The 101,817-nt window shown below is 51.5% G+C and overlaps 2 protein-coding genes across 2 annotated transcripts; one reads left to right on the forward strand and one right to left on the reverse strand.

The window, feature by feature from the left end:
• Nucleotides 1-33,031: 33,031 nt before the first annotated feature.
• trim3 (tripartite motif containing 3) lies at nucleotides 33,032-45,570 on the forward strand. The gene is made up of 12 exons (XM_031897453.1): nucleotides 33,032-33,183; nucleotides 36,568-36,703; nucleotides 37,571-37,805; nucleotides 37,931-38,082; nucleotides 39,180-39,360; nucleotides 39,492-40,215; nucleotides 41,297-41,400; nucleotides 41,480-41,647; nucleotides 41,860-42,040; nucleotides 42,566-42,636; nucleotides 42,939-43,079; nucleotides 45,288-45,570. Exons 1-12 carry the CDS (start codon nucleotides 33,057-33,059, stop codon nucleotides 45,438-45,440), a joined length of 2,373 nt encoding a protein of 790 aa, XP_031753313.1. The 5' UTR covers nucleotides 33,032-33,056; the 3' UTR covers nucleotides 45,441-45,570.
• A 13,010-nt stretch (nucleotides 45,571-58,580) lies between these two features.
• LOC100489883 (FH2 domain-containing protein 1) lies at nucleotides 58,581-93,869 on the reverse strand. Its single transcript, XM_031897454.1, has 12 exons — nucleotides 93,422-93,869; nucleotides 66,254-66,814; nucleotides 65,013-65,074; nucleotides 64,619-64,721; nucleotides 64,435-64,520; nucleotides 64,113-64,213; nucleotides 63,768-63,838; nucleotides 62,955-63,062; nucleotides 62,335-62,405; nucleotides 61,542-61,659; nucleotides 60,789-60,953; nucleotides 58,581-60,415 (listed from the first exon to the last, which is right to left on the reverse strand). Exons 2-12 carry the CDS (start codon nucleotides 66,710-66,712, stop codon nucleotides 59,693-59,695), a joined length of 2,067 nt encoding a protein of 688 aa, XP_031753314.1. The 5' UTR covers nucleotides 66,713-66,814; nucleotides 93,422-93,869; the 3' UTR covers nucleotides 58,581-59,692.
• Nucleotides 93,870-101,817: the final 7,948 nt, after the last annotated feature.

Consider the following 101,817-nt stretch of genomic DNA (forward strand, 5'->3'; position numbering starts at 1 on the left):
GACACATTCTATTCTTCTGGGCCAGTGACACATTGTATCCTTCTAGGCCAGTGACACATTCTATCCTTCTGGGCAAGTGACACATTCTATCCTTTTGGGCGGGTGATACATTCTATCCTTTTAGGTCACTGACACATTCTATCCTTTTAGGTCACTGACACATTCTATCCTTCTGGACCAGTGACACATTCTATCCTTCTAGTTGGGTGATACATTCTATAATTTTAGGTCAGTGACACATTCTATCCTTCTGGGTGGGTGATACATTCTATGCTTCTGGCCAGTGACACATTCTATCCTTCTAGGCCAGTGACACATTCTATCCTTCTGGCCAGTGACACATTCTATCCTTCTGAGACACTGACACATTCTATCCTTCTGAGACAGTGACACGTTCTATCCTTCTGAGACAGTGACACATTCTATTCTTCTGGGCCAGTGACACATTCTATCCTTCTGGGTCAGTGACACATTCTATCCTTCTGGGTGAGTGATACATTCTATCCTTCTGGGTCAGTGACACATTCTATCCTTCTGGGCCAGTGACACATTCTATCCTTCTAGGCCAGTGACACATTCTATCCTTCTGGGCCAGTGACACATTCTATCCTTCTGGGCCAGTGACACATTCTATCCTTCTGAGACAGTGACACATTCTATCCTTCTGGGCCAGTGACACATACTATCCTTCTGGGCCAGTGACACATTCTATCCTTCTGGGTCAGTGACACATTCTATCCTTCTGAGCCAGTGACACATTCTATCCTTCTGGGTCAGTGACACATTCTATTCTTCTGGGCCAGTGACACATTCTATCCTTCTAGGCCAGTGACACATTCTATCCTTCTGGGCAAGTGACACATTCTATCCTTTTGGGCGGGTGATACATTCTATCCTTTTAGGTCACTGACACATTCTATCCTTCTGGACCAGTGACACATTTTATCCTTCTATGTCAGTGACACATTCTATCCTTCTGGTTGGGTGATACATTCTATCATTTTAGGTCTGTGACACATTCTATCTTTCTGGGTGGGTGATACATTCTATGCTTCTGGGCCAGTGACAGATTCTATCCTTCTAGGCCAGTGACACATTCTATCCTTCTGGGCCAGTGACACATTCTATCCTTCTGAGACAGTGACACATTCTATCCTTCTGGGCCAGTGACACATTCTATCCTTCTGGTCAGTGACATATTCTATCCTTCTGGCGAGTGACACATTCTATCCTTCTGGGCCAGCGACACATTCTATCCTTCTGAGACAGTGACACATTCTATCCTTCTGAGACAGTGACACATTCTATCCTTCTGGGCCAGTGACACATTCTATCCTTCTGGGCCAGTGACACATTCTATACTTCTGGGCCAGTGACACATTCTATACATCTGGGCCAGTGGACCACATTCTATTCTTCTAGGCCAGTGACCACATTCTATCCTTCTGGGCCAGTGACACATTATATCCTTCTGGGTCAGTGACACATTCTATACTTCTGGGCGAGTGGACACTTCTATTCTTCTAGGCCAGTGACACATTCTATCCTTCTGGGCAAGTGACACCATTCTATCCTTCTGAGCCAGTGACACATTCTATCTTCTGGGCCAAGTGACACATTCTATCCTTCTGGGCCAGTGAACATTCTATCCTTCTGGCCAGTGACACATTCTATCCTTCTGGGTCAGTGACACATTCTATCCTCTGGGTGAGTGATACATTCTATCCTTCTGGGTCAGTGACACATTCTATCCTTCTGGGCCAGTGACACATTCTATCTTCTAGGCCAGTGACAATTCTATCCTTCTGGGCCAGTGACACATTCTATCCTTCTGGGCCAGTGACACATTCTATCCTTCTGAGACAGTGACACATTCTATCCTTCTGGGCCAGTGACACTACTATCCTTCTGGCCAGTGACACATTCTATCCTTCTGGTCAGTGACACATTCTATCCTTTCTGAGCCAGTGACACATTCTATCCTTCTGGGTCAGTGACCACATTCTATTCTTCTGGGCCAGTGACACATTCTATCCTTCTAGGCCAGTGACACATTCTATCCTTCTGGGCAAGTGACACATTCTATCCTTTTGGGCGGGTGATACATTCTATCCTTTTAGGTCACTGACACATTCTATCCTTCTGGACCAGTGACACATTTTATCCTTCTATGTCAGTGACACATTCTATCCTTCTGGTTGGGTGATACATTCTATCATTTTAGGTCTGTGACACATTCTATCTTTCTGGTGGGTGATACATTCTATGCTTCTGGGCAGTGACAGATTCTATCCTTCTAGGCCAGTGACACATTCTATCCTTCTGGGCCAGTGACACATTCTATCCTTCTGAGACAGTGACACATTCTATCCTTTCTGGGCCAGTGACACATTCTATCCTTCTGGGTCAGTGACATATTCTATCCTTCTGGGCGAGTGACACATTCGTATCCTTCTGGGCAGCGACACATTCTATCCTTCTGAGACAGTGACACATTCTATCCTTCTGAGACAGTGACACATTCTATCCTTCTGGGCCAGTGACACATTCTATCCTTCTGGGCCAGTGACACATTCTATTACTTGTCTGGGCCAGTGACACTTCTATAATTCTGGGCCCAGTTGACACATTCTATTCTTTCTAGGCCAGGTGATCACATTCTATCCTTCTGGGCCAGTGACACATTATATCCTTCTGGGTCAGTGACACATTCTATAACTTCTGGGCGAGTGACACATTCTATTCTTCTAGGCCAGTGACACATTCTATCCTTCTGGCAAGTGACACATTCCTATCCTTCTGAGCCAGTGACACATTCTATCCTTCTGGGCCAGTGACACATTCTATCCTTCTGTGCCAGTGACATTCATCCTACTGGGCCAGTGACACATTTATCCTTCTGGGACAGTGACACATTCTATCCTTCTGGGCCAGTGACACATTCTATCCTTTCTGGGTCAGTGACACATTCTATCCTTCTGAAGCCAGTGACACATTCTATCCTACGGGCCAGTGACACATTCTATCCTTCTGGGTCAGTGACACATTCTATTCTTCTGGGCCAGTGACACATTCTATCCTTCTGGGCCAGTACACATTCTATCCTTCTGGGCGGGTGATACATTCTATCCTTTTAAGTCACTGACACATTCTATCCCTGCTGGACCAGTGATACATTCTATCCTTCTGGGTCAGTGACACATTCTATCCTTCTGGGTGAGTGATACATTCTATCCTTCTGGGTCAGTGACACATTCTATCCTTCTAGGCCAGTGACACATTCTATCCTTCTGGGCCAGTGACACATTCTATCCTTCTGAGACAGTGACACGTTCTATCCTTCTGGGCCAGTGACACATTCTATCCTTTCTGGGCCAGTGACACATTCTATCTTCTGAGACAGTGACACGTTCTATCCTTCTGAGACAGTGACACATTCAATCCTTCTGGGCCAGTGACCACATTCTATCCTTCTGGGCAGTGACACATTCTATCCTCCTGGGTCAGTGACACATTCTATCCTTCTGAGCCAGTGACACATTCTATCCTTCTGGGCCAGTGACACATTCTATCTTTCTGGGCGGGTCATACATTCTATCTTTTTAGGTCACTGACACATTCTATCCTTCTGGACCAGTGACACATTCTATCCTTCTGGTCTGTGACACATTCTATCCTTCTGGGTGAGTGATACATTCTATCCTTCTGGGTCAGTGACACATTCTATCCTTCTGGGTCAGGGACACATTCTATCCTTATGAGCCAGTGAAACATTCTATCCTTCTGGGTCAGTGACACATTCTATTCTTCTGGGCCAGTGACACATTGTATCCTTCTAGGCCAGTGACACATTCTATCCTTCTGGGCAAGTGACACATTCTATCCCTTTTGGGCGGGTGATACATTCTATCCTTTTAGGTCACTGACACATTCTATCCTTCCTGGACCAGTGACACATTCTATCCTTCTGGTTGGGTGATACATTCTATCATTTTAGGTCAGTGACACATTCAATCCTTCTGGGTGGGTGATACATTCTATGCTTCTGGGGCCAGTGACACATTCTATCCTTCTAGGCCAGTGACACATTCTATCCTTCTGGGCCAGTGACACATTCTATCCTTCTGGGCCAGTGACACATTCTATCCTTCTGAGACACTGACACATTCTATCCTTCTGGTTTGGTGATACATTCTATCATTTTAGGTCAGTGACACATTCTATCCTTCTGGGCCAGTGACACATTCTATCCTTCTGGGTCAGTGACACATTCTATCCTTCTGAGCCAGTGACACATTCTATCCTTCTGGGTCAGTGACACATTCTATTCTTCTGGGCCAGTGACACATTGTATCCTTCTAGGCCAGTGACACATTCTATCCTTCTGGGCAAGTGACACATTCTATCCTTTTGGGCGGGTGATACATTATATCCTTTTAGGTCACTGACACATTCTATCCTTTTAGGTCACTGACACATTCTATCCTTCTGGACCAGTGACACATTCTATCCTTCTGGGCGGGTGATACATTCTATCATTTAGGTCAGTGACACATTCTATCCTTCTGGGTGGGTGATACATTCTATGGCTTCTGGGCCAGTGACACATTCTATCCTTCTAGGCCAGTGACACATTCTATCCTTCTGGGCCAGTGACACATTCTATCCTTCTGGGCCAGTGACACATTCTATCCTTCTGAGACAGTGACACATTCTACCCTTCTGGGTCAGTGACACATTCTATTCTTCTGGGCCAGTGACACATTGTATCCTTCTAGGCCAGTGACACATTCTATCCTTCTGGGCAAGTGACACATTCTATCCTTTTGGGCGGGTGATACATTCTATCCTTTTAGGTCACTGACACATTCTATCCTTCTAGTTGGGTGATACATTCTATCATTTTAGGTCAGTGACACATTCTATCCTTCTGGGTGGGTGATACATTCTATGCTTCTGGGCCAGTGACACATTCTATCCTTCTAGGCCAGTGACACATTCTATCCTTCTGGGCCAGTGACACATTCTATCCTTCTGGGCCAGTGACACATTCTATCCTTCTGAGACACTGACACATTCTATCCTTCTGGTTGGGTGATACATTCTATCATTTTAGGTCAGTGACACATTCTATACTTCTGGGTGGGGTGATACATTCTATGCTTCTGGGCCAGTGACACATTCTATCCTTCTCAGACACTGACACATTCTATCCTTCTGGTTGGGTGATACATTCTATCATTTTAGGTCAGTGACACATTCTATCCTTCTGGGTGGGTGATACATTCTATGCTTCTGGGCCAGTGACACATTCTATCCTACTAGGCCAGTGACACATTCCATCCTTCTGGGCCAGTGACACATTCTATCCTTCTGGGCCAGTGACACATTCTATCCTTCTGAGACACTGATACATTCTATCCTTCTGGGCCAGTGACACATTCTATCCTTCTGGGTGAGTGACACATTCTATCCTTCTGGGCCAGTGACACATTCTATCCTTCTGGGTCAGTGACACATTCTATCCTTCTGAGCCAGTGACACATTCTATCCTCCTGGCGTCAGTGACACATTCTATTCTTCTGGGCCAGTGACACATTGTATCCTTCTAGGCCAGTGACACATTCTATCCTTCTGGGCAAGTGACACATTCTATCCTTTTTGGGCGGGTGATACATTTTATCCTTTTAGGTCACTGACACCATTCTATCCTTCTGACCAGTGACACATTCTATCCTTCTGGGTCAGTGATACATTCTATCCTTCTGGGTGAGTGATACATTCTATCCTTCTGGGTCAGTGACACATTCTATCCTTCTGGGCCAGTGACACAGTCTATCCTTCTGGGTCAGTGACACATTCTATCCTTCTGGGTCAGTGACACATTCTGTCCTTCTGGGCCAGTGACACAGTCTATCCTCTGGGTGGGTGATACATTTTATTCTTCTGGGCTAGTGACACATTCTATCCTTCTGGGTCAGTGACACATTCTGTCCTTCTGGGCTAGTGACACATTCTATCCTTTTGGGTGAGTGATACATTTTATTCTTCTGGGCCAGTGACACATTCTATCCTTCTGGGCCAGTGACACATTCTATCCTTCTTGGCCAGTGACACATTCTATCCTTCTGGGCCAGTGACACATTCTATCCTTCTGGGCCAGTGACACATTCTATCCATCTGGGCCAGTGACACATTCTATCCTTCTGGGCCAGTGACACATTCTATCATTCTGGGTCAGTGACACATTCTGTCCTTCTGGGTGGGTGATACATTCTATGCTTCTGGGCCAGTGACACATTCTGTCCTTCTGGGCTAGTGACACATTCTATCCTTTTGGGTGAGTGATACATTTTATTCTTCTGGGCCAGTGACACATTCTATCCTTCTGGGCCAGTGACACATTCTATCCTTCTGGGCCAGTGACACATTCTATCCTTCTGGGCCAGTGACACATTCTATCCTTCTGGGCCAGTGACACATTCTATCCTTCTGGGCCAGTGACACATTCTATCCTTCTGGGCCAGTGACACATTCTGTCCTTCTGAGACAGTGACACGTTCTATCCTTCTGAGAAAGTGACACGTTCAATCCTTCTGGGCCAGTGACACATTCTATCCTTCTGGGCCAGTGACACATTCTATCCTCCTGGGTCAGTGACACATTCTATCCTTCTGAGCCAGTGACACATTCTATCCTTCTGGGCCAGTGACACATTCTATCTTTCTGGGCGGGGTGATACATTCTATCTTTTTAGGTCACTGACACATTCTATCCTTCTGGACCAGTGACACATTCTATCCTTCTGGGTCAGTGACACATTCTATTCTTCTGGGTGAGTGATACATTCTATCCTTCTGGGCCAGTGACACATTCTATCCTTCTAGGCCAGTGACACATTCTATCCTTCTAGGCCAGTGACACATTCTATCCTTCTGGGCCAGTGACACATTCTATCCTTCTGGGCCAGTGACACATTCTATCCTTCTGAGACAGTGACACATTCTATCCTTCTGGGCCAGTGACACATTCTAACCTTCTGGGCCAGTGACACATTCTATCCTTCTGGGTCAGTGATACATTCTATCCTTCTGGGCCAGTGACACATTCTATCCTTCTGGGCCAGTGACACATTCTATCCTTCTGGGCCAGTGACACATTCTATCCTTCTGGGCCAGTGACACATTCTATCCTTCTGGGCCAGTGACACATTCTATCCTTCTGGGCCAGTGACACATTCTATCCTTCTGGGCGTGTGACACATTCTATCCTTCTGGGCCAGTGACACATTCTATCCTTCTGGGCCAGTGACACATTCTATCCTTCTGGGCCAGTGACACATTCTATCCTTCTGGGCCAGTGACACATTCTATCCTTCTGGGCCAGTGACACATTCTATCCTTCTGGGCCAGTAACACATTCTATCCTTCTGGACCAGTGACACATTCTATCCTTCTGGGCCAGTGATACATTCTATTCTGGGTCAGTGATACATTCTATCCTTCTGGTTCAGTGACACATTCTATCCTTGTAGGTTATTGACACATTCTATCCTTCTAGGTTATTGACACATTCTATCCTTCTGGGCGGGTGATACATTCTATCTTTCTGGGTCAGTGACACATTCTGTCCTTCTGGATGGGTGATACATTTTATCCTTCTGGGTGGGTGATACATTCTACAATACAGTTTATCCTTTTAGGTCAGTGACACATTCTATCCTTTTGGGAGGGTGATACATTCTATCTTTCTGGGTTAGTGATGCATTCTATCCTTCTGGGTGGGTGATATATTCTATCCTTCTGAACCAGTGACACATTCTATCCTTCTGGGCCGGTGATACATTCTATCCTTTTAGGTCACTGACACATTATATCCTTCTGAGTGGGTGATACATTCTATCCTTTAAGGTCAGTGACACATTCTATCCTTCTGGGTGGGTGATACATTCTATCATTTTAGGTCAGTAACACATTCTATCCTTCTGGGTCGGTGATACATTCTATCCTTCTGGGCCAGTGACACATTCTATACTTCGGGGCGGGTGATACATTCTATCATTTTAGGTCACTGACACATTCTATCCTTCTGAGTGGGTGATACATTCTATCCTTTAAGTTCAGTGACACATTCTATCCTTCTGGGTGGGTGATACATTCTATCCTTCTGGCCCAGTGACACATTCTATCCTTTTGGGCGTGTGATACATTCTATCCTTCTGGGTCAGTGACACATTCTATCCTTCTGGGCGTGTCATACATTCTATCCTTCTGGCCCAGTGACACATTCTATCCTTCTGGGCAGGTGATACATTCTATCATTTTAGGTCAGTGACACATTCTATCCTTCTGGGTGAGTGACACATTCTATCCTTCTGGGCCAATGACACATTATATTCCTTCTGAGTGGGTGATACATTCTATTCTTGGTCATTGACACATTCTATCCTTCTGGTTGGGTGATACATTCTATCCTTTAAGTTCAGTGACACATTCTATCCTTCTGGCTGGGTGATACATTCTATCATTTTAGGTCAGTGACACATTCTATCCTTCTGGGTGGGTGATACATTCTATCCTTCTGAATGGGTGATACATTCTATTCTGGGTCAGTGACACATTCTATCCTTCTGGTTGGGTGATACATTCTATCCTTTTAGGTCACTGACACATTATATCCTTCTGGTTGGGTGATACATTCTATGATTTTAGGTCAGTGACACATTCTATCCTTCTGGGTGGGTGATACATTCTATGCTTCTGGGCCAGTGACACATTCTATCCTTCTGGGTGGGTGATACATTCTATCCTTCTGAATGGGTGATACATTCTATTCTGGGTCAGTGACACATTCTATCCTTCTGGTTGGGTGATACATTCTATCCTTTTAGGTCACTGACATATTATATCCTTCTGGTTGGGTGATACATTCTATCATTTTAGGTCAGTGACACATTCTATCCTTCTGGGTGGGTGATACATTCTATGCTTCTGGGCCAGTGACACATTCTATCCTTCTGGGTGGGTGATACATTCTATCCTTCTGAATGGGTGATACATTCTATTCTGGGTCAGTGACACATTCTATCCTTCTGGTTGGGTGATACATTCTATCCTTTAAGTTCAGTGACACATTCTATCCTTCTGGTTGGGTGATACATTCTATCATTTTAGGTCACTGACACATTCTATCCTTCTGGGTGGGTGATACATTCTATGCTTCTGGGTCAGTGACACATTCTATCCTTCTGGGTGGGTGATACATTCTATCCTTTTAGGTCAGTGACACATTCTTTCCTTCTGGGTGGGTGATACATTCTATGCTTCTGGGCCAGTGACACATTCTATCCTTCTGGGCGGGTGATACATTCTATCCTTTTAGGTCACTGACACATTCTATCCTTTTTAGTGGGTGATACATTCTATCCTTCTGAGTCAGTGACACATTCTATCCTTCTGGGTGGGTGATACATTCTATCATTCTGGGTGGGTGATACATTCTCTCCTTCTGGGTGGGTGTTACATTCTATCATTTTAGGTCTCTGACACATTCTATCCTTCTGGGTGGGTGATACATTCTATGCTTCTGGGTCAGTGACACATTCTATCCTTCTGGGCGGGTGATACATTCTATCCTTTTAGGTCACTGACACATTCTATCCTTCTTCGTGGGTGATACATTCTATCCTTTTAGGTCAGTGAAATATTCTTTCCTTCTGGGTGGGTGATACATTCTATGCTTCTGGGCCAGTGACACATTCTATCCTTCTGGGCGGGTGATACATTCTATCCTTTTAGGTCACTGACACATTCTATCCTTTTTAGTGGGTGATACATTCTATCCTTCTGAGTCAGTGACACATTCTATCCTTCTGGGTGGGTGATACATTCTATCCTTCTGGGTGGGTGATACATTCTATCATTCTGGGTGGGTGATACATTCTACAGTACAGTTTATCCTTTTAGGTTAGTGACACAGTCTATCCTTTTGGGAGGGTGATACATTCTATCCTGGGTGGGTGATACATTTTATGATTTTGGGTAAGTGACACATTCTATCCTTCTGGGTGGGTGTTACATTCTATCCTTCTGGGTGGGTGATACATTATATCCTTCTGGGTCAGTGACACATTCTATCCTTCTGGCCCAGTGACACATTCTATCCTTCTGGGTGGGTGTTACATTCTATCCTTCTGGGTGGGTGTTACATTCTATCCTTCTGGGTGGGTGATACATTCTATCCTTCTTGGTCAGTGACACATTCTATCCTTCTGGTTGGGTGATACATTCTATCATTTTAGGTCACTGACACATTCTTTCCTTCTGGGTGGGTGTTACATTCTATCCTTCTGGGTGGGTGATACATTATATCCTTCTGGTCAGTGACACATTCTATCCTTCTGGCCCAGTGACACATTCTATCCTTCTGGGTGGGTGTTACATTCTATCCTTCTGGGTGGATGAAACATTCTATTCTGGGTCAGTGGCACATTCTATCCTTCTGGGTGTGTGTTACATTCTATCCTTTGGGTGGGTGATACATTCTATCCTTTTGGGTGGGTGATACATTCTATCCTTCTGGGTGGGTGATACATTCTATTCTGGGTCAGTGACACATTCTATCCTTCTGGGTGGGTGACACATTCTATCCTTTTGGGAGGGTGATACATTCTATCCTGGGTGAGTGATACATTCTATTTTGGGTCAGTGACACATTCTATCCTTCTGGTTGGGTGATAAATTCTATCCTTCTGGGTGGGTGATACATTCTATCCTTCTGGGTGAGTGATACATTCTATCCTTCTGGGTGGGTGATACATTCTATTCTGGGTCAGTGACACATTCTATCCTTCTGGATGGGTGATACATTCTATCCTTCTGGGTGGGTGATACATTCTATCCTTCTGGGTGGGTGATACATTCTATCCTTCTGGTTGGGTGATACATTCTATCCTTCTGGGTGGGTGATACATTCTATCCTTCTGGGTGGGTGATACATTCTATCCTTCTGGGTGGGTGATACATTCTATTCTGGGTCAGTGACACATTTTATCCTTCTGGGTGGGTGTTACATTCTATCCTTTTGGGTGGGTGATATATTCTATCCTTCTGGTTGGGTGATACATTCTATCCTTCTGGGTGGGTGATACATTCTATCCTTTTGGGTGGGTGATACATTCTATCCTTCTGGTTGGGTGATACATTCTATCCTTCTGGGTGGGTGATACATTCTATCCTTCTGGGTGGGTGATACATTCTATCCTTCTGGGTGGGTGATACATTCTATTCTGGGTCAGTGACACATTCTATCCTTCTGAGACAGTGACACGTTCTATCCTTCTGGGCCAGTGACACATTCTATCCTTCTGGGCCAGTGACACATTCTATCCTTCTGAGACAGTGACACGTTCTATCCTTCTGAGACAGTGACACATTCAATCCTTCTGGGCCAGTGACACATTCTATCCTTCTGGGCCAGTGACACATTCTATCCTCCTGGGTCAGTGACACATTCTATCCTTCTGAGCCAGTGACACATTCTATCCTTCTGGGCCAGTGACACATTCTATCTTTCTGGGCGGGTCATACATTCTATCTTTTTAGGTCACTGACACATTCTATCCTTCTGGACCAGTGACACATTCTATCCTTCTGGGTCAGTGACACATTCTATCCTTCTGGGTGAGTGATACATTCTATCCTTCTGGGTCAGTGACACATTCTATCCTTCTGGGTCAGGGACACATTCTATCCTTATGAGCCAGTGACACATTCTATCCTTCTGGGTCAGTGACACATTCTATTCTTCTGGGCCAGTGACACATTGTATCCTTCTAGGCCAGTGACACATTCTATCCTTCTGGGCAAGTGACACATTCTATCCTTTTGGGCGGGTGATACATTCTATCCTTTTAGGTCACTGACACATTCTATCCTTCTGGACCAGTGACACATTCTATCCTTCTGGTTGGGTGATACATTCTATCATTTTAGGTCAGTGACACATTCAATCCTTCTGGGTGGGTGATACATTCTATGCTTCTGGGCCAGTGACACATTCTATCCTTCTAGGCCAGTGACACATTCTATCCTTCTGGGCCAGTGACACATTCTATCCTTCTGGGCCAGTGACACATTCTATCCTTCTGAGACACTGACACATTCTATCCTTCTGGTTTGGTGATACATTCTATCATTTTAGGTCAGTGACACATTCTATCCTTCTGGGCCAGTGACACATTCTATCCTTCTGGGTCAGTGACACATTCTATCCTTCTGAGCCAGTGACACATTCTATCCTTCTGGGTCAGTGACACATTCTATTCTTCTGGGCCAGTGACACATTGTATCCTTCTAGGCCAGTGACACATTCTATCCTTCTGGGCAAGTGACACATTCTATCCTTTTGGGCGGGTGATACATTATATCCTTTTAGGTCACTGACACATTCTATCCTTTTAGGTCACTGACACATTCTATCCTTCTGGACCAGTGACACATTCTATCCTTCTAGTTGGGTGATACATTCTATCATTTTAGGTCAGTGACACATTCTATCCTTCTGGGTGGGTGATACATTCTATGCTTCTGGGCCAGTGACACATTCTATCCTTCTAGGCCAGTGACACATTCTATCCTTCTGGGCCAGTGACACATTCTATCCTTCTGGGCCAGTGACACATTCTATCCTTCTGAGACAGTGACACATTCTATCCTTCTGGGTCAGTGACACATTCTATTCTTCTGGGCCAGTGACACATTGTATCCTTCTAGGCCAGTGACACATTCTATCCTTCTGGGCAAGTGACACATTCTATCCTTTTGGGCGGGTGATACATTCTATCCTTTTAGGTCACTGACACATTCTATCCTTCTAGTTGGGTGATACATTCTATCATTTTAGGTCAGTGACACATTCTATCCTTCTGGGTGGGTGATACATTCTATGCTTCTGGGCCAGTGACACATTCTATCCTTCTAGGCCAGTGACACATTCTATCCTTCTGGGCCAGTGACACATTCTATCCTTCTGGGCCAGTGACACATTCTATCCTTCTGAGACACTGACACATTCTATCCTTCTGGTTGGGTGATACATTCTATCATTTTAGGTCAGTGACACATTCTATACTTCTGGGTGGGTGATACATTCTATGCTTCTGGGCCAGTGACACATTCTATCCTTCTCAGACACTGACACATTCTATCCTTCTGGTTGGGTGATACATTCTATCCTTCTGGGCCAGTGACACATTCTATCCTTCTGAGACACTGATACATTCTATCCTTATGGGCCAGTGACACATTCTATCCTTCTAGGTGAGTGACACATTCTATCCTTCTGGGCCAGTGACACATTCTATCCTTCTGGGTCAGTGACACATTCTATCCTTCTGAGACAGTGACACGTTCTATCCTTCTGAGACAGTGACACATTCAATCCTTCTGGGCCAGTGACACATTCTATCCTTCTGAGCCAGTGACACATTCTATCCTACTGGGCCAGTGACACATTCTATCCTTCTGGGTCAGTGACACATTCTATTCTTCTGGGCCAGTGACACATTCTATTCTTCTAGGCCAGTGACACATTCTATCCTTCTGGGCCAGTGACACATTCTATCCTTCTGGGTCAGTGACACATTCTATACTTCTGGCCAGTGACACATTCTATTCTTCTAGGCCAGTGACACATTCTATCCTTCTGGGCCAGTGACACATTCTATCCTTCTGAGCCAGTGACACATTCTATCCTTCTGGGCCAGTGACACATTCTATCCTTCTGTGCCAGTGACACATTCTATCCTTCTGGGCCAGTGACACATTCTATCCTTCTGGGACAGTGACACATTCTATCCTTCTGGGCCAGTGACACATTCTATCCTTCTGGGTCAGTGACACATTCTATCCTTCTGAGCCAGTGACACATTCTATCCTACTGGGCCAGTGACACATTCTATCCTTCTGGGTCAGTGACACATTCTATTCTTCTGGGCCAGTGACACATTCTATCCTTCTGGGCCAGTGACACATTCTATCCTTCTGGGCGGGTGATACATTCTATCCTTTTAAGTCACTGACACATTCTATCCCTCTGGACCAGTGATACATTCTATCCTTCTGGGTCAGTGACACATTCTATCCTTCTGGGTGAGTGATACATTCTATCCTTCTGGGTCAGTGACACATTCTATCCTTCTAGGCCAGTGACACATTCTATCCTTCTGGGCCAGTGACACATTCTATCCTTCTGAGACAGTGACACGTTCTATCCTTCTGGGCCAGTGACACATTCTATCCTTCTGGGCCAGTGACACATTCTATCCTTCTGAGACAGTGACACGTTCTATCCTTCTGAGACAGTGACACATTCAATCCTTCTGGGCCAGTGACACATTCTATCCTTCTGGGCCAGTGACACATTCTATCCTCCTGGGTCAGTGACACATTCTATCCTTCTGAGCCAGTGACACATTCTATCCTTCTGGGCCAGTGACACATTCTATCTTTCTGGGCGGGTCATACATTCTATCTTTTTAGGTCACTGACACATTCTATCCTTCTGGACCAGTGACACATTCTATCCTTCTGGGTCAGTGACACATTCTATCCTTCTGGGTGAGTGATACATTCTATCCTTCTGGGTCAGTGACACATTCTATCCTTCTGGGTCAGGGACACATTCTATCCTTCTGGGTCAGTGACACATTCTATCCTTCTGGGTGAGTGATACATTCTATCCTTCTGGGTCAGTGACACATTCTATCCTTCTGGGTCAGTGACACATTCTATTCTTCTGGGCCAGTGACACATTGTATCCTTCTAGGCCAGTGACACATTCTATCCTTCTGGGCAAGTGACACATTCTATCCTTTTGGGCGGGTGATACATTCTATCCTTTTAGGTCACTGACACATTCTATCCTTCTGGACCAGTGACACATTCTATCCTTCTGGTTGGGTGATACATTCTATCATTTTAGGTCAGTGACACATTCTATCCTTCTGGGTGGGTGATACATTCTATGCTTCTGGGCCAGTGACACATTCTATCCTTCTAGGCCAGTGACACATTCTATCCTTCTGGGCCAGTGACACATTCTATCCTTCTGGGCCAGTGACACATTCTATCCTTCTGAGACACTGACACATTCTATCCTTCTGGTTTGGTGATACATTCTATCATTTTAGGTCAGTGACACATTCTATCCTTCTGGGCCAGTGACACATTCTATCCTTCTGGGTCAGTGACACATTCTATCCTTCTGAGCCAGTGACACATTCTATCCTTCTGGGTCAGTGACACATTCTATTCTTCTGGGCCAGTGACACATTGTATCCTTCTAGGCCAGTGACACATTCTATCGTTCTGGGCAAGTGACACATTCTATCCTTTTGGGCGGGTGATACATTCTATCCTTTTAGGTCACTGACACATTCTATCCTTCTGGACCAGTGACACATTCTATCCTTCTAGTTGGGTGATACATTCTATCATTTTAGGTCAGTGACACATTCTATCCTTCTGGGTGGGTGATACATTCTATGCTTCTGGGCCAGTGACACATTCTATCCTTCTAGGCCAGTGACACATTCTATCCTTCTGGGCCAGTGACACATTCTATCCTTCTGGGCCAGTGACACATTCTATCCTTCTGAGACACTGACACATTCTATCCTTCTGGTTGGGTGATACATTCTATCATTTTAGGTCAGTGACACATTCTATACTTCTGGGTGGGTGATACATTCTATGCTTCTGGGCCAGTGACACATTCTATCCTTCTCAGACACTGACACATTCTATCCTTCTGGTTGGGTGATACATTCTATCATTTTAGGTCAGTGACACATTCTATCCTTCTGGGTGGGTGATACATTCTATGCTTCTGGGCCAGTGACACATTCTATCCTACTAGGCCAGTGACACATTCCATCCTTCTGGGCCAGTGACACATTCTATCCTTCTGGGCCAGTGACACATTCTATCCTTCTGAGACACTGATACATTCTATCCTTCTGGGCCAGTGACACATTCTATCCTTCTGGGTGAGTGACACATTCTATCCTTCTGGGCCAGTGACACATTCTATCCTTCTGGGTCAGTGACACATTCTATCCTTCTGAGACAGTGACACGTTCTATCCTTCTGAGACAGTGACACATTCAATCCTTCTGGGCCAGTGACACATTCTATCCTTCTGAGCCAGTGACACATTCTATCCTACTGGGCCAGTGACACATTCTATCCTTCTGGGTCAGTGACACATTCTATTCTTCTGGGCCAGTGACACATTCTATTCTTCTAGGCCAGTGACACATTCTATCCTTCTGGGCCAGTGACACATTCTATCCTTCTGGGTCAGTGACACATTCTATACTTCTGGGCCAGTGACACATTCTATTCTTCTAGGCCAGTGACACATTCTATCCTTCTGGGCCAGTGACACATTCTATCCTTCTGAGCCAGTGACACATTCTATCCTTCTGGGCCAGTGACACATTCTATCCTTCTGTGCCAGTGACACATTCTATCCTTCTGGGCCAGTGACACATTCTATCCTTCTGGGCCAGTGACACATTCTATCCTTCTGGGCCAGTGACACATTCTATCCTTCTGGGTCAGTGACACATTCTATCCTTCTGAGCCAGTGACACATTCTATCCTTCTGGGCCAGTGACACATTCTATCCTTCTGGGTCAGTGACACATTCTATTCTTCTGGGCCAGTGACACATTCTATCCTTCTGGGCCAGTGACACATTCTATCCTTCTGGGCGGGTGATACATTCTATCCTTTTAAGTCACTGACACATTCTATCCCTCTGGACCAGTGATACATTCTATCCTTCTGGGTCAGTGACACATTCTATCCTTCTGGGTGAGTGATACATTCTATCCTTCTGGGTCAGTGACACATTCTATCCTTCTAGGCCAGTGACACATTCTATCCTTCTGGGCCAGTGACACATTCTATCCTTCTGAGACAGTGACACGTTCTATCCTTCTGGGCCAGTGACACATTCTATCCTTCTGGGCCAGTGACACATTCTATCCTTCTGAGACAGTGACACGTTCTATCCTTCTGAGACAGTGACACATTCAATCCTTCTGGGCCAGTGACACATTCTATCCTTCTGGGCCAGTGACACATTCTATCCTCCTGGGTCAGTGACACATTCTATCCTTCTGAGCCAGTGACACATTCTATCCTTCTGGGCCAGTGACACATTCTATCTTTCTGGGCGGGTCATACATTCTATCTTTTTAGGTCACTGACACATTCTATCCTTCTGGACCAGTGACACATTCTATCCTTCTGGGTCAGTGACACATTCTATCCTTCTGGGTGAGTGATACATTCTATCCTTCTGGGTCAGTGACACATTCTATCCTTCAGGGTCAGGGACACATTCTATCCTTCTGAGCCAGTGACACATTCTATCCTTCTGGGTCAGTGACACATTCTATTCTTCTGGGCCAGTGACACATTGTATCCTTCTAGGCCAGTGACACATTCTATCCTTCTGGGCAAGTGACACATTCTATCCTTTTGGGCGGGTGATACATTCTATCCTTTTAGGTCACTGACACATTCTATTCTTCTGGACCAGTGACACATTCTATCCTTCTGGTTGGGTGATACATTCTATCATTTTAGGTCAGTGACACATTCTATCCTTCTGGGTGGGTGATACATTCTATGCTTCTGGGCCAGTGACACATTCTATCCTACTAGGCCAGTGACACATTCTATCCTTCTGGGCCAGTGACACATTCTATCCTTCTGGGCCAGTGACACATTCTATCCTTCTGAGACACTGACACATTCTATCCTTCTGGTTTGGTGATACATTCTATCATTTTAGGTCAGTGACACATTCTATCCTTCTGGGCCAGTGACACATTCTATCCTTCTGGGTCAGTGACACATTCTATCCTTCTGAGCCAGTGACACATTCTATCCTTCTGGGTCAGTGACACATTCTATTCTTCTGGGCCAGTGACACATTGAATCCTTCTAGGCCAGTGACACATTCTATCCTTCTGGGCAAGTGACACATTCTATCCTTTTGGGCGGGTGATACATTCTATCCTTTTAGGTCACTGACACATTCTATCCTTCTGGACCAGTGACACATTCTATCCTTCTAGTTGGGTGATACATTCTATCATTTTAGGTCAGTGACACATTCTATCCTTCTGGGTGGGTGATACATTCTATGCTTCTGGGCCAGTGACACATTCTATCCTTCTAGGCCAGTGACACATTCTATCCTTCTGGGCCAGTGACACATTCTATCCTTCTGGGCCAGTGACACATTCTATCCTTCTGAGACACTGACACATTCTATCCTTCTGGTTGGGTGATACATTCTATCATTTTAGGTCAGTGACACATTCTATACTTCTGGGTGGGTGATACATTCTATGCTTCTGGGCCAGTGACACATTCTATCCTACTAGGCCAGTGACACATTCCATCCTTCTGGGCCAGTGATACATTCTATGCTTCTGGGCCAGTGACACATTCTATCCTTCTCAGACACTGACACATTCTATCCTTCTGGTTGGGTGATACATTCTATCATTTTAGGTCAGTGACACATTCTATCCTTCTGGGTGGGTGATACATTCTATGCTTCTGGGCCAGTGACACATTCTATCCTACTAGGCCAGTGACACATTCCATCCTTCTGGGCCAGTGACACATTCTATCCTTCTGGGCCAGTGACACATTCTATCCTTCTGAGACACTGACACATTCTATCCTTCTGGTTTGGTGATACATTCTATCATTTTTGGTCAGTGACACATTCTATCCTTCTGGGCCAGTGACACATTCTATCCTTCTGGGTCAGTGACACATTCTATCCTTCTGAGCCAGTGACACATTCTATCCTTCTGGGTCAGTGACACATTCTATTCTTCTGGGCCAGTGACACATTGTATCCTTCTAGGCCAGTGACACATTCTATCCTTCTGGGCAAGTGACACATTCTATCCTTTTGGGCGGGTGATACATTCTATCCTTTTAGGTCACTGACACATTCTATCCTTCTGGACCAGTGACACATTCTATCCTTCTAGTTGGGTGATACATTCTATCATTTTAGGTCAGTGACACATTCTATCCTTCTGGGTGGGTGATACATTCTATGCTTCTGGGCCAGTGACACATTCTATCCTTCTAGGCCAGTGACACATTCTATCCTTCTGGGCCAGTGACACATTCTATCCTTCTGGGCCAGTGACACATTCTATCCTTCTGAGACACTGACACATTCTATCCTTCTGGTTGGGTGATACATTCTATCATTTTAGGTCAGTGACACATTCTATACTTCTGGGTGGGTGATACATTCTATGCTTCTGGGCCAGTGACACATTCTATCCTTCTCAGACACTGACACATTCTATCCTTCTGGTTGGGTGATACATTCTATCATTTTAGGTCAGTGACACATTCTATCCTTCTGGGTGGGTGATACATTCTATGCTTCTGGGCCAGTGACACATTCTATCCTACTAGGCCAGTGACACATTCCATCCTTCTGGGCCAGTGACACATTCTATCCTTCTGGGCCAGTGACACATTCTATCCTTCTGAGACACTGATACATTCTATCCTTCTGGGCCAGTGACACATTCTATCCTTCTGGGTGAGTGACACATTCTATCCTTCTGGGCCAGTGACACATTCTATCCTTCTGGGTCAGTGACACATTCTATCCTTCTGAGCCAGTGACACATTCTATCCTCCTGGGTCAGTGACACATTCTATTCTTCTGGGCCAGTGACACATTGTATCCTTCTAGGCCAGTGACACATTCTATCCTTCTGGGCAAGTGACACATTCTATCCTTTTGGGCGGGTGATACATTTTATCCTTTTAGGTCACTAACACATTCTATCCTTCTGGACCAGTGACACATTCTATCCTTCTGGGTCAGTGACACATTCTATCCTTCTGGGTGAGTGATACATTCTATCCTTCTGGGTCAGTGACACATTCTATCCTTCTGGGCCAGTGACACAGTCTATCCTTCTGGGTCAGTGACACATTCTATCCTTCTGGGTCAGTGACACATTCTGTCCTTCTGGGCCAGTGACACAGTCTATCCTTCTGGGTGGGTGATACATTTTATTCTTCTGGGCTAGTGACACATTCTATCCTTCTGGGTCAGTGACACATTCTGTCCTTCTGGGCTAGTGACACATTCTATCCTTTTGGGTGAGTGATACATTTTATTCTTCTGGGCCAGTGACACATTCTATCCTTCTGGGCCAGTGACACATTCTATCCTTCTTGGCCAGTGACACATTCTATCCTTCTGGGCCAGTGACACATTCTATCCTTCTGGGCCAGTGACACATTCTATCCTTCTGGGCCAGTGACACATTCTATCCTTCTGGGCCAGTGACACATTCTATCATTCTGGGTCAGTGACACATTCTGTCCTTCTGGGTGGGTGATACATTCTATGCTTCTGGGCCAGTGACACATTCTGTCCTTCTGGGCTAGTGACACATTCTATCCTTTTGGGTGAGTGATACATTTTATTCTTCTGGGCCAGTGACACATTCTATCCTTCTGGGCCAGTGACACATTCTATCCTTCTGGGCCAGTGACACATTCGATCCTTCTGGGCCAGTGACACATTCGATCCTTCTGGGCCAGTGACACATTCTATCCTTCTAGGCCAGTGACACATTCTATCCTTCTGGGCCAGTGACACATTCTATCCTTCTGAGACAGTGACACGTTCTATCCTTCTGAGACAGTGACACGTTCAATCCTTCTGGGCCAGTGACACATTCTATCCTTCTGGGCCAGTGACACATTCTATCCTCCTGTGTCAGTGACACATTCTATCCTTCTGAGCCAGTGACACATTCTATCCTTCTGGGCCAGTGACACATTCTATCTTTCTGGGCGGGTGATACATTCTATCTTTTTAGGTCACTGACACATTCTATCCTTCTGGACCAGTGACACATTCTATCCTTCTGGGTCAGTGACACATTCTATTCTTCTGGGTGAGTGATACATTCTATCCTTCTGGGCCAGTGACACATTCTATCCTTCTAGGCCAGTGACACATTCTATCCTTCTAGGCCAGTGACACATTCTATCCTTCTGGGCCAGTGACACATTCTATCCTTCTGGGCCAGTGACACATTCTATCCTTCTGAGACAGTGACACATTCTATCCTTCTGGGCCAGTGACACATTCTAACCTTGTGGGCCAGTGACACATTCTATCCTTCTGGGTCAGTGATACATTCTATCCTTCTGGGCCAGTGACACATTCTATCCTTCTGGGCCAGTGACACATTCTATCCTTCTGGGCCAGTGACACATTCTATCCTTCTGGGCCAGTGACACATTCTATCCTTCTGGGCCAGTGACACATTCTATCCTTCTGGGCCAGTGACACATTCTATCCTTCTGGGCGTGTGACACATTCTATCCTTCTGGGCCAGTGACACATTCTATCCTTCTGGGCCAGTGACACATTCTATCCTTCTGGGCCAGTGACACATTCTATCCTTCTGGGCCAGTGACACATTCTATCCTTCTGGGCCAGTGACACATTCTATCCTTCTGGGCCAGTGACACATTCTATCCTTCTGGACCAGTGACACATTCTATCCTTCTGGGCCAGTGATACATTCTATTCTGGGTCAGTGATACATTCTATCCTTCTGGTTCAGTGACACATTCTATCCTTGTAGGTTATTGACACATTCTATCCTTCTAGGTTATTGACACATTCTATCCTTCTGGATGGGTGATACATTCTATCCTTCTGGGCGGGTGATACATTCTATCTTTCTGGGTCAGTGACACATTCTGTCCTTCTGGATGGGTGATACATTCTATCCTTCTGGGTGGGTGATACATTCTACAATACAGTTTATCCTTTTAGGTCAGTGACACATTCTATCCTTTTGGGAGGGTGATACATTCTATCTTTCTGGGTTAGTGATGCATTCTATCCTTCTGGGTGGGTGATATATTCTATCCTTCTGAACCAGTGACACATTCTATCCTTCTGGGCCGGTGATACATTCTATCCTTTTAGGTCACTGACACATTATATCCTTCTGAGTGGGTGATACATTCTATCCTTTAAGGTCAGTGACACATTCTATCCTTCTGGGTGGGTGATACATTCTATCATTTTAGGTCAGTAACACATTCTATCCTTCTGGGTCGGTGATACATTCTATCCTTCTGGGCCAGTGACACATTCTATACTTCGGGGCGGGTGATACATTCTATCATTTTAGGTCACTGACACATTCTATCCTTCTGAGTGGGTGATACATTCTATCCTTTAAGTTCAGTGACACATTCTATCCTTCTGGGTGGGTGATACATTCTATCCTTCTGGCCCAGTGACACATTCTATCCTTTTGGGCGTGTGATACATTCTATCCTTCTGGTTCAGTGACACATTCTATCCTTCTGGGCGTGTGATACATTCTATCCTTCTGGCCCAGTGACACATTCTATCCTTCTGGGCAGGTGATACATTCTATCATTTTAGGTCAGTGACACATTCTATCCTTCTGGGTGAGTGACACATTCTATCCTTCTGGGCCAATGACACATTATATCCTTCTGAGTGGGTGATACATTCTATTCTTGGTCATTGACACATTCTATCCTTCTGGTTGGGTGATACATTCTATCCTTTAAGTTCAGTGACACATTCTATCCTTCTGGCTGGGTGATACATTCTATCATTTTAGGTCAGTGACACATTCTATCCTTCTGGGTGGGTGATACATTCTATCCTTCTGAATGGGTGATACATTCTATTCTGGGTCAGTGACACATTCTATCCTTCTGGTTGGGTGATACATTCTATCCTTTTAGGTCACTGACACATTATATCCTTCTGGTTGGGTGATACATTCTATGATTTTAGGTCAGTGACACATTCTATCCTTCTGGGTGGGTGATACATTCTATGCTTCTGGGCCAGTGACACATTCTATCCTTCTGGGTGGGTGATACATTCTATCCTTCTGAATGGGTGATACATTCTATTCTGGGTCAGTGACACATTCTATCCTTCTGGTTGGGTGATACATTCTATCCTTTTAGGTCACTGACATATTATATCCTTCTGGTTGGGTGATACATTCTATCATTTTAGGTCAGTGACACATTCTATCCTTCTGGGTGGGTGATACATTCTATGCTTCTGGGCCAGTGACACATTCTATCCTTCTGGGTGGGTGATACATTCTATCCTTCTGAATGGGTGATACATTCTATTCTGGGTCAGTGACACATTCTATCCTTCTGGTTGGGTGATACATTCTATCCTTTAAGTTCAGTGACACATTCTATCCTTCTGGTTGGGTGATACATTCTATCATTTTAGGTCACTGACACATTCTATCCTTCTGGGTGGGTGATACATTCTATGCTTCTGGGTCAGTGACACATTCTATCCTTCTGGGTGGGTGATACATTCTATCCTTTTAGGTCAGTGACACATTCTTTCCTTCTGGGTGGGTGATACATTCTATGCTTCTGGGCCAGTGACACATTCTATCCTTCTGGGCGGGTGATACATTCTATCCTTTTAGGTCACTGACACATTCTATCCTTTTTAGTGGGTGATACATTCTATCCTTCTGAGTCAGTGACACATTCTATCCTTCTGGGTGGGTGATACATTCTATCCTTCTGAGTCAGTGACACATTCTATCCTTCTGGGCGTGTGATACATTCTATGCTTCTGGGTCAGTGACACATTCTATCCTTCTGGGCGGGTGATACATTCTATCCTTTTAGGTCACTGACACATTCTATCCTTCTTCGTGGGTGATACATTCTATCCTTTCAGGTCAGTGAAATATTCTTTCCTTCTGGGTGGGTGATACATTCTATGCTTCTGGGCCAGTGACACATTCTATCCTTCTGGGCGGGTGATACATTCTATCCTTTTAGGTCACTGACACATTCTATCCTTTTTAGTGGGTGATACATTCTATCCTTCTGAGTCAGTGACACATTCTATCCTTCTGGGTGGGTGATACATTCTATCCTTCTGGGTGGGTGATACATTCTATCATTCTGGGTGGGTGATACATTCTACAGTACAGTTTATCCTTTTAGGTTAGTGACACAGTCTATCCTTTTGGGAGGGTGATACATTCTATCCTGGGTGGGTGATACATTTTATGATTTTGGGTAAGTGACACATTCTATCCTTCTGGGTGGGTGTTACATTCTATCCTTCTGGGTGGGTGATACATTATATCCTTCTGGGTCAGTGACACATTCTATCCTTCTGGCCCAGTGACACATTCTATCCTTCTGGGTGGGTGTTACATTCTATCCTTCTGGGTGGGTGTTACATTCTATCCTTCTGGGTGGGTGATACATTCTATCCTTCTTGGTCAGTGACACATTCTATCCTTCTGGTTGGGTGATACATTCTATCATTTTAGGTCACTGACACATTCTTTCCTTCTGGGTGGGTGTTACATTCTATCCTTCTGGGTGGGTGATACATTATATCCTTCTGGTCAGTGACACATTCTATCCTTCTGGCCCAGTGACACATTCTATCCTTCTGGGTGGGTGTTACATTCTATCCTTCTGGGTGGATGAAACATTCTATTCTGGGTCAGTGGCACATTCTATCCTTCTGGGTGTGTGTTACATTCTATCCTTTTGGGTGGGTGATACATTCTATCCTTTTGGGTGGGTGATACATTCTATCCTTCTGGGTGGGTGATACATTCTATTCTGGGTCAGTGACACATTCTATCCTTCTGGGTGGGTGACACATTCTATCCTTTTGGGAGGGTGATACATTCTATCCTGGGTGAGTGATACATTCTATTTTGGGTCAGTGACACATTCTATCCTTCTGGTTGAGTGATAAATTCTATCCTTCTGGGTGGGTGATACATTCTATCCTTCTGGGTGAGTGATACATTCTATCCTTCTGGGTGGGTGATACATTCTATTCTGGGTCAGTGACACATTCTATCCTTCTGGTTGGGTGATACATTCTATCCTTCTGGGTGGGTGATACATTCTATCCTTCTGGGTGGGTGATACATTCTATCCTTCTGGTTGGGTGATACATTCTATCCTTCTGGGTGGGTGATACATTCTATCCTTCTGGGTGGGTGATACATTCTATCCTTCTGGGTGGGTGATACATTCTATTCTGGGTCAGTGACACATTTTATCCTTCTGGGTGGGTGTTACATTCTATCCTTTTGGGTGGGTGATATATTCTATCCTTCTGGTTGGGTGATACATTCTATCCTTCTGGGTGGGTGATACATTCTATCCTTTTGGGTGGGTGATACATTCTATCCTTCTGGTTGGGTGATACATTCTATCCTTCTGGGTGGGTGATACATTCTATCCTTCTGGGTGGGTGATACATTCTATCCTTCTGGGTGGGTGATACATTCTATTCTGGGTCAGTGACACATTTTATCCTTCTGGGTGGGTGTTACATTCTATCCTTTTGGGTGGGTGATACATTCTATCCTTCTGGTTGGGTGATACATTCTATCCTTCTGGGTCAGTGACACATTTTATCCTTCTGGGTGGGTGATACATTCTATCCTTTTGGGAGGGTGATACAGTCTATCCTGGGTGGGTGATACATTCTATTCTGGGTCAGTGACACATTCTAACCCTCTGGGTGGGTGATACATTCTATCCTTCTGGGTGGGTGATACATTCTATCCTTCTGGTTGGGTGATACATTCTATCCTTCTGGGTGGGTGATACATTCTATCCTGGGTGGGTGACACATTGTATTCTGGGTCAGTGACACATTCTATCCTTCTGGTTGGGTGATACATTCTATCCTTCTGGGTGGGTGATACATTCTATCCTTTTCGGTGGGTGATACATTCTATTCTGGGTGAATGATACATTTTATCCTTCTGGGTGGGTGTTACATTCTATCCTTTTGGGAGGGTGATACATTCTATCCTTCTGGGTGGGTGATACATTCTATCCTTCTGGGTGGGTGATACATTCTATTCTGGGTCAGTGATACATTTTATCCTTCTGGGTGGGTGTTACATTCTATCCTTTTGGGAGGGTGATACATTTTATCCTTCTGGGTGGGTGTTACATTCTATCCTTTTGGGAGGGTGATACATTCTATCCTTCTGGGTGGGTGATACATTCTATCCTTTTGGGAGGGTGATACATTTTATCCTTCTGGGTGGGTGTTACATTCTATCCTTTTGGGAGGGTGATACATTCTATCCTTCTGGGTGGGTGTTACATTCTATCCTTTTGGGAGGGTGATACATTTTATCCTTCTGGGTGGGTGTTACATTCTATCCTTTTGGGAGGGTGATACATTTTATCCTTCTGGGTGGGTGTTACATTCTATCCTTTTGGGAGGGTGATACATTCTATCCTGAGTGGGTGACTGTCACAGTCGGCACCCAATACCAGAACAAGTGCCAAGCACCCTGGTGTCGGCTCGTGCTTCACCAGTAGTGTGACCGCCTTTGGCTTTGGGAGGAGCCCTCAGCTACTCGGATGCCACCTGGACTTATACGAGAGGTGCAGAGCAGGAGTTCTGGCTAGCAATGGGGCACGACTGTAGAAAGTCTTAAGGCCAATGGTCACGGTACAGATAGGAGTAGGCAAATACGTGGTCAGACAGGCTGGGTCGAGGCGGGCAGATAACTAGGATCGTCAGGCAGGCAATGGGTCAAACCGGATAATCAATCAGAAGGATGAGGCAAAAACGGTAGTCAAGGACAGGCACGGATCAGGATATGGATAATCAGAATCGTCAAAGCCAGGCAGGGTCAAAAACAGGAACGCAATGAGTAACAAATGAAAGGCCCTTTAAATATTTCAAATTTGGCGCCATTGCGCGCTGACGTCATGCGCCATGCGTCAGCGCGCCTGCGCCTTTAAATATACTGAAGACGCGCGGCGTGCACACTAGTAGGAAGCCGGTGCGGCGGGCGTCCCCGCCGATGGCAGCACGGCAGGCGTCCCCGCCGCACCGGTAACTACAATTACATTACCCCCCTCTCTAGGGGGGGCCACAGGACCCCCAGGTTTCTCAGGAAACTTGGCATGAAATTGCCTCCGAAGGCGGTCGGCCTTGATGTCATCTACTGAGACCCAAGAATTCTCTTCAGAGCCATAACCCTTCCACCTGACCAGATACTGGAGCCGACCACGCACCATACGAGAGTCCAGAAGCTCCTGGACCTCAAACTCAGACTGCCCGTCAACCAATACTGGGGGAGGAACAGTTAATACACGGACCTGAGGAGCTGGCTTTAAAAGAGAAACATGGAAAGAATCAGAAATCTTAAAGGTTTGCGGAAGTTTAAGACGAACAGAAGAGGGGTTTATAACCTCAGTAATAGCATAAGGACCAATGAATCTAGGCCCCAACTTAAGAGAAGGGATTCTCAACTTAATATTCTTTGTGGATAGCCAGACAGAATCACCAACTTGATAGTGGGGAGCCTCCCTGCGAGATCTGTCAGCAGATTTCTTTTGGATCGCAGTGGCTTTAGAAAGAGAATCATGAACATCAGACCAAATCTTAGCAAACAAACTAATCGAGGAATTAACAGAGGGCACAGACGACAATGAACCGGAAAACGAAAATGCTTTTGGGTGAAGACCATTAACAATGAAAAAAGGAGACTGACCAGTAGAGGAGTGAGTGGCGTTATTATACGCAAATTCTGCCCAGGGTAATAGTTCCGCCCAAGAGGACTGGTTGTTAGCCACATAACACTTCAGGAATTGTTCAAGTGACTGGTTAACTCTTTCAGTTTGGCCATTAGTCTGAGGGTGAAATGCGGTGGAAAAAGATAATTCAATCCCAACCAGAGAACAGAATGCTCGCCAAAACTTAGAAACAAATTGCACTCCTCTATCAGAGACAATGTTAATCGGAAATCCATGTAACTTAAAGATATTAGACACAAATAAATCAGCCAAGGATTTAGTAGAAGGGAGGTGTGGGAGGGGAATGAAGTGGCTCATCTTACTAAACCTATCCACTACCACCCAAATTACAGTCTTCCCTTGGGACGGAGGAAGATCTACAATAAAATCCATCGAAAGATGGGACCAGGGTCTGTCAGGGATTGGCAGCGACCTTAACAATCCCTGTGAAAGGTTTCTGGAAGACTTAGATCTATGACAGACAGAACATGAATTAACAAAAGCTTTGACATCTCGAGTGAGAGAGGGCCACCAAACACTACGAGACAGGAGAGACACGGTCTTGGCAATGCCAGGGTGCTCCGCCATTTTGGAATCGTGAGCTTCTTTTAACACCTGTTCTCTGAGATTCTCAGGAACAAATAGCCTCCCGGAGGGAGTCCCAACTGGGGCAGAAGACTGAACTGTGGATAAAAGGTTGGTGAGATCAACCCCCAGAGCTGCCACAATCAACTCACCCGGGATAATGGGTATGCACTCCCTAGGGTCAGGAGGATTAGCTTCAAAACTCCTAGAGAGTGCATCAGCTTTAGTGTTTTTGGAGCCAGGCCTATAAGTAATAGAAAAATTAAACCTGGAGAAGAATAGAGCCCACCTAGCCTGTCTAGGGTTCAACCGTTTGGCCGATTCAATATATAATAAATTTTTATGATCCGTAAACACAGAAACAGCATGTTTAGCCCCCTCTAGTAAGTGCCGCCATTCTTCAAAGGCCCACTTAATTGCTAACAGTTCTCTATTACCAATATCGTAGTTGGCTTCAGAAGGGGAAAATTTTTTAGAGAAGAATGCACAAGGATGCAGTTTGTTAGTCAGAGGGTGCCTTTGAGAGAGAACCACCCCTGCCCCAACCTCAGAGGCATCAACCTCAACAATGAAGGGGAGGGCAGTATCTGGATGACGGAGAATGGGGGCAGACACAAATTCTTTCTTAAGAAAATTAAATGCTTGCACAGCTTCAAAGGACCACAAGCTAGGATCTGCTCCCTTCTTAGTAAGGTCAGTGATAGGGGCCACAATCAGGGAGAAATTTTTAATGAACTGATGATAATAGTTGGCGAAACCTAAAAACCGTTGGGTAGCACATAGGGAAAGAGGTTGCATCCAGTCAAGAACAGCTCTTACTTTCTCTGGATCCATTTCTAGACCCTTACTGGAAATATGGAACCCCAAAAATTGAACCGAATTAACCTCAAAGGTGCATTTTTCAAGTTTCGCGTACAAATTATTCTCCCTTAATCTTTGTAACACCACTTTAACATGACTACGATGGTCACTCAGGTTAGAGGAGAATATCAGAATGTCGTCCAGATAGACCACTACGAACACCCCCAGCAGGTCCCGGAAAATATCATTGACAAATTCCTGGAACACTGCAGGAGCGTTGCAAAGACCAAAAGGCATAACTAAATATTCGTAGTGGCCATCCCTTGTGTTAAAAGCGGTTTTCCACTCATCCCCTTCCCTGATACGAATGAGATTGTAAGCACCTCTAAGATCAAGTTTAGTATAGATGTTAGCACCCTTAACGCGATCAAAGAGCTCAGAGATTAGTGGAAGGGGATAGCGATTCTTAATAGTAATCTTGTTAAGCCCCCTATAGTCAATACAAGGGCGAAGACCTCCGTCCTTCTTGCCCACAAAAAAGAATCCAGCACCGGCAGGGGAACTTGAGGGCCTAATGAACCCTCTTTCTAGATTCTCAGAAATATACTCTCTCATTGCCTGGGCCTCGGGCAATGAAAGGGGATAAGTTCTCCCTCTGGGGGGAGTAGAGCCAGGAATGAGGTCAATTGGGCAGTCATAATCTGAGGTCTATGAGGTGGTAGTGTCTCGGCAGCTTTCTTTGAGAATACATCAATATAGTCATTATAAGCTGCAGGTAACCCCTCCAAGGACGTGACTGCCATTATAGGGGAAATACACGAACCCCTACAGTTAGGTCCCCACTGAATAATTTTCCCAGATGCCCAGTCAATAGTGGGGTTATGGGCCTGGAGCCACGGCAATCCTAAAATGAGCGGAGAGGTGGCACCCTTTATGATGAATAGTGCTAGCTTTTCACAATGAGAATTTATACTCAGAGAAAGAGACATAGTTTTCTCAGAAACCAATCCTGATCCTAAAGGTCTTTGATCTACTGCCATGATTTTCATGGGGGCACTTAAAGGAAGTAAAGGTACACCAAATTTGGCTGCAAATGCAGCATCCAAAAAATTCCCCTCTGCCCCCGAGTCCACAAAAGCAGTTACCTTGACCGAGCCCGTGGGCCATGTTAGTTTGACCGGAATCAAAATCCTAGAGGCGGATAAGGGAGAGGAAACACCTGCACCCAAATGGAGCTCCCCTTCTCCATTTAGGCTTGGGAGTTTCCCGGCCTCTTATGACATTGATTTAGGAAATGACCCTTTTCCCCACAGTATATACACAACCCTTGGGAATGCCTGCGAGCCTTTTCCTCAGGAGATAAGTGAGAAATGCCCAATTGCATGGGTTCTTCCTGAGGTAAAGGTACGGAGGGACCAGCACATTCAAAATTAGACACAGCTTTGGAAGAGCTGAAAAAATTAGAACAAAGAGAGATATTCCTCTCACCCCTTCTTTCCCTCTGTCTCCTATCTACCTGGATGGCTAAAGACATGAGGTCGTCCAGGTTAGAAGATAGGGGGTAGTTGACTAGACTATCCTTGATAGACTCAGACAGGCCTATACGAAACTGGCTGCGCAAGGCCATGTCATTCCAGCCAGTTTCTACTGCCCACCGACGGAATTCAGTACAATACACCTCTACATCCCGTTTCCCCTGACGAAGCCTACGAATCGCGGCATCGGCAGTGGATGCACGATCCGGGTCATCGTAGAGAATCGCCATGGAGTCAAAGAAACTATCTAAGGAAGAACGGGCTGGGTCAGAGGTGGACAATCTGAGGGCCCAAATCTGAGGGTCACCTTGAAGGAGGGTCATTACAAATCTTACTCTCTCCTCATCAGTAGGGAATGAATGAGGAAAGAAACTGAGATATAGTTTACAAGCCTCTTTGAATGTGAAAAATTTGGATCGATCCCCACAGAATTTTTCAGGGAAAGCAATCTTAGGTTCTTGGGGCCTAATGGTGTTACCCCACAAGTTAGCAGAACCTACCAGATGAGAAGATGCAGGACTGGACCGCTGCTGTGGGGTTTCCAGTTTACGGGTCAGATTATGGAAACCCTGCAGGAGATAGTTTTGTTTCTGCTCCTGTTCCTCTAGGCGTTGAAGCAAGGTGGTCAGCAACGCTTCAGTGGTGGAGGAGGCAGATGGAGCAGCAGCGGCTTCGTGACCATAGTCTTCCATGGCCCGTGATAATGTCACGGTCGGCACCCAATACCAGAACAAGTGCCAAGCACCCTGGTGTCGGCTCGTGCTTCACCAGTAGTGTGACCGCCTTTGGCTTTGGGAGGAGCCCTCAGCTACTCGGATGCCACCTGGACTTATACGAGAGGTGCAGAGCAGGAGTTCTGGCTAGCAATGGGGCACGACTGTAGAAAGTCTTAAGGCCAATGGTCACGGTACAGATAGGAGTAGGCAAATACGTGGTCAGACAGGCTGGGTCGAGGCGGGCAGATAACTAGGATCGTCAGGCAGGCAATGGGTCAAACCAGATAATCAATCAGAAGGATGAGGCAAAAACGGTAGTCAAGGACAGGCACGGATCAGGATATGGATAATCAGAATCGTCAAAGCCAGGCAGGGTCAAAAACAGGAGCAAACAAAAGCTTTCAGCACGAATTCAGGCACCAGGAATAAACCTATCACGGGCAATGAGTAGCAAACGAAAGGCCCTTCAAATATTTCAAATTTGGCGCCATTGCGTGCTGACGTCATGCGTCAGCGCGCCTGCGCCTTTAAATAGACTGAAGACGCGCGGCGCGCACACTAGTAGGAAGCCAGCGCGGCGGGCGTCCCCGCCGCACCGGTAACTTTATTACAGTGACACATTGTATTCTGGGTCAGTGACACATTCTATCCTTCTGGTTGGGTGATACATTCTATCGCTCTGGGTGGGTGATACATTCTATCCTTCTGGGTGGGTGTTACATTCTATCCTTCTGGGTGGGTGTTACATTCTATCCTTCTGGGTGGGTGTTACATTCTATCGCTCTGGGTGGGCAGGGGACAGACGGTACCATTATGGACAGGGGGTACCATTAGGGGGCAGGGGGTACCATTAGGGGGCAGGGGGTACCATTAGGGGCAGGGTACCATTATGGACAGGGGTACCATTAGGCGACAGGGGAGTACCATTAGGGGCAGGGGGTACCATTAGGGGCAGGGGGTACCATTTAGGGGGCAGGGGGTACCATTAGGGGGCAGGGGGTACCATTAGGGCAGGGGGTACCATTAGGGGCAGGGGGTACCATTAGGGGACAGGGGTACCATTAGGGGACAGGGGTACCATTAGGGGCAGGGGTACCATTAGGGACAGGGGTACCATTAGGGCAGGGGGTACCATTAGGGGCAGGGGGTACCATTAGGGACAGGGGGTACCATTAGGGACAGGGGGTACCATTAGGGGACAGGGGGTACCATTAGGGCAGGGGTACCATTAGGGGACAGGGGGTACCATTAGGGGACAGGGGGTACCATTAGGGACAGGGGGTACCATTAGGGGCAGGGGGTACCATTAGGGGACAGGGGGTACCATTAGGGACAGGGGGTACCATAAGGGGGCAGGAGAGGCACCAACTCACTATAAATGGCAGAATAGCTGTCTCTGCCCATAGGAGGGGCTGCCTCACATGCTAATGAATGGGTGTGTCTGCCTCCTGCCAATCAGTTGCGTCGCTTCAGTGTCAGTCAGACCCTACATGCCCCCCCCCTCCCGGGCAGAAGATGGGAGCGCCGCTGGGCGTGTCTCTCTCATGTGAGGCCAGTCCGTCTGTCAATCAAGAAAGGGGCTGTCCCTGAGAGCGACGGTTCCAATTGCCACTAAGGGGGCTGTCCCTGGGAGGGGGCGGCCCTATGATGTCAGTGAGGGGGCGGCCCTATGATGTCAGTGAGGGGCGGGCTCTCTGATGTCACTCTCCCAGCTGTTCCCCGCACAATGGCAGCCGGAGGGGCCGAGGCCTGTGGGGGAGAGACGGCCCGTCAGTAGAAGGGAGTGCCGGAGAGACAGGGAGAGACAGGGAGAGACTTCCCATGGTGAGTGAGCGGCCGGAGGGGAGAGGGCTGGGCCCCGGGGTATTAGGGCTTCTGTAGCAAACTCACTCTTATTGGTTAATCCCGGGGCTCTGAGGCTGCTGGGAAATGTGTACTCGGCTGTGATTGGGCAGATGTGGTGCCCGGGGGCAATAGAGATATAGTCAGGGGCACAACCTGGCCTGTCTAGCCCCCCCTCCCCATAGTAAGGATTCGGCTCAGTCTGCGCTACATGGGGCAGAATGGGTTTGGGTACTGGCACTCACTGGGCCCAGATGGGTCTGCTGGTATCTAGGTGCCCCCTGGGTAACTCACTGTGCCAGAGTGTGCCCTCCCCAGAGTGTGCCCTCCCCATGCCAGAGTGTGCCCTCCCCAGAGTGTGCCCTCCCCAGAGCGTGCCCTCCCCAGAGCGTGCCCTCCCCAGAGCGTGCCCTCCCCAGAGCGTGCCCTCCCCAGAGTGTGCCCTCCCCATGCCAGAGTGTGCCCTCCCCAGAGTGTGCCCTCCCCAGAGCGTGCCCTCCCCAGAGCGTGCCCTCCCCAGAGCGTGCCCTCCCCAGAGCGTGCCCTCCCCAGAGCGTGCCCTCCCCAGAGTGTGCCCTCCCCATGCCAGAGCGTGCCCTCCCCAGAGCGTGGCCTCCCCAGAGTGTGCCCTCCCCATGCCAGAGCGTGCCCTCTCCAGAGTGTGCCCTCCCCAGAGTGTGCCCTCCCCATGCCAGAGCGTGCCCTCCCCAGAGCGTGCCCTCCCCAGAGTGTGCCCTCCCCATGCCAGAGCGTGGCCTCCCCAGAGTGTGCCCTCCCCATGCCAGAGCGTGGCCTCCCCAGAGTGTGCCCTCCCCATGCCAGAGCGTGCCCTCCCTGCCCCCAGGAAGGGAAGGAAGGGAATGATGGGTTCAGGGGAGGTGGCACAGGAACAAGTTGCTACTGAAATAAAAGGCATTGTTTGCCCCGGGGCAGCTGGGCGGGTATTAGTAGGAATGAGCCCCAAATCTGCGCCACTGACAGATAAACAGAAGGGAAATGAAGTTGGCAGGTTATTTCCCCTTTACATTGGCCGGACACTGGCGGGTTACCTTGGCACTACTGAGGCACCGCTGGGGCAGTTCCCGTCCAGCCATAAAGCAGCCCAGACCCACAGAGTGGGTGAAAGTGTCCCCCCTGCAGCCCCCTTTGTCCCCCCTGCAGCCCCCTTTGTCCCCCCTGCAGCCCCCTTTGTCCCCCCTGCAGCCCCCCATGTCCCCCCTGCTGCCCCCCATGTCCCCCCTGCTGCCCCCCATGTCCCCCCTGCTGCCCCCATGCCCACCCTGCTGCCCCCCATGTCCCCCCTGCTGCCCCCCATGCCCCCCTCGTCAGTACACGGGCAGTAGGGGGCTCAGTTACAAATCCCACAGAAGTGCTGGATCCGTAAGAGGGCAAGTTGCACCCCGTGGGGTTACCTGCCCCCCTGCAGTCGCCAGTAGAGGTTCTGCCCCTGAGTATTTATTCCCCCCCTCCCCTTGAGCTTTATCCCCCCCCATGGGGTTACCTGCCCCCCTGCAGTCGCCAGTAGAGGTTCTGCCCCTGAGTATTTATTCCCCCCCCTTCCCCTTGAGCTTTATCCCCCCCCCCACCTGTGGGGTTACCTGCCCCCCTGCAGTCGCCAGTAGAGGTTCTGCCCCTGAGTATTTATTCCCCCCCTCCCCTTGAGCTTTATCCCCCCCCATGGGGTTACCTGCCCCCCTGCAGTCGCCAGTAGAGGTTCTGCCCCTGAGTATTTATTCCCCCCCCGTGGGGTTACCTGCCCCCCTGCAGTCGCCAGTAGAGGTTCTGCCCCTGAGTATTTATTCCCCCCCCCGTGGGGTTACCTGCCCCCCTGCAGCCGCCAGTAGAGGTTCTGCCCCTGAGTATTTATTCCCCCCCCGTGGGGTTACCTGCCCCCCTGCAGTCGCCAGTAGAGGTTCTGCCCCTGAGTATTTATTCCCCCCCCGTGGGGTTACCTGCCCCCCTGCAGTCGCCAGTAGAGGTTCTGCCCCTGAGTATTTATTCCCCCCCCGTGGGGTTACCTGCCCCCCTGCAGCCGCCAGTAGAGGTTCTGCCCCTGAGTATTTATTCCCCCCCTCCCCTTGAGCTTTATCCCCCCCCATGGGGTTACCTGCCCCCCTGCAGTCGCCAGTAGAGGTTCTGCCCCTGAGTATTTATTCCCCCCCCCGTGGGGTTACCTGCCCCCCTGCAGTCGCCAGTAGAGGTTCTGCCCCTGAGTATTTATTCCCCCCCCGTGGGGTTACCTGCCCCCCTGCAGTCGCCAGTAGAGGTTCTGCCCCTGAGTATTTATTCCCCCCCCGTGGGGTTACCTGCCCCCCTGCAGTCGCCAGTAGAGGTTCTGCCCCTGAGTATTTATTCCCCCCCCCGTGGGGTTACCTGCCCCCCTGCAGCCGCCAGTAGAGGTTCTGCCCCTGAGTATTTATTCCCCCCCCGTGGGGTTACCTGCCCCCCTGCAGTCGCCAGTAGAGGTTCTGCCCCTGAGTATTTATTCCCCCCCCGTGGGGTTACCTGCCCCCCTGCAGTCGCCAGTAGAGGTTCTGCCCCTGAGTATTTATTCCCCCCCGTGGGGTTACCTGCCCCCCTGCAGCCGCCAGTAGAGGTTCTGCCCCTGAGTATTTATTCCCCCCCCGTGGGGTTACCTGCCCCCCTGCAGTCGCCAGTAGAGGTTCTGCCCCTGAGTATTTATTCCCCCCCCGTGGGGTTACCTGCCCCCCTGCAGTCGCCAGTAGAGGTTCTGCCCCTGAGTATTTATTCCCCCCCCGTGGGGTTACCTGCCCCCCTGCAGTCGCCAGTAGAGGTTCTGCCCCTGAGTATTTATTCCCCCCCCGTGGGGTTACCTGCCCCCCTGCAGCCGCCAGTAGAGGTTCTGCCCCTGAGTATTTATTCCCCCCCCGTGGGGTTACCTGCCCCCCTGCAGTCGCCAGTAGAGGTTCTGCCCCTGAGTATTTATTCCCCCCCCATGGGGTTACCTGCCCCCCTGCAGTCGCCAGTAGAGGTTCTGCCCCTGAGTATTTATTCCCCCCCCGTGGGGTTACCTGCCCCCCTGCAGTCGCCAGTAGAGGTTCTGCCCCTGAGTATTTATTCCCCCCCCGTGGGGTTACCTGCCCCCCTGCAGCCGCCAGTAGAGGTTCTGCCCCTGAGTATTTATTCCCCCCCGTGGGGTTACCTGCCCCCCTGCAGTCGCCAGTAGAGGTTCTGCCCCTGAGTATTTATTCCCCCCCCCCCCCGTGGGGTTACCTGCCCCCCTGCAGTCGCCAGTAGAGGTTCTGCCCCTGAGTATTTATTCCCCCCCCCCCGTGGGGTTACCTGCCCCCCTGCAGTCGCCAGTAGAGGTTCTGCCCCTGAGTATTTATTCCCCCCGTTTCCCAGTGAGGCTGCGGGAGGGAGACAAGATGGCGAGCCCTGTGGTGCGACAGATCGACAAGCAATTCCTCATCTGCAGCATCTGCCTCGAGCGCTACCACATCCCCAAGGTGCTGCCCTGTCTGCACACCTTCTGTGAGAGGTAAGTGCCCCCCTGTGTGGTACCTGCGCCCCCCTGTGTGGTACCTGCGCCCCCCTGTGTGGTACCTGCGCCCCCCTGTGTGGTACCTGCGCCCCCCTGTGTGGTACCTGCGCCCCCCTGTGTGGTACCTGCGCCCCCCTGTGTGGTACCTGCGCCCCCCTGTGTGGTACCTGCGCCCCCCTGTGTGGTACCTGCGCCCCCCTGTGTGGTACCTGCGCCCCCCTGTGTGGTACCTGCGCCCCCCTGTGTGGTACCTGCGCCCCCCTGTGTGGTACCTGCGCCCCCCTTGTGTGGTACCTGCGCCCCCCTTGTGTGGTACCTGCGCCCCCTGGGTGTGGTACCTGCGCCCCCCTGGGTGTGGTACCTGCGCCCCCCTGTGTGGTACCTGCGCCCCCTTGTGTGGTACCTGCGCCCCCTTGTGTGGTACATGCGCCCCCTTGTGTGGTACATGCGCCCCCTTGTGTGGCACATGTTCTCTGGGGAGTACCCCCAATGCCACAGCTGCCCACATAAGGGCCATGGCCGGCCACATAAGGGCCACGGCCTCCCGCATTAGGGCCACGGCCTCCCGCATTAGGGCCACGGCCTCCCGCATTAGGGCCACGGCCTCCCGCATTAGGGCCACGGCCGCCCGCATTAGGGCCACGGCATTAGGGCCACGGACTCCCGCATTAGGGCCACGGACTCCCGCATTAGGGCCACGGCCTCCCGCATTAGGGCCACGGCCGCCCACATTAGGGCCACGGCCGCCCACATTAGGGCCACGGCGCCGCAGTGGGTGCCAAGCAAGTGCGCCAGGGGAGAATGCCCGGGTGCTGCTCTCTCTCGGGAGCTGTCTCGTTCTTGCTGACGCCCCTCTCGTTTCAGATGCCTGCAGAGCTATATCCCGCCGCAGAGCCTGACCCTCTCCTGCCCCGTGTGCCGCCAAACCTCCATCTTGCCCGAGAAGGGAGTCTCCGCCCTGCAGAACAACTTCTTCATTACGAACCTGATGGAGGTTCTGCAGCGCAGCCCGGAGAGTGGGCGCCAGGAGCAGAGCGTCCTGCCCAGCGAGGGCCAAGAAGCCGGCACCCCGTTATCCTGCCCAAACCACCAGGGCAAGGTAGGGACTATCTGCCCCATGGGGCACTCGCTATTTACCCCCCATTGGGCCTCCGTCTGGGCTCTAGCAGAGACTCCCCCCCCCCCCATGCCCCACTCATTCCCCATATTCTCTTGTATTGGCAGACAATGGAGTATTACTGTGGCCCCTGCGAGACAGCCATGTGTGTAGAGTGCACCGAGGGGGAGCACCGAGAGCACTGCACCGTCCCGCTGAGAGATGTGGTGGAACAACACAAGGCGTCACTGCGCAACCAGCTGGAGAGTATTAGGAGCAGGTACCGCCCTCGGCCCCCCACCCTGCGCCCCCATTCTCCCCCATATCTCTTTAGGCGACAGGTCCCTTCAGTAATTTGTAAAGTCCTGTAAATTGGTCATTTGGAAATTTTGGTTATTAGAAGAAAAAATGCACATGATATATATCCCTGTACCGGCTGTGAACTTCTTTATGAAGATTTGGAAATGGCGGCTCTAATGTCTGCAGTGATCTTTCTGGCATGTCTGGGGTTGGAGTGCTCATTAGCCATTTCTACTGAGATGTTACTGGCATGTCTGGGGTTGGAGTGCTCATTAGCCATTTCTACTGAGATGTTACTGGCATGTCTGGGGTTGGAGTGCTCATTAGCCATTTCTACTGAGATGTTACTGGCATGTCTGGGGTTGGAGTGCTCGTTAGCCATTTCTACTGAGATGTTACTGGCATGTCTGGGGTCGGAGTGCTCATTAACCATTTCTACTGAGATGTTACTGGCATGTCTGGGGTTGGAGTGCTCATTAGCCATTTCTACTGAGATGTTACTGGCATGTCTGGGGTTGGAGTGCTCATTAGCCATTTCTACTGAGATGTTACTGGCATGTCTGGGGTCGGAGTGCTCATTAGCCATTTCTACTGAGATGTTACTGGCATGTCTGGGGTTGGAGTGCTCATTAGCCATTTCTACTGAGATGTTACTGCCATGTCTGGGGTTGGAGTGCTCGTTAGCCATTTCTACTGAGATGTTACTGGCATGTCTGGGGTCGGAGTGCTCATTAGCCATTTCTATGGAGATGTTACTGGCATGTCTGGGGTCGGAGTGCTCATTAGCCATTTCTATGGAGATCTTACTGGCATGTCTGGGGTTGGAGTGCTTGTTAGCCATTTCTACTGAGATCTTACTGGCATGTCTGGGGTTGGAGTGCTTGTTAACCATTTCTACTGAGATGTTACTGGCATGCCTGGGGTTAATATGCTGATTATTTATTTTCTGTAGTAATTATACTGGCAGAGCTGGGGTTAGTATGCTGATCATCCAGTGGGTGTGGCCACATAGTGGGTGTAGCCCAAAGATTAGCTGCAGGTCCTAATTTATACTGAGCCCTGACTGGTTGCCTTTAGGATCCCCCAGTTGACGTCGGCCATTGACCTCGTGAGTGATATCAGCCGGCAGCTGAGCGAGAGGAAGAACTCGGCGGTGAATGAGATTTGCTCCGCCTTCGAGGAGCTGGAGAAGGCTCTGCAGCAGAGGAAGAGCGCTCTGCTGCAGGACCTGGAGGCAATATGCGTGGGCAAGCAGAAGGTAGGTCCAAGTCCTGGTGGTGCCATCACTGAGCCAAGAACTTCCACGCTACTGCCCTCCCACCCTGAGCTTTACCCCCTAATGATTTAGGGACAAATTTCCACTTGTAAGTTTGGTTGTTCCTTCCCCAGGTCCTACAGTCCCAACTCTCCTCCCTACGGCAGGGCTTGGACAATATGGAGAGCAGCGTGCGTTTCACAGAGCAAGCCCTAGGGCACGGCTCGGAGACAGAAGTCCTCTTAGTAAGGAAACAGATGAGCGAGCGTCTCAATGAGCTGGCCGCCCGGGATTTCCCACTCCATCCCCAGCAGAACCCCCAACTTGAGTTTCGAGTAGAGACCGAGGGGCTCAGACGCTCCCTGCAGAACCTGGGGGCCCTGCTCACCACAAATGCTGTTGCGTATGCGTCGGTGGCCACAGGAGAGGGCTTACGCCAAGCTCTGGTTGGACAACAGACATCAGTTACAGTTACCACCAAGGACATGGACGGGGAGCTGGTGCGCAGTGGCAATGCCACCCTAAAGGCCCAAATCACAGGTCCAGATGGGGGAGCACAAGAGGGAGAGGTGACTGACAATAAGAACGGAACGTATGAGGTTTTGTACACCTTGCGCGTAGAAGGAGAGCACCTCTTGTCTCTGAGGCTTTATGGACAACCTCTGCGTGGTAGCCCTTACCGAGTGCGGGCAATAAAGCCTGGGGATGTGCCACCTTCACCCGAGGATGTCAAGCGCAGGGTGAAATCTCCAAGTGGGGGGCACATTCGCCAGAAGGCTGTGAGGAGACCCTCTAGCATGTACAGTACTAACAAGAAGAAGGAGAATCCCATAGAAGATGAAATGATACTGAGAGTGGGTGAGAGGCGGAGGGTATGGGGTGGGGGATAATGGAGATTGCGATTAATAATGTCTTGTATGGGTTGGGTCCCACAGGAAGGGCCTTCAGGATGAAATTGAAGGGAACTGATTCTATTAATACAAGATAGGGCCATGATTAGGATCTGCTCAGGGGCACCATGGGTGGGATTCTGTAGCTTTGGGATCTGCTCAGGGGCACCATGGGTGGGATTCTGTAGCTTTGGGATCTGCTCAGGGTCACCATGGGTGGGATTCTGTAGCTTTGGGATCTGCTCAGGGTCACCATGGGTGGGATTCTGTAGCTTTGGGATCTGCTCAGGGTCACCATGGATGGGATTCTATAGCTTTGGGATCTGCTCAGGGGCACCATGGGTGGGATTCTGTAGCTTTGGGATCTGCTCAGGGGCACCATGGGTGGGATTCTGTAGCTTTGGGATCTGCTCAGGGTCACCATGGATGGGATTCTGTAGCCTTGGGATCTGCTCAGGGGCACCATGGGTGGGATTCTGTAGCTTTGGGATCTGCTCAGGGTCACCATGGATGGGATTCTGTAGCTTTGGGATCTGCTCAGGGGCACCATGGATGGGATTCTGTAGCTTTGGGATCTGCTCAGGGGCACCATGGGTGGGATTCTGTAGCTTTGGGATCTTCTCAGGGGCACCATGGGTGGGATTCTGTAGCTTTGGGATCTTCTCAGGGGCACCATGGGTGGGATTCTGTAGCTTTGGGATCTGCTCAGGGTCACCATGGATGGGATTCTGTAGCTTTGGGATCTGCTCGGGCACCATGGGTTGGATTCTGTAGCTTTGGGATCTGCTCAGGGTCAATATGGATGGGATTCTGTAGCTTTGGGATCTGCTCGAGGTCACCATGAGTGGGATTCTGTAGCTTTGGGATCTGCTCAGGGGCACCATGGGTGGGATTCTGTAGCTTTGGGATCTGCTCGGGGCACCATGGGTGGGATTCTGTAGCTTTGGGATCTGCTCGGGGCACCATGGGTGGGATTCTGAGAGAGAGAGGTAAGGATCACTGGGAATGTTCTGGGCCCTCACCTAATGTAGTGTCTTGCGCTTTGCCAGGCTCCCGAGGGAGAGACAAAGGGGAATTCTCCAATTTACAGGGAATCTCCGCCTCCTGCAATAATCGCATTGTTGTGGCCGACAGCAATAACCAGTGTATCCAGGTAAGGGGAAGCAAATCTCATACCTTAGGCTCCTCCCATTCCCCACATCCCTAACCTCTCTCCTTCCCATGCTTCTCAGGTCTTCACCAACGATGGGCAGTTCAAGCTTAGGTTTGGAGTTCGAGGTAGGTCCCCGGGGCAGTTGCAGCGCCCAACAGGAGTGGCAGTGGACATGAATGGAGATATTATCGTAGCAGACTATGACAATCGCTGGGTCAGCATCTTTTCCCCTGAGGGCAAGTTCAAGGTATTAGATTTGTGGTGGAATCTGGTGCTTTAGGAGAAAAATGAATCTTCTGATCAAATCCTTTCCCCCCCAGTTCCTGTCTTTCTCTGGTATCCCCCATATTTCCACGTAATTCCTTGTTCCCCTTCCATCACCTATTTCCATTGACTTCTTCTCATTGACACACCTAGACCTTTCTCTTCCTCACCCCCCATGTGACTTTCTCTGGGCAGAACAAGATTGGCGTAGGGCGTCTCATGGGGCCCAAAGGAGTGGCTGTTGACCGTAACGGACACCTAATTGTAGTAGACAACAAATCCTGCTGCATTTTCATCTTCCAGTCCAATGGGAAGCTTGTGGGAAGATTTGGGGCACGTGGACCTGGGGACAAGCAACAACCCGGGGCTTTAGATGGTAATAACCGAAGGATGATTAGGAGGCATATTAGGGATGGTAGACTTGTGTTTATTGGTGCTCAGACGGAGACAGGACTCCATGATACCGTAGCACTAGGGAGCTTGTCGGGTTCTATTAGATTCTCTGGGTTCATTTGGAGCAGGAACCTGAGTAATGGCCCTAGAACCCTGCTAGGAAGACCTGAGTTTGCCATTGGGGAACATATATCATTACATTATAAAGAAGAATTGTTTTGGGGGTGAAAAGGCCTTTGGGGGAGCAGGAAAAAACACCGCTGGGAAGAGAAAAACCATTGGGGTAAAATATGGGGTAGAAGCTTCTACCCCATTGGGCCATTGGGAACAATTACAATTGGGAACAGTGACTTGAAGAAGAATAAAAAAAGCTTCTTTAGGGGTTGGAATAATTTGTATTTTCAGTGAAGGGGTAAAGGGGAAATTTGGGGTGTTCAGGAAGGAAGTAGGACATGAGAGGGGGGGTAGGATTTGTGCCGGAATGTAACTGGATTCTGTTTTGGCCCAGGCCCCCATTTCGTGGCAGTGAATAACAAGAATGAGATTGTGGTTACAGATTTTCACAACCACTCAGTCAAGGTAAGTTGTGGCCCCCAAGGGTGTGTCTGGGTGTCGCCAAAACTGAACGACCCCCAATAGGAAATTCAGAAATGATTGCATAGGAACCATGAGTGGGTATTGGGCGCTGAGAGTAATAAACCCAACTGGCATAAGGAGTCAAGGAAAAGCTGGGGGGTGGGGCTTAGAGGGTGGAGAAGAAGCAAAAGGGCGTTGGGTTTGGGGCCAAAGTAGAAGAAGGGAAAGGAATCTGCACATTTCTACCCCAATGTGGGGTATTTAGCTGAGTGGTGCCAACTGTTCCCTGTCCTTCTTCCCCCCAGGTCTACAGCGCAGATGGGGAGTTCCTCTACAAGTTTGGTTCCCACGGGGAGGGGAACGGCCAGTTTAATGCCCCCACTGGGGTTGCTGTGGATTCCAATGGAAATATAATTGTGGCTGACTGGGGCAACAGCAGAATACAGGTAAAAACAAGGGTAGGGCATTAGTCTCTGCTAGTGGGGCAACAGTATATAGGGGGGTCGGGGATAGAGACATAAGGAGAATCACTGGGTACCAGTATATAGAGATGGGGGGTCGGGGATAGAGACATAAGGAGAATCACTGGGTACCAGTATATAGAGATGGGGGGTCAGGGATAGAGACATAAGGAGAATCACTGGGTACCAGTATATAGAGATGGGGGGGTCAGGGATAGAGACATAAGGAGAATCACTGGGTACCAGTATATAGAGATGGGGGGTCGGGGATAGAGACATAAGGAGAATCACTGGGTACCAGTATATAGAGATGGGGGGTCAGGGATAGAGACATAAGGAGAATCACTGGGTACCAGTATATAGAGATGGGGGGTCAGGGATAGAGACATAAGGAGAATCACTGGGTACCAGTATATAGAGATGGGGGGGTCAGGGATAGAGACATAAGGAGAATCACTGGGTACCAGTATATAGAGATGGGGGGTCAGGATAGAGACATAAGGAGAATCACTGGGTACCAGTATATAGAGATGGGGGGTCAGGGATAGAGACATAAGGAGAATCACTGGGTACCAGTATATAGAGATGGGGGGGTCAGGGATAGAGACATAAGGAGAATCACTGGGTACCAGTATATAGAGATGGGGGGGTCAGGGATAGAGACATAAGGAGAATCACTGGGTACCAGTATATAGAGATGGGGGGTCGGGGATAGAGACATAAGAAGAATCACTGGGTACCAGTATATAGAGATGGGGGTCGGGGATAGAGACATAAGGAGAATCACTGGGTACCAGTATATAGAGATGGGGGGTCGGGGATAGAGACATAAGGAGAATCACTGGGTACCAGTATATAGAGATGGGGGGGTCAGGGATAGAGACATAAGGAGAATCACTGGGTACCAGTATATAGAGATGGGGGGGTCGGGGATAGAGACATAAGGAGAATCACTGGGTACCAGTATATAGAGATGGGGGGGTCGGGGATAGAGACATAAGGGAATCACTGGGTACCAGTATATAGAGATGGGGGTCGGGGATAGAGACATAAGGAGAATCACTGGGTACCAGTATATAGAGATGGGGGGTCGGGGATAGAGACATAAGGAGAATCACTGGGTACCAGTATATAGAGATGGGGGGGTCAGGGATAGAGACATAAGGAGAATTCACTGGGTACCAGTATATAGAGATGGGGGGTCAGGGGATAGAGACATAAGGAGAATCACTGGGTACCAGTATATAGAGATGGGGGGTCAGGGGATAGAGACATAAGGGAGAATCACTGGGTACCAGTATATAGAGAGGGGGGGTCAGGGATAGAGACATAAGGAGAATCACTGGGTACCAGTATATAGAGATGGGGGGGTCAGGGATAGAGACATAAGGAGAATCACTGGGTACCAGTATATAGAGATGGGGAGGGTCAGGGATAGAGACATAAGGAGAATCACTGGTACCAGTATATAGAGATGGGGGGGTCAGGGATAGAGACATAAGGAGAATCACTGGGTACCAGTATATAGAGATGGGGGGTCGGGGATAGAGACATAAGGAGAATCACTGGGTACCAGTATATAGAGATGGGGGGTCGGGGATAGAGACATAAGGAGAATCACTGGGTACCAGTATATAGAGATGGAGGGTCGGGGGATAGAGACATAAGGAGAATCACTGGGTACCAGTATATAGAGATGGGGGGGTCAGGGATAGAGACATAAAGGAGAATCACTGGGTACCAGTATATAGAGATGGGGGGGTCGGGGATAGAGACATAAGGAGAATCACTGGGTACCAGTATATAGAGATGGGGGGGTCGGGGATAGAGACATAAGGAGAATCACTGGGTACCAGTATATAGAGATGGGGGGTCGGGGATAGAGACATAAGGAGAATCACTGGGTACCAGTATATAGAGATGGGGGGGTCGGGGATAGAGAAGGAGAATCACTGGGTATCGGTGTATAGAGAGGGGTAAAGAAATGGGGGGGCTTCGGGACTTTCAGGCAGCCCCTCACCTTTGTGTAACTTCTCTGGCTGAGGGAAGCCATGAATGCCTTTTGGTGATGGAGTAGGGTTGGATATTACCCAGAATTCCTTGACTATCAAAGAAGCAATGTGCAGTGGGATAGACAATTACCCAGAATCCATTGGAATCATACAAAGTTGCTTCTTTCTTTTCCTGATTCAGGTGTTTGACAGCTCAGGTTCATTCCTGTCCTACATAAACACCATGGGGGACCCCCTGTACGGCCCCCAAGGTCTGGCTCTGACCTCAGAGGGACACGTGGTGGTGGCAGACTCTGGGAACCACTGCTTCAAGGTGTATCGGTATCTGCAATGATGGACCCCAGCTTCAGCCGCCTCGCCCAGCTGTACGTCAGGCCTGAAGTGGTGTCTCCTTCTTCTTCTTCTTCTTGTTCTTCTTCTCCTCCTTCCTTCTTTCTCCTTTCTCCTCCTCCTTCTTTCTCCTCCTCCTTCTTTCTCCTCCTCCTTCTTTCTCCTCCTCCTTCTTTCTCCTCCTCCTTCTTTCTCCTCCTCCTTCTTTCTCCTCCTCCTTCTTTCTCCTCCTCCTTCTTTCTCCTCCTCCTTCTTTCTCCTCCTCCTTCTTTCTCCTCCTCCTTCTTTCTCCTCCTCCTTCTTTCTCCTCCTCCTTCTTTCTCCTCCTCCTTCTTTCTCCTCCTCCTTCTTTCTCCTCATGTACTCAGTGTGTCCTGCAGCCAAGCTCTGCTCATCCCGTGCCAGATACTGCCCATGTTCCTGCAGCACCAGATGCACCGTGCCTGGCCCCTACAGACTGGTATCTACCCAGGCTTCTACCCATTCCTGCCCAGCTTGGCATTGCTATGTTTGTGTGTCTGCTCCTTCATGGAATGACTGCCCGGGGGGCCTCGGGACAGTAGGGTGCCTGCCTGGCAGCGGAATGTTTACCCGGGACAGGAGGTATCGGTGGCCGCAGTTGGTTTCCTGGGCCCCTGGCCAGTTTCCAGTGGAATGTTTACAGACTGGAGTATCATGTGGCGGTGCCAGGGCTCACGTGGCGGTGCCAGGGCTCTCAGTGGCACACTGATCCCAGATGGGCTTGGACTAAACCACTGGCTCTCTGGCCTCTGCCAATTGCTTGCACTAGAAGGGTTGAGGTTCAGAGAAGTCCTGATTTCAGGGGCGTTCCCCCCTGTGGCCCCTCGGGATCCCCACTAAGGAACGCACTGGATTTCCGGCTCCAGAAGGGAATTCGTCTGTTTGTGTTTTTATTTGTATTTTTTTTGCTTTTCAGCCACGGGGGGTATCTATAAATCAGCCCCACACACATGCTTCTGCCTAGGGGCCCCACCCCCAACATGGTGTTTACTGAGTAGGTCAAAGCTCATGTATCCCTCAGCCAACTGCCCCTTGTGTGTCGACCCCCGGCAATTCCAGGGGCCCCAGTTAAAGGGGTTTCCAAGGCCCTTCCTTCCTCTCTATAATTGGTCTAATGTAATATAGGTCTCTGGGGGCAACTGTGGAGGAACTGCCCTCCCTCCATCTTTGTTTTGGATCTGATGGTGCAGAGATGTTCTGGTACAGTCTGGCAGAATAGCCCCCTCAAAAAACAGGGTAATGGCCCCCCGGGGGGGGGGGGGGGTAGATGATGGGGAAGTTACTGATCATTCCAAGTCCCAGCACAGAGCTGGGGGGCATCCAGCCTTAGAGGGGTATGTACAGTATGAAAAAGGAGGGGTATATAAGATGGAGGTAAGAGCTCAGGGTGGCACCCTAAATGCACAGAGTTGGGCACCTACAATCAGGGGGTACCTGGGAATGAGTTGTGGGATGGGGCTAGAGAGTATTGGACATGGGGTATATGGGGGGTATATAAGAACCAATATAGGCTAATGGGGGGGGGGGGGGGGCAGGGAGGGCTGTGCCCACCATTAGGTCCTGCCATGGATGCGGAGCTCAGGTTGGCATTGCCACAGTAATGAGGGGTATTTCAGGTAAGGGGGGCAGTTTGCACAAGTATGAGGGGGCATTTACTGAAGTCACAGGGTCTCCCCTATCCCGGGGACTGCACTTTACTGTCATTTCTCATTCATGTGCCCCCCCCCCTTGCTGCCCCCTGTGCCCCTCATTTGCCCTCGGGGTGCCACACGTGCGGGGGGCTTTATGGGAAAGCACTGAATGTATATGGGTTCATTCCCAGTATTGGGGGGGGAAGCACAACTCTATTGACTCTCTAACAGCAGGATTGATGTAGAGTAGGGAGTCAAAGCCGCCCCCCCCAACCAAATCCATACATACTCTCTCTGGGGGGGCACTGTGGCCCCCATGCCAGGTGAGGGACACAGAAGGGTTTCCTAGCAACATGATAGAACTGCCTATCACGCCGGGGGCGGTTCCATTCTAATCAGGTGATGTGCCAATTGCTGCCCCATTGGCTGAGTGAGTATGCGTGCCCCCCAGCTGTTGTTGCAAGGATCTGGCGCCTAGAACTCTGGGGGTTCCTGGCTTTGGGTCTGTTACTCTCTATGGAGCATTTGCTGTTACTCTGTACTTGCACTGAATGTAACGCCCCCTGCTGCCCCAACGGGGGTCGTATTGGAAAGGTCCAGCCCTCTTTGCCCCTTGGTATCTCACGCACATGCCAATCAGCAGAGATCCTTGTTAGACACAAACAGGGGGTGCACAGGGAAGGAATGTTCTCAGCCCCCCCATGTATAGATATATACACACACACATATATATATATATATATATCTCTAAAGGAATGTTCTGGGCGCACAAGATGTACCCTTGCCCAACACTTGCCATTGGCAGCTCCCGCCCCCAGGAGAAATGGCCGGAGGGGCAGGACTATGGGGTATAAAGGAGTGAGCAGGGTAACTTGTTTGGCCAAAAGCTTCAATATATTTGCCACAGTCTTGTTGTTCCACCTGATGTTTTGTAAAGAAGAATAAATAAACTGCTCACAGCAAGTAACGCTCCGTGTCTGACCCGTGCAGTAGCTTTACGCTCCTCTAGTCTGACCCCTGCAGTAGCTTTACACGCCTCTAGTCTGACCCGTGCAGTAGTTTTACACTCCTCTAGTCTGACCCCTGCAGTAGCTTTACACGCCTCTAGTCTGACCCGTACAGTAGCTTTACACTCCTCTAGTCTGACCCCTGCAGTAGCTTTACACTCCTCTAGTCTGACCCCTGCAGTAGCTTTACACTCCTCTAGTCTGACCCCTGCAGTAGCTTTACACGCCTCTAGTCTGACCCGTGCAGTAGCTTTACATTCCTCTAGTCTGACCCGTGCAGTAGCTTTACACTCCTCTAGTCTGACCCGTACAGTAGCTTTACACTCCTCTAGTCTGACCCATGCAGTAGCTTTACACGCCTCTAGTCTGACCCATGCAGTAGCTTTACACGCCTCTAGTCTGACCCGTGCAGTAGCTTTACACTCCTCTAGTCTGACCCGTGCAGTAGCTTTACATGCCGCTAGTCTGACCCCTGCAGTAGCTTTACACTCCTCTAGTCTGACCCGTGCAGTAGCTTTACACGCCGCTAGTCTGACCCGTACAGTAGCTTTACACTCCTCTAGTCTGACCCCTGCAGTAGCTTTACACTCCTCTAGTCTGACCCATCCAGTAGCTTTACACGCCGCTAGTCTGACCCGTGCAGTAGCTTTACACGCCGCTAGTCTGACCCGTGCAGAAGCTTTACACGCCTCTAGTCTGACCCGTACAGTAGCTTTACACTCCTCTAGTCTGACCCGTACAGTAGCTTTACACTCCTCTAGTCTGACCCGTGCAGTAGCTTTACACTCCTCTAGTCTGACCCGTGCAGTAGCTTTACACTCCTCTAGTCTGACCCCTGCAGTAGCTTTACACTCCTCTAGTCTGACCCGTACAGTAGCTTTACACTCCTCTAGTCTGACCCATGCAGTAGCTTTACACTCCTCTAGTCTGACCCGTGCAGTAGCTTTACACTCCTCTAGTCTGACCCGTGCAGTAGCTTTACACTCCTCTAGTCTGACCCATGCAGTAGCTTTACACTCCTCTAGTCTGACCCGTGCAGTAGCTTACACTCCTCTAGTCTGACCCGTGCAGTAGCTTTACACTCCTCTAGTCTGACCCGTGCAGTAGCTTTACACTCCTCTAGTCTGACCCGTGCAGTAGCTTTACACTCCTCTAGTCTGACCCGTGCAGTAGCTTTACACTCCTCTAGTCTGACCCGTGCAGTAGCTTTACACTCCTCTAGTCTGACCCGTGCAGTAGCTTTACACTCCTCTAGTCTGACCCGTGCAGTAGCTTTACATGCCGCTAGTCTGACCCCTGCAGTAGCTTTACACTCCTCTAGTCTGACCCGTGCAGTAGCTTTACACGCCGCTAGTCTGACCCGTACAGTAGCTTTACACTCCTCTAGTCTGACCCCTGCAGTAGCTTTACACTCCTCTAGTCTGACCCATCCAGTAGCTTTACACGCCGCTAGTCTGACCCGTGCAGTAGCATTACACGCCTCTAGTCTGACCCGTGCAGTAGCTTTACACGCCGCTAGTCTGACCCGTGCAGTAGCTTTACACACCTCTAGTCTGACCCGTACAGTAGCTTTACACTCCTCTAGTCTGACCCGTGCAGTAGCTTTACACTCCTCTAGTCTGACCCCTGCAGTAGCTTAACGCGCCGCTAGTCTGACCCCTGCAGTAGCTTTACATGCCGCTAATCTGACCCCTGCAGTAGCTTTACACGCCGCTAGTCTGACCCGTGCAGAAGCTTTACACGCCTCTAGTCTGACCCGTACAGTAGCTTTACACTCCTCTAGTCTGACCCGTACAGTAGCTTTACACTCCTCTAGTCTGACCCGTGCAGTAGCTTTACACTCCTCTAGTCTGACCCGTGCAGTAGCTTTACACTCCTCTAGTCTGACCCCTGCAGTAGCTTTACACTCCTCTAGTCTGACCCGTACAGTAGCTTTACACTCCTCTAGTCTGACCCATGCAGTAGCTTTACACTCCTCTAGTCTGACCCGTGCAGTAGCTTTACACTCCTCTAGTCTGACCCGTGCAGTAGCTTTACACTCCTCTAGTCTGACCCGTGCAGTAGCTTTACACTCCTCTAGTCTGACCCATGCAGTAGCTTTACACTCCTCTAGTCTGACCCGTGCAGTAGCTTTACACTCCTCTAGTCTGACCCGTGCAGTAGCTTTACACTCCTCTAGTCTGACCCGTGCAGTAGCTTTACACTCCTCTAGTCTGACCCGTGCAGTAGCTTTACACTCCTCTAGTCTGACCCGTGCAGTAGCTTTACACTCCTCTAGTCTGACCCGTGCAGTAGCTTTACACTCCTCTAGTCTGACCCGTGCAGTAGCTTTACACTCCTCTAGTCTGACCCGTGCAGTAGCTTTACATGCCGCTAGTCTGACCCCTGCAGTAGCTTTACACTCCTCTAGTCTGACCCGTGCAGTAGCTTTACACGCCGCTAGTCTGACCCGTACAGTAGCTTTACACTCCTCTAGTCTGACCCCTGCAGTAGCTTTACACTCCTCTAGTCTGACCCATCCAGTAGCTTTACACGCCGCTAGTCTGACCCGTGCAGTAGCATTACACGCCTCTAGTCTGACCCGTGCAGTAGCTTTACACGCCGCTAGTCTGACCCGTGCAGTAGCTTTACACACCTCTAGTCTGACCCGTACAGTAGCTTTACACTCCTCTAGTCTGACCCGTGCAGTAGCTTTACACTCCTCTAGTCTGACCCCTGCAGTAGCTTAACGCGCCGCTAGTCTGACCCCTGCAGTAGCTTTACATGCCGCTAATCTGACCCCTGCAGTAGCTTTACATGCCGCTAGTCTGACCCGTGCAGTAGCTTTACACGCCTCTAGTCTGACCCAAGCAGTAGCTTCACATGCCCCTAGTCTGACCCGTGCAGTAGCATTACACGCCTCTAGTCTGACCCATGCAGTAGCTTTACACGCCGCTAGTCTGACCCGTGCAGTAGCTTTACACGCCTCTAGTCTGACCCAAGCAGTAGCTTCACATGCCGCTAGTCTGACCCGTGCAGTAGCTTTACACTCCTCTAGTCTGACCCCTGCAGTAGCTTTACACTCCTCTAGTCTGACCCGTGCAGTAGCTTTACACGCCTCTAGTCTGACCCGTACAGTAGCTTTACACGCCTCTAGTCTGACCCGTGCAGTAGCTTTACACGCCTCTAGTCTGACCCGTGCAGTAGCTTTACACGCCTCTAGTCTGACCCGTGCAGTAGCTTTACACGCCTCTAGTCTGACCCGTGCAGTAGCTTTACACGCCTCTAGTCTGACCCGTGCAGTAGCTTTACACGCCTCTAGTCTGACCCGTGCAGTAGCTTTACACTCCTCTAGTCTGACCCCTGCAGTAGCTTTACACTCCTCTAGTCTGACCCGTGCAGTAGCTTTACACGCCTCTAGTCTGACCCATGCAGTAGCTTTACACGCCTCTAGTCTGACCCGTGCAGTAGCTTTACACTCCTCTAGTCTGACCCCTGCAGTAGCTTTACACTCCTCTAGTCTGACCCGTGCAGTAGCTTTACACTCCTCTAGTCTGACCCCTGCAGTAGCTTTACACTCCTCTAGTCTGACCCGTGCAGTAGCTTTACACTCCTCTAGTCTGACCCCTGCAGTAGCTTTACACTCCTCTAGTCTGACCCGTGCAGTAGCTTTACACGCCGCTAGCCTGACCCCTGCAGTAGCTTTACGCCCCGCTAGTCTGACCCCTGCAGTAGGTTTACGCGCCACTAGTCTGACCCCTGCAGTAGCTTTACACGCCTCTAGTCTGACTCGTGCAGTAGCTTTACGTGCCTCTAGTCTGACCCGTGCAGTAGCTTTACACGCCTCTAGTCTGACTCGTGCAGTAGCTTTACACTCCTCTAGTCTGACCCATGCAGTAGCTTTACACTCCTGTAGTCTGACCCCGTGCAGTAGTTTTACACTCCTCTAGTCTGACCCGTGCAGTTGCTTTACACGCCTCTAGTCTGACCCATGCAGTAGCTTCAAATGCCTCTAGTCTGACCCGTACAGTAGCTTTACACGCCTCTAGTCTGACCCATGCAGTAGCTTTACACGCCTCTAGTCTGACCCATGCAGTAGCTTCAAATGCCTCTAGTCTGACCCATGCAGTAGCTTTACGCCCCGCTAGCCTGACCCCTGCAGTAGCTTTACGCCCCGCTAGTCTGACCCGTGCAGTAGCTTCACGAGCCTCTAGCCTCACCCCTTCAGTAGCTTTATGCCCCGCTAGCCTGACCCCTGCAGTAGCTTTACGCCCCGCTAGTCTGACCCCTGCAGTAGGTTTACGCGCCACTAGTCTGACCCCTGCAGTAGCTTTACGTGCCTCTAGTCTGACCCGTGCAGTAGCTTTACACGCCTCTAGTCTGACCCGTGCAGTAGCTTTACACGCCGCTAGTCTGACCCGTGCAGTAGCTTTACACGCCTCTAGTCTGACCTGTGCAGTAGCTTTACACGCCTCTAGTCTGACCCGTACAGTAGCTTTACACGCCTCTAGCCTGACCCCTGCAGTAGCTTTATGCCCCGCTAGCCTGACCCCTGCAGTAGCTTTATGCCCCGCTAGTCTGACCCCTGCAGTAGGTTTACGCGCCACTAGTCTGACCCATGCAGTAGCTTTACACGCCTCTAGTCTGACCCATGCAGTAGCTTTACGCGCCTCTAGTCTGACCCATGCAGTAACTTCACATGCCTCTAGTCTGACCCGTGCAGTAGCTTTACATGCCACTAGTCTGACCCATGCAGTAGCTTTACGCGCCTCTAGTCTGACCCATGCAGTAACTTCACATGCCTCTAGTCTGACCCGTGCAGTAGCTTTACATGCCACTAGTCTGACCCATGCAGTAGCTTTACGCCCCGCTAGCCTGACCCCTGCAGTAGCTTTACGCCCCGCTAGTCTGACCCGTGCAGTAGCTTCACGGGCCTCTAGCCTGACCCCTGCAGTAGCTTTATGCCCCGCTAGCCTGACCCCTGCAGTAGCTTTATGCCCCGCTAGTCTGACCCCTGCAGTAGGTTTACGCGCCACTACTCTGACCCCTGCAGTAGCTTTACGCCCCGCTAGTCTGACCCGTGCAGTAGCTTTACACTCCTCTAGTCTGACCCATGCAGTAGCTTTACACGCCTCTAGTCTGACCCATGCAGTAGCTTTACACTCCTCTAGTCTGACCCGTGCAGTAGCTTTACACTCCTCTAGTCTGACCCGTGCAGTAGCTTTACATGCCGCTAGTTTGACCCGTGCAGTAGCTTTACACTCCTCTAGTCTGACCCGTGCAGTAGCTTTACACTCCTCTAGTCTGACCCATGCAGTAGCTTTACTCACCCCTAGTCTGACCCGTGCAGTAGCTTTACATGCCGCTAGTCTGACCCGTGCAGTAGCTTTACACTCCTCTAGTCTGACCCGTGCAGTAGCTTTACACTCCTCTAGTCTGACCCGTGCAGTAGCTTTACACTCCTCTAGTCTGACCCGTGCAGTAGCTTTACACGCCTCTAGTCTGACCCGTGCAGTAGCTTTACACTCCTCTAGTCTGACCCGTACAGTAGCTTTACACTCCTCTAGTCTGACCCGTACAGTAGCTTTACATGCCTCTAGTCTGACCCGTACAGTAGCTTTACACGCCTCTAGTCTGACCCATGCAGTAGCTTTACGCCCCGCTAGCCTGACCCCTGCAGTAGCTTTACGCCCCGCTAGTCTGACCCGTGCAGTAGCTTCACGGGCCTCTAGCCTGACCCCTGCAGTAGCTTTATGCCCCGCTAGCCTGACCCCTGCAGTAGCTTTATGCCCCGCTAGTCTGACCCCTGCAGTAGGTTTACGCGCCACTACTCTGACCCGTGCAGTAGCTTTACGTGCCTCTAGTCTGACCCATGCAGTAGCTTTACACTCCTCTAGTCTGACCCATGCAGTAGCTTTACGCGCCTCTAGTCTGACCCGTGCAGTAGCTTTACGTGCCTCTAGTCTGACCCATGCAGTAGCTTTACACTCCTCTAGTCTGACCCATGCAGTAGCTTTACGCGCCTCTAGTCTGACCCGTGCAGTAGCTTTACACTCCTCTAGTCTGACCCATGCAGTAGCTTTACGCGCCTCTAGTCTGACCCATGCAGTAGCTTTACACTCCTCTAGTCTGACCCATGCAGTAGTTTTACATGCCTCTAGTCTGACCCATGCAGTAGCTTTACGCGCCTCTAGTCTGACCCGTGCAGTAGCTTTACACTCCTCTAGTCTGACCCCTGCAGTAGCTTTACATGCCGCTAGTTTGACCCGTGCAGTAGCTTTACCCTCCTCTAGTCTGACCCATGCAGTAGCTTTACTCACCCCTAGTCTGACCCGTGCAGTAGCTTTACACTCCTCTAGTCTGACCCATGCAGTAGTTTTACATGCCTCTAGTCTGACCCATGCAGTAGCTTTACGCGCCTCTAGTCTGACCCGTGCAGTAGCTTTACACTCCTCTAGTCTGACCCATGCAGTAGTTTTACATGCCTCTAGTCTGACCCATGCAGTAGCTTTACGCGCCTCTAGTCTGACCCGTGCAGTAGCTTTACACTCCTCTAGTCTGACCCCTGCAGTAGCTTTACATGCCGCTAGTTTGACCCGTGCAGTAGCTTTACCCTCCTCTAGTCTGACCCATGCAGTAGCTTTACTCACCCCTAGTCTGACCCGTGCAGTAGCTTTACACTCCTCTAGTCTGACCCATGCAGTAGTTTTACATGCCTCTAGTCTGACCCATGCAGTAGCTTTACGCGCCTCTAGTCTGACCCGTGCAGTAGCTTTACACTCCTCTAGTCTGACCCGTGCAGTAGCTTTACATGCCGCTAGTTTGACCCGTGCAGTAGCTTTACCCTCCTCTAGTCTGACCCATGCAGTAGCTTTACTCACCCCTAGTCTGACCCGTGCAGTAGCTTTACATGCCGCTAGTCTGACCCGTGCAGTAGCTTTACATGCCTCTAGTCTGACCCGTGCAGTAGCTTTACACGCCTCTAGTCTGACCCGTGCAGTAGCTTTACACTCCTCTAGTCTGACCCGTGCAGTAGCTTTACTCACCCCTAGTCTGACCCGTGCAGTAGCTTTACATGCCGCTAGTCTGACCCGTGCAGTAGCTTTACATGCCTCTAGTCTGACCCGTGCAGTAGCTTTACACTCCTCTAGTCTGACCCGTGCAGTAGCTTTACACTCCTCTAGTCTGACCCGTGCAGTAGCTTTACACTCCTCTAGTCTGACCCGTGCAGTAGCTTTACACTCCTCTAGTCTGACCCGTACAGTAGTTTTACATGCCACTAGTCTGACCCGTGCAGTAGCTTTACACTCCTCTAGTCTGACCCATGCAGTAGCTTTACACTCCTCTAGTCTGACCCGTACAGTAGTTTTACATGCCACTAGTCTGACCCGTGCAGTAGCTTTACATGCCGCTAGTCTGGCCCGTGCAGTAGCTAAAAAGAGCTGACACTCATTCTGTATTATTGAACACTGACTGGATTCCTGAAGGTCTGAGGAATCCCTGGAGGATTATGGGTACGTCTGGCAGCTGAGCCATCAAGCGCCACTGCTTTGACTCCTTTATGCCAAGGGGATTTTTAGGGTGGAGAAATTGCAGAGAAAATTTGACATAGAGAGCGTAGGATGAGGGGGCAGTAGCGCAGGGGGCAGTAGTGTCCTGGCGTAAATCAGTTGGATCCACTCCCAATACTGCAGTAAATAAATCAACTCTCCCCAGCGGGTAATAATGGGGGGTATAGGGTGCACTTCCCCCCAGCAGCCACAAGAGGGAGTTACACACTGGGATATAGTCCAGCAAATATAACACTTCATCCTCCTTTGGTGACTGTCACTCAACGGGATTGGCCAGTAAACAAGAGCTGACAGTTCCTGACAGGCAGCGATACAGTGGGGCTTGGCTTTAGGCAGACTCCCCAGGTACATGTGGGTATATGTGGGTACATGTGGGTATATGTGGGTACTTGGGTACATGTGGGTATATGTGGGTACTTGGGTACATGTGGGTACTTGGGTACATGTGGGTACTTGGGTACATGTGGGTATATGTGGGTACTTGGGTACATGTGGCTATATGTGGGTACTTGGGTACATGTGGCTATATGTGGGTACTTGGGTACATGTGGCTATATGTGGGTACTTGGGTACATGTGGCTATATGTGGGTACTTGGGTACATGTGGCTATATGTGGGTACTTGGGTACATGTGGGTATATGTGGGTACTTGGGTACATGTGGGTATATGTGGGTACTTGGGTACATGTGGGTATATGTGGGTACATGTGGGTACATGTGGGTACTTGGGTACATGTGGGTACATGTGGGTACTTGGGTACATGTGGGTACATGTGGGTACTTGGGTACATGTGGGTACATGTGGGTACATGTGGGTACTTGGGTACATGTGGGTACTTGGGTACATGTGGGTACTTGGGTACATGTGGGTATATGTGGGTACTTGGGTACATGTGGCTATATGTGGGTACTTGGGTACATGTGGCTATATGTGGGTACTTGGGTACATGTGGCTATATGTGGGTACTTGGGTACATGTGGCTATATGTGGGTACTTGGGTACATGTGGCTATATGTGGGTACTTGGGTACATGTGGGTATATGTGGGTACTTGGGTACATGTGGCTATATGTGGGTACTTGGGTACATGTGGGTATATGTGGGTACTTGGGTACATGTGGGTATATGTGGGTACTTGGGTACATGTGGGTATATGTGGGTACTTGGGTACATGTGGGTATATGTGGGTACTTGGGTACATGTGGCTATATGTGGGTACTTGGGTACATGTGGGTATATGTGGGTACTTGGGTACATGTGGGTATATGTGGGTACTTGGGTACATGTGGGTATATGTGGGTACTTGGGTACATGTGGCTATATGTGGGTACTTGGGTACATGTGGGTATATGTGGGTACTTGGGTACATGTGGGTATATGTGGGTACTTGGGTACATGTGGCTATATGTGGGTACTTGGGTACATGTGGCTATATGTGGGTACTTGGGTACATGTGGCTATATGTGGGTACTTGGGTACATGTGGGTATATGTGGGTACTTGGGTACATGTGGGTATATGTGGGTACTTGGGTACATGTGGCTATATGTGGGTACTTGGGTACATGTGGCTATATGTGGGTACTTGGGTACATGTGGCTATATGTGGGTACTTGGGTACATGTGGCTATATGTGGGTACTTGGGTACATGTGGCTATATGTGGGTACTTGGGTACATGTGGCTATATGTGGGTACTTGGGTACATGTGGGTATATGTGGGTACTTGGGTACATGTGGGTATATGTGGGTACTTGGGTACATGTGGGTATATGTGGGTACTTGGGTACATGTGGGTATATGTGGGTACTTGGGTACATGTGGCTATATGTGGGTACTTGGGTACATGTGGGTATATGTGGGTACTTGGGTACATGTGGGTATATGTGGGTACTTGGGTACATGTGGGTATATATGGGTACCTATTTATTGGGGTGTAATTATACAGTGTGCCTATAGGTGGCGCCTATAGGTGGTCTATGGGGCTGTATAAGAGTTCAGTGATTATCCGGAACTTGGTTGCTTGAGAAATGGGCTGATACACCCCCCCCCCCCCGATACCCCAACTCTAACAGCCTTACCTGCACCCCAGTTTCACCCCCAACATTCGGGAACCTACTGAATGTCATTTCCAGTGAATACTGTATTGGCAGTGCTGTAACTATGGGAAACAGACCCCGTGACTATGGGGGGGCCCCAGGGGATGGGGGGGCCCAGACTAGTGATGAGTGAATCTGTCCCGTTTCCCTTCATGAAAAATGACGCACGTTACAATTCTTTTTCCGCTGAAAATTTTTGTGGCCATTTTACAAAAAAATCAGCCAATAGCGAAAGCTGGGTTAAAGTGCAGGCCACGTCCCTCTGAAGATTATTTTGCTGGGGGGCTCAGTGTAGTTTCGCCATTGCCTATTGGGGCTCATTTATAAAGACTGGGCGAATTTGCACCTGGGCAGTAACCCATGGCAACCAATCAGATGTTTGATTTTATTGTTCTACCTGCAGCCGGCTCAGAAATGCAAATCACTGATTGGTTGCTAAGGGTTACTGCCCTGTGTTTATAAATGAGCCCCGTTGTGTTTTTCGGGGGGCCCCCCCATCCATATTAAAGGGGAGCCAAGAGGGCAATAAGGGGGCACTCACTATGATGGGTAAGTTCTGCATAACACCCCCCAGGTTCTTATTATCGGGGGGGGGGTACTAAGGTAGGTGAGGGGGGGAAACTGAGCTGAACCCCCATATGCTGTAAGGGGGGGGATCCCCATAACAAGGTTCTGGTCGGTAGAATTAGAGCGGCACCATTTGTAGGTCCAACAGAACCCAAGGAAGTCAGTGAGAGACCCGGCACTCAATGTGGCAGTAGCACAGCGCTATGATTGGCTGAGATAGACTCCTCCCACCCCTCTCTGGGAATCTTCCCACTATAAAAAAAATACAGTCGTCACCACAAAAATCCCCTTTATTATAATTTCCATTAACCAATCATTTTCTGTCTTAAAAATAAGCAAAGCCGCCACCCTGCACTCGCACTCGCACTCGCACTCACACTCACAGCGGCCAAACACCCAGAGTATCTATAAAAGCCCCACCCTATATACAGTTACCCCTATAAATAAAAGTTCTGCCCCCCACAGAGCTGCAGGGAAAGTGCAGGGGGGGCATTAGACTCCATATTGGTCAGACTTGCCCTCCTGTGGGGGGGCATTAGGCTCCATATTGGTCAGACTTGCCCTCCTGTGGGGGGGGGGGCATTAGGCTCCATATTGGTCAGACTTGTCCTCCTGTGGGGGGGGGGGCATTAGGCTCCATATTGGTCAGACTTGCCCTCCTGTGGGGGGGGGCATTAGGCTCCATATTGGTCAGACTTGTCCTCCTGTGGGGGGGCATTAGGCTCCATATTGGTCAGACTTGCCCTCCTGTGGGGGGGGGGGCATTAGGCTCCATATTGGTCAGACTTGCCCTCCTGTGGGGGGGGGCATTAGGCTCCATATTGGTCAGACTTGCCCTCCTGTGGGGGGGGGGGGGCATTAGGCTCCATATTGGTCAGACTTGTCCTCCTGTGGGGGGGGGGGCATTAGGCTCCATATTGGTCAGACTTGTCCTCCTGTGGGGGGGGGGGCATTAGGCTCCATATTGGTCAGACTTGTCCTCCTGTGGGGGGGGGCATTAGGCTCCATATTGGTCAGACTTGTCCTCCTGTGGGGGGGGGGGGGCATTAGGCTCCATATTGGTCAGACATGACATTGGGGTTCCCCCATGGACTTACAGTATGGGGATGATATTAAGTGCTGGGGGGGGTCACACTATGTGCCCCTCTGTGATCCTCCGATACTGGGCGACTAATGCCCCAGGGGCACATTGTGTTGGGCAACTCTCTGCCCCAGAGACATATAAAGGGTCAGTATTATACCCGAGAGCTGCAGAAGGAACCCCCCCGTCTCTATAAGGAACATGGGTTGCCCCCCCCGTCTCTATAAGGAACATGGGTTGCCCCCCCCTGCCCCCCCCTGCCCCCCCCAACTCTGTATAAGGAAAATAACCCCCAGTGGGCCCTTATTTGGGGGAGCGCCGCACGTTGTCGAATCGCCGGAAGAAAGTCGTTAGCGCAGAGGCCTCGCCGCCCCCCTTCTGCGGATCCTCCCCCAGGGAATGGGGCTCCGGGCTCTGTGGGGTCCCCTTCTTTTGGAACAAGCCCCCCCGGAGGAGGGAGTTGGGGGACTGTGACCTTGGGGAGGACTGGTCTTTCTGGGAAGACTTTGGGGTATTTTGGAGGGGGTTATTTTTGGGGGTGTGTGGAGAGGGGAATGGAGCCACTTTCGACGCCCCATCTGGGGGAGAAGTATCGGGGTCCCCACTTGGGGTGCCGTCGCCACCCCTGTAGGGGATAGAGGAGAGGGTGTGGCGTCGGTTGACCTTGCCCGGGGTTTCCTGCCCCCCATCGCCCCCCGAGCCCACGTCCCGGAGCCGCCGGAGCCCCTGTTTGGTGTCGGCCGAGGGCGCTTCCTCCTCAGCAATGGTCTCTGAAGAGAGGACTTTGGCTTTGTAGTCGAAAGGTTCTTCCACGATGGGCGGAGACAGGTGGAGCGTATCTATGGAGTGGGTGCGTGGGAGGGGGCGGGGCTTCCGCACTGAGCGCACCCTGCGGGGGAGTCTGAGCAGCAGGAACTCCAGTTCCACATCCTGAAGGTCCTTGTCGAGGGTGGAGCAACTGGCGATGGACCTGCGCTTCTCCAGCCGCTCCTTGCGCTGCTCCGCCTTCTCCCGCTCCTGGTTCTCCTGCGATTGGGCGACAATCAGAAATACTGCTAGCCCAATGACTAATACTGGTAGCCCAATGGCTCGCTAACACTGGTAGCCCAATGGCTCGCTAATACTGGTAGCCCAATGGCTCGCTAATACTGGTAGCCCAATGGCTCGCTAATACTGGCAGCCCAACGGCTCGCTAATACTGGTAGCCCAATGGCTAATACTGGTAGCCCAATGGCTCGCTAATACTGGTAGCCCAATGGCTCGCTAATACTGGCAGCCCAACGGCTCGCTAATACTGGCAGCCCAATGGCTCGCTAACACTGGCAGCCCAATGGCTCGCTAATACTGGTAGCCCAATGGCTCGCTAACACTGGTAGCCCAATGGCCCAACAGAACCAACCTGCACAGCGGAAAGGAACCGGGCACAGAAGGTGCTGAACACCAGGCACATCTCCTCCATCCGGAACGCAGACTCGTCCTCACAGTAGAACTCCATGAGCTCTCGCCGCGTGTCTCGCAGTCTCTGCAACGAGTTCAGAACCTCACGTAGCTCCGCCTCCGCCAGCTGGAAACACACGGGGGGGGCATAATCCAGAGTTAGGGGGTCACAACTCACAGGAAGGGGGTCACAATCCAGAGTTAGGGGGTCACAACCCACAGGGAATTTTCCTTCTAACCAGAAGGTCCACCCAACGTTCCCACTCACAGACTCCATCCGTGGCCCCATAAGACTTTACCCCGGTAGAACAAACTGGGCCCCTTTGTACCCCGCCCCCCACTCACCTGCAGGAAGGGCCCCATAAGACTTTACCCCAGTAGAACAAACTGGGCCCCTTTGTACCCCGCCCCCCACTCACCTGCAGGAAGGGCCCCATAAGACTTTACCCCGGTAGAACAAACTGGGCCCCTTTGTTCCCCGCCCCCCACTCACCTGCAGGAAGGGCCCCATAAGACTTTACCCCGGTAGAACAAACTGGGCCCCTTTGTACCCCGCCCCCCACTCACCTGCAGGAAGGGCCCCATAAGACTTTACCCCGGTAGAACAAACTGGGCCCCTTTGTACCCCGCCCCCCACTCACCTGCAGGAAGGGCCCCATAAGACTTTACCCCGGTAGAACAAACTGGGCCCCTTTGTACCCCGCCCCCCACTCACCTGCAGGAAGGGCCCCATGGAATGTTTGAGGTCGGACTGGTCCCTCAGGGCCTCCCTCGTGCTGCTCAGTTTCTTGTTCAGATTCTCCAGGTCACTTTCTATCTCCTGGGAATTAATACTTGGGGGCAAAGACACCATCATTAGAAAGGAAAGGAAAGATATAGGGGGGCTGGGAATGTGGGGGGCTATGTTAGTGGGAATGAGAGGCCTACAGGGGGGGCTGGTGGGAATGGAAATTCTAGGTAACTGTACCAGTATAGGGGCATCTCTGCAATGTATAAACTGGGAAAGGTAAGGTTAAATCACTGGGTGGGGGCACCAAATGTAAAGCACCAGATGGGGGTTCATCCCGGGGTACTAAACGGGCTCTTCCCTTAATTTCCCAGGAATCATTGGGGTTTGCATGGTGCCGAGAGACTGGCGAATTTAAAAAGGGATCCCGTTCTCAGCCTGGAAACTATAGGCCTGTTAGTCTGACAATTACAGAGCTGTATTTATACTGAAGGGGGGGGGGGCTATATATTAATAAATATGCCCTCCATGGATTTCCATAGGTCGCTCTGGGAAAGTGACATCATACGTGTGACGTGGGGGAGGGGCATATCCGGCGCCGAGGGGGCCGCCCAACCCCATTACAGCCCCGGTACAAGGTACTGATTTGTTATTACAGAGAAAAGGAAAATCATTTCTAAAAATCTGAAGGAACACGGGGGGGGGGGCTGCGTGGGTTAAAACAGAACAGCATTGTGGGTAAGCGAGGAAGAAGGTGTTGGCGCCCCCTGTGCCCCCTTACCGGGACGCCTGGCTGATATGCGCCAACTTGTCCGGGAACGTCAGGAGGGAGCGGCTGTTCCTCTCGGCTTCCTGCCCAACAGAACACAACGGGGCATCAGGCGGGGCAGATAAACACAAGCAGCGGCTTGGGAGGGCTATTAAATGGGACAGTGGCTGGGGGGCAATGGGGCACTAAATAGACCGGTGGGGGTCAGGCGTCGCCCAGACACAGTCCGACTTGGGCACCACCGGCTCGTTTATTAACTGCCCGTTTCCTACAGCCTGGGGCACTTATTTCAAGCCAAACAGGAAACTGACCAATGGCAGGAGGCGCTGATGGGCGTCACTTTACTGCGCTGTTGCCACGCCCCACACATTTATGATAATAAAACACTTGAATGGGCGGAGACATGCAAATGACACCTTTAAAGGGAAACCTCCCCTGAATAGAATCTGCCCCTGCCCCGGCCGAGAAGGGTGCAACTGCCCCAAGCAAATACCATTCAGCCAACTGGATACAAAAGGACTTCCTGGGAACAAAACATTCTTGCCCCTGCACCCCCCATTATTTCTACCCTATATACCCCCATCCTCCCCACCTCCACTCTAATTGCCCCCCTCCTTTCCAGCATTTCTTACCTTTGCCACAAAGTGCATGAGGGTGACTCCCGGTTTGTTGGCTTTGGTGTCGGCCAATTTCAGCAGAGACCCCATGCGAAAGCCCAGAGCGCTCCCAGCGTAGCCCCCCTGTGGGGCATCAAGCGATTGGTCAGTAAGTGGCTCTGAGTGACGGGATCAGCACCCGTTGGGTGGGTGGGGGCTGCCAATAGGGACTGGCGGGGGGACTGGCAGGGGGGTGGGTTGCCCATAGGGACTGGCACGGGGGGGCTGCCCATAGGGACTGGCAGGGGGGTGGGTTGCCCATAGGGACTGGCACGGGGGGGCTGCCCATAGGGACTGGCAGGGGGGTGGGTTGCCCATAGGGACTGGCAAGGGGGGGCTGCCCATAGGGACTGGCACGGGGGGGCTGCCCATAGGGACTGGCACGGGGGGGCTGCCCATAGGGACTGGCACGGGGGGGGCTGCCCATAGGGACTGGCACGGGGGGGCTGCCCATAGGGACTGGCACGGGGGGGCTGCCCATAGGGACTGGCACGGGGGGGGGCTGCCCATAGGGACTGGCACGGGGGGGCTGCCCATAGGGACTGGCACGGGGGGGCTGCCCATAGGGACTGGCACGGGGGGCTGCCCATAGGGACTGGCACGGGGGGGCTGCCCATAGGGACTGGCACGGGGGGCTGCCCATAGGGACTGGCACGGGGGGCTGCCCATAGGGACTGGCACGGGGGGGGCTGCCCATAGGGACTGGCACGGGGGGCTGCCCATAGGGACTATGAGGTGTAGGCAAGGAGACACCTCTGTAGTGGGGGGGGGGGTAAAATGCCAACTCACCGCATTCATGTAATTGCCAGCTTTCAGCACCAGGTGAATGACTGTGTGTAACTCCTCACACTCGACCAGCTCTGAAACAGAACCCAAAATGGGTCTCAGTGAAACCAATGGACCCCCCTTGCTCAACAGCCGTCTCTACTCGCTCCTTCCCAAACCCCCCCATATCCGCTCACTCTTAACCCCTTAAATGCCGGGTGTATCGTCCTGCCAACTCCTCAGCCCCCACCCCCTTCTGCCAGCTTCTTATTACACCCCTCTATGTGCCCACCATTGCCCCCAGCCCTCCCTACCACCCCAGCCAAGTGCTTCTGGGCATCTGGGCACCTGGGCTGAGCCCATTCTTACCCTTGGCGGCCGTTGTCTGGATTCCCACCGCCTGTTTCATGGAGTTCAGTTGAGGGAAAAACTCCTCCTTTAGGATCATCACTTGCAGCCTCTGGGAACAGCTAAAGGCAAAGAATAAAATGAGGACAAGAGAGATTTCCCAAATGTTTCCCTGGGGCCCCGAGCGGGTCCATTGGATTCCATGGGTGGAGAGCAAAGCAGTAGCTTTAGGCCATGAACCCACAGATCATTTGGAACTGACAGTCAGCGTCTCCCCCACATTATTCCCACAATGCCCTTCTATAAAAACCAGTAGGTGGGACATCTGCCTGGGGCTTCTGACCTGGGCACCTCCACTAGGAGGATCATGAAGAGTTCTGGTTCAGACAAGTTGCCTCGATCCCCTTTGAAAGCTCTTAGTCTCTTCACCTTGTAGAGAGCAATGGACAAGACAGAGTTAATATGGATTTAAACCCCAATGCCCCAAAGGAACCATCTCTGTGCGCCCCCCTTTCTCTCCCACTCACCTCATCCTTCTCTGGAAGCAGTTTCTGAAGTTCCCTCAACTTCTCAGCTCCAAAGTTGGACCCCACTCCTCTCTTTATATCCTCGATCATCACGTGCACCGGCCTGAGAGTAAGGGGGGGCACAAATAGGTTCAGATGATGGGAGAAAAACTGATTTTAAAGAAGGGGGGGGGGGCTGGGCAAGAGGAGGGGGCAATTAATTGATCATACAAGGAAACAAAGTCTTTATCATTAGAAGAAATAGGAGTCCATAGAAGTCTACTGACAGGCTAAACATGCACCCCCATATCATGGAAGGCTACTGACAGGCTAAACATGCACCCCCTTATCATTAAAGTGGCAGAATAAGGACAGTGGTTTTGGGGTGCCATGGCCCCCCCTTTGTTGCACTCACCTCTTGAATTGTTTCAGGAATATTCCCAGGTTCATGATCTTCTTAGAATCCAGAAGGGACACCTAGATATGAGGGGTACAAAGGGCAGAGGTTGGCATGCACCCCCAGAAATGGCACCTTTAAACCTTCTCACTCTCACAGTCCATAATAATAAAGGGGGGGGGGGGCGTCGACACCAAAATGGACTGAGAGAACAGAAAGGGAAATATAAAGGATCAGGGTCCCCCCTTTTTATGGTTAGTAAGTGCCTCTAGCACATTAATGACCCCCCAACACTGCGATTTTATTATTTATCGTTATAGTGAATTATTTGTTTTTAGAGAACAAAATTCTCAAGTCTGAACTGAAGTCACCAAGCCGGGTTTCCTCTAGTTACATTGGGTCAGAACAACTGGATCGTCATTACATGTTATCCCCAAAGGAATGAGCTTGGCCTGCTCCAACCTCCCAGCACCAAAGAACTCCCGCCTGGGCTAAAACCACTGGTTCTGTTGGATTCCACAGTTGGGATCTGAATGTCCCACTAACTAGAAAGGGGAGCAGGACCTGTTATGGGCCAGAACCATCCCGAGACTACGTGTTTGTAGGCTGAGCTCCATGTCTGGGCCCCATTCCATGTACAGGAATCACTAGAAACTCCACCACCCAACTCAGTAGGACACAAAGCACGGAAATAGGAACCATAATGGGTCGAATGTTATGATTCGGATCTGACTGTGCTTAATGGCTCCCTGGGGAGTGTTTGGGAAATACAATAAAAGGAATGCCTGCAACACCAAGGCATCATGGGTAAATGAGACGGTGACCAGCCCAACACAGTATTAGAAAGGAACAGAATTGTTTTGGGTTGACCCTCCCCACCATGAGGACCTGGGGCACCCTGACTTCCATACAGATTAGATAGACCAGGGCCGGCCAACTGGAGACCCACGGGCCAGATGTGGCCCTCCAGAGGCTTTTTATGGCCCCTAGTCTGGTCAGAGGCTCCAGAGACTTCTCTATATGACACTTATTGAATCCGTCCCTCTAACATGCTGTGTGACATATAATTGGCCAACTACATGTAATAAGTTGGACACCACTGAGCTAGACGTTAGGGGGGAACCATTCTATACAATCATGTTGGGCCATGTAACTACCCACCAACATGATCTGAGCTTAAGGGGTTCCAAAACAGATTGCTGGGCTTTCTATTGGGTTCGACCTAAGGTTCTGATGCCAAAAGAACTGGATTTTCTCACCCCGGGTTCATGGTCGGCCTGTTGGTGCCGTGGCCTGAACCTTGCACTCAGTCTGGCTTTCCGTGGCTCCTCCCTCTGGGCAAAGAGCTCGTCCATGTGTGTGACATCGATCTGAAGACTTGGCTGCTGGGACCCACAAGTCCAAAGGTTCCGTCCCTTCAGTACACGCTCGGCGGGTATCGCGTCCCAGTTAAAGCTGCGCAGTTTGGATCTACGCTGATCTCCGAGCCGCTCAGGAGCTGATGGAGGACGTGGCAGAGTGGTACCCCCAGAGAACTTGAGGGGCAATGATAACTCCCCTGATGGTGGAGGAGGAGGAGGAGGACAGGGGAATTTAGCTGGTGGAGGTGGAGGAGGTGGGAAAGAGAACCCTGCAGGAGGAGGTGGTGGGCATGGTGGAGGACAGGGTGGAGGAGAGTTCTTACTAGTCACCATGGCAACAGAACTGGTCTCATCCATCTACCCTAGGGCAAAACGGAGAGGATCCTGCAGCTCTGCCCTTGTACTAACAGCCAGGATGGGGGCAAATGAGGTAAATTCCAAGGAAGAGGTTCTCCCAACCTAGAGAACAAGAAGGGAGGACAGTCAGTACACAAAGCAGTTCCTGGCAGAAATAGCCCTGCTGTCTAGGCCCAGAGGCAGAACTAGAGACCTTTGGGGTCCCATTAGGAAGGAAGATGTGGGAGATTGGGGGTGGCCTGTAAAGTTGATCAGATGAGACAATAAAGACAAAGCCCAAAGTCATGGGAAATGGCAGCAACGAGTTCCCTATCACATGATTATGGCCCCAACACATTCATTTGCCCTTATTGCCCCAAACACAATACTAAGCCCTCACAGACCCCCAACACAGGACACATTCCCGACTGACCCACATTAAGACCCTCACCGTACCCCAACAAGCCGCTCATACTGATCCCATATAATCCAATGGCAAAACATAAATAACGATTCCTCTTTAGAAACCCAACCCAAAAAGTTCTTTAAGTTCTGTAAAACCGAAGGAGGTCGTGGGGCCCTGTCCCTGGCTTTCCCAGTAACCCCCAGATACACATCTCCTACAGCTTTGAGTGGTGCCCCAGTTCCTTGGATACCCGGCATGGCATCCCCCCAACCACCTGGGTGGCATCACCCCATAACCACCTGGGTACAACTGGTGCCACGAGTGAGCGAGAATGGGACTCTATTGCCAACAATAATCTGTGGCCCAATCGATGGCCAAGTGGCTACATATAAACGAGAGCCCCATCCCTACTGAGATTCTCAGTAACCCCCAAAACTACTCAACTGATTCCTCCTTGGCCACATTTCCCACCATGACCCCCCATGTGTCTTCCCTCCAGCAGAGAAATGGCTGAAACTGCGGTTCCACCTCCCATGGGTCCAAGAGCCCCTGCACCGACAGAGACAGTTGCTATAAATGTCTATAGGAGGTGGCACAAGGGCTTTTAGGTGTTCCTCTGCTGGCAGGAATACCCACCCCGGGGTGGCAATCATCCAATGCTTACACAGAGATAGCACAGTAAGAGGGGCTGACATCTCTTTCCAACCAACTCCATGCCCACCATAGGAGGGAGGCCCAATAGGAGACATGCTGGGTAGGTCGGGACCAAGACACCAGTACTTTATTCTGTGAATCATAAACTAATCCAAGCTGCTCCGAGGCACAGGGAACCCAACACGTGAATTTAAGTAGGAAACCCACTGGCCCCTCCCGCCAAGGAACTTGGAAACCACAAATTCCATCCATTCCACCGAGACCATCAAGGTTGGCAAACAAAACGCATGGAGAAAGAGTTGGCAGAACCCCATTGGGCTGAAACCCACTCAGCTGCCTCCGTGCCGTGTTGTGCCAACTTGTTCACGTGCAACTTGCCCCACCAAAAACCCACAATGATATTATTACAAGTAAACTAAAGCCACACATGGCTGCCTGCCACTTATACTAAACACCGGGTCTAATATTATTATCATAAGGGAATGTCAGCTCACGTGGCTCCCTGACACATCCAAGCCGTGAAGCCAAGGTTTGTATCAGACCTTCTGGCTCCAAAAGTTCCCCCATAAACACCAGCCCATAATCTGCAGCACAAGTCCCCCTACCCAACACCCCCCGGCAGGGCATTCCCCAACCCCCTCACTGCCCTCACCGTGAGGAACCCCCTACCCAACACCCCCCGGCAGGGCATTCCCCAACCCCCTCACTGCCCTCACCGTGAGGAACCCCCTACCCAACACCCCCCGGCAGGGCATTCCCCAACCCCCTCACTGCCCTCACCGTGAGGAACCCCCTACCCAACACCCCCCGGCAGGGCATTCCCCAACCCCCTCACTGCCCTCACCGTGAGGAACCTCCTACCCAACATCCCCCGGCAGGGCATTCCCCAACCCCCTCACTGCCCTCACCGTGAGGAACCCCCTACCCAACATCCCCCGGCAGGGCATTCCCCAACCCCCTCACTGCCCTCACCGTGAGGAACCCCCTACCCAACATCCCCCGGCAGGGCATTCCCCAACCCCCTCACTGCCCTCACCGTGAGGAACCCCCTACCCAACACCCCCCGGCAGGGCATTCCCCAACCCCCTCACTGCCCTCACCGTGAGGAACCCCCTACCCAACATCCCCCGGCAGGGCATTCCCACACCTCCTCACTGCCCTCACCGTGAGGAACCCCCTACCCAACATCCCCCGGCAGGGCATTCCCCAACCCCCTCACTGCCCTCACCGTGAGGAACCCCCTACCCAACACCCCCGGCAGGGCATTCCCCAACCCCCTCACTGCCCTCACTGCCCTCACCGTGAGGAACCCCCTACCCAACATCCCCCGGCAGGGCATTCCCCAACCCCCTCACTGCCCTCACCGTGAGGAACCCCCTACCCAACATCCCCCGGCAGGGCATTCCCCAACCCCCTCACTGCCCTTACCGTGAGGAACCCCCTACCCAACATCCCCCGGCAGGGCATTCCCCAACCCCCTCACTGCCCTCACCGTGAGGAACCCCCTACCCAACATCCCCCGGCAGGGCATTCCCCAACCCCCTCACTGCCCTCACCGTGAGGAACCCCCTACCCAACATCCCCCGGCAGGGCATTCCCCAACCCCCTCACTGCCCTCACCGTGAGGAACCCCCTACCCAACACCCCCCGGCAGGGCATTCCCCAACCCCCTCACTGCCCTCACCGTGAGGAACCCCCTACCCAACATCCCCCGGCAGGGCATTCCCCAAACCCCTCACTGCCCTCACCGTGAGGAACCCCCTACCCAACATCCCCCAGTAGTTTAACCCTTCCATCCCCTTTACCAGTTTAGTTGCAGTCTCTGCACTCTCTCCAGCTCATTAATATCCTTCTTAAGGACTGGAGCCCAAAACTGCCCCCCATACTCACTGTCACTGCCCCCCCATACTCACTGTTACTGCCCCCCCATACTCACTGTTACTGCCCCCCATACTCACAGTCACTGCCCCCCATACTCACTGTTACTGCCCCCATACTCAGGGTGAGGCCTTACCAGGGACCTATAAAGGGGCAAAATTATGTTCTCATCCCTTGAGTCAATGCCCTGTTTATACAAGACAGCACTTTATTTGCTTTAGTAGCCACAGAATGACACTGCCTGGAATTAGACAACTTGTTATCAACAAAAACCCCCAGATCCTTCTCCATTAAGGATCCCCCCAACTCACTCCCATTCAGTGTATATTATATTATTATGCTATTACAAATGGAGAAGGCTTCACAAAGTGGGTGACATTGTTATTATGGGGGGGCTATAATCACCCTATAAGTTCCATGCAGGATGTGCCGCTTTGCTGGGAGATTTGACTGGGAAACTGGGCAGCAAACTGGGAAATGGGGTTCAATGTTGATAAGTGCAAAGTTCTGCCCTTTGGTAGGAATAATATAAATGTCAGTTACACACTAAGTGGCAGTGAGTAGGGGGGGTCGTTAAATGACAGTTCCAGGCGGCTCTGGAGATGCCAAACAACACCCTCCTTCCTACTGTACAACAGGTACACTTACCTGGGCCTAGAAATCAGCCAATCAAGAAGCCTAAAACCAGCAGTAGCTCTAAAGGACCTTCTCTGCCATCAGGAGACACCTGTACCCCCTTCAACAGTGTCATCCCCCCAATTCTTCTCTACAGCAGTGAAGTGTGGGGTCCAATCCCCTACCCAGACCCACCCAAATGGGACTCTAACAGGAATATTCCATCTGGAATTCTGCAAGCACCTCCTCCAGGTCCCCCCGAGCCCCCCAAACAGTGCCTGTCGGGCTGAGCTGGGCACATTCCCCTACTGTTTGCCATACAGCAGGGGGCGCTCTCATACTGGGCACCTACACACCCCCCCAAGCCCCCCAAACAGTGCCTGTCGGGCTGAGCTGGGCACATTCCCCTACTGTTTGCCATACAGCAGGGGGCGCTCTCATACTGGGCACCTACACACCCCCCCAAGCCCCCCAAACAGTGCCTGTCGGGCTGAGCTGGGCACATTCCCCTACTGTTTGCCATACAGCAGGGGGCACTCTCATACTGGGCACCTACACACCCCCCGGAGCCCCCCAAACAGTGCCTGTCGGGCTGAGCTGGGCACATTCCCCCTACTGTTTGCCATACAGCAGGGGGCGCTCTCATACTGGGCACACCTACACACCCCCCGGAGCCCCCCAAACAGTGCCTGTCGGGCTGAGCTGGGCAGATTCCCCTACTGTTTGCCATACAGAAGAGGGCGCTCTCATACTGGGCACACCTACACAACAGCAACCCCAGGACCTACCCCCATAAAGCCTTGTTGCACAATGAGACCCAGGGAAAGCCTTGTGCCCTGAAACAACTCATCAGTACCCTGCCCACCCAAGCCCCCCACCCACTGACTAAAGGCCAAGTAAAACAATCAATAAACCAGTCAAAAGAGCAATATACAGTGGCTTGCAAAAGTATTCAGCCCCCGTGAACTTTCCCACATTTTGTCACATTACAGCCACAAACATGAATCCATTTTATTGGAATTCCACGTGAAAGCCCAATACAAAGTGGGGTACACGGGAAAGCCCAATACAAAGTGGGGTACACGGGAAAGACCAATACAAAGTGGGGTACACGGGAAAGACCAATACAAAGTGGGGTACACGGGAAAGCCCAATACAAAGTGGGGTACACGGGAAAGACCAATACAAAGTGGGGTACACGGGAGAGACCAATACAAAGTGGGGTACACGGGAAAGCCCAATACAAAGTGGGGTACACGGGAAAGCCCAATACAAAGTGGGGTACACGGGAAAGCCCAATACAAAGTGGGGTACACGGGAAAGCCCAATACAAAGTGGGGTACACGGGAAAGCCCAATACAAAGTGGGGTACACGGGAAAGCCCAATACAAAGTGGGGTACACGGGAAAGCCCAATACAAAGTGGGGTACACGGGAAAGCCCAATACAAAGTGGGGTACACGGGAAAGCCCAATACAAAGTGGGGTACACGGGAAAGCCCAATACAAAGTGGGGTACACGTGAGAAGTGGAAGGAAAATCATACATGATTCCAAACATTTTTTACAAATAAATAAGTGCAAAGTGGGGTGTGCGTAATTATTCAGCCCCCCAATACTCTGTAGAACCCCCTTTTGCTGCAATTCCAGCTGCCAGGCTTTAGGGTATGTCTCTACCCGCTTTGCCCATCTACAGACTGAAACCCTTGCCCATTCTTCTTTGCAAAACAGCTCCAGCTCAGTCAGATTAGATGGTCAGCCTTTGGGAACAGCAGTTTTCAGATCTTGCCACAGATTCCCCATTGGATGTAGATCTGGGCTGTGATTGGGCCAGTCTAACACATGGATATGTTTAACCCATTGTTGCCCTGGCTTTATGTTTAGGGTCGTTGCCCTGCTGGAAGGGGAACCTCCGCCCCAGTCTCAAGTCTTTTGCAGACTCCAAGAGGTTTTCTTCCAAGATTGCCCTGTATTTGGCTCCATCCATCTTCCCACCAACTCTGAGCAGCTTCCCTGTCCCTGCTGAAGCCCCCCCAGAGCATGATGCTGCCCCCCCATATGTGACAGTGGGGATGGTGAGTTCAGAGTGATGTGCAGGGTTAGTTTTCCGCCACACATAGCGTTTTGCATTTTGGCCAAAAAGTTCCATTTTGGTCTCATCTGACCAGAGCCCCTTCTCCCACATGTTTGCCCCCCCCCCCCCCCCCCCCACGGCTTGTGGCAAACTGCAAACGGGACTTCTTATGGTTTTCTGGTAACAATGGCTTTCTTCTTGCCCCTCTCCCATAAAGGCCAACTTTGTGCAGTGCACGACTAATAGTTGTCGGACAGATTCCCCCCCCTGAGCTGTAGATCCCTGCAGCCCCCCCAGAGTCACCATGGGCCCCTTGGCTGCATTTCTGATCAGCGCTTGTTGGGCCTGTGAGTTTAGGGGGGGGCCGTGCCTGGGTAGGGTTACAGTTGTGCCATACTCCTGCCATTTCTGAATGATCGGTGGAACAGGGCTCCGTGGGAGGTTCAAGGCTTTGGGAATCTGTTTGTAGCCTAAGCCTGCTTTATATTTCTCAATAACTTTATCCCTGACCTGTCTGGTGTGTTCTTTGGGCTTCATGGTGTTGTTGCTCCCAATATTCCCTTAGCAACCTCTGAGGCCGTCACAGAGCAGCTGTATTTGTACTGACATTAGATTACACACAGGGGCACTCTATTTAGTCATTAGCACTCATCAGGCAATGTCTATGGGCAACTGACTGCACTCAGACCAAAGGGGGCTGAATAATTACGCACACCCCACTTTGCACTTATTTATTTGTAAAAAATGTTTGGAATCATGTCTGATTTTCCTTCCACTTCTCACGTGTACCCCACTTTGTATTGGGCTTTCCCGTGTACCCCACTTTGTATTGGGCTTTCCCGTGTACCCCACTTTGTATTGGGCTTTCCCGTGTACCCCACTTTGTATTGGTCTCTCCCGTGTACCCCACTTTGTATTGGGCTTTCCCGTGTACCCCACTTTGTATTGGGCTTTCCCGTGTACCCCACTTTGTATTGGTCTCTCCCGTGTACCCCACTTTGTATTGGGCTTTCCCGTGTACCCCACTTTGTATTGGTCTCTCCCGTGTACCCCACTTTGTATTGGTCTCTCCCGTGTACCCCACTTTGTATTGGTCTCTCCCGTGTACCCCACTTTGTATTTTTGTGGCTGTAATGTGACAAAATGTGGAAAAGTTCAAGGGGGCTGAATACTTTTGCAAGCCACTGTATCTGTGATTGGAGGGAAGAAATAGCAAACTCCCAGAAGCTTACGATCTACCAATCACTAGGGAGGGAATACAGACGGGCCCCATACCTGGAAAGGCTACAGAAGCCCAAAGACAGACAGATCCTGAGCCAGTACAGACTGAGTGCCCACAGCCTGGAGATTGAACTGGGTCGGCACCGACAGACCTACAGGCCCAGGGAGAGCCGGCTGTGCCAGCGATGTGACCAGGGGGCAGTAGGGGATGAGCCCCACTTCCTGCTACACTGCCCCAAATACTGAGAGACACCTACTGCCAGAGACCCAAATACTCAGCACTGAGAGACACCCACTGCCAGAGACCCAAATACTCAGCACTGAGAGACACCTACTGAGAGATAGAGTGAAACCATAGGGAGACCCTCCCAGTGCTGAGAGAGAGGAACCATAGAGGAACGAGAGAGAGAGAGAGAGAGAGAGAGAGAGAGATTAAAAACCATAGGTAGACCCTCCCAGTGCTGAGAGAGAGAGAGAGAGAGAGAGAGAGAGAGAGAGAGAGAGATTGAAACCATATGGAGACCCTCCCAGTGCTGAGAGAGAGGAACCAGAGAGAGAGAGAGAGAGAGAGAGATTGAAACCATATGGAGACCCTCCCAGTGCTGAGAGAGAGGAACCAGAGAGAGAGAGAGAGAGAGAGAGAGATTGAAACCATATGGAGACCCTCCCAGTGCTGAGAGAGAGGAACCAGAGAGAGAGAGAGAGAGAGAGAGATTGAAACCATATGGAGACCCTCCCAGTGCTGAGAGAGAGGAAGCACAGAGACAATATCCAAGGGATGGGCAGCATCAACATGGAAACCCATAGCAACCCACAGACCTGAGACTGTAATGCAAGAGAGGATACATTTGTCTGAGGCAGAGAATGTGCTTAAACACTTCATAAGAGAGAGACAGCCTAGAGAGAGTGCAAAAACACAATATACACTTATACACAAATACATATGACTTCATGACAGAGAGACAGTCAGTGCCATAACACAATACAGAGACAGTCACATTACGGAGGCAATTTGTGTCCTTGTTTGATTCAGACTCTTTATGTTCAAAGAAAACACTCGGCACATGCACGGAAACAGCAACTGCCCCAACTCTATTGAAATATTTTCTTTGCTCCATCTAAAAATACTCATGTGGCAGCAGCAGGGCGTGCCCCCAAAATAAACACCAACACGCAAACATTCCTCCCAGCGCTCACCTGGGCCGGCAACCAAAGGAGCAAGTCACCCGAGACTTCATGTGACCAACACTGATGGGGCAATAATTGCCCATTCTACTAGGTTATTATACAAGGGTTATATAGCGCTTCTATCTAGGACTCCCACAATGCACCATCCTGTCCTAGCCAATCACTGAAAGAAAAAGGACAGAGTATATGGTAGGGTCAAAAGGAAGAGGTTGGGGGGGAAAGGGAGGAAGCAAAGGTCACGGGAAAGGGAGGAAAAAGTTGGAAAAAAGGGAAAAAGAAGAGATCGGGGGAAGGGAAGAAGAACCTGGAAAAAAGGGAAGAAGAGAAGAAGAACAAGAAGAAGAAGAACAAGAAGAAGAAGAGGTCAGGGGGAAAGGGAAGAAGAAGGGAAGAAGAAGAGGTTGGGGGAAAAGGGAAGAAGAAGAGGTCGGGGGAAAAGGGAAGAAGAAGAGGTCGGGGGAAAAGGGAAAAAGAAGTTGGAAAAAAGGGAAGAAGAAGTTAGAAAAAAGGAAAAAGAAGAGATCGGGGGGAAAGGGAAGAAGAAGCTGGAAAAAAGGGAAGAAGAAGAAGAAGAGGTCGGGGAAAGGGAAAAAGAAGTAGGAAAAAAAGGGAAGAAGAAGAGTTCGGGAGGAAAAGCAAGAAGAAGAAAAGGTTGGGGGAAAGGGAAGAAGAAGTTGGAAAAAGGGAAAAAGAAGTTAGAAAAAAGGAAGAAGAAGAGATCAGGGGGAAAGGGAAGAAGAAGCTGGAAAGAAGGGAAGAAGAGAAGAAGAAGAGGTCGGGGAAAGGGAAAAAGAAGTAGGAAAAAAAGGGAAGAAGAAGAGTTCGGGAGGAAAAGCAAGAAGAAGAAAAGGTCGGGGGAAAGGGAAGAAGAAGAGGTTGGGGGAAAAGGGAAAAAAATTGGAAAAAAGGGAAGAAGAAGAAGAGGTCAGGGGGAAAGAGAAGAAGAAGGGAAGAAGAAGAAGTTGGGGAAAAGGGAAAAACAGAAGTAGAAGAAGAAGAGGATGGGGGAAAGGGAATAAGAAATTGGAAAAAGGGAAGAAGAAGAAGAAGAGGTCAGTGAAAGGGAAGAAGAAGTTGGAAAAAAGGGAAGAAGAGAAGGAGAGGTCAGGGGGAAAGGGAAGAAGAAAAGGTTGGGGGAAATGGGAATAAAGAGTTGGAAAAAAGGGAAAAAAGAGGTTGGGGGAGGGAAGAAGAAAAGGTCAGGGGGAAAAGGAAGAAGAAGTTGGAAAAAAAAGGGAAGAAGGGAAGAACAATTTGGGGGAAAGGGAAGAAGAGGAGTTCAGGAGGAAAGGGAAGAAGAAGTTGGAAAAAAGGGAAGAAGGAAAAGTTGGGGTGGGAAGGAAGAATTTTGGAAAAAAGGGAAGAAAGAGGTTGGGGGGAAGGGAAGAAGAAGTTGGAAAAATAAGGAAGAAGAAGTTGGAAAAGAGGGAAGAAGGGAAGAAGAGGTTGGGGGAAAGGGAAGAAGGAGAGGTTGGGGGAAGGGAAGAAGAAAAGGTCGGAGGGAAAGGGAAGAAGAAGAGGTTGGTGGAAAAGTGAAGTAGAGGTTGGGGGAAAGGGAAGATAAGGTCCAGTTAGGTTTTGCAGGTTAGGGTTGGGTACAGGTTAGACTCGGATGCAGGTTGAGGTTCTGTGGGTATGGGTTAGAGTTGGGTGCGGGTTAAGGTTTAGCAGGTTGGGTTGAGGTTCTGTGGGTATGGGGTTGGGAACAGATTGAGGTTCTGTGGGTATGGGGTTGGGTACAGGTTGAGGTTCTGTGGGTATGGGGTTGGGTACAGGTTGAGGTTCTGTGGGTATGGGTTGGGTACAGGTTGAGGTTCTGTGGGTATGGGGTTGGGTACAGGTTGAGGTTCTGTGGGTATGGGTTGGGTACAGGTTGAGGTTCTGTGGGTATGGGGTTGGGTACAGGTTGAGGTTCTGTGGGTATGGGGTTGGGTACAGGTTGAGGTTCTGTGGGTATGGGGTTGGGTACAGGTTGAGGTTCTATGGGTATGGGGTTGGGTACAGCTTGAGGTTCTGTGGGTATGGGGTTGGGTACAGGTTGAGGTTCTGTGGGTATGGGGTTGGGTACAGGTTGAGGTTCTATGGGTATGGGGTTGGGTACAGGTTAAGGTTCTGTGGGTATGGGGTTGGGTAACGGTTGAGGTTCTATGGGTATGGGGTTGGGTACAGGTTGAGGTTCTATGGGTATGGGGTTGGGTACAGGTTGAGGTTCTGTGGGTATGTGGTTGGGTACAGGTTGAGGTTCTATGGGTATGGGGTTGGGTACAGGTTGAGGTTCTGTGGGTATGGGTTGGGTACAGGTTGAGGTTCTGTGGGTATGGGGTTGGGTACAGGTTGAGGTTCTGTGGGTATGGGGTTGGGTACAGGTTGAGGTTCTGTGGGTATGGGGTTGGGTACAAGTTGAGGTTCTGTGGGTATGGGGTTGGGTACAGGTTGAGGTTCTGTGGGTATGGGGTTGGGTACAGGTTGAGGTTCTGTGGGTATGGGGTTGGGTACAGGTTGAGGTTCTGTGGGTATGGGTTGGGTACAAGTTGAGGTTCTGTGGGTATGGGGTTGGGTACAGGTTGAGGTTCTGTGGGTATGGGGTTGGGTACAGGTTGAGGTTCTGTGGGTATGGGTTGGGTACAAGTTGAGGTTCTGTGGGTATGGGGTTGGGTACAAGTTGAGGTTCTGTGGGTATGGGGTTGGGTACAGGTTGAGGTTCTGTGGGTATGGGGTTGGGTACAGTTGAGGTTCTGTGGGTATGGGGTTGGGTACAAGTTGAGGTTCTGTGGGTATGGGGTTGGGTACAGGTTGAGGTTCTGTGGGTATGGGGTTGGGTACAAGTTGAGGTTCTGTGGGTATGGGGTTGGGTACAGGTTGAGGTTCTGTGGGTATGGGGTTGGGTACAGGTTGAGGTTCTGTGGGTATGGGGTTGGGTACAGGTTGAGGTTCTGTGGGTATGGGTTGGGTACAAGTTGAGGTTCTGTGGGTATGGGGTTGGGTACAGGTTGAGGTTCTGTGGGTATGGGGTTGGGTACAGGTTGAGGTTCTGTGGGTATGGGTTGGGTACAAGTTGAGGTTCTGTGGGTATGGGGTTGGGTACAAGTTGAGGTTCTGTGGGTATGGGGTTGGGTACAGGTTGAGGTTCTGTGGGTATGGGGTTGGGTACAAGTTGAGGTTCTGTGGGTATGGGGTTGGGTACAAGTTGAGGTTCTGTGGGTATGGGGTTGGGTACAGGTTGAGGTTCTGTGGGTATGGGGTTGGGTACAAGTTGAGGTTCTGTGGGTATGGGGTTGGGTACAAGTTGAAGTTCTGTGGGTATGGGGTTGGGTACAGGTTGAGGTTCTGTGGGTATGGGGTTGGGTACAGGTTGAGGTTCTGTGGGTATGGGGTTGGGTACAGGTTGAGGTTTCCCCACCCGCACATCATTGGAGCACAAACAGCTAAAACAAGATGAGAGAGAAAGTTTGGGGAGAGAACCCCCAAGTACTAAATGGGTAGAACAGGATTCGAGGCAGTGGGGGCAGTGGGGGCAGTGGGGGCAGCAGCTTTACACATAAGGAAGATTAGTGCATTTAAGCCACAATGGTAGAAAGTGAAATAGGAAGAGATGCAGGAGACAGCTGGGGGCAAAAAGAACATGAATGCCCCCCCCCCCCAGTTATTTGCTAAATGAACAGAACCCGTCTGGCAGCAAATGTCAGGGGCAGAAATAGTCGGCGGGTCATGGTCTCCTGGAAGGGATTGTGGCAAAGAGACGGAACCTGACTCCGTAACAAAGGGACAAAGGAAACAAATATTCCCATTTACAAAACATGAAGCCCCGCCTTCTTTCTCTGCCCCGCCCCCCCCAGCACCTGCAAGTTCTGCCCTGCCCCAAGTCTTCCAGGCGTCTCCCCCAACAAGTCCTTCTGCCCCATCAGTTCCACCTTCAGAAAAACCACCACTTCCTTTAAGGGCCAGAGAGCCAACACCCAGCCTACTCTATTACTGCCCCCAGCCTACTCTATTACTGCCCCCAGCCTACTCTATTACTGCCCCCAGCCTACTCTATTACTGCCCCCAGCCTACTCTATTACTGCCCCCAGCCTACTCTATTACTGCCCCCAGACCCAACACCCAGCCTACTCTATTACTGCCCCCAGCCTACTCTATTACTGCCCCCAGACCCAACACCCAGCCTACTCTATTACTGCCCCCAGACCCAACACCCAGCCTACTCTATTACTGCCCCCAGCCTACTCTATTACTGCCCCCAGACCCAACACCCAGCCTACTCTATTACTGCCCCCAGCCTACTCTATTACTGCCCCCAGCCTACTCTATTACTGCCCCCAGACCCAACACCCAGCCTACTCTATTACTGCCCCCAGCCTACACTATTACTGCCCCCAGCCTACACTATTACTGCCCCCAGCCTACTCTATTACTGCCCCCAGCCTACTCTATTACTGCCCCCAGCCTATTCTATTACTGCCCCCCCAGACCCAACACCCAGCCTACTCTATTACTACCCCCAGCCTACTCTATTACTGCCTCCAGCCTACTCTATTACTGCCCCCAGCCTACTCTATTACTGCCCCCAGCCTACTCTATTACTGCCCCCAGCCTACTCTATTACTGCCCCCAGACCCAACACCCAGCCTACTATGTTACTCCCTGCATGAGCGCCATACTGCCATTCCATCCCCCCAGTCTCCTACTGCCCCATGTACCAACTCCCCCTGGCAGTGCCCAACGCCTGTCCCTATAGCGCCCCCCTCAAAGTGCCCCTGTGTGTGTATGGGCAGAACCACAGTGACCCGGTGGTATCTTTTAGGAAGTTCTGCAGAAAGTACCAAGTGCCCAGTCCTACTGTTCTGTTCAACTGAGCTCACACTCACAAGGGGAAAATGGTGCCCACTAGTGATGTTGTGCCCTGGGTACCCCTGGAACTATAGCGGGGTGACTGTTACCCCAATGTTTCTATATATCTGTAACCTTGTTATGGGCTAAGGGGGCCCAGCCTGAAGGCCAGTTAGGGGGGGATTTGGGGTGAGTGCTTATTTGTGCCCTGGGTACCCCTGGAACTATAGCGGGGTGACTGTTACCCCAATGTTTCTATATATCTGTAACCTTGTTATGGGCTAAGGGGGCCCAGCCTGAAGGCCAGTTAGGGGGGATTTGGGGTGAGTGCTTATTTGTGCCCTGGGTACCCCTGGAACTATAGCGGGGTGACTGTTACCCCAATGTTTCTATATATCTGTAACCTTGTTATGGGCTAAGGGGGCCCAGCCTGAAGGCCAGTTAGGGGGGGATTTGGGGTGAGTGCTTATTTGTGCCCTGGGTACCCCTGGAACTATAGCGGGGTGACTGTTACCCCAATGTTTCTATATATCTGTAACCTTGTTATGGGCTAAGGGGGCCCAGCCTGAAGGCCAGTTAGGGGGGATTTGGGGTGCTTATTTGTGCCCTGGGTACCCCTGGAACTATAGCGGGGTGACTGTTACCCCAATGTTTCTATATATCTGTAACCTTGTTATGGGCTAAGGGGGCCCAGCCTGAAGGCCAGTTAGGGGGAGATTTGGGGTGAGTGCTTATTTGTGCCCTGGGTACCCCTGGAACTATAGCGGGGTGACTGTTACCCCAATGTTTCTATATATCTGTAACCTTGTTATGGGCTAAGGGGGCCCAGCCTGAAGGCCAGTTAGGGGGGGATTTGGGGTGCTTATTTGTGCCCTGAGTACCCCTGGAACTATAGCGGGGTGACTGTTACCCCAATGTTTCTATATATCTGTAACCTTGTTATGGGCTAAGGGGGCCCAGCCTGAAGGCCAGTTAGGGGGGGATTTGGGGTGAGTGCTTATTTGTGCCCTGGGTACCCCTGGAACTATAGCGGGGTGACTGTTACCCCAATGTTTCTATATATCTGTAACCTTGTTATGGGCTAAGGGGGCCCAGCCTGAAGGCCAGTTAGGGGGGGATTTGGGGTGAGTGCTTATTTGTGCCCTGGGTACCCCTGGAACTATAGTGGGGTGACTGTTACCCCAATGTTTCTATATATCTGTAACCTTGTTATGGGCTAAGGGGGCCCAGCCTGAAGGCCAGTTAGGGGGGGATTTGGGGTGAGTGCTTATTTGTGCCCTGGGTACCCCTGGAACTATAGCAGGGTGACTGTTACCCCAATGTTTCTATATATCTGTAACCTTGTTATGGGCTAAGGGGGCCCAGTCTGAAGGCCAGTTAGGGGGGATTTGGGGTGAGTGCTTATTTGTGCCCTGGGTACCCCTGGAACTATAGCGGGGTGACTGTTACCCCAATGTTTCTATATATCTGTAACCTTGTTATGGGCTAAGGGGGCCCAGCCTGAAGGCCAGTTAGGGGGGGATTTGGGGTGAGTGCTTATTTGTGCCCTGGGTACCCCTGGAACTATAGCGGGGTGACTGTTACCCCAATGTTTCTATATATCTGTAACCTTGTTATGGGCTAAGGGGGCCCAGCCTGAAGGCCAGTTAGGGGGGGATTTGGGGTGCTTATTTGTGCCCTGGGTACCCCTGGAACTATAGTGGGGTGACTGTTACCCCAATGTTTCTATATATCTGTAACCTTGTTATGGGCTAAGGGGGCCCAGCCTGAAGGCCAGTTAGGGGGGGATTTGGGGTGAGTGCTTATTTGTGCCCTGGGTACCCCTGGAACTATAGCGGGGTGACTGTTACCCCAATGTTTCTATATATCTGTAACCTTGTTATGGGCTAAGGGGGCCCAGCCTGAAGGCCAGTTAGGGGGGGATTTGGGGTGAGTGCTTATTTGTGCCCTGGGTACCCCTGGAACTATAGCGGGGTGACTGTTACCCCAATGTTTCTATATATCTGTAACCTTGTTATGGGCTAAGGGGGCCCAGTCTGAAGGCCAGTTAGGGGGGGATTTGGGGTGAGTGCTTATTTGTGCCCTGGGTACCCCTGGAACTATAGTGGGGTGACTGTTACCCCAATGTTTCTATATATCTGTAACCTTGTTATGGGCTAAGGGGGCCCAGCCTGAAGGCCAGTTAGGGGGGGATTTGGGGTGCTTATTTGTGCCCTGGGTACCCCTGGAACTATAGCAGGGTGACTGTTACCCCAATGTTTCTATATATCTGTAACCTTGTTATGGGCTAAGGGGACCCAGCCTGAAGGCCAGTTAGGGGGGGATTTGGGGTGCTTATTTGTGCCCTGGGTACCCCTGGAACTATAGTGGGGTGACTGTTACCCCAATGTTTCTATATATCTGTAACCTTGTTATGGGCTAAGGGGGCCCAGCCTGAAGGCCAGTTAGGGGGAGATTTGGGGTGAGTGCTTATTTGTGCCCTGGGTACCCCTGGAACTATAGCGGGGTGACTGTTACCCCAATGTTTCTATATATCTGTAACCTTGTTATGGGCTAAGGGGGCCCAGCCTGAAGGCCAGTTAGGGGGGGATTTGGGGTGAGTGCTTATTTGTGCCCTGGGTACCCCTGGAACTATAGCGGGGTGACTGTTACCCCAATGTTTCTATATATCTGTAACCTTGTTATGGGCTAAGGGGGCCCAGCCTGAAGGCCAGTTAGGGAGGGATTTGGGGTGAGTGCTTATTTGTGCCCTGGGTACCCCTGGAACTATAGCGGGGTGACTGTTACCCCAATGTTTCTATATATCTGTAACTTCTCTCTTTTGGACCCCCCACTAGTTAACCCTTCAAGGATCAAGCCACAGATGCAGCCACATTAAGTGGGAGCCACATCACTTCCTGGGGGCCCATCACGTGACTGGGGCAGTTCTGGTCCGGGCCCCACAGGGAGAGAATTATTAAATGTGATTTCTGGCCGAGGAACTGATGATCTTGGTAAATGTCCCCCCAAAATATAAAGGTACCGATGGATCCAGATCTGCTGGCCGGAACCAGGACCCTAATGGCTCATTGCACAATCCCTGAGTCACCCTCCCCTAACGACACTAACGAGCAAAGTATTTCTAGGAGTTTCCTGAATTATCATCATCATATTCTGTCCCAATGCTCCCCAATATGCTCATCCCAACAACTAGGGGACACGGGGCCCCCAGGAGCCCATCATCACTCAGTTGGGTTTGGGTTGGTCAGCAAAGCAAGTGTAGGATGTGGGTCCCAGAAACCCAACCAAGGGACACGGGGCCCCCAGGAGCCCATCATCACTCAGTTGGGTTTGGGTTGTCAGCAAAGCAAGTGTAGGATGTGGGTCCCAGAAACCCAACCAAGGGACACGGGGCCCCCCATAGCAACCCCAGAGCTCACTCCAACCAAGAAATACAACGGGGGGCAGAAATTTCCTGTAGGGTCCGAGTGGCTCCCAACGGGCCCCTGTCTGAGAAATTTCCCATTAGCAAAGCATGTTGCAGTCCCATCACAAGTGGGCCCCGGATACCAGGTTCCCTGGGAGGCCCAGTCCGACCCATCTCAGTTGTGGATCATGGGACAGAAACAAGTGCACCAATCAGGACCCCCCTGTGCTACATGGTATTAACCCTCTCAGTGAGGGTAAAGGGACAGAGGGTGAGCGCATCACACAGCCATAAGCACTTGCCCCAGTACCAGCACCAGCATAACCAGCAGTACCAGTACCAGCACAGGCAGCAGTACCAGCACCAGCACAGGCAGCAGTACCAGCACCAGCATAACCAGCAGTACCAGTACCAGCATAACCAGCAGTACCAGCACCAGCACAGGCAGCAGTACCAGTACCAGCACAGGCAGCAGTACCAGCACCAGCATAACCAGCAGTACCAGTACCAGCACAGGCAGCAGTACCAGCACCAGCACAGGCAGCAGTACCAGCACCAGCATAACCAGCAGTACCAGTACCAGCACAGGCAGCAGTACCAGCACCAGCATAACCAGCAGTACCAGTACCAGCACAGGCAGCAGTACCAGCACCAGCATAACCAGCAGTACCAGTACCAGCACAGGCAGCAATACCAGTACCAGCACAGGCAGCAATACCAGTACCAGCATAACCAGCAGTACCAGTACCAGCACAGGCAGCAGTACCAGCACCAGCATAACCAGCAGTACCAGCACCAGCACAGGCAGCAGTACCAGCACCAGCATAACCAGCAGTACCAGTACCAGCACAGGCAGCAGTACCAGCACCAGCATAACCAGCAGTACCAGCACCAGCATAACCAGCAGTACCAGTACCAGCACAGGCAGCAGTACCAGCACCAGCACAGGCAGCAGTACCAGCACCAGCATAACCAGCAGTACCAGTACCAGCACAGGCAGCAGTACCAGCACCAGCATAACCAGCAGTACCAGCACCAGCACAGGCAGCAGTACCAGCACCAGCATAACCAGCAGTACCAGTACCAGCACAGGCAGCAGTACCAGCACCAGCATAACCAGCAGTACCAGCACCAGCATAACCAGCAGTACCAGTACCAGCACAGGCAGCAGTACCAGCACCAGCATAACCAGCAGTACCAGTACCAGCACAGGCAGCAATACCAGTACCAGCACAGGCAGCAATACCAGTACCAGCACAGGCAGCAATACCAGTACCAGCACAGGCAGCAGTACCAGCACCAGCACAGGCAGCAGTACCAGCACAGGCAGCAGTACCAGTACCAGTACCAGCACAGGCAGCAGTACCAGTACCAGTACCAGCACAGGCAGCAGTACCAGTACCAGCACAGGCAGCAGTACCAGTACCAGCACAGGCAGCAGTACCAGTACCAGTACCAGTACCAGCACAGGCAGCAGTACCAGTACCAGCACAGGCAGCAGTACCAGTACCAGTACCAGCACAGGCAGCAGTACCAGTACCAGCACAGGCAGCAGTACCAGTACCAGCACAGGCAGCAGTACCAGCACCATCACAGGCAGCAGTACCAGCACCATCACAGGCAGCAGTACCAGCACAGGCAGCAGTACCAGTACCAGCACAGGCAGCAGTACCAGCACCATCACAGGCAGCAGTACCAGCACAGGCAGCAGTACCAGTACCAGCACAACCAGCAGTACCAGTACCAGCACAGGCAGCAATACCAGTACCAGCACAGGCAGCAGTACCAGTACCAGCACAGGCAGCAGTACCAGTACCAGCACAGGCAGCAATACCAGTACCAGCACAGGCAGCAGTACCAGTACCAGTACCAGTACCAGCACAGGCAGCAGTACCAGTACCAGCACAGGCAGCAATACCAGTACCAGCACAGGCAGCAGTACCAGTACCAGTACCAGTACCAGCACAGGCAGCAGTACCAGCACAGGCAGCAGTACCAGTACCAGCACAACCAGCAGTACCAGTACCAGCACAGGCAGCAATACCAGTACCAGCACAGGCAGCAGTACCAGTACCAGTACCAGTACCATCACAGGCAGCAGTACCAGCACAGGCAGCAGTACCAGTACCAGCACAACCAGCAGTACCAGTACCAGCACAGGCAGCAATACCAGTACCAGCACAGGCAGCAGTACCAGTACCAGCACAGGCAGCAGTACCAGTACCAGCACAGGCAGCAATACCAGTACCAGCACAGGCAGCAGTACCAGTACCAGTACCAGTACCAGCACAGGCAGCAGTACCAGTACCAGCACAGGCAGCAGTACCAGTACCAGTACCAGTACCAGCACAGGCAGCAGTACCAGTACCAGCACAGGCAGCAGTACCAGTACCAGTACCAGCACAGGCAGCAGTACCAGTACCAGTACCAGCACAGGCAGCAGTACCAGTACCAGTACCAGTACCAGCACAGGCAGCAGTACCAGTACCAGTACCAGCACAGGCAGCAGTACCAGTAGCGGCAGCAGAAACACCTGTAGTTACACATGGAGCCGTTTCCCCAATAGACAAGACACGGTTCCGCTCAAATAAATAAAGAGGAGGAGTCAGGGTAAGGGGGAGGAGTCAGGGTAAGGGGGAGGAGTCAGGGTGTGGGTCAGAGTCAACTCTCCATTCCCCGCCGGACTCTGCCAGTGAATCCAGATATAACCCCCCCACCCCCCACTTTTATTCTGGGTTTAATACAAACAGCGTGAGAAAAGCCTTCAGGAAACACCCCAATATACCTCCAGGCACCCCAATATACCCCCAGGCAATCTTATTTATTTATTGGATAAATAAGAAACTAATGGCATTTTGGTGCCACTTTTTATGCCCAGAACCAGTTTGGGCCCAGCTAGAACATTATGTTTATTATGGAGAGCATCCCCGCCTGTTCCTCTGTATCTCAGTGGCCCAAAGCCATTAATGCTAGATAAGAAACAAATAAAACTTCAAAGCCATCAGGTCTGCGCACATTGTCTATAAGTCACCCCCATACGGCACTGAAAGCTCTTTTGCACTAATTATGTGTCTCTCGTGTTTAATGCAATGTGCCTTCTAATAGCTGCTGTTACTCGTGCAAGCTTGCACAGGGACCATTTTAGTGTTAAAGTCAATGATTTAGTCTGCATTAAATCTTGAGGATTGTTTTTGGTGCCATGGCAAAAGACTAATGAATAGTGTAGGAACCCATAGGGTTAAGGACCATGTTTGGTGCCACCCTGCTCTACAGGAGTAACTATCTAACTGGTCCTCGTTCATGTTGTCCCAGTCCCCGACTTTCTCTAGAGAAGATGGTGACTCCAGGGCAATAAGGCTTTACTGGGGCCTTGTTCTGATCCCAGGCTCAGTGACCTATTCCTGAGACACAGAGGAAGCCACACCCTCCTGCTAAACACTGTATGAGAGTGCAAGGGGTGTGGCCAACCCAATAAGGCATAAGTACATGGGTCTCTCATACCCCCAACTGTCCCGCTTTCTATAGCGCGTCCCGCTGTCCCGGATAGTTCCCTGCATGTAATAGATTACAGAAATGCGGCACATTCATAGAAGGATCCGTGACAGCGGGATGAGCGCTCCGACTCCATGCGCTGCTTCTCTCCTGTGGCTCCTTCGCCGGCGGTCCCTGCCCCTTTTATAAGGTTGCGCCCGTGCGTAATGACGTCACACGTACCCAGGGGGCGCAACCTTATAAAAGGGCCAGGGACCGCCGGCGAAGGAGCCGCAGGAGAGAAGCAGCGGAAGGAGTCGGAGCGCGTATGGGGCCTCTGTGTATGGGGGGGGCCTCTGTGTATGGGGGGGGCCTCTGTGTATGGGGGGGCCTCTGTGTATGGGGGGCTCTGTGTATGGGGGGCCTCTGTGTATGGGGGGGCCTCTGTGTATGGGGGGGCCTCTGTGTATGGGGGGGCCTCTGTGTATGGGGGGCCTCTGTGTATGGGGGGCCTCTGTGTATGGGGGGGGCCTCTGTGTATGGGGGGGCCTCTGTGTATGGGGGGGGCCTCTGTGTATGGGGGGGGGGGGGGCCTCTGTGTATGGGGGGGCCTCTGTGTATGGGGGGGCCTCTGTGTATGGGGGGCCTCTGTGTATGGGGGGGCCTCTGTGTATGGGGGGGGCCTCTGTGTATGGGGGGGCCTCTGTGTATGGGGGGGCCTCTGTGTATGGGGGGGCCTCTGTGTATGGGGGGGCCTCTGTGTATGGGGGGGCCTCTGTGTATGGGGGGCCTCTGTGTATGGGGGGGCCTCTGTGTATGGGGGGGGCCTCTGTGTATGGGGGGGGCCTCTGTGTATGGGGGGGCCTCTGTGTATGGGGGGGCCTCTGTGTATGGGGGGGCCTCTGTGTATGGGGGGGGCCTCTGTGTATGGGGGGGGCCTCTGTGTATGGGGGGGGCCTCTGTGTATGGGGAGGGCCTCTGTGTATGGGGGGGCCTCTGTGTATGGGGGGGCCTCTGTGTATGGGGGGGCCTCTGTGTATGGGGGGGCCTCTGTGTATGGGGGGGCCTCTGTGTTTGGGGGGGGCACTGTGTATGGTGGGCACTGTGTATGGTGGGCACTGTGTATGGGGGGCACTGTGTATAAAGGGTACTGTGTATGGGGGGCTCTGTGTATAAAGGGTACTGTGTATGGGGGTACTGTATATGGGGGGGCACTGTGTATAAAGGGTACTGTGTATGGGGGGCTCTGTGTATAAAGGGTACTGTGTATGGGGGTACTGTATATGGGGGGGCTCTGTGTATGAAGGGCACTGTGTATAAAGGGTACTGTGTATGGGGGTACTGTATATGGGGGGGCTCTGTGTATAAAAGGTACTGTATATAAAGGGTACTGTGTATGGGGGGTACTGTATATGGGGGGCACTGTATATGGGGGGCACTGTGTATAAAGGGTACTGTATATAAAGGGTAATGTATATGGGGGGCTCTGTGTATAAAGGGTACTGTGTATGGGGGGTAATGTATATGGGGGGGCTCTGTGTATAAAGGGTACTGTACATGGGGGGCTCTGTGTATGAAGGGCACTGTGTATGGGGGGTAATGTATATGGGGGGGCTCTGTGTATAAAGGGTACTGTGTATGGGGGGTAATGTATATGGGGGGGCTCTGTGTATAAAGGGTACTGTATATAAAGGGTACTGTGTATGGGGGGTACTGTATATGGGGGGCACTGTATATGGGGGGCACTGTGTATAAAGGGTACTGTATATAAAGGGTAATGTATATGGGGGTGCTCTGTGTATAAAGGGTACTGTGTATGGGGGGTAATGTATATGGGGGGGCTCTGTGTATAAAGGGTACTGTACATGGGGGGCTCTGTGTATGAAGGGCACTGTGTATGGGGGGTAATGTATATGGGGGTGCTCTGTGTATAAAGGGTACTGTGTATGGGGGGTAATGTATATGGGGGGGCTCTGTGTATAAAGGGTACTGTGTATGGGGGGTAATGTATATGGGGGGGCTCTGTGTATAAAGGGTACTGTACATGGGGGGCTCTGTGTATGAAGGGCACTGTGTATGGGGGGGGCTCTGTGGGCTTCCTTAGGTAGTACAGCAGCGTTTTTCAACCGCTGTTCCGCGGCACACTAGTGTGCCGTAGGCAGGGCCGCAATTTTTACTTTCAAAGGGGGCCCGGCGATGCTACAGTCTTTCTTAGTAGCTCGGGCCCCCTTTAATAAAATCCGGGCCCTGTCATTGGTTGCGCCCCGTGTGTACGGGTGACGTCAGTACGCACGGGGCGCAACGTTATAAAAGGGCCTGTGTGCGGTCGCGTGTAGGCAGAAGTGCAGAGGCGGCGCACGTGAGGGGAAGATGCTGCTGAAGCCGCCGGAGAGTAAAATGCTGCTGGGCACCAATGTATTAGGGGGGGCCACGGGGCACACTGACTTATGGGGGCACTGCTGCTGGGCACCAATGTACTAGGGGGGCTGGCTCTTGGCACCAATGTACTAGGGGGGCACTGCTCTTGGCACCAATGTACTAGGGGGGCTGGCTCTTGGCACCAATGTACTAGGGGGGCACTGCTGCTGGGCACCAATGTACTAGGGGGGCACTGCTCTTGGCACCAATGTATTAGGGGGGCTGGCTCTTGGCACCAATGTACTAGGGGGCACTGCTCTTGGCACCAATGTACTAGGGGGGCACTGCTCTTGGCACCAATGTACTAGGGGGGCACTGCTCTTGGCACCAATGTACTAGGGGGGCACTGCTCTTGGCACCAATGTACTAGGGGGGCACTGCTCTTGGCACCAATGTACTAGGGGGGCACTGCTCTTGGCACCAATGTACTAGGGGGGCACTGCTCTTGGCACCAATGTACTAGGGGGGCACTGCTGCTGGGCACCAATGTACTAGGGGGGTACTGCTGCTGGGCACCAATGTACTAGGGGGGCACTGCTCTTGGCACCAATGTACTAGGGGGGCACTGCTGCTGGGCACCAATGTACTAGGGGGGCACTGCTCTTGGCACCAATGTACTAGGGGGGCACTGCTGCTGGGCACCAGTGTACTAGGGGGGCACTGCTCTTGGCACCAATGTACTAGGGGGGCACTGCTGCTGGGCACCAATGTACTAGGGGGGCACTGCTCTTGGCACCAATGTACTAGGGGGGCACTGCTCTTGGCACCAATGTACTAGGGGGGCACTGCTGCTGGGCACCAATGTACTAGGGGGGCACTGCTCTTGGCACCAATGTACTAGGGGGCACTGCTCTTGGCACCAATGTACTAGGGGGGCACTGCTGCTGGGCACCAATGTACTAGGGGGGCACTGCTCTTGGCACCAATGTACTAGGGGGGCACTGCTGCTGGGCACCAATGTACTAGGGGGGCACTGCTGCTGGGCACCAATGTACTAGGGGGGCACTGCTCTTGGCACCAATGTACTAGGGGGCACTGCTGCTGGGCACCAATGTACTAGGGGGGCACTGCTGCTGGGCACCAATGTACTAGGGGGGCACTGCTCTTGGCACCAATGTACTAGGGGGGCACTGCTGCTGGGCACCAATGTACTAGGGGGGCACTGCTGCTGGGCACCAGTGTACTAGGGGGGCACTGCTGCTGGGCACCAATGTACTAGGGGGGCACTGCTCTTGGCACCAATGTACTAGGGGGGCACTGCTCTTGGCACCAGTGTACTAGGGGGGCACTGCTGCTGGGCACAGAGTTAAATTTTTTAACATTTTCTAATGGTGGTGTGCCTCGTGATTTTTTTCATGAAACAAGTGTGCCTTTGCCCAAAAAAGGTTGAAAAACACTGTAGTACAGTATGAGGGTATAGCACATTTGCATCTGATCCCGCCATTTCATCTATATAAAACGAGTATTTTTAGAAAAAAATGGGGTGTGTTAATTGGGGCGTGGTCACAAAAGTGGGCGTGGCCAAATCTTTTTGTCCCTCTTTTTGTTTTTCAAATGTTGGGAGGTATGTTAAAACTTACAGGTACCCCTAAAGCTTACAGTCACCCCAATAAAACCCCAGGCACCCCTATAACTTATAGGCACCCCAATATACCCCCAGGCACCCCTATAACTTACAGGTACCCCAATAAGCCACTCTGCTGTGGAACCCTGGTTTATTCAGAGCATTATTCCTATCACTAAGCAATCTGCCAACTTGCTGTGCCCCGGCCGAGCCTGCCCCCTACTGTACCCCCACCCAGGGGCACCCAGGTCCCAGGCACAGCCATGCCCATACCCAAGGGGCCAACCGGCCACAACTGCCCCAAGCATGAATCTCTCCTCACTGAGATGCTAGTGCCCAGGTTGCACCTCCCTTACTACCCCAAATGCCCCTCCAGTAGGTTGGTACCAAGGGCAGAGGGAAGAAACCAAATCCATAACAATTCCCATTGCAAACATTATACCCTTATACCCCTCACCCTCTCAGAGAGCTGCTACCCCAAACATGAAACCCCCCAGTATCAGCAGCTGGTACCCACCGACCCCCAAACATGATACCCCCCCAGTATCAGCAGCTGGTACCCACCGACCCCCAAACATGATACCCCCCCAGTATCAGCAGCTGGTACCCACCGACCCCCAAACATGATACCCCCCCAGTATCAGCAGCTGGTACCCACTCACCCCCAAACATGATACCCCCCAGTATCAGCAGCTGGTACCCACCGACCCCCAAACATGAAACCCCCCCAGTATCAGCAGCTGGTACCCACCGACCCCCAAACATGAAACCCCCCCCAGTATCAGCAACTGGTACCCACCGACCCCCAACATGATACCCCCCCAGTATCAGCAACTGGTACCCACCGACCCCCAAACATGATACCCCCCCAGTATCAGCAGCTGGTACCCACCGACCCCCAAACATGATACCCCCCCAGTATCAGCAGCTGGTACCCACTCACCCCCAAACATGAAACCCCCCAGTATCAGCAGCTGGTACCCACTCACCCCAAACATGATACCCCCCCAGTATCAGCAGCTGGTACCCACTCACCCCCAAACATGATACCCCCCAGTATCAGCAGCTGGTACCCACCGACCCCCAAACATGATACCCCCCCAGTATCAGCAGCTGGTACCCACTCACCCCCAAACATGATACCCCCCCAGTATCAGCAGCTGGTACCCACCGACCCCCAAACATGATACCCCCCCAGTATCAGCAGCTGGTACCCACCGACCCCCCAAACATGAAACCCCCCCAGTATCAGCAGCTGGTACCCACCGACCCCCAAACATGAAACCCCCCCCAGTATCAGCAACTGGTACCCACCGACCCCCAAACATGATACCCCCCAGTATCAGCAGCTGGTACCCACCGACCCCCAAACATGATACCCCCCAGTATCAGCAGCTGGTACCCCACCGACCCCCAAACATGATACCCCCCAGTATCAGCAGCTGGTACCCACCAACCCCAAACATGATACCCCCAGTATCAGCAGCTGGTACCCACTCACCCCCAAACATGATACCCCCCAGTATCAGCAGCTGGTACCCACCGACCCCCAAACATGAAACCCCCCCAGTATCAGCAGCTGGTACCCACCGACCCCCAAACATGATACCCCCCCAGTATCAGCAGCTGGTACCCACCGACCCCCAACATGATACCCCCCAGTATCAGCAGCTGGTACCCACCGACCCCCAAACATGATACCCCCCAGTATCAGCAGCTGGTACCCACTCACCCCCAAACATGATACCCCCCCAGTATCAGCAGCTGGTACCCACCGACCCCCAAACATGATACCCCCCAGTATCAGCAGCTGGTACCCACCGACCCCCAAACATGAAACCCCCCCAGTATCAGCAGCTGGTACCCACTCACCCCCAAACATGATACCCCCCAGTATCAGCAGCTGGTACCCCACCGACCCCAAACATGATACCCCCAGTATCAGCAGCTGGTACCCACTCACCCCCAAACATGATACCCCCCCAGTATCAGCAGCTGGTACCCACTCACCCCCAAACATGAAACCCCCCAGTATCAGCAGCTGGTACCCACTCACCCCCAAACATGATACCCCCCAGTATCAGCAACTGGTACCCACCGACCCCCAAACATGAAACCCCCCCAGTATCAGCAACTGGTACACCACCGACCCCCAAACATGAAACCCCCCAGTATCAGCAACTGGTACCCACTCACCCCCAAACATGATACCCCCCCAGTATCAGAAGTGGTACCCACTCACTCCCAAACATGATACCCCCAGTATCAGCAACTGGTACCCACTCACCCCCAAACATGATACCCCCCAGTATCAGCAGCTGGTACCCACTCACCCCCAAACATGATACCCCCCCAGTATCAGCAGCTGGTACCCACTCACCCCCAAACATGATACCCCCCCAGTATCAGCAAACTGGTACCCACTCACCCCCAAACATGATACCCCCCCAGTATCAGCAGCTGGTACCCACTCACCCCCAAACATGATACCCCCCAGTATCAGCAGCTGGTACCCACTCACCCCCAAACATGAAACCCCCCCAGTATCAGCAGCTGGCACCCACTCACCCCCAAACATGATACCCCCCCAAGTATCAACAGCTGGTACCCCCTAATCCCATGCATGACCCCCCCCCAGCATACTGACTGAACCTCACCCCTTAATATCTCAGGAAGGACTGCCCCACCAATACCACATCATCCCCTGCACTGGTGGATCCCACAGACCTATTGGCTGACCCATAGGGATACACAGGGCTGTTTGATAGCAGTGCAGTCTGCGGCAGGAATCTCAGTGACTTTACTATATATATATATATATATATATATATATATATATATATATATATATATATATATATATATGGATATAATGAGTTAAAGGCTGGGGTGGGGGCCCCCGGCACACGTTAGCAGCTAGAGGTAGGGCCCCCCCATAATGGCTATAAGGTCCCACAGGCACCCCCAGTGCTGGCAGCTGGGCTCCTCCATCTCCAGGGAAAGCCACTTACCTACAATGGGCACCAACTGTCTCTCTCTCTCTTTCCTGGACAGCACTCTAATGGCAAGTGGATAATGTGGTCTCTCAGGGGTATGAGAAATGCATGTCTCTCCCACACTCTCAGTCTCGCTGAAGATAAGGCTTGTGTCCTCCCAAGAACCAGCAGTCTCTAGGCTGTCAGTCTAAAGCCCAAATGTCTTTTCATTATTAATTGTCTCGGGCCAGAGATGTCACATCCGAGTCCAATCTCTCCCCAGCTGTCTCTCTCTGTAGGTAATAGGATGTCTCTCCCTGTCTGTGGGCTCTTTCTCCACAGCTTGTCTCTGTAGGTAATAGGATGTCTCTCCCTGTCTGTGGGCTCTCTCTCCCCAGCTGTCTCTCTCTGTATGAGGCTGTCAGTGTGAGTGAGAATCTCTCTGAGCAGCACCTGTGTCAGTGGGCGGGGCCTCACTCACCTGAACCCTCATTTCTATATATAAATATACAGGCCCTGCTGTCTCTTCCCATTCATTATGTCTCTCCCTGGGCTGCTGTGGGTGTCTCTTATTATTCCTAATTATATTCTTGGTATGACGAGTTCTACAGGAAAGATCCGACTATAAAGCTCCCTATCTAATGGCAACTTGTCCGGAAGTCTGTAGGGCTCCCCTGCCCCCCTGTACCCCAACCCTATCTGCCTCCCCTCCCCCTGTACCCCAACCCTATCTGCCTCCCCTGCCCCCCCTGTACCCCAACCCTATCTGCCTCCTCTCCCCCTGCCCCCCTGTACCCCAACCCTATCTGCCTCCCCTGCCCCCCTGTACCCCAACCCTATCTGCCTCCCCTGCCCCCCTGTACCCCAACCCTATCTGCCTCCCCTGCCCTCCTGTACCCCAACCCTATCTGCCTCCCCTGCCCCCTGTACCCCAACCCTATCTGCCTCCCCTGCCCCCTGTACCCCAACCCTATCTGCCTCCTCTCCCCCTGCCCCCCTGTACCCCAACGCTATCTGCCTCCCCTGCCCCCTGTACCCCAACCCTATCTGCCTCCCCTGCCCCCTGTACCCCAACCCTATCTGCCTCCCCTGCCCCCCTGTACCTCAACCCTATCTGCCTCCTCTCCCCCTGCCCCCCTGTACCCCAACGCTATCTGCCTCCCCTGCCCCCCTGTACCCCAATCCTATCTGCCTCCTCTTCCCCCCCTTTACCCCAACCCTATCTGCCTCCCCTGTACCCCAACCCTATCTGCCTCCTCTGCCCCCTGTACCTCAACCCTATCTGCCTCCCCTGCCCCCCCTGTACCCCAACCCTATCTGCCTCCCCTGCCCCCCCTGTACCCCAACCCTATCTGCCTCCCCTGCCCCCATGTACCCCAACCCTATCTGCCTCCCCTGCCCCCCTGTACCCCAACCCTATCTGCCTCCCCTGCCCCCCCTGTACCCCAACCCTATCTGCCTCCTCTCCCCCTGCCCCCCTGTACCCCAACCCTATCTGCCTCCCCTGCCCCCTGTACCCCAACCCTATCTGCCTCCCCTGCCCCCCTGTACCTCAACCCTATCTGCCTCCTCTCCCCCTGCCCCCCTGTACCCCAATCCTATCTGCCTCCTCTTCCCCCCCTTTACCCCAACCCTATCTGCCTCCCCTGTACCCCAACCCTATCTGCCTCCTCTGCCCCCTGTACCTCAACCCTATCTGCCTCCCCTGCCCCCCCTGTACCCCAACCCTATCTGCCTCCTCTCCCCCTGCCCCCCTGTACCTCAACCCTATCTGCCTCCCCTGCCCCCCCTGTACCCCAACCCTATCTGCCTCCCCTGCCCCCATGTACCCCAACCCTATCTGCCTCCCCTGCCCCCTGTACCCCAACCCTATCTGCCTCCCCTGCCCCCCCTGTACCCCAACCCTATCTGCCTCCTCTCCCCCTGCCCCCCTGTACCCCAACCCTATCTGCCTCCCCTGCCCCCCCTGTACCCCAACCCTATCTGCCTCCTCTCCCCCTGCCCCCCTGTACCTCAACCCTATCTGCCTCCCCTGTACCCCAACCCTATCTGCCTCCCCTGCCCCCCTGTACCTCAACCCTATCTGCCTCCTCTCCCCCCTGTACCCCAACCCTATCTGCCTCCCCTGCCCCTCCTGTACCCCAACCCTATCTGTCTCCCATCCCATCTTCACCATTGTACCCCAACCCTATCTGCATCCCCTCCCACCTTCTCCATTGTACCCCAACCCTATCTGCCTCCTCTCCCCCTGTACCCCAACCCTATCTGCCTCCCCTCCCCCTGTACCCCAACCCTATCTGCCTCCTCTCCCCCTGCCCCCCTGTACCCCAACCCTATCTGCCACCCCTGCCCCCACTGTACCCCAACCCTATCTGTCTCCTCTCTCCCCTGTCCCCTGTACCCCAACCCTATCTGCCTCCTCTCCCCCTGCCCCCCTGTACCCCAACCCTATCTGCCTCCTCCCCCCCTGCCCCCCTGTACCCCAACCCTATCTGCCTCCTCTCTCCCCTGTCCCCTGTACCCCAAGCCCTATCTGCCTCCCCTCCCTTGCCCCCACTGTACCCCAACCCTATCTGCCTCTCCTCCCCATCCTCCCCTGTACCCCAACCCTATCTGCCTCCCCTCCCACCTTCTCCATTGTACCCCAACCCTATCTGCCTCCCCTCCAACCTTCTCCATTGTACCCCAACCCTATCTGCCTCCCCTCCCCATCCCCCCCTGTACCCCAAACCTATCTGCCTCCCCTCCCCATCCCCCCCTGTACCCCAACCCTATCTGCCTCTCCTCCCCATCCCCCCCTGTACCCCAACCCTATCTGCCTCCCCTCCCCATCCCCCCCTGTACCCCAACCCTATCTGCCTCCCCTCCCCCTGCCCCCCTGTACCCCAACCCTATCTGCCTCTCCTCCCCATCCCCCCCTGTACCCCAACCCTATCTGCCTCCCCTCCCACCTTCTCCATTGTACCCCAACCCTATCTGCCTCCCTTCCCCCTGTACCCCAACATTATCTGCCTCCTCTACCCCTGCCCCCACTGTAACCCCCAACCCTATCTGCCTCCTCTCCCCCTGCCCCCATTGTAACCCCAACCCTATCTGCCTCCTCTCCCCCTGCCCCTATTGTACCCCAACCCTATCTGCCCCCTCTCCCCCCTGACCCCATTGTACCCCAACCCTATCTGCCCCCTGACCCCATTGTACCCCAACCCTATCTGCCTCCTCTCCCCTCTGACCCCATTGTACCTCAATCCTATCTGCCTCCTCTCCCCCTGCCCCTATTGTACCCCAATCCTAACTACATCCTCTCCCCCCGACCTCATTGTACCCCAACCCTATCTGCCTCCTCCCCCCCTGACCCCATTGTACCCCAACCATATCTGCCTCCTCTCCCCCTGCCCCCACTGTACCCCAACCCTATCTGCCTCCTCTCCCCCACTTGTCCCCCCTACTGTCCCACCCCCCTGCTCTCCACTTGTCTCCCCTACTCTCCCACCCCCCTGCTCTCCACTTGTCTCCCCTACTCTCCCACCCCCCTGCTCTCCACTTGTCCCCCCTACTCTCCCACCCCCCTGCTCTCCACTTGTCTCCCCTACTGTCCCACCCCCCTGCTCTCCACTTGTCTCCCCTACTGTCCCACCCCCCTGCTCTCCACTTGTCTCCCCTACTCTCCCACCCCCCTGCTCTCCACTTGACTCCCCTACTGTCCCACCCCCCTGCTCTCCACTTGACTCCCCTACTGTCCCACCCCCCTGCTCTCCACTTGTCTGCCCCACTCTCCCACCCCCCCTGCTCTCCACTTGACTCCCCTACTGTCCCACCCCCTGCTCTCCACTTGACTCCCCTACTGTCCCACCCCCCTGCTCTCCACTTGACTCCCCTACTGTCCCACCCCCCTGCTCTCCACTTGTCTGCCCCACTCTCCCACCCCCCCTGCTCTCCACTTGACTCCCCTACTCTCCCACCCCCCTGCTCTCCACTTGTCTGCCCTACTCTCCCACCCCCCTGCTCTCCACTTGTCTCCCCTACTCTCCCACCCCCCTGCTCTCCACTTGTCTCCCCTACTGTCCCACCCCCCTGCTCTCCACTTGTCTCCCCTACTGTCCCACCCCCTGCTCTCCACTTGTCTCCCCTACTGTCCCACCCCCCTGCTCTCCACTTGACTCCCCTACTGTCCCACCCCCCTGCTCTCCCCTTGTCTGTCCTACTGTCCCACCCCCCCTGCTCTCCACTTGTCTCCCCTACTGTCCCACCCCCCTGCTCTCCACTTGTCTCCCCTACTGTCCCACCCCCTGCTCTCCACTTGTCTCCCCTACTGTCCCACCCCCCTGCTCTCCACTTGTCTGCCCCACTCTCCCACCCCCCTGCTCTCCACTTGTCTGCCCTACTGTCCCACCCCCCTGCTCTCCACTTGACTCCCCTACTGTCCCACCCCCCTGCTCTCCACTTGACTCCCCTACTGTCCCACCCCCCTGCTCTCCACTTGACTCCCCTACTCTCCCACCCGCCTGCTCACCACTTGTCTGCCCTACTGTCCCACCCCCCTGCTCTCCACTTGACTCCCCTACTGTCCCACCCCCCTGCTCTCCACTTGACTCCCCTACTGTCCCACCCCCCTGCTCACCACTTGTCTGCCCTACTGTCCCACCCCCCTGCTCTCCACTTGACTCCCCTACTGTCCCACCCCCCTGCTCTCCACTTGTCTGCCCTACCGTCCCACCCCCCTGCTCTCCACTTGTCTGCCCTACCGTCCCACCCCCCTGCTCTCCCCTTGTCTCCCCTACTGTCCCACCCCCCTGCTCTCCCCTTGTCTCCCCTACTGTCCCACCCCCCTGCTCTCCACTTGTCTGCCCTACTGTCCCACCCCCCTGCTCTCCACTTGTCTGCCCTACTCTCCCACCCCCCTGCTCTCCACTTGTCTCCCCTACTGTCCCACCCCCCTGCTCTCCACTTGTCTCCCCTACTCTCCCACCCCCCTGCTCTCCACTTGTCTCCCCTACTCTCCCACCCCCCTGCTCTCCACTTGTCTCCCCTACTCTCCCACCCCTCTGCTCTCCACTTGTCTCCCCTACTCTCCCACCCCCCTGCTCTCCACTTGTCTCCCCTACTCTCCCACCCCCCTGCTCTCCACTTGTCTCCCCTACTCTCCCACCCCCCTGCTCTCCACTTGTCTCCCCTACTGTCCCACCCCCCTGCTCTCCACTTGTCTCCCCTACTGTCCCACCCCCCTGCTCTCCACTTGTCTGCCCCACTCTCCCACCCCCCTGCTCTCCACTTGTCTGCCCCACTCTCCCACCCCCCTGCTCTCCACTTGTCTCCCCTACTCTCCCACCCCCCTGCTCTCCACTTGTCTGCCCTACTGTCCCACCCCCTGCTCTCCACTTGTCTCCCCTACTGTCCCACCCCCCTGCTCTCCACTTGTCTCCCCTACTGTCCCACCCCCCTGCTCTCCACTTGTCTGCCCCACTCTCCCACCCCCCCTGCTCTCCACTTGTCTCCCCTACTGTCCCACCCCCCTGCTCTCCACTTGTCTGCCCCACTCTCCCACCCCCCTGCTCTCCACTTGTCTCCCCTACTCTCCCACCCCCCTGCTCTCCACTTGTCTGCCCTACTGTCCCACCCCCCTGCTCTCCACTTGTCTGCCCTACTGTCCCACCCCCCTGCTCTCCACTTGTCTCCCCTACTGTCCCACCCCCCTGCTCTCCACTTGTCTGCCCCACTCTCCCACCCCCCTGCTCTCCACTTGTCTGCCCTACTGTCCCACCCCCCTGCTCTCCACTTGTCTGCCCTACTGTCCCACCCCCCTGCTCTCCACTTGTCTCCCCTACTGTTTTCCTTCTACGTTGCTTGTTTGTGTCGCAGTCCTTGCCCCCATCCATTGTTTTCCCTACTCCCTTACAGCCCTCTCCATATTTGGTTTCTGACTCTCTGTCCCACAATCCCTCTCTGCATCCATTATGGCTTCCCTACTCGTAAGGAAGAGAAAGTCCTGAGCCTTTAACATGAGGTTCAGGTAAGAGTTGTATTGGGGAAAGCACTGACATTTATTTCTCAATATTCTCTGTAAACTCGTTGCCCATCCGGCATTAACCCATTACTTTCTGTAGAGTTTAATCGGTTCCATTTGGGGAACTATTGGATATTAATGTTGGACACGGAGGGTTCCTCATGGTGCAGAACCACATTTCGCTTGTTACAGAAGAACACAAATCCTTACAGGTAAAATAGATTTTTACTCAATTTTTTCCATGTGTTCCTCTCCACATTGTGCCTTCTCCTGACTCTGCCCTACAGACCTTCTAACTCCTGCCTTCTGTCCATGTTTTTATCTATAGCCCTTCTACCAACTGTCTTCTTCTGACTCTGCCCTACAGACCTTCTAACTCCTGCCTTCTGTCCATGTTTTTATCTATAGCCCTTCTACCAACTGTCTTCTTCTGACTCTGCCCTACAGACCTTCTAACTCCTGCCTTCTGTCCATGTTTTTATCTATAGCCCTTCTACCAACTGTCTTCTTCTGACTCTGCCCTACAGACCTTCTAACTCCTGCCTTCTGTCCATGTTTTTATCTATAGCCCTTCTACCAACTGTCTTCTTCTGACTCTGCCCTACAGACCTTCTAACTCCTGCCTTCTGTCCATGTTTTTATCTATAGCCCTTCTACCAACTGTCTTCTTCTGACTCTGCCCTACAGACCTTCTAACTCCTGCCTTCTGTCCATGTTTTTATCTATAGCCCTTCTACCAACTGTCTTCTTCTGACTCTGCCCTACAGACCTTCTAACTCCTGCCTTCTGTCCATGTTTTAATGTATTGCCCTTCTACCAACTGTCTTCTCCTGTCTCTGTCCTATAGACCTGTTAACTCTTTTCTTCTGTCCATGCCCTTTGGTAGAAATATTAGTGAGTTGGACGGATCCTTACATGAGAAGGATCTGGGGTGGGGGGGGTGGTTGTAGATAACAAGTTGTCTAATGCCAGGCAGTGTCATTCTGTGGCTACTAGAGCAAATAAAGTGCTGTCTTGTATAAAAAGAGCATTGACTCAAGGGATGAAACATAATTTTGCCCCTTTATAGGTCCCTGGTAAGGCCTCACCTTGAGTATGGGGGGCAGTTTTGGGCTCCAGTCCTTAAGAAGGATATTATGGTGAGGGCAATGAGGTTGGGGAATGCCCTGCCGGGGGATGTTGGGTAGGGGGTTTCTCGCAGTGAGGGGGTTGGGGAATGCCCTGCCAGGGGATGTTAGGTAGGGGGTTCCTCATGTGAGGGCAGTGTGGGTCTGTATGTGAGTGGATAGATAGGGCAGTGTGGGTCTGTATGTGAGTGGATAGGTCAGTGTGGGTCTGTATGTGAGTGGATAGGTCAGTGTGGGTCTGTATGTGAGTGGATAGATAGGTCAGTGTGGGTCTGTATGTGAGTGGATAGGTCAGTGTGGGTCTGTATGTGAGTGGATAGGTAGGTCAGTGTGGGTCTGTATGTGAGTGGATAGATAGGTCAGTGTGGGTCTGTATGTGAGTGGATAGGTCAGTGTGGGTCTGTATGTGAGTGGATAGGTCAGTGTGGGTCTGTATGTGAGTGGATAGATAGGTCAGTGTGGGTCTGTATGTGAGTGGATAGGTCAGTGTGGGTCTGTATGTGAGTGGATAGATAGGTCAGTGTGGGTCTGTATGTGAGTGGATAGGTCAGTGTGGGTCTGTATGTGAGTGGATAGGTCAGTGTGGGTCTGTATGTGAGTGGATAGGTCAGTGTGGGTCTGTATGTGAGTGGATAGGTCAGTGTGGGTCTGTATGTGAGTGGATAGGTCAGTGTGGGTCTGTATGTGAGTGGATAGGTCAGTGTGGGTCTGTATGTGAGTGGATAGGTCAGTGTGGGTCTGTATGTGAGTGGATAGGTCAGTGTGGGTCTGTATGTGAGTGGATAGGTCAGTGTGGGTCTGTGTGTGGGCACTGGACATCACTTGGAAGGGTTGAACTTGATGGACTCTGGTCTTTTTTCAACCCTATGTAAGTAACTATATATCTATATGTTTATCTATAGCCCTTCTACCCTTCTCCAGGCTCTGCCCTACAGACCTTCTAACACTTGTGTGCAGTTCCTGTTTGTCTATAAAAGAAAAAGAAATAGATCTTGTATAATGAGAAGAATCCCCACAGACTGAGGAGGTAGTGCAGTCAAGGAAAGGCAACATAAGCTTCACATGGAATCTACACAATACCAGGTCCATGACTATTCCCACAATAACGCCCCTATGTGCCACCCAGAGAAGAAAGCCTCCAAGCTCTGAAAGTGGGTACTGCAGGCAGAACAGTTACCCCAATGTTTCCGTAAGAATTCCCCTCCGTGTACAAGAAATATTTACCTTTCATTTGGCATCAATTAATCCTTATTGTAGATCCTAGCATGTCTCTAGATATGAAACCTTGTGTAGGCAAGGTCCTA

Source organism: Xenopus tropicalis, chromosome 2, assembly GCF_000004195.4.
Source record: "Xenopus tropicalis strain Nigerian chromosome 2, UCB_Xtro_10.0, whole genome shotgun sequence".
Classification (NCBI taxonomy): domain Eukaryota; kingdom Metazoa; phylum Chordata; class Amphibia; order Anura; family Pipidae; genus Xenopus; species Xenopus tropicalis.

What these genes read in the sequence shown, in the direction of transcription:
- trim3 (XM_031897453.1), top strand. Translation starts at nt 33,057, where the DNA reads ATGTCACTCTCCCAGCTGTTCCCCGCACAATGGCAGCCGGAGGGGCCG. An exon ending in ACAGGGAGAGACTTCCCATG is followed by an intron (nt 33,184 to 36,567) that starts GTGAGTGAGCGG and finishes CCCGTTTCCCAG; the next exon opens with TGAGGCTGCGGGAGGGAGAC. An exon ending in GCAATAACCAGTGTATCCAG is followed by an intron (nt 41,401 to 41,479) that starts GTAAGGGGAAGC and finishes CATGCTTCTCAG; the next exon opens with GTCTTCACCAACGATGGGCA.
- LOC100489883 (XM_031897454.1), bottom strand. Translation starts at nt 66,712, where the DNA reads ATGGATGAGACCAGTTCTGTTGCCATGGTGACTAGTAAGAACTCTCCT. An exon ending in TTCCTGAAACAATTCAAGAG is followed by an intron (nt 64,722 to 65,012) that starts GTGAGTGCAACA and finishes CCTTACTCTCAG; the next exon opens with GCCGGTGCACGTGATGATCG. An exon ending in CCAGACAACGGCCGCCAAGG is followed by an intron (nt 63,839 to 64,112) that starts GTAAGAATGGGC and finishes GTTCTGTTTCAG; the next exon opens with AGCTGGTCGAGTGTGAGGAG.